This window comes from Mauremys mutica, chromosome 6 (genome assembly GCF_020497125.1).
Source record: "Mauremys mutica isolate MM-2020 ecotype Southern chromosome 6, ASM2049712v1, whole genome shotgun sequence".
NCBI classification, from domain to species: domain Eukaryota; kingdom Metazoa; phylum Chordata; order Testudines; family Geoemydidae; genus Mauremys; species Mauremys mutica.
The window spans coordinates 1208103-1334485 of record NC_059077.1 but is presented as its reverse complement, the minus strand read 5'-3'; the positions used below and the strand labels follow the sequence as shown (position 1 = coordinate 1334485).

The 126383-nt window shown below is 56.0% G+C and overlaps 1 protein-coding gene and 1 long non-coding RNA gene across 2 annotated transcripts; one reads left to right on the top strand and one right to left on the bottom strand.

Moving 5' to 3' along the window:
* Positions 1–41116: 41116 nt before the first annotated feature.
* On the top strand, positions 41117–67542 carry TESK1 (testis associated actin remodelling kinase 1). The gene is made up of 10 exons (XM_045021733.1): positions 41117–41425; positions 61057–61178; positions 61539–61587; positions 62001–62147; positions 63222–63304; positions 63678–63768; positions 64763–64846; positions 65233–65322; positions 65695–65845; positions 66354–67542. Exons 1-10 carry the CDS (start codon positions 41180–41182, stop codon positions 67403–67405), a joined length of 2115 nt encoding a protein of 704 aa, XP_044877668.1. The 5' UTR covers positions 41117–41179; the 3' UTR covers positions 67406–67542.
* Positions 67543–68576: 1034 nt separating this feature from the next.
* Positions 68577–71698, bottom strand: LOC123372999. The gene is made up of 2 exons (XR_006580506.1): positions 71539–71698; positions 68577–70132 (listed from the first exon to the last, which is right to left on the bottom strand). It is a non-coding gene; the product is annotated as an uncharacterized LOC123372999 (long non-coding RNA).
* Positions 71699–126383: the final 54685 nt, after the last annotated feature.

Below are 126383 nucleotides of genomic sequence, written 5' to 3'. Positions count from 1 at the left end.
GAAAAAGTACAAAGATGCCTCCTACGTATTTCTTACTGTACATTTCTCAGCAGCTGAGCGATGGTTCTTCAGAAGACGTGGAGGTTCTGGACACCGACAGCTCCGAAGGGTCAAGTGGATTGGGCCCGATCTGGTTTTGCCCAGACCCAAAACCAGATGTTCAACAAAATGCTCCTGGTAGAAGATTTGGTAGGGGAAGTACAAGTGGGTGGCAACCAGGGCAGCAGTGACCATGAGATGGTCGAGTTCAGGATCCTGACACAAGGAAGAAAGGAGAGCAGCAGAATATGGACCCTGGACTTCAGAAAAGCAGACTTTGACTCCCTCAGGGAGCTGATGGGCAGGATCCCCTGGGAGAATAACGTGAGGGGGAAAGGAGACCAGGAGAGCTGGCTGTATTTTAAAGGAGCCTTATTGAGGTTGCAGGAACAAACCATCCTGATGTGCAGAAAGAATAACAAATATGGCAGGCGACCAGCTTGGCTGAACAGTGAAATCTCTGGTGATCTTAAACACGAAAAGGAAGCTTACAAGAAGTGGAAACTTGGACAGATGACTAGGGAGGAGTATAAAAGTATTGCTCAGGCATGCAGGGGTGTAATCAGGAAGGCCAAATCGCACTTGGAGTTGCAGCTAGCAAGGGCTGTGAAGGGTAACAGGGGCTGCTAACAGGGAGTTTCACAAGGGAGTTGGGAAGGGAGCGGGGGTCCCGTGCCGGTTCTATCTGTTTCCCTTTATTCCCCTTAAAACCTATAAACCAAACTACATTCAAAACCCTTTTCTGTAAAGCACCCTTCCATTAACTAGGAGACAATGCAGGCAGAAGCCCAGCAGCAGAGTGGGGGCTATCCAGTTTATTGCATTGAGTGCAGCATGTATGATTACCTGCCCTGTGGGCGGGTGGCGTACGTGTGCAGTCGGTGCAAGGAGCTCCTGGCCCTCAGAGACCATGTACGGACTTTGGAGGCCAGGGTGGTGGAACTGGAGGAGCTGAGAGAGGCAGAGAGGTATGTTGATGAGGCTTTCCGGGACACTGTAGAATTGTCCCACCTCCGCTCAGACAGCCCCTGTGCTGTTGAGGAGGAAGAACGGCCCAGGGAAGTAGAGCAGTCAATGGGAGCAGAGGGAAACCTTCCCGTAGTTGGGACCCTCCTTCCAGCTGGTGCTGGGGTTGCCTCTCGCACTGAGGTTGCCTCTCCGGGGTGAGGGAACTCCAGTTTCTAGGAAAAGGCAGGTGTTAGTAATGGGAGATTCGATTATTAGAAACGTAGATAGCTGGGTCTGTGATGACCGGGAGAACCGTATGATGACTTGCCTGCCTGGTGCGAAGGTTGTGGATCTCTCGAGGCATCTAGACAGACTTATGTGTAGTGCTGGGGAGGAGCTGGTGGTCGTGGTACATGTAGGTACCAATGACATAGGGGAGGGTAGGAGAGATGTCCTGGAAGCCAAATTTAGGCTGCTAGGGAAGAGACTGAAATCCAGAACCTCTATGGTGGCATTCTCAGAAATTCTCCCAGTTCCACGCGCAGGGCCAGGTAGGCAGGCAGAGCTTCAGAGTCTCAACGCGTGGATGAGACGATGGTGTAGAGAGGAGGGGTTCACGTTCATTAGGAACTGGGGAAACTTCTGGGATGGGAGGAGCCTATACAGGAGAGATGGGATCCACCTAAACCAAAGTGGAACCAGACTGCTGGCACTAAACATTAAAAAGGTTGTAGAGCAGTTTTTAAACTAGGAGATGGGGGAAAGCCGACCGCTGCAGAGGAGCGTGTGGATCGGACACAGACTTTTCTTAGGGGAGAGTCTGATAGAGAATCTCCAGGTTATAGTCAGGAGCAGAGGACTGAGGAGTATAATGTAAGGGCCGGATCAGATGATAAACAGTCACATAAAAAAGAATCTAGCACATCAGAAAAAGGCAGGCTAATAAACAGGGACAAGTTTTTAAAGTGCTTGTACACAAATGCCAGAAGTCTAAATAATAAGACGGGTGAACTAGAGTGCCTTGTGATAAAGGAGGATATAGATATAATAGGCATCACAGAAACCTGGTGGACTGAGAGCAATCAATGGGACACAATCATTCTGGGGTAAAAAATATATCGGAAGGACAGAACAGGTCGTGCAGGGGGAGGGGTGGCACTATATGTTAAAGAAAGTGTAGATTCAAATGAAGTAAAAATCTTAAGCGAATCCACATGTTCCATAGAATCTCTATGGATAGAAATTTCATGCTCTAGTAAAAATATAACATTAGGGATCTATTATCGACCACCTGACCAGGACAGTAATAGTGATGATGAAATGCTAAGGGAAATTAGAGAGGCTATCAAAATTAAGAACCCAATAATAGTGGGGGATTTCAATTATCCCCATATTGACTGGGAACATTTCACATCAGGACGAAATGCAGAGATAAAATTTCTCGATACTTTAAATGACTGCTTCATGGAGCAGCTGGTACGGGAACCCACAAGGGGAGAGGTAGCTCTAGATTTAATCCTGAGTGGAGCGCAGGAGCTGGTCCAAGAGGTAACTATAGCAGGACCACTTGGAAATAGTGACCATAATACAATAGCATTCAACATCCCTGTGGTGGGAAGAACATCTCAACAGCCCAACACTGTGGCATTTAATTTCAAAAGGGGGAACTATACAAAAATGAGGGGGTTAGTTAGACAAAAGTTAAAAGGTACAGTGACTAAAGTGAAATCCCTGCAAGCTGCGTGGGCCCTTTTTAAAGACACCATAATAGAGGCCCAACTTCAATGTATACCCCAAATTAAGAGAAACAGTAAAAGAACTAAAAAAGAGCCACCGTGGCTTAACAACCATGTAAAAGAAGCAGTGAGAGATAAAAAGACTTCCTTTAAAAAGTGGAAGTCAAATCCTAGTGAGGCAAATAGAAAGGAGCACAAACACTGCCAACTTAAGTGCAAGAGTGTAATAAGAAAAGCCAAAGAGGAGTTTGAAGAACGGCTAGCCAAAAACTCCAAAGGTAATAACAAAATGTTTTTTAAGTACATCAGAAGCAGGAAGCCTGCTAAACAACCAGTGGGGCCCCTTGATGATCAAAATACAAAAGGAGCGCTTAAAGACGATAAAGTCATTGCGGAGAAACTAAATGGATTCTTTGCTTCGGTCTTCACGGCTGAGGATGTTAGGGAGATTCCCAAACCTGAGCTGGCTTTTGTAGGTGACAAATCTGAGGAACTGTCACAGACTGAAGTGTCACTAGAGGAGGTTTTGGAATTAATTGATAAACTCAACATTAACAAGTCACCGGGACCAGATGGCATTCACCCAAGAGTTCTGAAAGAACTCAAATGTGAAGTTGCGGAACTATTAACTAAGGTTTGTAACCTGTCCTTTAAATCGGCTTCGGTACCCAGTGACTGGAAGTTAGCTAATGTAATGCCAATATTTAAAAAGGGCTCTAGAGGTGATCCCGGCAATTACAGACTGGTAAGTCTAACGTCGGTACCGGGCAAATTAGTTGAAACAATAGTAAAGAATAAAATTGTCAGACGCATAGAAAAACATAAACTCTTGAGCAATAGTCAACATGGTTTCTGTAAAGGGAAATCGTGTCTTACTAATCTATTAGAGTTCTTTGAAGGGGTCAACAAACATGTGGACAAGGGGGATCCGGTGGACATAGTGTACTTAGATTTCCAGAAAGCCTTTGACAAGGTCCCTCACCAAAGGCTCTTACGTAAATTAAGCTGTCATGGGATAAAAGGGAAGATCCTTTCATGGATTGAGAACTGGTTAAAAGACAGGGAACAAAGGGTAGGAATTAATGGTAAATTCTCAGAATGGAGAGGGGTAACTAGTGGTGTTCCCCAAGGGTCAGTCCTAGGACCAATCCTATTCAATTTATTCATAAATGATCTGGAGAAAGGGGTAAACAGTGAGGTGGCAAAGTTTGCAGATGATACTAAACTGCTCAAGATAGTTAAGACCAAAGCAGATTGTGAAGAACTTCAAAAAGATCTCACAAAACTAAGTGATTGGGCAACAAAATGGCAAATGAAATTTAATGTGGATAAATGTAAAGTAATGCACATTGGAAAAATAACCCCAACTATACATACAACTTGATGGGGGCTAATTTAGCTACAATGAGTCAGGAAAAAGATCTTGGAGTCATCGTGGATAGTTCTCTGAAGATGTCCACGCAGTGTGCAGAGGCGGTCAAAAAAGCAAACAGGATGTTAGGAATCATTAAAAAGGGGATAGAGAATAAGACTGAGAATATATTATTGCCCTTATACAAATCCATGGTACGCCCACATCTCGAATACTGTGTACAGATGTGGTCTCCTCACCTCAAAAAAGATATTCTAGCACTAGAAAAGGTTCAGAAAAGGGCAACTAAAATGATTAGGGGTTTAGAGAGGGTCCCATACGAGGAAAGATTAAAGAGGCTAGGACTCTTCAGCTTGGAAAAGAGAAGACTAAGGGGGGACATGATAGAGGTATATAAAATCATGAGTGATGTTGAGAAAGTGGATAAGGAAAAGTTATTTACTTATTCCCATAATACAAGAACTAGGAGTCACCAAATGAAATTAATAGGCAGCAGGTTTAAAACAAATAAAAGGAAGTTCTTCTTCACGCAGCGCACAGTCAACTTGTGGAACTCCTTACCTGAGGAGGTTGTGAAGGCTAGGACTATAACAATGTTTAAAAGGGAACTGGATAAATTCATGGTGGCTAAGTCCATAAATGGCTATTAGCCAGGATGGGTAAGAATGGTGTCCCTAGCCTCTGTTCGTCAGAGGATGGAGATGGATGGCAGGAGAGAGATCACTTGATCATTGCCTGTTAGGTTCACTCCCTCTGGGGCACCTGGCATTGGCCACTGTTGGCAGGGGCGGCTCTAGGCACCAGCTAAACAAGCAGGTGCCTAGGGCGGCAAACTATAGGGGGCGGCATAAGGCTGGGTCCCAGCTCATCCCGCCGCTGCGAGCCGAGGAGCGGCCCGTCCCCTGCAGCCGGGGCAGGGCCGCGCTACCGGCTCCGCTTGGGGGAGAGGGATGGCTCCTTACCGCGGAAGAGCGGCGGGTCCCGGTAGCGCGGCCCCGCCTCCGCTTGTTCACGCCCGGTGCAGCGCTGCAGCCGCCTGGCTCGGGGGGGAGGGCTGAGCTCCGCCCCGCTCAGAGCCGCGTGGTCAGGGGGCGGGGCTGCGAGCTCCGAGCCGAGCGGCTCCTCCCCTTACCACGCGGCTCTGAGCGGGGAAGAGCTCAGCCCCCTCCGGAGCCATGCGGCTACCGCGCTGTGCAGGGCCGCTTCTCGAGGCGCGCGGTGAGCGGGGGTAAGCAGCCGGGGCCGGGGGGGTTGGCTAAGGGGCAGGGAGTCCCGGGGACACTCAGGGGGCAGGGAGGGGGCAGAGGTTATGTGGGGGGGGGCGGTCAGGGGCCAGGGAAGGGGGGGTTGGATTGGGGGGGTCTTGGGGAGGTGGTTGTCAGGGCACAAGGAGCAGGATGGGTCAGGGATTCTAAAAAAAATCTCATCTCATTTCATTTGAAAGGTTTAGCAGAGTTTTTATTTGTTTGTTTGTTTTTGTTTTTTTGCTTGGTGATACAAGAACCAAAAAAGCCTCCAAGGTTTTCAATTTGTTGTTACCCCTCTACCCCGCCTCTTTACCTTTTTCTCTCCCCGCCCCGAGAGGGAAAAGGAGGCGAGGAGAAGGAAAGGCCAAGAGAGGAAAAGCTCAATGAAAACAATTTTTAAAGACTTTAATTTAAGTGGAAAAGTTGAATGAAACAACATTTTTCTGCACATTTTTTCTTAAATGTTGTTTTGATTGAACAAAAAAAAATCACCCAGCTTTAGCTGTAACCACACAGGCTTCTGTATGCTCCTTGTGCCCAGCCTGAATGGCCACTGGCCTGAGTTCAGCCTCATAGGGGGCACCTGCTAACTATGGCTGGCTTACCTCAACCCTCAGCTTCTCACCCAACCTCTGCCCCAGTGCCTAGGTATCCGGCTGAAACTGTTACTTTTGCTGGATGGGATGAGCACATTCCTCCTTCTGACCTATCACTGAGTCACTCCTTGGGCAAAGAAGAAAAATAGTGTATTTCTGCTCTTCAGATTAACCACAAGATATTTCTACATTATTTTAGCCAAGTATGTGCTTGGCCTGCCTTCTACCACTCAGTCATGTGCAGGTAGGGAAATAGTGGGTGAAAAACTGGTTGAAGGACAGTTATCAATGATACACTTTCAAAGTGGTAAATGTGTCCAGCAGTCCCACGGGGTCCAGCACTATTCAATATTTTCATAAATCAATTGGATAATGGAGTCGAAAGTTCACTTAGGCAATTTGCAGATGACACCAGGCTAGGAGGGGTTGAAAGCACTTTGGAGGACAGGATTAGAATTTGAAATGCCCTTGATAAATTGGAGGATTGGTCTGAAATCAGCAGATGAAATTCAGTAAAAACAAGTGCAAATTACTACACTTAGGAATGAAAAATCAAATGCATAACTACAAAATAGGGAATAACTAGCTAGGCAGTAGTACCGCTGGAAAGGATCTGGGGATTATAGTGACTCACAAAGTGAATGTGTCAACAATACGATGCAGCTACAAAAGAAACTAATATCATACTAGGTTGTTAGGACATATGATGCAACCTCGTGCAGTATCTCTGGGGATACATATAGTATTAACCTTATGAATGGTGTATGTATCACTGTGGGCCAGGGACTGTATGCAACTTGGGGCAGTGGAGGAGAGTGAGGGGGAATGATACCACAGCTCCTCCAGGAACTAAAAGCAGTGGATGGTGATTTGAGGTGAATCACTCAGGTTGTAAAGACCTCCAGCGAGGTACCATGCCTGGGGACGCTTGCATAAACTGGTTCAAACTAGGTTTTCCAGAGACCAACTGACTAAGAAAGGATGTTTGGCATAAAAAGTCCACATCTAAACTGACTCAGGGCCTGCTTTTGATTCAGCAGGCAGCCAAGTCCTTCTGACCAAAGACGAAACCCTTCCAGAAGGGCTGGAAGAACTTTGGCTTACTAGGGCCCCCGTCAGATAGAGCAGTGACATCCAATAAGCTTTTAGAGTGTGTCATAAACAGACAGTTAAGGGTGAATTCCTCTTTTGCCTGTAAAGGGTTAAGAAGATCACATAACTTAGCTGACACCTGACCAGCAGGACCAATAAGGAGACAAGATACTTTCAAATCTGGGAGGGAGGAAAGTCTTTGTCTGTCTATTGTGTGTGCTTTTGCCAGAGAAGATCAAGGAGGCAGCCATCTAACTCCACTAAAATTAAAAAAGGTTTGGATTTTTTTTAAGCAGAATTTTTTTTATTGTTCCTTTAAACAATCAAACACAGCAAGCAGCAAATATTTGGCCGCACACTTCTGAAATCCCAAATCATGTTCAGGTTTTGGCAGATTATTTCAGCTTTTTCAATTAGAAAAACCACAACAAATTTTGAAAGAAAGCAGACATTGTGATTTTTTTCTGCTTTTTAAAAACCCCTAGTTTTCGATCCAAAAAAAGTTTTGACGGAAAATATTTGTACAACCTTTTTACTGAGCTTTAGTGCCTTTTAGCACTAGCTGATGCTGAGAACCAGTGATACCTTGTAAAGGTGACTTGAAAAGAAATTCTCAAAACTGGGTTTGTGCTGAGATGCAGAAGGTTTTTAAATGTTTATTTTTCCCGGGGCAACCGGGGGCGGGGGTAAGTGGGGCAATTTTCGCCAGTGCCCCCACGAGAATACAGTATTCTATAGTATTGCAACTTTTTTTTATGGAAGGGGCCCCCGAAATTGCTTTGCCCCAGGCCCCCTGAATCCTCTGGGCGGCCCTGGTTTGCGCTGCTGCAAGCTGAGGAGCAGCCTGTCCTCTGCAGCTGGGCAGGGTTGTGCTACCGGATCCTGGCTAGGGAGTGGGGGTGGCTGCTGACCGCGGGACAGTGGCGTGAACAAGCTGAGGAGCAGCCTGTCCTCTGCAGCTGGGCAGGGTTGCGCTACCGGATCCTGCCTAGGGAGTGGGGGTGGCCACTGACCGCGGGAGAGCGGCGGGAGCCAGTAGCGCGGCCCTTCCCCGGCTGCAGAGGATGGGCTGCTCCTCCTCGGCTTGTCCCCGCCGCTCTCCCCTAGGCAGCGGCCACCGCCCAGGCGGGAGCAGGTAGCGCGTCCCTGCTCCGGCTGCAGAGGACGGGAGGGACACGATGCCCGGGCGGGCCGCTCTTCCTTGGCTTGTCCCCGCCTCCTCCTCCTCCCCTCTGCGCCGCCTCCTGCCAGGGGCTGGGAGAGGGGAGCAGAGTGGCAGCCCGGGCTGAGCCCAGCTCCTGCCAGGGCCAAGGCGAAGACCAAGGATGAGCGGGGCTGGGATCCAGCAGCAGCCCCAACCGCTGGCCCTGGGAGCGGTGGTGACTGGAGCTGAATCTGCCTCGGGCCAGATCCACAGCAAGGTGAGAGTTGGGCCAGGCAGGAAGGTTTTGTTAAAATTAAATGTTAAAATTACATTAGTAGGAAATGGTTTTGTTTCACTAACTACAAATTCTCTGTTTTCATTTTTTTTTTAATTTTAAACAGTCAAAACAAAACTGCAAAGTGCAAACGTGTATGTAAGCAGAGTCAGGATGAGCCCCACCCTGACATCTGGTGGTAAATGGGGGCTCGAGCTGGTCTGCATTACGTTGTGGGGAAGGGACCCCTAGGTATTGAACCTGGCCCTTGCTGCTATCGTTTCAGCCTGGCAGAGGGGTTACATGTAGAAGCAAAAACAATTCAGGGGGGGGAGGGGAGGGCAGCCAAAAATTTTTTTGCTTGGGGCAGCAAAAAACCTAGAGCCGGCCCTGACTGTCGGTAGAGAGATACTGGGCTAGATGGACCTTTGGTCTGACCCGGGACGGCCTCTCTTATGTTCTTCGATGTCTAGTTGGCAGCCGGTCTCAAGCGGAGTGCCCCATGGGTCGGTCCTATGGCTGGTTTTGTTCAACATCTTTATTAATGATCTGGAGGATGGGATGAATTGCACCCTCAGGAAGTTTGCAGATGACACTAAGTTGGGTGGAGTGGCAGATACGCTGGAGGGTTGGGATAGGATACAGAGGGACCTAGACAAATTCGAGGATTGGGCCAAAAGAAACCGGATGAGGTTCAACAAGGACAAGTGCAGAGCCCTGCACTTAGGACAGAAGAATCCCAGGCACTGCTACAGACTGGGGACCGACTGGCTAAGCAGCAGTTCTGCGGAAAAGGACCTGGGGATTACAGTGGATGAGAAGCTGGATATGAGTCAGCAGTGTGCCCTTGTTGCCAAGAAGTCTAACGGCATTTTGGGCTGCATTAGTAGGGACATTGCCAGCAGATCGAGGGATGTGATCATTCCCCTCTATTCAGCACTGATTAGGCCACATCCGGAGTACTGTGTCCATTTTTGGGCCCCACACTATAAGAAGGATGTGGACAAATTGGAAGGAGTCCAGCAGAGGGCAACAAAAATGATCAGGGGGCTGGAGTACATGACTTATGAGGAGAGGCTGAGGGAACTGGGATTGTTTAGTCTGCAGAAGAGAAGAATGAGGGGGGATTTGATAGCTGCCTTCAACTACCTGAAGGGGGTTCCAAAGAGGATGGATCTAGAGTGTTCTCAGTGGTAGCAGATGACAGAACAAGGAGTAATGGTCTCAAGTTGCCATGGGGGAGGTTTAGGTTGGACATTAGGAAAAACTTTTTCACTAGGAGGGTGGTGAAGCACTGGAATGGGTTACCTAGGGAGGTGGTGGAATCTCCTTCCTTAGCGGTTTTTAAGGTCAGGCTTGACAAAGCCCTGGCTGGGATGATTTAGTTGGTGTTGGTCCTGCTTTGAGCAGGAGGTGGGACCAGATACCTCCTGAGGTCCCTTCCAGCCCTGATGTTCTATGGTTACACTTTGACACCTATAATTGGACCGGCTGCTGTTGGAGAGAGGGATGGGCTTCCAAGCCACACAGGGCTCTTCTTCAGGTCTAGGAAATGTGCTCCAGCCTCACAGCCAAATGCCAGGTGGAGCAGGTTGTTTAGTGTAAATAGTTAGCGCATGTGGCAAGGGACCATTTGAGGTAGAGTGGCCCATTAACACGCTGCAGTCATAGGACAGAATTGGGGGCTGGGGTTACAGATTGTTGTAAGAAGCCATAAATCCAGTGTTGAATGTGAAACTGTTATGGGTGAGGATGAAATGGAGAAGTTTGTCAATGTAAAAGGAAGCAAAACTTATCAGTGACATCTACTTCCTGAGCAAATGCAAGAAACAACCCCCGCCCCCCCAGAGGTTTCACCATCTACAACCAGGGGTGGCCAACCTGTGGCCCCGGAGCCGCATGCGGATCTTCAGAAGTTAATATGCGGCTCCCTGCATAGGCACTGACTCCGGGGCTGCAGCTGCAGGCACCAGCTTTCCAATGTGCCGGGGGTGCTCACTGCTCAACCCCTGGCTCTGCCACAGGCCCTGACCCCACTTCACCTCTGCCCCCACAGCCCTTGCCCCTTCCAGCCCCCTTCCCTGAGCCTGCCGTGCCCTCGCTCCTCCCCCCTTCCCCTCCCCACGCCTCCCGCACACTGAGAAAGAGCTGATCACGGCGAGCGGGAGGCGTGGGGAGGGAGAGGAGGTGCTGGTGGGCAGAAGATGCTGTGGGTGGGGGTGGGAGCTGATGGGGGGGCTGCTGACGTATCACTGTGGCTCTTTGCAAATGTACCTTGGTAAATTCTGGTTCCTTCTCAGGCTCAGGTTGGCCGACCCCGGTCTATAACTCTGACCCCTACCTACAGCTCCAGATATGCTGAACAGCTCTGCAGAAGGACTTCAGAGAAACCAAGGAACCACTCACGGCACCTCACACCCACCCGAAGGGACCACCTCAAACAAGAAATTCTCCCATGCTCCCACACACTGGAGGAAAAAAACAGGAAAGTTACCTGGAAATCACACAAGAAATCCAAATGAACTATCAAAAAACCCTGGTGACAGCCATACAGCAACAACAACAAAAATGGAACCAACTACAACTACTCCACAACACCACCTCTGGGAGAAACCATGGCTCCCATACCCACCACATGGACACTACATGACACCCAAACATCATCAGTTTATCAGGGTTACTCCACATGGGAGCTGAATTATTTGTATTCTCCAAGGGACTGACCTTCTGTGCCACCACAGAACCTGATGCCGTACTAAAATGTGGAGAACTAGAAGAATTCTTCCACAACAAATGTGACACCACCCACAGCTACCACATACCTGTTGGCAATCATAAGAGAAAAGAACCATCTGACTGGAGACAAGGGCGGCTCTAGCCATTTCGCCGCCCCAAGCACGGCGGCACGCCGCGGGGGGCGCTCTGCCGGTCGCCGGTCCCTGCGGGAGGTCCACCGGAGTCGCCTGCCGCCCTCCCGGTGACCGGCAGAGCGCCCCCCACGGCATGCTGCCCCAAGCACACGCTTGGCATGCTGGGGCCTGGAGCCGCCCCTGACTGGAGACCACAGAGTGCATGAAATCATACTTTTGATCATCACATTGTCTGGAAAATCCTTAACTATATACAAGAAACCCCCAGATCCCCAAACACACCAAGAAATCGGTTATCATAGAATCATAGACTATCAGGGTTGGAAGAGACCTCAGGAGGTATCTGGTCCCACCTCCTGCTCAAAGCAGGACCAACCCCAACTAAATCATCCCAGCCAGGGCTTTGTCAAGCCTGACCTTAAAAACCGCTAAGGAAGGAGATTCCACCACCTCCCTAGGTAACCCATTCCAGTGCTTCACCACCCTCCCAGTGAAAAAAGTTTTTCCTAATATCCAACCTAAACCTCCCCCACTGCAGCTTGAGACTATTACTCCTTGTTCTGTCATCTGCTACCACTGAGAACAGTCTAGATCCATCCTCTTTGGAACCCCCTTTCAGGTAGTTGAAAGCAGCTATCAAATCCCCCCTCATTCTTCTCTTCTGCAGACTAAACAATCCCAATTCCCTCAGCCTCTCCTCATATGTCCCAGCCCCCTAATCATTTTTGTTGCCCTCCGCTGGACTCTTTCCAATTTGTCCACATCCTTCTTGTAGTGTGGGGCCCAAAACTGGACACAGTACTCCAGATGAGGCCTCACCAATGTTGAATAGAGGGGAATGATCACGTCCCTCGATCTGCTGGCAATTCCCCTACTTATACAGCCCAAATGTCATTAGTCTTCTTGGCAACAAGGGCACACTGTTGACTCATATCCAGCTTCTCGTCCACTGTAACCCTTAGGTCCTTTTCTGCACAACTGCTGCCCAGCCATTCGGTCCCTACTCTGTAGCAGTGCATCTACAGTGTTATCTACAGCCAGGCACTCATACCACAGAATATGCTCCAAGGAGAAAGTCCAGGATATACACTTTAACACGATCAAAACTGCCTTCACCAAACAAGGACACTCCTCCAGAGAGGTAGATCACATCATGGAATGGGCCATCCAGATACCCCAAGAGAACCTACTTCAATACAGAAATAAAACCCCTTCTGACCAAACACCCCTAATTGACACCTACCACCCCACAATGGAACCCATACGGGGTATCATCAAACTACAACCTGTGTGCAATGCGGACCCCATCTTGAAATAAATCTCTCTTGAACCCCCACTTATGGCCTTCAAACAACCCCTCCAAGCTCATCATCAGAAACAAGCTCCCCACAAACCAGGTGGAGTGAGGTCGAGTGGCCTCTCTCCGAACTGGAAAGGAGGGACCACTTCACTCCCCCAGGTGGACGGAGCTGAATCCACCCTGTCTCCAGGACTGGAAGTCCCAGGGCGGGACAGGAAATGGTTGGTGCTGGATCACCGGAGGGAGCAGACGTCTCTTCCAGGCAGTGGGGATCTCTACAGGATCCCGGACTGGCCCCCGAGTGGAGCTGCAGCCTGTGGCTGGAGGAGGCAGATGAGTCTCTCGAGGAGCAGCCAGGACCACCTGTAATGAAGTGGGAATGTTCGTGCTGTGTTCTGTGAATGCTGAGTGGGGAGTATTGACCTGGGAAGGTGGCAGGAGAGTTGGGACAGCTGCACTGGGGAAGGGAGGATACCTGAGCATGTAACCTGAGACCCCAGGAAGGGGGTTGAAGGCCAGGTAACACCTCTGCCCGGCACACTGGACAAAGGCTGGAGGAGGAGGTGGGGGAAGGCTGAGGGAGAGGGTGAAGGGTTTTTCAGTTTGAAGCTGGCTGGGAAATGGAGAGGGGCCCGACAGGGCTTGGGCTTCCCGACGGGGCTGTGGCCTCTCTGGGGGCCCCAGATGGACCTAACTAAAGGGGGTCCTGTTGTCTGTACCGGCAAGACCTGTTTTGGACTGTGTTCCTGTTGTCCAAATAAGCCTTCTGTGTTACTGGCTGGCTAAGAGTCACGTCTGACTGTGAAGTGGGGGTGCAGGACCCTGTGGCTTCCCCAGGACCCTGCCTGGGCGGACTCGCTGTGGGAAGCGCACGGAGGGGCAGAGGATGCTGAATGCTCCAAGGAGAGACCCAGGAGGTGAAGCCGTGGGAGCTTCTTGCCCTGCAGACAGGCTGCTCCAAGGGAGAGGAGGCTCCCCAGAGTCCTGCCTGGCTTTGTGGGGAGCAGTTCCAGATCATTGCCCGGGGACTCCTGTAACCCTTCTGCCGGGCCGAAACGATAGCAGCAAGGGCCGGGTTCAATACATAGGGGTCCCTTCCCCACAACATAATGCAAAACTAGCTCGAGCCCCCACCCAGCGACCTGGGAAAATCTTACACACACACCCCTGGGTGCCTCGAGGAGGCAATACTTCCCCTCTCGCAAGCACAGAGTCTTGGTGTAGCAGAAAAGGTTTAATTACATGAGATAAACAACAGCATTAAATTGGGAAAATACCTCAGCTAGAGTTCATAGGTCAAACCGTGAGCAAAGACCCACCCCAGCAAATTGGGCCGTGTCCTTCTCTCGGGGCCCTTGAGTCCAGCAACCCCCAAATCACCCACAGTCCCAAAAGTCCCACAATCCAAAAGTCTCTGTCCCGGGTCAGTGCAGCCCTAGAGTTCAAGAGTCTATCTGCAGAGGTCCCCCCCCCCCAGCCTGGGTAGAAAGGGGCACCTTACGTGGTTCGGCGCCAACTGCCCTGCCTCTTCGTGGGGTTCTGCTTCCACTAGTCATCTCCGCAAACAGCTCAGCTCCGCTGGCTCTGTGGGCTGCTCCGCTCTGCCAGCTGCTCTGCTCCATGGTATTGCTTCAGGCTCCCCCACTCATTAGCACAGTACTCAGTGCTCTCAGCTCAGCAAGTCCAGCTCTTCAGTGATTTCAGCTCTTAGTGATTCTAGCTCACAGCAGGGAAGCCCCAGTGCCAGTGAGTTCAGCTCAGTAACCTGTATCTAGATTCTTAAGGGAATTAAAAAATTAACTCTGACATTCCACAGTGGAGAGAGGCACAGGTGGAACTGGCGCTTCTGGCTCACTCAAGGAGCCTGCACCACCAAGTACAGATATCTGTCCCAGCCCCTCTCTTTTGACTGGGTTTTGGAACCCATGTCCCTTGTCTAGCAAGTGCTATTTAGTTGATAATGAAACCTTCTATCATAAGACATTTTTGTAGTTCTTCATTTACTTAATCGGGGTGTCAACATTTTATTCCTTCTGCCCCAATAACAACGAAATTGGGGATCCCACAGCTGTGAAAATATCCATCCCAGGCTGCTGTTTAGTATGCTAAGTGGCGTGGGAGTGCCAATGCAAATAACTGAAATGCTAATGCAAATACTTGAAACTTCTTTCTGCACTCCCCATAATTTACCACCAGATGTCAGGGTAGAGCTCATCCTGACTCTGCTTACACTCCATGACAGGGCCATCAGACGAATGCCCCGAGGAGCTGTGAGGACTGCTGAGTACTCTGAGGAGACAGAGGACCTTGGACTATGGAGCCCTGTGACGTTATTGATATAAACTGGGACCATATAGAACATAGTTTGCAACCAAGGTCCTGTAGTGGCACCAAATCTTATGTAAAGGGGGCCCTATAAGGTGTCTAAAACCAGGTTCTGGATTGCTGGTTATGACTATGGTGTCTATATGTATGTATCATTTTGTAGTTGAAGTTATGAGTATTGGCTCTGTACTGTCAGTATTTCAAACTTGTGCTGTGCTTCTGGGAGACATCCCAGACAAGTATCAGAGGAATAAACGTGTTAGTCTGGATCTGTAAAAGCAGCAAAGAGTCTTGTGGCACCTTATAGACTAACAGACGTTTTGGACCATGAGCTTTCATGGGTGAATACCCACTTCGTCGGATGCATGTAGACGAAGTGGGTATTCACCCACGAAAGCTCATGCTCCAAAACGTCTGTTAGTCTATAAGGTGCCACAAGACTCTTTGCTGCTATCCCAGACAAGTTGGTGTTAGCTCTGCCTAGCCTGCTTGATGGCCCATTAAGGACCATCAGCTACACAACTGACCCATGGAGAGGAGGCAGATACACCTTGTGACTCAGCAAAGTATGCAGGGACTTGCCCGTGTGACTCCAGACTCCATTTTGCTGTAATTTTCCACAGTAAGAACAGAGAGGTTCTTACACCTGGAAAAGCCTATATAAGGCTGATGCCTCATCTCCATCTTGTCTTCAATCCTGCTTCTTACCTCTGGAGGAACTTTGCTACAAACTGAAGCTCTGCACAAAGGACTGAATGACCCATCCCAGCGGGGGATGTTCTCCAGAGACTTGATTTGAACCTGCAGTTTACTCCATCACTGCTACAAGCCTGAACTAAGAACTTTGCCATTACTGTATGGAATTGATTCAATTTAGCCAATTCTAGCTCTCCTCTCTATCTTTTTCCTTTTACGAATAAACCTTTAGATTTTAGATTCTAAAGGATTGGCAACAGCGTGATTTGTGGGTAAGATCTGATGTGGATATTGACCTGGGTCTGAGGCTTGATTCTTTGGGATCGAGAGAACCATTTTCTTTTATTGGGGTGTTGGTTTTCATAACCATTCATCCCCAGGACGAGTGGCACTGGTGGTGATACTGGGAGACTGGAGTGTCTAAGGGAATTGTTTGTGTGACTTGTGGTTAGCCAGTGGGGTGAAACCAGGGTCCTCTCTGTCTGGCTGGTTTGGTTTGCCCTAGAGGTGGAAAAACCCCAGCCTAGGGCTGTAACTGCCCCATTTTAGCAATTGGTCCTGAATTGGCACTCTCAGTTGGGTCCCGCCAAAACCACATCATCACAAGCCCTACATCCAGACTGTGGTAGGAAGTAGCCCTGGGGAACCAGATTTTAGTCTGGTTTTGCTGCTCTCTGAGTCAGCGTGTTACGGATGGATCCCTGCTCACCCAGTGGCGGATCCATCTGACACTGTTAGGGCCCAGGGCTGAGGCCCAGTGGAGTAGGGTGGGCTTGGGTCCCCTACCCCCAACCCCTAAAACTGGGGTGACAGCCGACTCCCCCAAATACTGCATATTGCTAGGTGGCTGTGGGCTAAAGACATTGTGGCTCTGCTCCGCCCAGATGGGCAGAGTTTCCACAATAGACGGTTACTTGCTGCCTGCCAGTAGTGAGGCGAAATGGTCCCCGCCCCACTCTAGCGCGAGAGATCACTGCACCAGCTCACACCAACTCAAAGTAGCACCAGACCCTGCAAGAACAACTGATGCAAAACCTGCAACATATCTCCAGTGCTACACTGATCAACACCCCACACAACACACCTTCCGAGATCCAGGGGTCCTACGCAGGCCTATCACAACACGTGGGGTACCTCGCCCAGGGCATGAATTGCCCCAGTAACAACTCTGTGGGTGAAACCAGACAGTCGCTCGCTCTCGAATGAACTCACACAGGAAAATGATAAAAGCCAAAACCACCCTCTCACCCGGGGATGGACACGTTTCACCCAGCGATCACTCTCTGTCTGACCTATCGCCCTCATCCTCAAAGGAAACCTGCACAACACCTTCGAAAGATGAGCCTGGGAGCTTCAGTTCATCAGTCTGCTAGACACTAACAATCATGGACTGAACAGACACTGGATTTATGGCTTCTTACAGCAGTCTAAACCTGCTAACCCCCTTTTTTGTCCTAGGAGTGCAAAGATGTTAATGGCCACTCTATCCTGAATGGCCCCTTACTATACACATCACCACTGGTACCGTTAGCTACCAAATAATCTCATCAAAAAGAGATCGTTAGGTGCACAGGCTTTATCCTCTCCCACCCCCTGTTGATTGGCATGAATTACGTTACCCTCCTTGTATGCTTTATGAATCGAGTCCCGGATCAGCCATCCCAGTACTTTGCCGGGGTCGCTGTCAGGCTGACAGACCGTACACACACATCAGTGAGGAAACCCCCAGGAGGCCAGAGCAGTTGAAGCGGAAGGACAACGCCGGCATGAGAATGAGGGGGATAAACTGGCCCTGGGTAACTTGAGGCTGGAAATCAGAAGAAGGTTTCTAACCATCAGCGGAGGGAGGGTCTGGATCAGCCTCCCCCTGGCAACCCACCTAATAAGTTTTAGGTAAGCTTCTGCCTGGGGTTTATGTGAGGAGCTGGCCTGCGATAGCAGGAGCTGGACTCGAGGACCCATGGGTCCCTGCCAGTCCTGTGTCCTACGCAGAGATCCCTGCACATGGAACATCCTCCAGCTCCCGAGGGGGCTGCAGCAGCACAGGCAGGAGGCCCCAGAAAATGGAGCAGGGCCAGCTCCCCGTGCAGAGCAGCTGCTCTCTTTTGCCCAGGTAAGAGGGCAGGGCAGCACCCAGGGGTGATGGAAGGTCCGGGAGAGCCAGGGAGGGAGAGTCCAGGGGGACACAGGAGGTTAGCGGAGGGCTCTGGGGAAGCTGCTAGGAACCACTAGGAAAGCGATAAATAACAAGACAAAAAATATCATATTGCCACTATATACATCCATGGTGCACCCACGGCTTGAATACTGTGTGCGGATCTGGCATCTCAAAAAAGATATAGTGGAATTGGAAAAGGTTCAGAGAAGGGCAACAAAAAATGATTAGGGGTGTGGAGCAGCTGCCATATGTGGAGAGATTAATAAGACTGGGACTTTTCAGCTTGGAAAAGAGACGACTAAGGGGGGGATACGATTGAGGTCTATAAAATCATGACTGGTGTGGAGAAAGTAAATAAGGAAGTGTTATTTACTCCTTCTCTAATAGTGAACTAGAGGTCACCCAATGAAATTAATAGCCAACAGGTTTAAAACAAACAAAAGGAAGTATTTCTTCACACAACGGACAGTCAACCTGTGGAACTCTTTGCCAGAGGATGTTGTGAAGGCCAAGACTATAACAGGGTTCAAAAAAGAACTAGAGAAGTTCATGGAGGATAGGTCCATCAATGGCTATTGGTCAGGCTGGGCAGGGATGGTGTCCCTGTTTGCCAGAAGCTGGGAATGGGCGACAGGGGCTGGATCACTTGGTGATTCCCTGTTCTGTTCATTCCCTCCAGGGCACCTGGCATTGGCCACTGTTGGCAGACAGGTCACGGGGCTGGATGGACCTTTGGTCTGACCCAGTGTGGCCGTTCTGATGCTCTTAACTGAGGAAGGCCGGTGGTGCCATCTGCCTGCTGCAGGGGGGTGCTCCAATGGGGGCTGCCCTATAACAGAGCCACCAGCCAATCTTTGCTGGCCCGGGAGGCGAGCAGAGCTGCCCAGGAGCTGGGGAAGCAGCCGGGCTCTGCGTGTGCCGGAGCCAGGGCTCCCCGGAAGGGCCTCGCTCGGCCCCTCTGCTGCAGTGCTGCCCTCCTCTTCCTCCTGCCCGGCTCTGAGCCTCCAAACACCGACAGGCCCCGCCTGGCACGTCCCCCGCGGCAGGGTCCCCCGCCCCCGGCCCCGAGAGCGGGGCTGGCTTAGGGGAGCTCCACAGCTTGTTATTGCCACTGGGGGCCCCGGGCATCTCCCCCGTCCCTTCCCCAGGGGCAGCACCGGTCCCTGGTGGGTGAACCTTTCCCGCAGGCTGCCCGGGGGCCGTGCAGGGCCAGGCCCGCTGTAAAGGGGTGTGGGCAGGGGGGCAGGGTCATAGCATGTCATCTCCTCATCGCCACCAGGTGTCTCTGCGGATCCACGGGCCACGTCCCCTCCCGGGCGGCTGCCTCCTGCCACGGGCTATGCAGGGAGCACAGGTGGCCAGGCCTGGGGCTCTGGCAGAGCGCTGGGCACCAGCAGCCACGGACCTGCCAACCCTCCCTGTGGCGCTGTGTCCCGCAGGGGACAAGGACCCCCTCCCTGGCCCTTGGCGGTGCCGCGTTGGCTGGAGAGCCGGCGTCTCCACCCCAGGGCTCGGGGGCCAGGGTCACCCAGGGGACTGTACGTGGTCCATGTTCCGAACATTGTGAATTTTACTCTGGAAAAGCCTCGTGGCCGATCTCTGGCTGTCTGCGGGGGCCTGGCCGGGAGAGCCGGCCACACTGCTGGCCCCGCTGCTAGGGCTGAGCCACGAAGCTGTTTCCAGCTGTGCCCCCCCCCTTTGCTTTGTGCGGGGTTGTTTTATGTCCAGTCTGGAGCAATGACGGCCCCTGTCCTGGGGACAGGACGGCAGCTGGGTATTCAGAGCCTGCTCCTGGTTCACACGGCTGCAGCCCTCAGCCACCCTGGGCACCCCCCAGTGGCCCACCCTGTGTCCCTTTGTGCCAAAGCCCTACCCCACCCTGGCTGCGCCCCCCACCCCTCGCACCGGAGCCCCCAGAGCACACTCTCGCCAGCCCACGCGGCACAAGATTTAACAGAAATTGGTTGTAACAAAACCGAGAGTGACAAAGGGGAAGTTCCCAGCCCTGGCTGGGCGCTGGGGTCGCAGGGGGAAGCTCGCCCGGTGCTGGGCTGCAGAATGGGATTTCCGACTGGCGTGGGAGCAGTTCGCACGCTTGTTCCCGGCGCAGGCTGCACATCGCACTCTGCTCTCGGACACGTGACCCCAGCTAGGCCCGGGAGGGTGGAGCTGTGAGATCTGTGGCGGCTCCCCAGCCCAGCACGGTGCGGGGGGCTCCTGGCTGGGCCGAGGGGCTCCCAGCCGTGACCAGTCTGGCACAGCGCCACCTCCCTCCAGTTTGGCTCCCTGGCTAGCGCTGCGCCTGGCTTGGGTCCCAGCCGCGGAACAGCCTGTCCTATGGACGGGTCCCTGCCCGCGACAACGGAGTGAGTCCCCCCTTCCCTGCCCAGCAGGGACCCCAGCCAGTGCTGGCCTCTGCGGGGCTGGGGGACGAATGGGTTTTCTCCCAGGCTGTGACCCTGACCCCTGGGCAGCCAGCACTGACTCCCCCAGCCCGGCTTGCTGGGTCTAACACGGAGCGTGGCCCTGGCCTGGCCCAGGTCTAGCTTCGCCCTCCCCCCACCCCCAAGGGCCAGGGAGAACCCAGCTCCGAGGCCTGGCGACCCGCGCCCCAGCCTCCTGCTGCCCATAGGGTTGCCAACCCTCCAGGATTGTCCTGGCGTCTCCAGGAATTAAAGATTAATCTTGAATTAAAAACTATGTCATGTGATGAAACCTCCAGGAATATGTCCAACCAAAACTGGCAACCCTAGCCTGCCCAGCACCACATCCCGGGGCCTGTAGTGGGTCTGCCAGCTTCGGGGAGGGGGCAGCGTGGATGTGACACACAGGTCCCAGCTCCCCCAGCACCTGGGGGACAGGCTCTGGAGTGGGGCAGCTGCTTGTCCAGCTCCCACACCCTGGGCTAGTGACACTCAGAGCGGATCGTGGCCCGGGGATGGGAGCCCTGCGCCTTGCCCTGGTTCATCCTCTGGCTCCATCTCTCCCCACATCCGGCAGAGCCCTGCTGCCATGGCTGCCTATGCTGCGTTTCACACAGAGCTGTGCCTAGGGTGACCCCAATCCCCGGGGCATCCAGTCACTCCAGACCCTGGGTATAATGCCAGGAAGGCTCTGGGGGCTCCACCCCTTTGGCGTGAGCTCTGGCCCTTGGCCTAGAATAGCCTGAGTCTGCTGCCCCTCCCACCCCAAGCAAGGCACCAAGCCCTGGGAGCGGTGGGTGCCAGAGGGGGCTGGCTCGAGGAGGGGGGCAGGGGAGGGTGCTGGATCTGTGCCGGCTGGTGGGCCTGGGGGTCACTGCTGCTGCTCTCTGCTATCTGGATGGGGGGGTTCAGTGAAGAGTTGGGGTATCGATTGCCCCAAGCAGGGGGTTGGCAGGGTGGTGCCCACCTAAGTTCCCTCCGAGCTGCGTGGCCGCACATCAGGCTCTCATGGACCAGGCAGGTGCAGAGCCACAGGGGACTGGAGAGGCACCTCTGTCCCGGCACCGGGCTGCTGCAGCAAGAGAGGGCTGGGGGGAGTCCTCTCCCCCCACCTGGCATTTCCCCTTTTTGCGTCTCAGCCTGGCCAAGCTCCCAGTGGTGAACAGGTGCCCAGAAGCCAGCCGGGGTGAGTGGGAACAGGGAAGTGCCCAAAATACCCTGTGCCCGGAAGGGGCCAGATCAAATAGGGAAGGAAAAGCCAAGCAGCTGCTCCCCAAGTGGGCCGGAGGGGGGGCAGCAGAGCAGAGCAGAGCTGGGGAGCTGCACGGCACGGCCAGCAGCAGCCAGAGCAGCACTGCCCAGCCCTGATGCACACGTGCCCACTGCGCTCTCAGCACCCTCCAGGCAGGCCTGTCATCCCCCTGCCCAGGCCAGGTCGGAGCAGTGACCCCCCCCCCCCCCAGCTCGTGCAAGGGTCTCCGGGACTGGCCCTGTGTCACGGAGTGGGGGGGGGGGGGAGAACAGATGAGGCCCGGCACCCCCAGCTTCCTGCGATTCACCGTGACTCTCAGCCAGCCAGTAAAGCAGAAGGTTTATTTAGACGACAGGAACACAGTCCAGGACAGGTCTTGCCGGTACAGACAACAGGACCCCCTTCAGTTAGGTCCATCTGGGGGCCCCAGGGAGGCCACAGCCCTGTTGGGAAGCCCAAGCCCCGTCAGGCTCCCCTCCATTTCCCAGCCAGCGCCAAACTGAAACTCCCTCCAGCCTCTCACTCAGCCTCCCCCCGGCTCCACCCCCAGCCTTTGTCCAGTGTCCCGGGCAGAGGTGTCACCTGGCCTCCAACCCCCGTCCTGGGGTCTCAGGTTACATGCTCAGGTATCCTCCCTTCCCCAGTGCAGCCCGTCCCAGCACAGCTCCCCTGCCACCTTCCCAGGTCACTGCTCCCCACTCAGCATTCACAGACACACCCAGAACATTCCCACTTGGTCACACCCTGTAACTGGTCGGAGAACTCCAGGCCCCACAGCTAGGCCCGGGCCTCGGAGCGGGAGCACTCGGGGCATTACAGGCCCTGGGGCGCTTGTCAGAGCCTGGGCGTGAACCCAGGCATCCGGGCCAAATGCCAGCTGCTAATCACCTTCACCCCCAGGGGCGATGGGGCTCTGCTGTCCTACAGCGCAGCCCCACAGTGCCCTGCGCCCCTCACACAGCCGGGCCCTCGTGCACGTGGCGAGCCCAGGGGCAGGATGGCAAAGGAGGGGAGAAACCAGGCCTCTGGCACTGCGCCAAGGCCGAGGGCCCTGCCTGCTGGCAGCCGCCCCTCCCTGGGCCGCGCAGCGACAGCTCCAGTCTGACCCACGGCCCCCGAGTGTGGGGGGTGGATGCCAACTTAATTGCACAAAACTGAACACCCTAGGCCCCGCCCCCTGCTCACTACATTCCCCCTCCCTCCATCGCTCCCACACACTCACTTTCACTGGGCTGGGGCAGGGGCTTGGGGTGCAGGAGGGGGTGTAGGCTGGTGGTGTGGGGGCTCTGGGTTGGGGCTGGGGCAGGGGCTTGGGGTGCAGGAGGAGGCTCCAGACTGGGAGGTGGGGCTGAGGGATTTGGAATGTGGGAGGGGGCTGTGGGTTGAGGCAGGGGTTTGGGGTGCAGGAGGGGGTGAGGGCTCTGGCTGGGGCCAGGGATGAGGGGTTTGGGGTGTAGGAGGGGATTCCTGGTTTGGGAGGGCTCAGGGTTGGGGTGCAGGGTTACCTTGGGCCACTCCTGGTCAGCGATGCAGTGTGGGGGCTAAGGCAGGCTGCCTGTCCCGGCACCCTGTTGCACACCCCAGAAGTGGCCAGCAGGACCGGTGCTAGTAGGCGAGGACGGGGGGCAGGAGGTTCCACGTGCTGCTCTTGCCTGCAGGCACACCATCTCCCCCCCCCCCCACCAATTCCCATTGCCCAGTTCCCAGCCAATGGGAGTGCGGAGCTGGTGCTTGGGGTGGGGGCAGCACACAGATCCCCGTGCCCCCCGCCTAAGAGCCGGACCTGCTGGCTGCTTCCGGGGCGCAGCGCAGAGCCAGGACAGCCTGCCTCAGCGCCGGCGGTGCTGACCGGAGCCACCAGGATCCCTTTTCGACCGGGCGTTCCAGTCAACAACCCGACACCCGGTCACCCGAGCAGAGGGGAGGCCCTTCGACAGTGGGCTTCACCCCATGCCCCGCTCGGCAGAGTCTGCAGGAACCTGGCCCCGCAGAGCACGCTGGGGGGAGCCTGAGCGAAGGGGATGGGGCTGGGGCTGGGGCTGGGTTGCTTGTTCTCCCCTGCTCCGGGGGATAGGGGGCAGGGTTGGCAGGAGAGTGACCAGATTGAAAGTGTGAAATTGGGACGGGGGTGGGGAGTAATAGGTGCCTATTACCCCAAAATATCAGGGACATCTGGTGACCCTGGCTGGCAGGGGCCCTGCTTTGGTGTCACTGGCGGAGCCGGCTGGGATGAGCCAGCCTGTGTGTGAGAAATAATCAAACGCCAGCGACTCTCGGAGCTCAGCACCAAGGGCAGGGCCTGCGTGGGCTGGGGCTTGTCCGGGGAGCCGCCAAAGTCAGTCACCCCCCTGCCGGCTGCAGCCACGCGCCTTCAGCCGCTTCAATGACACTGGACGGGGGCTTAAGCCTGGGTGGTGGGTCCAGGCCAGGGAGCCTGAGCCGCCCCTAACCCAGGCTGTGGCCCCGCCCATGCTCTGCCCGGGCCAGGGGGAGGCGCTTGGGGCTCTGGTGGGCAGGGGGTGGGGTGGGGCAGGGCCTCTCAGTCACCATTGACCCCACAGCTGGGACAGACATGGGGCATGACCGGAGTCATGGCCACAGCAGCCACACAGGGCATCCTGCAGGACATGTTGTGATGAAGTGGGGCTGTTCTTAATGTTCCCTCTGAATACTGGGGGGGCCTCAGCTCTGGCCCACCCTGTGTCACCTGGCAACTAATGATCTGGGCCCTTCCCCCCTGCAAGGGGTTGCTAAAGGTGGGGAAGAACAAAGAGGTCAGGTGACCTCCTGGCCTGGGAAAGAGACAAAGCCCAGAGAGGAGGGGCTGGAGGGGGTTTCAGTCTGGAGCTGGCTGGGGAGGAGGAGTGAGGGCAGACGTGGGGGTCTGGCTCACTGCCCCCCAGAATGGACCCGGCCGAGGGGTCCGATTCTTTGTACCTACAAGCTCTGTGTTAGACCCTGTTCCTGTCATCGAATAAACCTCTGTGTTACTGGCTGGCTGAGAGTCACGTCTGACTGCGCAGTGGGGGTGCAGGACCCTGTGGCTTCCCCAGGACCCCACCTGGGCAGACTCGCTGGGGGAAGCGCACCGGGGGGCAGAGGATGCTGAATGCTCCAAGGAGAGACCCAGGAGGTGAAGCCGTGGGAGCTTCTTGCCCTGCAGACAGGCTGCTCCGAGGGAGAGGAGGCTCCCCAGAGTCCTGCCTGGCTTGTGGGGAGCAGTTCCAGAGCAGCGCCCGGGGACCCCATGACACATGTACTCCCCCCCCCTTCACTGCAGGATGTAGCTGGCTGAGCTCCAGGGGCCCCTCTGGGGTAAGCTGGTCATTCTAGCCCCCAGCTGGTCTGGCCTGGCCCACACAGTAGCACTGGCCTGGGGGGTCTCCATCAGGCCAGCCCACCCCCCTGTCCTGCCAACAGGGGCCCCTTTGGGCCCCCCTTGCCAGGGGGAGGACAGAGCCATGCTGGCCAGCCAAGCAAAGACCCACCCTGCTGGTGGAGGGAAGGCACAGGTGGGAGCCCTTGGGGCAGCTAGAGCCCAGCTCCCCCTCCCCAGAGGCACTCGCCTTCCTCGGCCCTCCCCACTGCTGGGAACAGCTGCAGTCACTCTGTGGGGCAGGGGAGTGTGGGGCGCTCCATGGGCAGGGTGTGACAGAGTCTGTAATATTTTTACGAGGCCTTGTAATGCAGCCATGCTCATCTGCACAGCACTTTCCATCCAGGGAATTAGCTCACAGCCGCCAGGGCACCCTCTGCCAGCCAGTGGCTCACCTGTCACTGGCCCCAGTACCCCTGAGGGACTGCCCCCTGGCAGTATCCCCCAGTTTCTGGGTCTCCCCACCCAGGGGAACCCCTAACCACTATCCTCACCTCAGTATCAGGCCACTGCCAGTCACCACCTAGCCCCCATTCCCTGGGGCAGATGCAGCATCAGCCACTCATCACCAGCAAAGGGGGGGTTGGACCTGCTGCCTCTGCCTCTCTTGGGCTGCCCCCTGCATCCCCAGTACCTGTTCTTGGCCTTTAACAAGGCCTCAGCCTGGGGGTTTTCCAGGCCAGAGCTCCCCCAGGCCTGCTCCAGTCTCAGTACCCTGTAGGCTCCTAAGCAGAGAGAGAGAGAGAGAGAGAGTGAGAGTGTGAGAGTGTGTGTGTGTGTGTGTGTGTGTGCCTGGCCCACTGCCCTCTTATAGGGGCCAGCTGGGCCCTGATTGGGGCGTGGCCACAGCTGTAGCTGTTTCCCCAATCAGCCTGGGAACTGCTTGATCCCAGCCACCGCCCTCTCCTGGGCTCTTCTAAACCCCTACAGGCCTGGTGTGCCCGGTGGGCCAGCCTGTACTCCACCCTGGTCCCAAGGCCCGCCGGGGATATCAGCTGGTGGCTCCTCCATGGGGCCGTGAGCACAGGCGTGTACTTGGCGCAGTTCACCCCTGTCCCAGACACCTGTCCCATCTGTGGCATGAGGGAGACCCTGGCGCACGTTTACTTAGAGTGCGCCAGGTTGCAGCCCCTGTACCGGCTTACGCAACAGTATATTGGTGAGATCTGGCTGCACTTTTCCCCTCACCTGCTTCTCCATGCACTCCCTATCCGTGGCCTCTCAAAGTCACGGGACCTCCCTGTCAACCTCCTCCTGGTCCTGGCTAAAACGGCCATCTATGCAACCAGGGAGAGGCGGTTGGCCAATGGAGACTCCTGTGACTGTGGGGCTTGTTTCCGATCCTCTGTCCGTTCATGTCTCCGGGCAGAGTTCCTCTGGGCAGCATCCACTGGCTCCCTTGATGCCTTCAAGGAGCAGTGGGCGCTGTCCGGGGTTCTCTGCTCGGTGTCCCCTCAGGCTCCTTTCTTATGACCCTCTGACCGCACTCCTGTCCCTGTTCTTTTATTAGTTGTCCCCTGAACTCAGTTGGGTTTTGAGGTCCTGTAGATCCTCCCCTTAGGCTGGGGGGCGGGGATCCTTTAGCAGTGGGTGGGCTTCCACTTCCCGGAACCCAATAGGTACAGGCCTGGTGTGCCTCAGTTTCCCCGTATGCTGCATTGTTACCTGGTGGGTGGAAGGGGACTGCTTGTTCTCAGGGCAGGCTGACACACGTAGGTGCAGATGTCCCCGAACTGTCTGGGCCTTAGTCTCCACATCAGTGGAGGATCTGAGAAGAGAGGGCAACTCCAGTCAACAGGACATTGGCGCCTAGCACCCAGCGATCGAGGGGGATATGGACTGTCCCCGCTCTCCTTAGGGAAACTGAACAATCCCCAGCTTGAGATCAAAGAACTGGGGAGGAACAAGGTGGGGGAGGGATAGCTCAGTGGTTTGAGCACTGGCCTGCTGGGCCCAGGGTTGTGAGCTCAATCCTAGAGGGGGCCATTGAGGGATCTGGGGCAAAAATCTGTCAGGGAACTGGTCCTGCTTTGAGCAGGGGGTTGGACTAGATACCTCCTGAGGCCCCTTCCAACCCTGAGATTCTATGATTCCAGCTGGGAGGAGTCGGGCTCTCACCTGGAGTCTGATCGAGGAGATCAGACAGAGCTTGACCCAAGGGGCTCCCTACAGCGTGGCTGGGCTCTGGGCTGGCCAGACTGGAGGATGCTCCGACCGTCAGTTCTCTGGGCTACCCTAAGGGCTCCCTGTGCTGTGTCCAGGTGACGGACAGACCCGACTGTTCTGGCAGCGCTGGGTGAGCGTCACTGCAGATGCTGGGCGAGGTGCATTAATCCCTGTGGAGTGGCCAGGTCTCCACCAGGATCTGTCTCAGTGGGACTCGCTGGGCAGAGCTCACGGGGTGACACAGGGGGGCTGCAGGCCCAGAGGTCCAGTCTCAGGAGGTGGAGAAGTCGCATGGCTGACTCTGGAGGAAGAGCGAAGCCCATAGGGGGTCCGGCCCGCTGACGGGTTCCTCCTACAGACCCTTCCAAAGCTGGAGCCTAGCCCCGAGCCTGTGGGTCTGTGACGCCTCTGTGCCAGGGCACCCAGTACAGCAGGGCCTGGGGGTGCTGCTGAAAGGCAGAGGTAACAATCCTGCCCTGCCGGGGCCCCAGCACCCCTTTGCCTGGGTATCTGTCACGGGCCACTCCCCGCCTTGCAGCCAGTGCTGACACACTTGGCTCACCATGAGCACTGGCTCGCACACACACGTGTAAAGCCCCTGGCCTGCTTGGATGCTAATTGCCTCTGGGAGACGGTCGGAGACCTGTTTGTCCAGAGCCAGCGGAACCCGCCCGCCCAGGAGCCAGGGATCAGCAGGGTGGGGTAACTGGCACCTTGAAATAGGGCAGGAGAGAAACCAGGCCACAGCCAGTCTGGTGATTTATTCATGTCAGGGAGGCCCTGGAGCCCCAGCTGGGAGCAGGGCCCTGTTGCGCCAGGTGCTGCACAGATGCAGTGGGAGACTGGGCAGCGAGAGGCGGCACAGCGGGGAGAGCGCTGGCGTCCTGTCTACACCAGGGCCCCCTGCGCCAGCCCAGACACAGCTACTGGGCCACAGGGCTGGGGGCTCTGGCCATGGGTGGCGCCAGGCTGTTCTCTCACCCAGCGCCCCACATGGCCCAGGCCTTCCTGGGGAGCCGGGAACATGGGCGCAGTGTGAACCCTTTTCCTTCCCCCTGCCTGCTCCGTGCAGCGAGCGGCTCTCTGGCCTCGGTGCCAGTGCCCCCCCCCCGTCCCCCAGAGGGTCTCCCTGCCTGCCCAGGCTGTGGGACCCAGGCACACCCGGCCAGGTGGAGGGGCAAGGGATGCTCTAGCAGCCAGCCTGGGGCTCGGCCACTGCAGCGAAGGCTCTGCCCGGGCGGGCTGGGTCTGATCCTCCGGCAGCGGGGGGCTGCCCAGGTGACTGGGTCTGATCCTCCGGCAGCGGGGGGCTGCCCGGGTGGATCCTCCGGCAGTAGGGGGGCTGCCTCGGCGCTGGGGGTGGCAGAAGAGGAGGGAAATGTCAGCGAGCGGCGCTGTCGCTCTTTAAGCGCTAAGTGGGATTTGCCAGGCCGGGAGAAGCAGTAAAGGGCAGCGCCAGCCTTGGCTGTGAGCAGTGACAGAGCCAGTGGCCCCCCGCGCTGCGCCCCCGTCCAGCCCGCCCCCCACTCAGCTCGGCAGCATCTGAGCGGGATGGGCCCGGCCTTCGGGGCTCTGGGATGGTCAGTGGGGCGCTCTCGGGGAGCTGGGGGGCTGAGCCCAGCAGCTCTCCCTGCTGCGCCCCTGGGCTCTGTGCCCCCTTCCTGGCACAGGAAGCAGCGGCTGTGGGCAGCGTGGGGGCTGGGTGCCTTATGCTAACGCTCTCGCTGTTTGTGGTCATTCCTTAGCAACATCCCCCAAAGTGCCCTCCCACATAATGCCTCCTCCGCCCCACGGGAGGGGGTGAGGCACCACGCTCTGTGCCCCCCCAGGCCCCGCGGTGCTGGGCTAACACCCTCAGCCAGAGGAGGGGACAGCGCTAGGAGTAATGGGGTGAGATGCACCATATCCTAGGGGGTCTCTCCTGGGCCAAGAAGCTGGCAGCTCATGGGGGCTCAGCACAGACCCACGGAAAGGATCCCCCCACAGCCAGGCTGCCCCAGCTCCCGCCCTCGTCTGAGCCTGGGGCTGCCTGGCTAGTGAAGGGCAAACAGGGGTGAGATCGGCTTCCTCTCCTGCTGTGACCTCCCGTCCCTGAGCCTATCGCCTCATCCTCAGCCTGCCCTGCTCTCAGCTCCTGACGTCGGTGCCACTCACCTTCACTCTGCCCCCTGAGCCCAGCTGGCACCAACTCCCTCAGGCCCTACGCCCAGAGCAGCCCCCTCTGCATGCCCGGTGCCTTGTCTCGCCCCAGAGCTCCCTACTTGGGCCTGCTCCCATCTGGGCGGCTCCTGGGTTCAGCACCTGGGCACCTGCCACGCAGACAGGCCCTGGCTGGTGCAGCACATCTGCTATCGGGGGGTCGGGGGGGGGTGTGTGGTCTGCCCAGAGCTCAGAACTGGCTGTTTCCTGGTCACTGCGGGATCCTAGCCTGGCGAACATCTGCGGAGCTCTGGGCCCTGGTGAATGTGGGCAGAGGTGAGACCTGTCAGCTGCCTCACTGGGAACAACTGACATCCCTGACCCAGTCCCGCGTGGTGTCTATGCCCGGGGAGGTGCAGGCCGAGCGCTGACCCAGCCAAAGGGCTGCGACCAGAAGAGAAGGAAGAGGATACAAATGTTACCCGTTATGGAGGCGACAGAGAGCCGCTCTCTGCACGGAGCAGGCAAGTAAAGAAGTATGGGCTGGATGAATGGACTATAAGGTGGATCAGCCGGTATCAAGCAGGGTGCCCCAAGGGTCAGTCCTGGGGCCGGTTTTGTTCAATATCTTCATTAATGACATGGAGGATGGTGTGGACTGCACCCTCAGCAAGTTTGCAGGCGACACTAAACTGGTAGGAGTGGTGGATACGCTGGAGGGTAGGGATAGGATACAGAGGGACCTAAGCAAATTAGAGGATTGGGCCAAAAGTAATCTGATGCGGTTCAACAAGGACAAGTGCAGAGTCCTGCACTTAGGACGGAAGAATCCCATGCACTGTTACAGGCTAGGGACCGAATGGCTAGGAAGCAGTTCTGCAGAAAAGGACCTAGGGGTTACAGTGGACGAGAAGCTGGATATGAGTCGACAGCTTGTCCTTGTTGCCAAGAAGGCTAACGGCATTTGGGGCTGTATAATAGGGGCATTGCCAGCAGATCGAGGGATGTGACCATTCCCCTCTATTCGGCACTGGTGAGGCCACATCTGGAGTACTGTGTCCAGTTTTAGTCCCCCCACTGCAGAAGGGATATGGACAAATTGAAGAGCGTCCAGTAGAGGACAATGAAAATGATCAGGGGGCTGGAGCACATGACTTATGAGGAGAGGCTGAGGGAACTGGGATTGTTTAGTCTGCAGAAGAGAAGAGTGAGGGGGGATTTGATAGCTGCTTTCAACTACCCTGAAAGGGGGTTCCAAAGAGGATGGATCTAGACCAGGGGTAGGCAACCTATGGCTCGGGTGCCGAAGGCGGCACACAAGCTGATTTTCAGCGGCACTCACACTGCCTGGGTCCTGGCCACCAATCGGGGGGGCTCTGCATTTTAATTTAATTTTAAAAGAAGCTTCTTAAACATTTTAAAAACCTTATTTACTTTACATACAACAATAGTTTAGTTATGATTATAGACTTAGAGAAAGAGACCTTCTAAAAATGTTACAATGTATTACTGGCACGTGAAACCTTAACTTAGAGTGAATAAATGAAGACTCGGCACAGCACTTCTGAAAGGTTGCTGACCCCTGATCTAGACTGTTCTCAGTGGTGGCAGATGACAGAACAAGGAACAATGGTCTCAAGTTGCAGTGGGGGAGGTTTAGGTTGGATATTAGGAAACACTATTTCACTAGGAGGGTGGTGAAGCACTGGAATGGGTTCCCTAGGGAGGTGGTGGAATCTCCATCCTTAGAGGTGTTTAAGGTCAGGCTTGACAAAGCCCTGGCTGGGATGATTTAGTTGGGGACTGGTCCTGCTTTGAGCAGGGGGTGGGACTAGACACCTCCTGAGGCCCCTTCCAACCCCGATATTCTCTGGTTCAATAAAAGGTGGATCCCAGCTGTCAGGAGGGGACAGCGCCCAGTGGACTGACGGTGGGCGGGGGCAGGACTGTGTGAAGAGGTGTGGGCTCTAGGTTGCACGGTAAGTTTTTCTGTTCTCTGCAGACAGATGTTTTCAAACCCTTTTGTTTGAATTTGTCCCAGGCTCTGGTGAATAAATGTCAGTCGGGTTTGACTGGGAACCTGTCTAGGTGCCTGGTGCTCCGGAGAGCTGAGCTGCGGTGAGAGTGGGGACTGGGGTCACTGCTTCCCCCAGGGCAGCGGGTCGGTGGGCACGGTGGTGGCACTCGAGTGTAGCAAAGAGGGTGTGTAAGTTGTGAGCCTGCAGACTAGAGGCCGTCACGCGGGGAGCCGGTGGTAGCGATTCACCCTGGCCCTGGCTCCCCCAGTGATGGCACAGGGCCACGGTGGGGGGTGAGAGACATGGGTGGTCAATCCAGAGGTGAGATAACACCGAGCGTGTGAGAGGAGAAACCCGCCCGGCTCCCCCATCAGCACCGCTGGGACGCTCCCTGGGGCACAGGCCAAAGCCCAGGGCTGGTCCCGGGGCTGTAACAGCTCCCAGCTCTCCATGGCTGTCCCGGCTCGGCAGGGGCGCGGAAGCTGGAGCCGGGTTCTGCTGGGGCCTGGTAGGAAGCAGAGGGGAAAGGAGCCGCAGGAGACCCTGGGGTGGGGAACGGCCGGGGGCAGCGCCGGGGAGAAGGGCTGGAGACCCTGGGGCAGAGGGAGGGGAATGGCCGGGGGCAGCGCCAGAGGTAACATCCCGCCCCGCTCCCACTCCCGCTCCCCTGTTCATACACCCCGGGGTCTGGCGGAACCCAGCTGAGAGTGCCAATTCAGGACCAATTGCTCAAACAGGGCAGTCACAGCCCTAGGCTGGGGTTTTTCCACCTCTAAGGCAAACCAAACCAGCCAGACAAGAAGGACTTCGGTCTCACCCCACTGGCTAACCACAAGTCACACAAGCAATTTCCTTAGACACTCCAGTCTCCTGGTATCATCACCAGTGCCACTCGTTCTGGGGATGAATGGTTAGGAAAACCAACACCCCAATAAAAGAAAAAGGTTCTCTCGATCCCAAAGGACCAAGCCCCAGACCCAAGTCAATCTACACATCAGATCTTACCCACAAATCACGCTCTTGCCAATCCTTTAGAATCTAAAATCTAAAGGTTTATTTACAAAGGGGAAAAGGTAGAGATGAGAGCTAGCCTTGGTTAAATGGAATCAGTTACATACAGTGATGGCAAAGTTCTTAGTTCAGGCTTGTAGCAGTGATGGAATAAACTGCAGGTTCAAATCAAGTCTCTGGAGAACATCCCCCGCTGGGATGGGTCATCAGTCCTTTGTGCAGAGCTTCAGCTTGTAGCAAAGTCCCTCCAGAGGTAAGAAGCAGGATTGAAGACAAGATGGAGATGAGGCATTAGCCTTATATAGGCTTTTCCAGGTGTAAGAACCTCTCTGTTCTTACTGTGGAAAATTACAGCAAAATGGAGTCTGGAGTCACATGGGCCAGTCCCTGCATACTTTGCTGAGTTACAAGGTGTATCTGCCTCCTCTCAATGGGTCAATTGTGTAGCTGATGGTCCTTAATGGGCCATCAAGCAGGCTAGGCAGAGCCAACACCAGCTTGTCTGGGATGTTTCCCAGAAGCACAGCACAAAGTTGAAATACAGACAGTATAGAGCCAATACTCATAACTTCAACTACAAAATGATACATACACCCAGACACCATAATCATAACCAGCAACCCATAACCTGGTCTTAGACACCTTATATGACCCCCTTTACCTAAGATTTGGTGCCACTACAGGACCTTGGTTGCAACCATGTTCTATATGGTCCCAGTTTATATCAATAAAGTCACACCCTGTCTCCCCAGCAGCCCCCAGATCCCACCCCAGGGCCCCCTATCTCCCCAGCAGCCCCCAGATCCCACCCCATGGACCCCTATCTCCCCAGCAGCCCCCAGGGCCCTCTCCCAACTTCCCCTTGGCATCCCCCCGTTGTGGTGCCCGGTCTCATGCTGTATTTGGAGGTTTGTCCCTGGCACATTTCTTCCCATCTGAGCACCTCTGCTGCCATACGTGCCAGGCACGGGCCCAGGAGCCGGAGCAGCGTGAGGGGCCCTGGCCTAGGGAGAAGGTCCCAGCTTCACTAAACTCCAGCTAACGCAGGGGCCCAAGGCTGCTTGGGGATGGGGGGGACCCAGGGAGCCTACAGGCCCCGGCATGCAATGCATCAGCCAGCTCTGAGCCGCCTGGCCCCGCTGCATGCTGGGATCTGCAGTCTCACCCCACACGTCTAGCTGGGAGCGTCTGGAACCCGCTTCCAGCAGCGAGGTTCGGTTCCTGGCTCAGCCTCGCCCGTGCCAGCGAGCGGCTCCCTGCAGCGCTCCAGCTGCCAGGCCAGGCGGACGGGGAGTGGCTGGGAGCTCCAGGGCCTTCGTTATCAGCCCAGGGTTCGTTATCAGTCACTCGGGCATCGCCGTGCTCAGCTGATCTGTGCCATCTGGCCAGCAGGCTGCTGACACACGCCTGGTTAATGAGCCTCCTGCACATTGAGCTGCTCTTATTTCCTGCTATCGTACGCGATGCCAGTCCCTGCAGCCCACGGGCAGGGCTGCCTCTGGCTCCGAGCTGCGCCGGGAGCAGCCAGGGACCCTGCACATCCTCTGCGCCAGCGAGCGAAGGGACCGCAGTGCCCTGCGTGCAACAGGCACCAGGAGAACCCGGCTGGCCCTAACCCTGAGCCCTGATGAGCAGACTGGCCCAGCAGCCCCTCGGGACCGACCTGGGTCTGAGCGGCGTCCGTGCAGCCAGGCCAGCCTGCCAAGGCGGCGCTGAGAGAGCCAGGACCAGCCGGCCACTGCTACGGCCACCCCCCCTCCATGGTTGACTGGTCAGAGTCACCCCATCGGGCGATCTGGCCCATCCTCCGCGGCCTGGGGTGCTGCTCTCACCTGGGCAAAGGGCTCCAGGCCCCCCCCGGGCTGCCCCCTGCGGCAGAGGGTCCCTAAGGACCTGCCCTGCCCTCTCCATGGAAAGGGGGCTCACAGGTATTCGCAGCCGCGGCCTCTCCCCAAGCAGCCCCTCTGCAAGCCGCTCGCCTGGCCTGACGCCGCGGGGCTGGTGGAGCCAGCGGCAGAGCAGGAGGGTCCAGGGCCTCCGGGCCAGTCACCTCAGGAAGCGGGCAAGGTGCTGGGGTGCCAGGCTGGAGCCCGGAGCACAGGCAGCCCCGGCGCTGGCGGGAGGGGCTCCCCGTGGGGCCCCCCATGCATGGCGGGTGGATTGGGGGGTAGGGCCAGTGCTTAGCCTGCTGGGGTCGCGTGAGGGGCACCCCCCGAAGGGCTGGCTGGAGGCCGGGGGCTGAAGCACAAATCCAAGAACCAGCTGGGCACAGGGCAGAGGTGAGTTTTCTTTGTGCCTGTGCAGGGCAGAGGCCCCCATCCCAGGGTGCCCCCCCCCATGATTGGCTGCAGAGAGGGTGGGGCCCAGCCTGCTTGGTCCTGGCTTTCCTGAGCCATTCTGCATGGGCAGCCCTGGGCGGACAGCCAGGCGTTACTGGGGGTCGACCCCCACCAGGGCTGCAAGGAGCTGGGGCAGGGGGACGACGTGGGATACAGGTGTGTGCTGGGCTGCCGTTCCCGTGAGCGCTGGGCCAGGCTGGGCTCCCGGGTGGGATCCCCACAGTCCCCCTGCTGCTCCGCTCGCAGCCCTGCCAGCCAGTACGGAGCTCCGTGCCCACTGGCGACGAGACCCCCACTCACGCCCCAGCCCCCAGGGCTGTTACAGAGCCCTCGCCCAGCAGGCAGGATGGAGCTAGTGGGAGCAGCAGGGCACGGCGGGGAAACACCCATCGGTAATTAGCACCTGGCCCTTCTCATGCCCCGGTCCCAGGGCGCGGGGCTGTCAGCCCATTCGCGGAGGGGAGAGTGAGGCAGGGGAGCGACGTGGTGAGTCGGTGGCAGAGCCAGGGTAGCACTTCGGTGGGCAGGAGCCGGAGCGGGCAGCGCCGAGGTGAGCCGCATGCTCCCGGTTCTCCCATCGTGGCGGCACAGCCGGGCAGCGGGCGCTGGCTGCTGGGAGAGGCAGCACGGCTGGGACCTGCATGGGCTGCCAGGCTCTCTGAGGCTACAGAGCGCATGGGGCCACGTTTCGGAACACGCATGAATCCGCAGGAGGCCAGCGGCTGGCGTGTCCATGGGGCACCATGAGAAGGGTTGAAGGGCAGGAACGCCCCTCCCTGGGCTGGGACAGTGTTTGCTCCTATCCTCCTCCCCGTGCTGCCCCCCACCAGGGCATCCACTCCCCACCCCGGCAGAGGCGCTCACTCCCTCTGGATGGGGCAGGCGTCGCCCAGGGCTGGGGCTGAGCCCGGGCAGGAGGAGAAGGACCCTCTGCCCCCTGAGTGGAAGGGCAGAGCTGCCCCCACCCAGGGTCTGCTAGGGCAGGCTCTCAGGAACCCTGCTCCCCACGGCGTGGGGGGTGATCAGGCTATTGAAGGCACCAAGCCCTGCGGAGCTGCCTCTGCCTATGTGCCACCCCCCCGTGGCAGCAGGATGGAGAACACGGGGCTCAGGTGGCAGGGAAAGGTGGCAGGGTGCCCAGGCTGCCTGGGTAAGCAGGACCCATGGCAGCCCCTTCCCCAGGCACCTGCCATCAGTCTCCCAGCCAGGCTCCGAGCCACGAGCCACAGGGCGGAGCTGCTGTTTGCCATGCAGCCTGCAGCCCCTGTGGGACGGGCGTGGGCAGAGCTGCCCAGGCACATGCCCGCTTTGCCCAGTTCACAGCTTCCCTGGCAGATAACAGGAGTTTGCCCTTCCGTACACCTCACCCACTCCCCAGCAGGGGGCGCTGTCACTAGACGGGAAAACCGAGCCTCGGAGAAGGGACGTGACCTGCCTCAGATCACATGCTGAGTCAGTGGCAGAGCTGGGGACGGAACCCAGGAGTCCTGGCTCCCAGGTCCCTGCTCTAACCACTTGGCCCCACTCCCCTCCCAGGGCTGGGGATAGCGCCCAGGAGTCCTGCCCCCTCACTGCTCTGTCTAGGTGTCATGGATCCCCAGGACGTGTGCTGAGCCCCAGCTTGTAAACAGCCCCTTGGAGGATCCCTTCAGTGGGCCAGGACCCCACCGGGCCCCGCTCTGGGTATGGGCGACAGGGGCTGGATCACTTGATGATTCCCTGTCCTGTTCCTTCCCTCTGGGGCACCTGGCACTGGCCCCTGTCAGCAGACAGGATACTGGGCTAGATGGACCCTTGGTCTGACCCAGTCTGGCCGTTCTTGTGTTCTTCCTTCCCCCAGCCCTGCAGCCCCATTGCCTCCGAGTCTGAGCCCCTGGGCTCCCTCCCTCCTGCTCCACCCCGGGCCCTGCCCAGCGAGTCCCACCCAGCCAGCCCCTGGGCGAGCCGTGTCCCCTCCACAGGGACAGACGCCCCCAGCCGGGGTCTGCAGCGGCGCCTGGCAGCCTGTTCCAGCCAGAGCAGGGTTTGTCCAGCACCTGGAGCCCCCATGGGCAGCCCTGAGCTCAGCCCAGAGACCTGCAGGCTGAAGCATCGTCCACCTGGCCGAGAGAGCAGCTCCCCAGCCAGGCGGGCCTGGCCCCCTCTCGCTCCCTTGGCCGGGGGTCCCTGGGTGTCCATGTGCTGGGCACTGGGGGTGCCATGGCCTCGCTGGGATCCAGCATCACCACGGGGTGCAGCCAGCTCCTTAACAACCCTCTGCACTGGGACCCAGACAGCCCGGGACACCCCCTCCTGTTCTGCGCTGCCCCGGAGCAGACTTACCCCACCCCCGTCACTGGGTAACAACGCAAAGTGCAGTGGGAAACTGAGGCACGCCTAGGCGTCATACAGACTGCCATGAAGTGGGAATGTTCTGGGTGTGTCTGTGAATGCTGAGTGGGGGGTATTGACCGGGGAAGGTTGCAGGGGAGCTGTGCTGGGACGGGCTGCACTGGGGAAGGGAGGAAACCTGAGCCTGTAACCTGAGACCCCAGGAGGGGGGTTGGAGGCCAGGTGACACCTCTGCCGGGGACACTGAACAAAGGCTGGGGGAGGAGCCGGCGGGAGGCGGAGTGAGAGGCTGGAGGGAGTTTCAGTTTGGAGCTGGCTGGGAAACAATGGGTTCAATGCGGGGGGATCTGGGCCCCATCCCTCAGCCCACACTGCCTCCCCAGAGCAAGCTGCCAGAGCAGTGCTGGGAGAATCTTTGCCTTGGCAGCACTATGGCCCGGCAGCCTCTTGTGTGTGCCAGCCTCAACTCCCGGCCGCACATGGCCCTGGTCGGAGCACGTGGCCTTGTGGGAGGACATCACAGCGGTGCCGGCTGGGCTGGGGGTCGCTGGGCTGGTGATAATATAGGACTATAACAATGTTTAAAAGGGGACTGGATAAATTCATGGTGGCTAAGTCCATAAATGGCTATTAGCCAGGATGGGTAAGAATGGTGTCCCTAGCCTCTGTTCGTCAGAGGATGGAGATGGATGGCAGGAGAGAGATCACTTGATCATTGCCTGTTAGGTTCACTCCCTCAGGGGCACCTGGCATTGGCCACTGTCGGTAGACAGATACTGGGCTAGATGGACCTTTGGTCTGACCCGGTACGGCCGTTCTTATGTTCTTATGTTCCCAGAGCAGAGAGTCCAGTTGCCCTCCTGGCTCCAGATCCGCTCAGCCCATGGGTTCAGGGGCCGTTTGTAAATGGCTGGAGCTGTGCACGGGAGGCCGGTGAGGCCAGAGGGGAAGCAGAGCACAGAGTCCCCGGATGACTGGAAAAAGGCTAATGTAGGGCCCATCTTTAAATAAGGGAAGGAGGAGGATCCGAGGAACTACAGGCCAGTCAGCCTCACCTCAGTCCCTGGAAAAGTCATGGAGCAGGTCCTCAGGGAATCAATTCTGAAGCACTTAGAGGAGAGGAAGGTGATCAGGAACAGTCAGCCTGGATTCACCAAGGGCAAGTCATGCCTGACTAACCTAATTGCCTTCTATGATGAGATAACCGGCTCTGTGGATGAGGGGAAAGCAGTGGGTGTGTTATTCCTTGACTTTAGCAAAGCTTTTGATACAGTCTCCCACAGTATTCTTGCCAGCAAGTTAAAGAAGTATGGGCTGGATGAATGGATTATAAGGTGGATAGAAAGCTGGCTAGATCGTTGGGCTCAGCGGGTAGTGATCAATGGCTCCATGTCTAGTTGGCAGCCGGTTTCAAGCGGAGTGCCCCAGGGGTCGGTCCTGGGGCCGGTTTTGTTCAATATCTTCATTAATGATCTGGAGGATGGTGTGGACTGCACCCTCTGCAAGTTTGCAGATGACACTAAACTGGGAGGAGTGGTTGATACGCTGGAGGGTAGGGATAGGATACAGAGGGATCTAGACAAATTAGAGGATTGGGCTGTGACAAAGTGGGGGCGTTTCTTGGAGTTTTCTGTGTTTTCCAGTGGGTTGCATGCACAGGGGGTGGTAGTGTCCCTGGGTGTTTTAACGAGGTGAGGGGAGAGGGAGTTTGTTGTTACACAGGACTGGAGAGGGAACTCGGGACCCCGGCCGATGGCCTGGAGGATGGAGAGTCCAGCGACTGGTGACCCAGAGACCCAGCTCAGGAGTCACAGCCGGTTCTGGCCAGTATGAGGACAATGGGCTGCGGGGAGAGACCCCGTGACCTGACCAGCCGGTTCCAGCCAGCGAGGCCAGAGGGGGGCTGAGAGGAGAGGAGGCCCAGGCTTCCTGTTTATGACCCTGTTTCCCTGGAGAGAAGCCAATGGACAGAGGGGGCTTGGGGCCGGGGATATTGGAAGCCCAGCTGGGAAGCAGGGGGGCTCGGGGCTGGAGAGGGGGAGCAGGCAGAGCCCCCCTGGCTGCAGGGGGACTGGGATGTGCTGGGCTGAGGGAGGCCAGGCCTGAGGCCCTGAGAGTTTCCTGTGCTGGGTTCAACTCTCAATAAACCTCCTGTTTTACACTGGCTGAGAGTCACTCCGGGCTAGAGAGCAGGGGGCATCAACCCCTTCGGGGGTGAGGAGGCCCGGGGGGTCCAGAGCGTGTGGACTCCCTGAGGGGGCCCACGGCACAGACAGACGTGCTAAGGCTCAGAGAGGTGCGGCTCCAGGAGGTGGAGGGGCCTGACCCCGAGAGAGAGTGGACCCCCCGGAAAGGCTGTTGCACTGAAAGGGGCACCCCCCCACGGGCCGCACGAGGCCACGAGTGGGCACCATCTGTGAGTCCATGACATAGGCCAAAAGAAACCTGATGAGGTTCAAGAAGGACAAGTGCAGAGTCCTGCACTTAGGATGGAAGAATCCCATGCACTGCTACAGACTAGGGACCGAATGGCTGGGCAGCAGTTCTGCAGAAAAGGACCTAGGGGTTACAGTGGACGAGAAGCTGGATATGAGTCAGCCGTGGGCCCTTGTTGCCAAGAAGGCTAATGGCATTTTGGGCTGTATAAATAGGGGCATTGCCAGCAGATTGAGGGACATGATCATTCCCCTCTATTCGACATTGGTGAGGCCTCATCTGGAGTCCTGTGTTCAGTTTTGGGCCCCACACTACAAGAAGGATGTGGATAAATTGGAGTCCAGCGGAGGGCAACAAAAATGATTAGGGGGCTGGAGCACATGACTTACGAGGAGAGGCTGAGGGAACTGGGATTGTTTAGTCTTCAGAAGAGAAGAATGAGGGGGGATTTGATAGCTGCTTTCAACTACCTGAAAGGGGGTTCCAAAGAGGATGGATCTAGGCTGTTCTCAGTGGTGGCAGATGACAGAACAAGGAGTAACGGTCTCAAGTTGCAGTGGGGGAGGTCTAGGTTGGATATTAGGAAACACTATTTCCCTAGGAGGGTGGTGAAGCACTGGAATGGGTTCCCTAGGGAGGTGCTGGAATCTCCTTCCTTAGAGGTTTTTAAGGCCCGGCTTGACAAAGCCCTGGCTGGGATGATTTAGTTGGGGATTGGTCCTGCTTTGAGCAGGGGGGTTGGACTAGACACCTCCTGAGGTCCCTTCCAACTCTGAGATTCTATGGAGCAAGGCCGACGGGATGTGGCGGGGGCTGGCGGATGGGTTTGGGGGGCTGGGACCGAAGGGCAGGTCTAAGACCCATCCAGGCTTGCAGGGCCGGCTCCAGACCCCAGCGCGCCAAGCGCACGCTTGGGGCGGCATTTTGCCGGGAGGGCGGCAGGCGGGTCCGGCGGACCTCCCGCAGGCATGACTGCTTGGGGCGGCCAAATTCCTAGAGCCACCCCTGCAGGCTTGTAGTGGAGACACCCCCACGCCGAAGAGCCATTTCTGTTGCCTTTTCCATTCGAATGTAACTTTGGGGGATGGGGCAGCAGGGAACAGGGGCTTTATGGCATTTTCTATCTTAATAGCTAAACATTAAACACATGGGACCCGTCCCGGGCAGGCACTAGGTGTACTGGGGGGCAGGGCCCCACACGCCCCTGGGAGCCCGGTCCCGGGCAGGCACTGGGATGTTGCCTGTGCCCTGCCCCGTCCGTGTGGCCCTTTGCAGGGCGGGCGGCTGGTCAGGTCAGAGGCTAGACCGGAGCGGAGGGGGCAGGAGCCGGGAGGGAGCCGGGGGAGCGCGCTGGGGGGCCGGGGCAGGCACCGGGGAGCGGGGCAGGAGCCATGGACGGGGCAGGGGGAAGGGGCAGGAGCCGGGGGAGCGCGGCGCGGGGGACGGGGCAGGAGCCGGGAGGGAGCGGGTTCAGGAGCCGGGGAGCGCGGCAGGAGCGGCCGCGGCGGCTGGTACCCAAGGAGTTAAGGGCTCGCCCCGCCCCGGCTCCGCCTCTCGGGTCCGCTCCGCTCTCAGGGCCGCGCTCGGAGCCGCGGAGACACGGAGCGGCGGAGCCGAGCCCGGCCGGGCCCTGGCGAGCCCGATCCCCGCTGCGCCCCGGGGCTGCCCCCCGCCGGCGCGCCCTGCTCCAGATCCCCCGCCCCACTGCGGCCACTGCCCCGGGCCTGCTGCACCCCCGGCCCCACCCCAGGGCATGGCCCCCCCCTCGCCACCCCGCCCCTGAGCCCGGTGCCGAGCCCCCCGGAACCCCCCCGGCCCGGAGCCCCCCGGCCCCGGGGCCCCCGAAGGCCCCCGCTGCGCCCGGGCAGGGGCCGAGCCGGGCACGATGTGAATGGCGCCGGGGGTGCTCCGCGCGCCCGACATGGCCGGGGAGAAGCTGAGCCGGCGGCCCGGGCTCTCGCTGCGGGGGGACCGGCCGGACGAGGGTGACGCGGAGCCCCCGGCCGCCTGGCCGGGCTGCGGGCGCCTCCGGCCCTCCTCGTACCGGGCCCTGCGCAGCGCTGTCTCCACCCTGGCCCGCATCGACGACTTCTACTGCGAGAAGATCGGAGCCGGCTTCTTCTCCGAGGTCTTCAAGGTGCGGGCCCGGGCAGCGCGGGATGGGCACCCGGGGCTGGGCAGCGCGGTACGGGGATGGGCACCCGGGCACGGGCAGTGCGGGATGGGCCAGGGCACATGGGGCCGGGCAGCGCGGGATGGGCACATGGGGCCGGGCAGCGCGGGATGGGCCGGGGCACCCGGGGCTGGGCAGCGCGGGATGGCATGTGGGGATGGGCACATGGGGATGGTTACCTGGGGCCGGGCCGCGCAGGATGGGGATGGGCTCCTGGGGACAGGCAGGGCAGGATGGGCATGTGGGGGTGGGCAGTGCGGGACGGGGACGGGCACTTTGGGGATCGGGCAGGTGTGTGGGTTGGGCTGCAGGGTCGGCCCATCACGCTGGGGGCCGCAGGTTCGTGGGCTGCGGGGTTCATGGGCTGTGGGGTTGGCCCATGGGGCTGGGGTCTGCGGGTTCGTGGGCTGCAGGGTTGGCCCATTGCACCGGGGGCTGTGGGGTTGGCCCATCGCACGAAGGGCTGCGGGTTCGTGGGCTGCAGGGTCGGCCCATCGCGCCGGGGCCTTGGGTTCGTGGGCTGCAGGATTGGCTCATCGCACGAGGGGCCGCAGGGTTCGTGGGCTGTGGGGTTGGCCCATCGCGCCAGGGGCTGCGGGGTCGGCCCATCGCACCAGGGGCTGCAGGTTCGTGGGCTGTGGGGTTGGCTCGTCGCACCAGGGGCTGCAGGGTTCGTGGGCTGTGGGGTTGGCTCATTGCACCAGGGGCCGCGGGTTCGTGGGCTGCAGGGTCGGCCCATCAAACCGGGGGGCTGCGGGTTCATGGGCTGTGGGGTTGGCTCATTGCACCAGGGGCTGCAGGGTTCGTGGGCTGTGGGGTTGGCTCATTGCACCAGGGGCCGCGGGTTCGTGGGCTGCAGGGTCGGCCCATCGCGCCGGGGCCGCGGGTTCGTGGGCTGTGGGGTTGGCTCATTGCACCAGGGGCCGCAGGGTTCGTGGGCTGCAGGCAGCCGGGTTGCGGCACCGGTTTGTTGCCAGCGAAGGTGTTTCTGGAGGAGGGGGCGGCGGGGTCCGTCCTGAGCTCTCAGCACGGCCTGTCTCACCGCCATAGGGTGCTGCTTGTTTTCACAGCAGCTGTTGTGGTGTGGGGAGGGGCCACTGGGCGGGGAGGCTCCTTCTCTGCCCCTCCCTCAGCAGTGCGTGCGAGTGTGAGCGTGCCCCGGCGCCCGGGCTGTTTCGGCAGCGTAAGGCGCGAGGTGTTTGAGGCGCCCACAACCCTCCACCCCCCATGCCTGGCCCCGTGTGGCTTTATCCCCGGTGTCCTTCTGGGGGGAGCAGAGCTGAGAGGGGCACCCCAGGGTGCCTGTGGGTGCTGCCCAGCATGACAGTGTGAGCTCCACCCCCCATTCGCAGCACTCCTGGGGGCACAGGGTCAGCCTGGGTCCCGCTGAGCTCGCTAGCTCCACGCCTGGAAGGGCCCCTTTAAGGTCCCCCTGCCCTGACCTCCCGCCGTGGCCTGGGCACCTTGGTCTGGTTTGCAGGGATCTGGGTCTGGCACGCTGCCCCCCCCCCCCCCGGGAGATGCTGTCAGAGGTGGAAGCCCGGGGGCCCTGCCCCTCTCCTAGGGCCCTGCCCCTCTCCTAGGGCCCAGCAGGAGGGCTGGCTGCCCTGGGGGCAGCTGTCTGGGTGACGCTGGCCGTCCCCACGAGAGGCTGGCCCAGGCAGGCTAAGGGTGGCATTTAATACAGCCAGGCGGGCGGTTGGTCACTCAGGGAATACGGCTCCATCTAAGAACGACTCTCCTGCCAGCTGGCGGGATCCCCATCTCCCGCGCCCCCACCTGGCGGGATCCCCGCACCCCCCGCGCCCCCAGCCGGTGGGATCCTCGCGCCCCCTGTGCCCCCAGCCGGCAGGATCCTCGCACCCCCCGCGCCCCCAGCCGGCGGGATCCCTGCGCCCCACGCCCCCAGCCGGCAGGATCCTCGTGCCCCCTGTGCCCCCAGCCAGCAGGATCCCTGCGCCCCACTCCCCCAGCCGGCGGGATCCTCATAGACTCATAGACTTTAAGGTCAGAAGGGACCATTATGATCATCTAGTCTGACCTCCTGCACAATGCAGGCCACAGAATCTCACCCACCCACTCCTGTAACAAACCCCTAACCTATGTCTGAGTTATTGAGGTCCTCAAATTGTGGTTTGAAGACCTCAAGCTGCAGAGAATCCTCCAGCAAGTGACCCCTGCCCCATGCTGCAGAGGAAGGCGAAAAACCTCCAGGGCCTCTGCCAATCTGCCCTGGAGGAAAATTCCTTCCCGACCCCAAATATGGCGATCAGCTAAACCCTGAGCATGTGGGCAAGACTCACCAGCCAGCACCCAGGAAAGGATTCTCTGTAGTAATTCAGATCCCATCCCATCTAACATCCCATCACAGACCACTGGGCATACTGACCTGCTAATAATAAAAGATCAATTGCCAAATTAATTGCCAAAATTAGGCTATCTACAATACTCACCTATGCCACAGGGGTGTGTGGAGGAATCATCAGCTCATGTTTCCAGCAGCATTAATAACGCAGAGAGTTGGCCTGAGAGAGAGAAATGGGAATTTAGAGATTATTTTTGTTTCCTTTTTTCAAACAATAAATTGGAGAATTTTGTGGGGTGAAAGAAAGTGATTCCATTGGCAGTCTGGGGACCCTAGGCCTGTCTAAGGAGTTGGGACCAATCATCTCTGGGAGCGAAAGGGCCTTCACTCTCTCTGTTAGCCGAGATGATGAGCCTACCACAGATCATAGGTTAAGTACGGGTCAGTACTAGGGTGCTGCAGTAAGTGGTGCTAAGGACACACCAAGGGGTGCTCTTTCTTCCAAGTCTGCAGGGATACCCCAGTATTGCCCTTGGGGATGTGGCGCTGCAGGGAGCGGTGTGGCTCTCCCCTCAAGTCAGTACAGGCTCCAGCATGGTGAAGGGAGGAAGGAATTGTGCTGCAGCAGTAGCCGTATTTCAGATGAGCTATAAACCCCATGAGCTATTCAATTGCACCCCCTGCGCCCCCAGCCGGCGGGATCCCCGCGCCCCCAGCTGCTCGGCCAGACCAGGTGCCTCTCCCACCTTGCCAGTGCTGCCCCCAGCCCGAGGGGGAGCCATTTGCATGGCTGAGTTTGTCCCCACTAGTGATTTCCCCACACAGGGACATGGAGGGAGCGGGCACTGGAAAGGGGTTGGGGTGGGTAGTGGCAGGGGAAGAGCGGAGTGGGGGTGGGGTGACGGTGGAAGGGGAAAAGCAGCATGTTGGGATGGGCAGCAGTGGGAGAAGGGCACGGTTGGGGTGGTGGGGGAAAGACAGAGAGTTAGGGTGGCTATGGTGGGGGAAGGGTGCAGTTGGGAGTGGCCGGCGGCGGGGGAAGGGCAAGGGATTAGGTTGGCAGTGGTGGGAGAAGGGCAGGGGGTTAGGATGGGCAGTGGCGGGGGAAGGGTGCGGTTGGGGCGGCGGGGGAAGGGCAGGGAGTTTGGATGGGCAGCGGCAGGAGAAGGGTAGAGTTGGGGTTGGGGCTGTGGGGGAAGGGCAGGGGGTTAGGTTGGCAGCGGCGGGGGAAGGGCACGGTTGGGGTTGGGGCGGCGGGGGAAGGGCAGGGGATTAGGTTGGCAGTGGTGGGGGAAGGGCAGGGGGTTAGGTTGGCAGCGGCGGGGGAAGGGCACGGTTCGGGTTGGGGGGGCCGGGGAAGGGCAGGGGGTTAGGGTGGGCAATGGCGGGGGAAGGGCAGGGGGTTAGGGTGGGCAGCGGCGGGGGAAGGGCTGGGGGTTAGGGTGGGCAGTGGTGGGGGAAGGGCACGGTTCGGGTTTGGGGGGCCGGGGAATGGCGGCCGGTCGCCGTTCATTGTGCGGTGGGGAGGCTGCTCCAGCACCTGGCTTTGGTCGCGCAGGGCCTCGGCGTGGGCCTCGGTGCGTGAGCCGTGTGCTCCCCGTGGCCTGGCTGGGCCCTGTGCTGTGTGCGGGGGGCACCTCTCCCTGCCAGCGCCCCCCAGGTACAGGCGTGTGTGGGCTCCGTACCTGGGGCGGTTGGGGGGCCCAGCCAGGGCCAGGCAGGTGTCAGTGGGATCCGGCGGCGCTGGCCAGCGGGGACCTGACGTCCTGCTTAGCCCAGCCCGTTACCCCCGTGCTGAGCCCAGTCCCTGGTTTGACCAAGGGCCCCGGTGTGGCTCGGCGACACGAGCCGGAGAGCCCCTTGGCAGCCTGTGCCCGCGGGAACCACCTCCCTGGCACGCGTTTGGGGCCTGTTTCTAAGGTGCATTTCTGTGGCCTCAGCTTCCAGCTCTTGGTCTCTCGCTCGTCGTTTTCACCAGGCCTTGAATACGTTTTCTCTCGTCTCTGCACCTCTCCAAGTTCTCAACGTCTTTTTAATACTGTGGCTGCCAGAGGTAACATCCCGCCTGCTCCCGCTCCCCTGTTCATACACCCGGGGTCACGTTAGCCCTTCGCAGCACAGCCTCACGCTGGGAGCGCTTGGTCGGCTACCTGCCCAATGGGAGCCCCGGATCCCTTTCCGAGTCGCTGGTTGCATTCGGCTGTTTCAATCCCATGTTGTTTGAATGGGCCCAGCTTAGCGAGTGAGCCAGATCATGCTGGGTGTCACCCTGTCCTCATTGCTTGCTGCACCGCCCGTCTGGCTGCTGACGACAAAAATAATCCCTGACTTTTTCCTCAGTAGCTCTCAAAGCGCTGCACAAAGGAGGGCGGGATCAGTCTCCGGTTTTACAGGTGGAGAAATTGAGGCACAGCAGGGCAGGGAAGCGACTTGTCCCAGGTCACCCAGCAGGCCAGCGGCCAAGCTCAGGATAGAGCCCAGGTTTCCTGAGACCCAGCCCTGTGCGCTAGTCCAGTATTCTAGCCACTTGGCCGGGCTAGTCACTCTTACGGTGACTAGTGTCAGGCATAGAACCAATCCCACTAGAAACACCCCCGTTCAGTGATTCCCCATCAGAGACCCCTTCTTGAGATCCATCATCAGCCAGTCCTTAAGCTATTCAGCATGTGCCTTACTGATACCGTACAGTGCTCGTTTTTAACCAGAACGTCACACACCTTCCAACAGTCTGTTCCATCTGCGCCGTCGTTACCTTCCTTAACTCAACTTGGAATCTCATCAAAGGATGAAATCAGATGGGTTAGACAAGACCTGTTTTCCATAAAACCTATTTTCCTGTCCTTCCGTCCTTTGTCACTTGAATCCCGTTACTTTGTCTGGGATTGATGTCAGGCTGGCTAACCAGCCTAGTGTTACTCAGGTCATCCTGCTTCATCTTTTTAATATTGATGCAACATTAGCACTTTTCCAGTGTTCTGGATTTTCCCCAGTATTCCAGGGTTTATTAAAAAATGATCCTTAGCAGGCCAACTCTTTTAGGACTCTTGGGTGCTAGTTACCAAGACCTGCTGATTTAAAAATATTTATCCCTAGTAGATGTTGTCTAACGTCATCCTCAGTTACTATTGGACTAGATAGTACTTCGTTTTTGTGTGATAAGAGTATGTCATCCTGCTCCTTTCCAAATACAGAACAGAAAGGTTTTTTGAATGCTTTTGCATTTTCTGCATCATTATGAAAAGCTTTGCCATCTCCATCTAGTGATGTGCCTATGCCATTGTTAGGGTTTCTTTTATTCCTGACATACCTAAAAAAACCCTCTCCTTTTTATTGTCCTTGGCCCAGCTAGCCATGGATAGTTTCCCTGATGTCTTTAGCTTCCTTTATCAATTTTCTATTCTGTATAACTTCTCATTTATATCAGTACAATCTGCTTGCCCCCATTCCCGTTCCCCATTCTGTTCCCCCTATCTCCATTTGTTAGATATTGCTTTTTTATTCCGAATTGCATCGCCACTGAACCTGGAGGGGGGGTTCGCCCATGTTGGTAATATGGCTAGAGCCAGAGGTGTAGGCTGGCCCCTGTGCCAAAGCACATACGGAGTCCTGGCCATTAGGGGTAGGAGCTGTGCATGCTGGGACAGGTGGTTGTGCAGCCACAGGCCCATGCTGCAGCTAACAGCTGCCTGCCACGTTGCAGAGCCCCATGGGCCAGGCCCTGGGACCCAGCGAGGGCCGGAGGGCACAGCGAAGCTGGGGGAGTTCCGGTCCCCCAGAGCCTGGCCGTGCCCAGAGGAGGAGCTGAATGCCAGAGCCCAGGGAGGCTAACCTGGAGCATGGCAAGCGGCTGGTACCCATGGGGATGGGAGGGCACCGCCGGGCCCAGGCACGGAGACGTGGGAGCGAAGAAGGCTGACGGGGGAGGGGCAGGCTGTAGCTGCTGATGGGGATCCCGCACTCAGACTGTCCTAGCGGGTGGAATCCGCCTGGGGCGGAGAACCAGGCCCCCAGAGACCTGCCCCCTGTGCCTGGCAGCGCCCTGTGCGTCCCTGGCGAGTGGGCAGGCCCCCTGGAACCGCCTGCTGTCAGCAGTGCTCAGTCTCCTGGGTCTCCCGGCCAGGGCCGGCTCTAGACCCCAGCGCGGCAAGCACGCGCGTGGGGCGGCCCTTTCCCGGGGGGGCGGCAGGCTGGGCCGGCAGACCTGCCACAGTCATGCCTGCGGGAGGTCCACCGGAGCCCCGGGACGACCGGACCTGCCGCAGGCATGACTGCGGAGGGGGCGCTCGTCCCGCGGCTCCAGTGGACCCCTCCCGCAGGCATGACTGCAGACGGTTCGCTGGTCCCGCGGCTCGGCTGGACCTCCCGCAGGCATGCCTGCGGCAGCTCAAGCAGAGCCACCGGACCTGCGAACCGTCCGCAGCTGCGGGAGGTCCAGCCGAGCCGCGCGACCAGCGGACCTTCCGCAGTCATGCCCGCGGGAGGTCCGCGGCTCCCGCGGCTCCGGGGCGCCTCCCGCGCATGACTGCTTGGGGCAGCCAAAAACGTAGAGCCGCCCCTGCTCCCGGCGCCCGCGGGCAGGACGGTCCCGTCTTGCCGGAGGAGGGGCTGAGGCAGGGACAGGCCCAGGGCGCAGCGCGGGAGGCAGAGCATGGACCCAGGCTCGTGCCTGGGCTGTTAAACCCTGCTGGGGTGGCACCTTGCTGGGCTCTCTCGGGGCGGGGCCCGGTCCGTGGGGGAGGGGGGCCAGGCTGTGGCCCCTGGGGCTGTGCCGTCTGCTCGCTCTCAGTAACGTGCCCGTTAATCATTTCTGAGCTCTGCTGCTGAGGCAGCTCAGCTCCCTGGTGCCTGTGGCGGGGGATGGATCTCGGAGCCAGCGTGTGCCAGGGGCCCGGTGCTGGGGTCTTAGTGCTGATAGTGGCGGCCAGTGCTGTGAGCAGCAGCAGGGCCCCAGGGCGGGGGGGGAGTCACGGGGTGCCAGGCCGGGGGCACTGGGTGCCAGGCGGGTGCCACGTAGGGAGGAGCAGAAGGGCCCGTCCAGCCCTGTGGGAGGTGGGCAGGAGCAGGCCGCCTGCCCGTCACCCAGAGCCGGGCCGCGTGCGGCTGCCCGGCTGAGCTCAGCTCTGGGGAATGTGCCGGGATTCCAGGGCACGGGGCCAGCGCACGGGGAGGCGGGGGCGGGTGGCGTAGCTTATCTCTGGTCCCCCCGTGCTCTGGGCTGCAGGGGATCAGGCAGCCTGCCTGCAAGGGCTGTGCCCGCAGCGCCCGTCTCGTGGGGCTGCCCCTGCCGGAGGCTGTCCCGGGGCTGAGGTGCATTAGACCCTGGTTGTGCCTGGCCAGGGCTGGCAGAACCTGCCTGTTCCCTGGTGTTGCGCTCTGGGGAGTGAGCACGCAGCTGGGGGAGCCTCCTCTCTGCACAGGCCACCGCACCCCCATGGGGAAGTGGGGGGAGGGAGCTGGAGCTGCAGCACCCAGAGATGGCCCTGGGGTTTCCTCTCTCCGGGTGCCATGCTGGGGTGGGGCCTGGCGGGTGAGGTGCCCCACGGTCTTGGGGAGCAGCGGCTTGGGGGCCCAGCAGCTGTGGGGCCCAGCTGGAGCCGTAATTGAGGTGGGTGCCAGGCAGCGGAGGTGCCCCGATGCCAGTGGCAGGGGCAGGGAATGGGGGTCAGGCAGCCCCACTAGGGGCACCCGAACCCTGGCTGCTCCCTGGAGCTGAGCCCAGGCCCGGGGGTGCCGTGGCCACGCCCCACGCTCCCGGCACAGCCGAGCAGGACGCCAGCCGCGACCGCAGCCGTGTGTGGGAGGCTGGCTGCACGTACGCAGCCTTAACCCCGTCACCACTGCCCGGGGCGCCCGCAGGCAGGGGGTAGGGGTCATGCTGGGGGCGCTGGGCAGGGGACGGTAGTGATGTGCCCGTCCAGCCTCAGGCACCAGGCCACTGGGCACGCGGGAGCTGCATGGAGAGGGGTTCCTGGGGAGCCCAGCTGGTCGCTGGGTGCTGGGGGCAGGGAGTGGGGATGTGGGGGGGAGCTGGTCTCCCCAGGGTGGGACTCGGGCAGCCCCTCAGGCAGCCGGCTGGGAAGAGGCGCCCGACGTGGGGTGCGGTGTGGAGGGGGGACTCCTGTGTTGTAGTGTGGGAGGGGGAGGGGCAGGAGCTGCCTCCTCTCAGTGGGTTCACGGGGTGCCTGGGGGTTGCCATGGTGGAGGTCCCAGCAGAGGGAGGGGCCAGGGAACATGCACTGGGGGGGGTGCGCACGTCGTATGGGGGCCCCGCTGGTACCTCTCCATGCTGGGGGAGCTGTCGGTGGGTCTGCAGGGAGTCCCGCCCGCCCTGCTCCCCTGGCTGGGAGGGCTGAGCAGGGCCGGGGCCGTCTCTGTCCCTGGGGGAGTCACTGTCCCGGTTTGGTACCTGCCATGCCCAAGGCAGTTCTGTTTCCTAATTTCATTTGTTGTTTATCCAGCAGCCAAGAGGTGGTGATTAGCCACCGCCCCAGATTTTATGTTGCTTTTAGGTTGTTTAGCCCTATTTGTGCCAAATCCACAGCAGTGTTTGCCTGCTTGTGAGTGGGACGATCCCGCCGCTGTGACAAGGAGCGGGACTCGGTTGTAATTACCTCCAGGGCTCCAGGATTTCCAGTTCTTGCTTTACATTTCACGGTTTTTACTATGGCGTTTGCTACATTTTGTTCTGCTCGGCCATCGGAGTGTTGATGTGCTTTGATTTAGGCCGTTACAATAGGAAGGGAGGAGGGGGGACAATTTAGACACGTTTGAGTTTAGTTTATACCAATTTTTATTTTTATTAAGAGTGGATTTAACAAAACTTTTAGTGATATGGTAATTGTGGGCAGCTGCAGCTTCAGGTGGTGTTTTCATAGGGACCCTTTATTTTAACCCCTGTTTCCCCGTGGTTTGTTATTTCCGTGGGGTGTCCCTGCCCCCCCCCCACACACACACACTGGTACTTGTTAGGGGTGTTAAGATTGGGCTAGTGTTTTTATTGTACCGTTCCATGAGGATTACCAGATCCCGGGTGGGGATTTAGGGTTGGCTGGCGGGAGTGAATTATCCCTTGAATACTGGCTTATGAGGAGGGCTGCGTTGGGGTGCGCGCTGCCGGGAGGCGGCTAGAGCCCAGGAGGCAGGTGAAGCTGCTCTCAGCGGGCTGGGGGTGCCTTGGTGCTGGGGTGCTGGCAGTGGAGTGGGGTGGGGGGCGCAGGCTCTGTCTGTCCCACGCAGCCCCCTGCCCAATCAGTGGGAATCCGGGCGCTCTGCTGCCTCTGCCCCCGGGGCTGGCTCCTGGCCATCAGAGCAGGGCAGCCTGTGCTCCGCCCCCCGCTGTGTCCCCTCCCCTGCCGCCCCCCCGCTGTGGGATCCTGTTAGGGATCCAGTGACCTGCGAGGAGTGGGGGGCAGGGACTCCCCTGCCTGTTCCCTGCCCCATGGGCCCCCAGGGTGCGGAGGAGGGTATTTGGGAAGGTTTAGGGGGCAGGCCTGGGGGTGAGTGACCCTGGCAGGAGATGGGGCAGGGCTGGGCCGGCCCATGGGAGGAAGTTGGGGCAGGGAGGGGTCAGTGCCCGGCTGGCTGACCCCTTGGAGATGGCCCCACACGCCTGCTCTGTCCTGCTGCCCTGGGCTGGCTGGCCCGAGATAAGCAGGGGTCCCGGGGGTCCTGCCCCAGTGCAAGGGGAGTGTCTCCTCTGGCCCCTGTCGCATGCGCCCCACCCCCAAGTCCTGCAGCGCTTGGGGGCCGCCCCCCCTCTCCCTGCCCCTGTACCAGGGCATTAGGCAGCATTAGTCCCATCTCTCCTGGCCAATCACCAAGGGAGGAGGCTTATTCGAGGGAATGAGGCCGGGGGCTTCCCAGCCAGCAGAGCCGGAGGAGCTCCCCCTCCCCCATGGCAGGAGGCTGCCCGCTTGTCCCTGGGCCCTTCCCGACCCGCGTGGGATCCTGCTCCCTGCCCCGGCTGCCGGGGTCCCCTGGGCATCGGGGCACCTGGGCCCGTCTGCGCCTGGGCCCCCTCTCGCCTGCTGGCACCTCGGCTGGCTGCGCACTGCGGGGGCCTTGCAGCTCCTGGCGGGGTGCAGGGGGCTGGGGCGTCCCCTGCCGGTGAGCAGGGCTCTCGCAGGCCTGGCACCTGGGCGTGCAGCCCAGTCCCCAGACTCCCCCAGAGTGCGCTGCCGTGAACAGCGGGCCAGGGCGCGTGCGTGCGTGTGTACATACGGGTTTGTGTGTGCGTGTGTACATACGGGTGTGCACGTGCGTGTGTATACGGGTGTGTGCGTGCGTGTGTATATACGGGTGTGTGCGTGCGTGTGTATACGGGTTTGTGTGTGCGTGTGTATATACGGGTGCGTGCGTGTGTATACGGGTGTGTGCGTGCGTGTGTATACGGGTGTGTGCGTGCGTGGGGCAGTGTCTGTGGGCCCCTCTGTCGGGAGCGCTGGGGGGGATGCCCTCACTGCTCCATGGCACTTCCAGCTCCGGCCTGACTGCCCAGACCCCGCGGGGTGCCAGGCTGTGCCCACGGGCTCCCTCCGGCTGCCGTGCCCTGGATGGTGGGAAGGGGGCAGCTGGGCCATAGCCCCGTCCCCGCCCTCTGTCGCTCTCCTGTGTAAAGCGCCTGTGCCCGCAGCCCCGGGTGTCTTTCTGCATCCAGGTGTCTCTGCCTCGCCACGTCCAGGCCTCTCCCCAGTCAGGTCGGCGGGGCCAGAATCGTTAACGGACCCTGAGGGGATTAAATCACCTTCACCAACGAATCGAGATCCCAGATAAGAACACAGGGCCGGACGTCCTAGTCCCTGCCGGTGCACCAGGCCCTGAGCCCGGCCTTCAGACGAACGTGGGAACGGCCCTACTGGGCCAGACCGACGAGCCGGGGGCAGGAAGGGCTGTTTGCTCTCAGGCAGCTCCGAGACACACTCTGACTGGCGCTGAGCTCTCTGAGCTGGAGGGGCCATTGGAAAGGACTGGCCGAGGCTGCCCCGCACCAATGGAGGAGCCCACGGCCAGTGGAGAACCCGGTCACCAGGGCAGTGACACCTGGCCCCCAGGACCCGGATGGGGAGGATTTCCCCTCTCTCCGCGGGGAAGCAGAGCTCAGACCCCAGCTCGAGAACAAAGCGCCGAGGTTTGAGGTCGGGGATGGGGGTTGGCTGCTGGGAGGAATCTGGGCTCTCACCTGGGAACTCACCAAGGGGATCAGGTGGCGAGAAACCCAGACCCTGAACATGGAGTCACTACAGCGTGGCTGGGCTCTGGGCTGGCCAGACTGGAGGATGCTCCAACCGTCAGTTCTCTGGGCTACCCTAAGGGCTCACTGTGCTGTGTCCAGGTGACGGACAGACCCGACTGTTCTGGCAGCGCTGGGTGAGTGTCACTGCAGATGCTGGGCGAGGTGCATTAATCCCTGCAGAGTGGACAAGTCTCCACCAGGGTCTGTCTCAGTGGGACTCGCTGGGCAGAGCTCACGGGGTGGAGCAGGGGGCTGCAGACCCAGAGGCCCAGCCTAAGGAGGTGGTGAGGTCGCATGGCTGACCCTGAGGAGTGAGACCTCTAAGGGATCTGACACACTGAAGGGTTCCTCCTAGAGACCGTTCCAGAGCTGGGAGTGTAGGACCGATCCTGTGGGTCCGGGACAGGTGGTGGGAGCTGTGGGATGCTGAATGCACCCGTAGTATTTTGCAGTAAGTGACATGCAACAGTAGTAACAAGGTTAGTCAAAGGCAACAGCAAGAAAAAGGCATGTAACCACCTGCCGAAGAAGCACCTCGCGAACCTGTGCGATGGTTAAACGTTGGGACGTTCGATGGGCGCAGCAGAGTGCACGGCTGGAGAAGGGTGATCGGTGCAAGGAGCAGGGTCCAGAGCCATGTGGCTTCCAAGAGGGTCCGAGAGCGACGGAGGAGCAGCCGGGCATCCTCGAGCCCCGGTTCCTGTCCAGCAGGGTCTCCTGGGATCCCATCAATAGATCTGAAGCGCTGGGAGCTGGAGCTGAAAGTGAAGGAGCTTCAGTTAGACCAGCCGGGACTAGCAGCCCGTGGGAAGCAGCGGAAACATGCACTGGAGATGGAGAGGTGCAGGAGCAGCAGGGTACGTGGGGAAAGGCCCTGCGGATGCCAGTTCTGCAGGCAGCCTAGATCCCAAAGGTTGTCTCAGTTGAAAGGAAGAGGCTATCGAGTCCTGCCTCGCTGCCTGTGGGGAGGCCTGTGATCTGACCCTGGCTGGCCCTGCGGACCGGCTCTGGCTCACCCCTTGCTTGGCCCCAGAGCTATCGAGGTGCACAGCCAGGTGGATGGAGTTGATACTAGGCACCGTGAACAGTCTGAAACGCTGCTGCTGCTGAAGTTTGAACTCACATCTGAGGCTCGTAGGAAAAGATTTTGGGGTGTGTAAAAGCCCCAGGGTGTGACATTGTGACGAAGGGGGAAAATTTTGTAATATTTTTATGAAGCCTGAATGTGCCTCGGTTTCCCCTATGTGCTGCATTGTTACCCGGGGGAGAAAAGGTCTGTGCTCTCCCAGGGCAGGCTGAGACACAGGTGCGAGTGTTACCGAGCTGTCTGCACCTTAATCCCCACAGCAGTGGGGAGCTGAGAAGGCAACAGCAAATCACCTAGAGACGAACGCCTCGGAAGGATGTGGGCTTCCCGCCTCTCCACAGGGCTCTGGGCGGCATCTTCCCGGCTGGGGGTGTGAGGTGGAAGCAGTCGAGGGACCCTGGGCGTCTGACGAGAGCAGATGGCCATGGAGGGGCTAACTCGTCCGCTGCCCAGCCAAGGCAGCCTGTAGGTCAGGCTCAGAGGGTGACAGATGCCACTGAGTGGACTCTCCTGGGCTCAGACACATCTGAGCCCCAGTGGGAGCGGAAGGGGGTGGTTAATGGGGAGACATTGTTGGGGTGGAGAGTCTGGGACAGCGAGACAACCTAGTGACAGAAGAGGTGGAGAAAGCTAGTGTACTCAATGCTTTTTTTGCCTCTGTCTTCACAGACAAGGTCAGCTCCCAGCCAGCTGCACTGGGCAGCACAGTATGGGGAGGAGGTGAGCAGCCCTCAGTGGTGAAAGAACAGGTCGGGGACTATTTAGAAAAGCTGGACGTGCACGAGTCCATGGGGCCGGATCGAATGGCTCCCAGGGTGCTGAGGGAGTTGGCTGGTGTGATTGCAGAGCCATTGGCCATTATCTTTGAAAACTTGTGGCGATCGGGGAAGGTCCCGGATGACTGGAAAAAGGCTAATGTAGTGCCCATATTTTAAAATGGGAAGAAAGCAAACCCTGGGAACATCAGACCAGTCAGCCTCACCTCAGGCCCCGGCAAAATCATGGAGCACTTGGAGGAGAGGAAGGTGATCAGAAGAGTCAACATGGATTCACCAAGGGCAAGTCATGCCTGACTAACCTGATTGCCTTCTATGAGGAGATAACTGGGTCTGTGGATAAGGGGAAAGCAGTGGATGTGTTATTCCTTGACTTTAGCAAAGCTTCTGATACAATCACAGTATTCTTGCCGGCAAGTTAAAGAAGTATGGGCTGGACGATTGGACTATAAGGTGGATAGAAGGCTGGCTAGATTGTCGGGCTCAACGGGTAGTGATCAACGGTTTGATGTCTAGTTGGCAGCCGGTATCAAGCGGAGTGCCCCAGGGGTCAGTCCTGGGGCCGGTTTTGTTCAACATCTTCATTAATGATCTGGAGGATGGCGTGGACTGCACCTTCAGCAAGTTTGCGGATGACACTAAACTGGGAGGAGAGGTAGATATGCTGGAGGGTAGGGATAGGATACAGAGGGACCTAGACAAATTGGAGGATTGGACCAAAAGAAACCTGATGAGGTTTGACAAGTGCAGAGCCCTGCACTTAGGACAGAAGAATCCCGTGCATTGCTACAGGCTGGGAACCGATTGGCTAAGCAGCAGTTCTGCAGAAAAGGACCTGGGGATTACAGTGGACGAGAAGCTGGATATGAGTCAGCAGTGTGCCCTTGTTGCCAAGAAGGCCAACAGCATATTGGGCTGCGTTGGTAGGGGCATTGCCAGCAGATTGAGGGACGTGACCATTCCCCTCTATTTGGCACTGGTGAGGCCACATTGAGTCCAGTTTGGGGGCCCCCACTACAGAAGGGATGTGGACAAATTGGAGAGAGTTCAGTGGAGAATAATGAAAATGATTAGTGGGCTGGGGCACATGACGTAGTAGGAAAAGCTGAGGGAACTGGGCTTGTTTAGTCTGCAGAAGAGAAGAATGAGGGGGGATTTGATAGCTGCTTTCAACTACCTGAAGGGGGGTTCCAAAGAGGCTGGAGCTCGGCTGTTCTCAATGGTGGCAGATGACAGAACAAGGAGTAATGGTCTCAAGTTGCAGTGGGGAAGGTCTAGGATGGATATTAGGAAACACTATTTCCCTAGGAGGGTGGTGAAGCACTGGAATGGGTTCCCTAGGGAGGTGGTGGAATCTCCATCCTTAGAGGTTTTTAAGGCCCGGCCTGACAAAGCCCTGGCTGGGATGATTTAGTTGGGGTTGGTCCTGCTTTGAGCAGGGGGTTGGACTAGACACCTCCTGAGGTCCCTTCCAACCCTGAGAGTCTATGATTCTATGACCCCTCGTCACACCCTGTGTGGTGCAACCCCATCGAATGCTGAGGGGCTGTGGGACCTGGGTGAAGGTCCCAGGGATGAAGCCGCTCACCCCGCCTATGGCTCTGATCCTTGGGCAGACACAGGAGGGGTCGGGGTGGCTGGTCGTTGGGGTTATCCAGGGCACCAGCTATGGCGTCCATTTGGGGAATGACTGGATCACTCTAAGACAAAACTCAGTCCCTGTTTCAGTCCCCCGCAGGGGCTGAACCCAGCAAGCCAGCAGGCCGGGAGTGGAGATGTCCGGGAAATGCAAACAGCTTGGTTGGCAGGGAGAAGACGGGTCGCTTGCAACACTAGGGACCGGCTGTGAAGCTCAGGGCACCTTCCTGTCTGCAGCCAGACCCCTGGGCCTGCGGGGGCAGACGAATGCCCCTGCCCAGCTCCACATGGGAGCTCCGTGACCTGCCTGATGCTGTGGCCAAGGGAGCAGCTCACGGCCTGGCCTCACTGGCACAGCAGAGCAGAGCTGGGCCCTGTGGTGGCTGGGAGCCCAGCTCAGCGTGGGGAGAGACGGGCAGGGCAGGACGCTGCCAGATATGGCTGGGGTCAGAGCCGGATGCTATCTAACCCAGCGGCCTGACTCTGCCAGGTGCCCCAGAGGGAATGAACAGAACAGGGCAATTTATCAAGTGCTCCATCCCCAGTCCTCCAGTCCCAGCTACTGGCAGTCAGACGTTTAGGGACACTCAGAGCATGGGGTTGTGTCCCTGACCATCTTGGCTAATAGCCATTGATGGACCTGTCCTCCAGGAACTGAGCTAGTTTATACTTAGAGTTATATTTTGGCCTTCACAACATCCCCTGGCGAGGAGTTCCGCAGGATGACTGTGCGTTGTGTGAAGAAATACTTCCTGTTGTTTGTTTTGAACTTACTTCCTATTAATTTCATTTGGTGACCCCTAGTTCCTGTGTTATGTGAAGGAGTAAATAACACTTCCTCACTCACTTCTTCCCCAACAGTCATCATTTTATAGTCCTCTGTCATATCCCCCCTTAGTCGCCTCTTTTCCAAGCTGAAAAGTCCCAGTCTTATTAGTCTCTCCTCAAATGGAAGCTGTTCCATACCCCTAATCATTTTTGTTGCCCTTTTCTGAACCTTTTCCAATTCCAATAGATCTTTTTTGAGATGGGGCAACCACATCTGCACGCAGTATTCAAGCTGTGCACATACCATGGATTTATATAGAGACAATATGATATTTTCCGTCTAATTATCTCTCCCTTTCTTATTGATGCCCAACATTCTGTTCCCTTTTTTGACTGTCGCTGTACATTGAGTGGATGTTTTCAGAGAACTATCTACAGTGACTCCAAAATCTCTTTCTTGAGTGGTAACAGCTGATTTAGACCCCATCATTTTATATGTATAGTTGGGATTATGGTTTCCAATGTGCATTACTTTGCATTTATCGACATTGAATTTCATCTGCCATTTTGTTGTGCAGTTACACAGTTGAGTGAGATCCCTTTGTGACCTCACGGCATGGTGTGACTGTGGGGTGGGGGGGCGCAGGGGCAGTGGTGCACCCAGGGTCTGTGGTCCAGGGTTGTGCTGTGGAGGAAGAGATGTGATGAAGTGAAAATTTTCTTGAGTATTTTTATAAAGCTGATGTGTGCCTCAGTTTCCCTCTCTACATTGTATTGTTACTCAGTGGGCACAAAAGGGTTAACGCTGCCCCTGGCCCAGCACAGGGGACACAGGGGGTGGGGTGTTGCCTGCTGTCGGGGTGCAATGAATCAGGTCCTTACGGAACCGGCTGGAAGCAGCCCAGACTAGGGCTGTGGTGCACACCGCAGGGCAAGCCCTGGGAGGGGCCAGGCCTGGTGCTCTGAGCTGGCGAGATCCCCTTGGGCCAGGCCTGGGTCTCTGTCTGGCCGCTCCCCTGGGGCCAGGGAGCTCCAGCGGAGCGTGGGCGAGTGGGCGCTAAGCAGGGAGCTGTGGAGGGGGCATCGCCCTAGGGGGTCGCTGCCCTTAGCACCCGGGCCCCTTGGTGGCACAGGTGCCGGGAGCTGGCTGGGAAGGCGACACTGGTGAAACACGAGCGCCCAGGCCGAGGGGCTGCTGAATAATGCAGGGCCTGGGAGAGGCAGGCGAGGCCATGGGGGCCCGGGGAGACACCCGGCCTTGGGACACGGGGTGCCAGCCTGGGGAGGGTGTGTGCTCTGACTGTAGCCTGAATCTGCCCCCCCAAAGCCGTGGGGCTGAGCACAGGGTGCCGTGGGGAGGGTGCGTCTACCCTAGGCCCCGTGCACCACGAGCACGGCCACAGACGCCTGTCCCGCTCGGCGGCTGGGGGGGGGGGTACCTAGTCTGCCTGGGCCCAGCGCCTCCTGGAGCCCCACCTGGGCCAGGCACGGCAGCTCCCAGTCCCCCCAGCCCGGGAGGGAGGGGGCAGGTTCACGGTGTGGCCCCATTCACCCAAAGTGCTGCACACACTGTGTGTGGGGCGCCCTTGCCCAGCACTGGCATGCAGCCACCTCTGGGGCAGGCCTGGCGGCTCGCTAACAGCTCACAGCCACGCCGCACAACTGCTCAGGACAGCAAGGGAGGCGGAAAGCTGTGTGCTGCGAGGGGCCTGCCCCCTTCCTGCCCCTCCCTTGGGAACTGGCCAGGGCCTGTCTGTATCTGCCCCCCAGCCAGCTCCCCCGCCCTGCGGTACTGACTGGGGGAGGCAGACTCTGCCTAGAGCCCGGCACGGGGGCAGCCTGGCTGGGGGCGGGCCGGGCCTGGCACAGCCCAGCGACTCAGAGCAGCATTGACTAAAAAGGGCAGGAGAGGGGAGCTGACAGCAGCGCTGAGGAATGCCTGAGCCGCCTGCGGCTCCCTGGGGCGGGGGCGCCTCCGTCAGCTGCTGGGCCCCCTGGCAGGCAGCTGGGCTGGGGGGAGGGAGGGCTTTGCACTGCTCTCTGGAAATGGGGCGAGGCCCCTTGTTCTTCCCAGCACCCCCAGAGCCAGGGACCCCCCAGGGAACTGGAACCCCTGGGGCAGAGTCTGAGCCTGTGTGGTGGAGGGGGCTCTGTGCGTGCGTGTGTGTGTGTCAGCCGTGTGTGTGTGGCAGGTGGGGGTCTGTGTCTGTGTGTGGGTGTGGGTGTCAGCCGTGTGTGTGTGGCAGGTGGGGACTCTGTGTGCATGTGTGTGCCAGCTGGGTTTGTGTGGCAGTGGGGGTCTGTGTGTGATGTGTGTGTGTCAGCCGTGTGTGCGTGTGGCGGGGTCTGTGTGCGAGAGACGGGGGCTCTGTGTGGGTGCATCTGTGAGCCGTGTGTGCATAGCAGTGGGGACTCCATATGCATGTTTGTGTCAGCTGTGTGTGCATGTGCTGGGTTCTGTGTGTGTGTGGGGCGAGGTCTCTGTGCGAGAGACGGGGGTTCTGTGTGCATGTGTGTGCCAGCTGTGTGTGTGTGCTGTGGGGTCTGTGTGCAAGAGATGGGGGCTCTGTGTGTGTGTGTGTGTGTGTGTGTGCCAGCTGTGTGTGCGCGCAGCGGGGTCTGTGTGCAAGAGATGGGGGCTCTGTGTATGCACATGTGCCAGCCATGTGTGCATGCGGCGGGGTCTGTGTGCGAGAGATGGTGTCTCTGTGTGCATGCAATTGCCAGTTGTGTGTGAGTGCAGCGGGGTCTGTGTGCGAGAGACAGGGGCTCCATGTGTGCATGTGGTGGGATCTGAGTGCGAGAGACGGGGGCTCCATGTGTGTGCGTGCGACAGGGTCTGAGTGCGAGAGACGGGGGCTCCGTGTGTGCATGTGGTTGGATCTGAGTGCGAGAGACGGGGGCTCCATGTGTGCATGTGGTGGGGTCTGAGTGCGAGAGACGGGGGCTCCATGTGTGTGCGTGCGACAGGGTCTGAGTGCGAGAGACGGGGGCTCCGTGTGTACTGGGAGGACGGACCCCGGCAGCCACCTCCCCTCTGGCATCCCTGGAGCAGCCCCAGTAACGCAGGTCACGTGGTGGTCTCTGCTCGGAGCAGGCTAAATATCCCGCGCTGCTGCGGCTGGCAGGGCTGGGCGCCGAGTCCCCGCTCCCTGCGGCTCACCCAGGCAGGACTCCCGGCTCTGCTGGGGCCTGGGGCTGAGCCTGCAGGCTCGGGGCCGATGCTGCGCTTTGGGACGGTGGTTCTGGTCAGTCTCCGAGTGCTGAGCTCCCGGCTCCTTCCCCCGGGGGCCTTGCCGGGCTCCAGGGGCCGTTCAGCCTCTGCTAAGGGGCCTTGTTAATACAGTGGCACTGACGTGCCCAGAGCCGGCCATCCGCAGGGCGCCTGCAGACCTTCCTCTCCTCTTCACGTGGGGAAACAGGCTCCTGGCAGGGTGGGACCCAGCAGGTCCATCTCAGCACTCAGGGTCCTGGCTCCCAGTCCTGTGCTCTGCCCACTAGGCCATGCTGTGTCCCACCCTTACAATCATAGAAGGCTGGAAGGGACCTCAGGCGGTATCTAGTCCAACCCCCTGCTCAAAGCAGGACCAAACCCAACTAAATCATCCCAGCCAGGGCTTTGTCAAGCCTGACCTTAAAAACCTCTAAGGAAGGAGATTCCACCACCTCCCTAGGGAACCCATCCCAGTGCTTCACCACCCGCCTAGTGAAATAGTGTTTCCTGATACCCAACCTAAACCTCCCCCACTGCAACTTGAGCCCATTGCTCCATGTTCTCTGCTCCGCCAGGTGCGGCACCGCCAGTCCGGCCAGATCATGGTGCTGAAGATGAACAAGCTGATGAGCAACCGGGGGAACATGCTGCGGGAGGTGCAGCTCATGAACCGCCTCTCGCACCCCAACATCCTCAGGTGAGGGGCCCACAGTGACACACACCCCCCCGACGCCCCTGCCACCAGGTGGCCCCTGTCCTCCTCCGCGGAGGGGGGCAGCCGGCGTCTGCGACCCCTGCTCCCAGCCGAGCGAGTCCTTCCTGGCCCGGCCTGGCTCGGTGGCCCTCGCGGAGGCCCTGGCTCTGCCTCTGCCCAGGCCGTGGGGAAGCCGGCGCTGGCTGGGGGGTGAGGTCCCTGCCCCGGATTGGCATGTGCTGGGCAGAGGGCGCTGGTCCCTTCTCCGCCTGGATTCTCTCACTTCTCCGCGGGGGGATCTGGCCCGTCCGGGGGTCAGGTCCCCGGCGCTGCTGGTCTAACCCGCTCCCCTCTGTGTCTCAGGTTCATGGGGGTCTGTGTGCACCAGGGGCAGCTGCACGCGCTCACAGAGGTACGAGGGGGTCGCCCGGGGGCCCTGGGGTGCTGCGCTGGGGCCCATGCACCTGGGCTGGGGCTGGTGGGGAGACAGCCAGGGCAAGGCAGGAGGATGGGGGACGGGCCCCATGGGGGAGGCGGTGGGGAGGCAGGCAGGGCAGGAGGACGGGGGACCGGCCCGACTGGGGAGGCAGGCAGGGCAAGGTGGGGGGACGGGCCTCATGGGGGAGGCGGTGGGGAGGCGGGCAGGGGGACGGGGGACCGGCCTGATGTGGGAGGCGGGCAGGGCAGGGCAGGGCAGGGCAAGGCGGGGGAACCGGCCCCATGATCGGGGGGAGGCGGGCAGGGCAGGGCAGGGCAAGGTGGGGGACCAGCCCCACGGGGATGCCGGGGGCTGACCGCCCGCTGCCCGTCCCCTCTCCCTGGCAGTACATCAACGGCGGGAACCTGGAGCAGCTGCTGGACAGCCCAGTGCCGCTCTCCTGGGCCGTGCGCGTCCGGCTGGCCCTGGACATGGCCCGCGGCCTGCGCTACCTGCACTCCAAGGGCATCTTCCACCGCGACCTCACCTCCAAGGTGGGCAGTGCCCCTCCCCGCAGCTGACAGACCCCTCCCCGGCCCGCCCACGGCGCGGGGTCTCGCGGGAGCCAGCCCAGCCATTGCCCGGCCCCTGGGACGCGCCGGGGCTGGCAGGGTGCTGAGCCCCAGCCTGGCTCTGCCGCCGGGGGCTGCCTCGACGGGACGGCGTGAAGGGCTCGTTGTCACAGGCTCCCGCCCCCCTACGGAGCCGCACCTCTCTGAGCCTCGGCACCTCTCTGCCGTGGGCCCCCTCAGGGCCTCCCCTCGCTCTGGACCCCCGGGGCCTCCTCTCCCAGCCGGAGCAACGCAACCCCGATCTCTAGCCCGGAGCGACTCAGCCAGCGTAACACAGGGGGGGTTACTGAGCGTCTGCCCCCAGCGCAGGAAACTCTCCGGGCCTCGGCACAGCACATCTAGGTGTGTCCAGCCTCCGGGGGGCTCTGGCTGCTCTTCCCTCCCAGCCCAGAGACCCCCATTCCAGCCAAGGCATCCTGTGTCATCTCCCCCACAGCTCCTCCCCTGGCCTTGGTCTTCATTTCCAGGTAAACAGGTCACTGGGGCCCCTCCCCTCTCCTCTCCTCCGCCCTTTGCACCCCCCTGGCTGGAGCCGGCTGGTCAGGTCACCAGGCCCCTCTCCCCGCAGCCCATTGTCCCCCACTGGCCAGAACTGGCTGTGAGTCCTGAGCTGGGACCCCGGGTCGCCGGGTCACCAGTTGTTAGGGTTCCCCATCTCCAGGCCGTTGCCCGGGGGTCCCGGCAGCCAGGCGAGGTCACACCTGGCCCCCTGCAGCAGCAGACCCTCTCCCAGCACCTTGTTAAACATGCCGCACACCGGGAAACTGAGGCACACACGCTATTAATGTAAAACACTACAAATCCCCAACTTGCTCACACGCGGAGAGGGCCTGGCTGGATCCCCTGCGCTCCCTCGGCTGCTCGCTGCCCTCTCCCAGGACAGCAGGGTGGGAATGGCCCTGCCCGCGGCCCTCTCGATTGCTTTGGGGGGCAGTGCGCCATGGGGCAGGTGCCAGGCGGGGCGGGCGGCGTGACGTCTCCTCTCCTCGCTCTCAGAACTGCCTGGTGAAGAGTCAGGACAACGGCTACACGGCCGTGGTGGGCGACTTCGGCCTGGCGGAGAAGATTCCCACCTACAGGTGAGTGGGGAGCGGCCCCCACCCCGGAGTGGGGCACGTCACCCCAACAGCGGGGCCAGCAGTCACCCACCCCCTCCTGGAGGTCAGAGCTGGCTGGGGGAGGGAGATTGGGGGCAGCTGGGGTGGGCTGTGGGTTGCCCCTGGCTGGAGGGGGGTTGGGGAGGGCTGTGAGCTGCCCCTGGCTTGGGGTAGGGACCCATGGGAATGGGGGTTGCCCCGGCTGCAGGCGGGGATTGGGGTGCTGGGGGTTGTCCCGGCTGGGGCAGGAGATGGGGGGGGCTGGGGCTTGCCCCGGCTTCGGGCAGGGACCCGCAGGGGTTGGGGTTGCCCGGCTGGGCAGGGGGCCGGGCTAACCCTGCGGCTCTGCCCCCAGCGAGGACGCTCAGAAGGAGCCGCTGGCCGTGGTGGGCTCGCCGTACTGGATGGCCCCGGAGGTGCTGCGTGGGGAGCTGTACAACGAGAAGGTAACGCTGCGCTGGGCACCGGGGGCTGGTTGCCTCTGCCACGCCCGGGCTTGGCCATTCCCAGGGGCAGTGCCAGCCTGGGGCAGGGGCGGGGGGGATGTGTGTGTGATGGTGGGCCCTGGGGGTCGGCGGGGGGGAGGTGCTGGGAGGCAGCGGGGTGGGGTGTGTGAAGGGGCCAGCAGGGTTTGTGGGAGGAGATGGGGGGCAGGATGTGGGGGGAATGAGGGGCAGTGGGACATGGGGGGATGGGCAGTGACAGGGCAGGGGGAACGAGGGGCTGGCAGGGTGCAGGGGGGAGCAGTGAAACATAGGGGGTGCTGGGGGTGGCAGGGCATTGGGGGGCAAGGGGGCCGGCAGGGTGCGGGGGGGAGTGGTGGGACATAGGGGAGCGTGGGGGGGGTGTTAGGGGGTGGGGGGGCGAGGGGGCTGTGTGGTCACTGACACTCTCCTTCCAGCGTTTCCTGGAGAGCGTCCCGAACCTGTCACTCCCCCGGCCAGTGCCCCCCCCCACATCCCCCTGCTGGGAGAGGCCAGGACTGGGCTAGCCGGGAGCCCCCCTAGGCAGCGCCCCACCCCGCCCCCCATAGCGCCCCCTGCTGGGAGAGGCCAGGGCTGGGGTAGCCGGGAGCCCCACTCCAGCCAGCGCCCCACCCCGCCCCCCATAGCACCCCCTGCGGGAGAGGCCAGGACTGGGCTAGCCGGGAGCCCCCCTAGGCAGCGCCCCACCCCGCCCCCCATAGCACCCCCTGCTGGGAGAGGCCAGGGCTGGGGTAGCCGGGAGCCCCACTCCAGCCAGCGCCCCACCCCGCCCCGCATAGCGCCCCCTGCGGGAGAGGCCGGGGCTGCCGAAGCCGTGATGTGCCGCGCTGTCCGGCTGGGCCGTGGGCCCGGCGGGAGCTGTGGGGATGTCCTGGCTCGTGCGTGCCGGGCGGAAGGGCCGTCGGGTTCCCCTCAGCACCGCTGACACACCCTCCCCTCCCACTCCTCTCTGCAGGCCGACGTCTTCGCCTACGGCATCATCCTGTGCGAGACCATCGCGCGGGTCCCCGCCGACCCGGACTACCTGCCCCGCACCGAGGTAACGCTCGGCCGGGCCGCCGGGGGGCGAGGGCCTGTCCTCGGGGTTAGGTGTGGGCCGGGGGCGAGGCGGAGCGTGGCAGGGGTGTGTGTGGTGGGTGTGTGCATGGCAGGGGTGCAGAGGCCTGCAAATCCCCTCCCCCTGCCCCCCGGAGCCATGGGGCCCTGCTCCCCGGCTCCAGGGACGGTCCTGTGTGGGGCAGGGCTTTGGGGCACTTCCTGCCCCCAGTGGTTGGTGACACCTGTGGCTGGGATCCCCGTCGGGTGCCGTCTGGGGCAGGAGCTCGATGCAGGGGGCGCTGGGGCTCCGGGGAGGGGTAGCGGACGCCTGTCCTGGGCCCCATGATTCAGGCTCGGTCGCTGACCTCCCGTCGTCTCCCCGGGCAGGATTTTGGGCTGGACGTCGCCGCTTTCTGCAACATGGTGGGGGACGACTGTCCTGCGGCCTTCCTCCAGCTGGCCTTCCACTGCTGCAGGGTGCGTGTCCCCCTCTTCCCTTCCGTCCCCCGGGCAGGGTCCCTGGGCCTGCCCCCCGCACCAGACACCGAGACACGGGGCAGCCGGGTGATTGATTCCTGGTGCCGAGGCCTGCCCCCCGCCAGCCTGTCCCCGAATGGGGGGCTCCTGGCACCACAGAGCCACTGGGATCCGTGCCTGTCCTCCCCTCCCTCGCCCCCAGCATGCGGGACAACCGAGCTGCCCCCTGCTCTGGGGGAGGGACGCTGCCCCCGTCTCCTGCCCAGCAATCCCTCCCGAGTCCCGCGGGGTGGGGGGCCCTGGTGAAGCCGGGCAGGTGGGTGAGAGTTGGTGCCCCGTGGCCATTGGTGACATGGTGACTCCCCCACCCAGATGGAGCCGACGGCCCGACCCGCCTTCGTGGAGATCACGCAGCGCCTGGAGGGCATCCTGCAGCCCCAGCTGGGAGTGGGGGGCACCGGCGCCGACCCGCAGAGTGATGGGGAGAGTGTGCCCTTGCCCGGGACCCCGGCCACGCTGAATGGTACCGTGACTGCCCCGCCCCCGGGCCTGTCCGTCCTGCTGCCTCCCGCCCCCCGCCTCCCAGGGCCCCCCCGGGGACCCACTTGGCACTGGGCTGGGCACTGCGGGTGCTGAAGGGACCGCTTGGGCATGTGCTGCCCCCATGTGGCCAGAGCTGGGCGCTGCGGCCGCTGAGGCTGTCCCCGGACAGCGCTGCAGCAAAGGGGTCCGTGGGTGGCCTGCTGGTCGTCCCCCCGCGGGAGGGGTACGTGACCCGTCTCTCACCCCACTGAACTAATGGGGAGGTCCCACAGCCCCATTGCCAGCCCCACTGCGGGGCGCGAGGGGGGTGATGGGGCTGGCGGGACGCAGACGGCCTGGCAGCAGGGTGCTCAGGGGGTTCTCCCGCCCGGTGCCCAGAGCCCCTGGCCGCGCGCTGCGCCAGGCGCTCTCCAAATGGGCTGGGGGGGCTGGAGGCCGTGGGCTGGCCCAGCCTGGGGGCCGCTAACCCGCTGTCTGTGTTGTGCCAGGCGAGGCAGCCAGCGACTCCGCGCTCCCTGAGCAGCCGTCGCCGCGTGACCTCCAGCCCGACCCCCGCCTCGCCCGCAGCCGCTCGGACCTGTTCCCGCCCAGGTCCCCGGCCCTGCTGCCGCCCCAGGAGCCCGGCGCAGGCGCCCGCCCCAAGGAGCCGCCGCCGCCGCCACCCCGTCTCAATCCCTTCTCCCAGCGCGAGGACCTGAAGGGCGGGAAGATCAAGCTCTTCGACACACCCAGCAAGTCGGTCATCTCGCTGACCTTCACGCTGCCGCCGCCCGCCCCCTACCAGCTGGGCACGCCCATCACGCCCGAGCCCGTGGTGGAGGCGCAGTGCGACTTCTCCGCCCCCCTGGGGCTGACCCGCAAGTGCCGCTCGCTGCCCGCGTCCCCCGAGCCGGCCCGCCGGGGGAGCCTGGCTCTGCGGGGGGAGCCGGCCCGCGCCTGCTGCCGGGAGGAGTCCCCAGCGTGTGGGGAGGGCCCCCAGCCTCACGGCCCCTTCCCCGCTCCGAGCTGGGGGGCGGCAGGGGAGGTGGCAGGGCGCTCGCCCCTTCCCAGCCCCCCCGCGGTGGAGCAGATGGACTGCAGCCCCGACAGCCCCGAGCCGGAGCCGGCGCCCGCCCCGCTCACCCACAGCACCTTCATCAGCACGTCGGTGTCGGGCGCCCAGGCCTGGCCGCCGGGGCCCCCCACCGGCCTGCCCCTCAACAACAACGGCGTGGTGGTGAGCGCCCCGCCCGGCTGGGGCCGCTGCCCGGAGCGCGGCTTCTCGGAGCTCAGCATCCCCCGCACGGGGGCCTGGGAGCGGACGGAGCACTCGAGCGCGCTGCCCCGGCACGCCTCCAGCGCCGGGCTGGAGCAGGACGAGGTGCTGGCCTGCCCCGGCTGCTGCCTGGGCCCCTTCAGCTTCAGCTTCGCCTCCGTCTGCCATCGGCCCGCACCCAGCCCGCCCCGCTACCAGCACCTCACCTGCGAGGCCAAGAGCCTCCTCTGCCAGGACAAGCGCCCGCCCGAGCCCAGCCTCCAGCTGCCGGAGGCACAGTCCTAGTGCTGGGCAGACGGGACGATGGACACGACCCCCTGCGCGGCTCCGGCTCCCCCCCACGGCCTGCGTTGAGCAGGGCCCGGAGCCAGCCCACACCTCGCCGGCCTGCCGGGACCCGGTTCTGTCCTGGTGATGTGGCTGCCCCTAGGGCCGCTCGCCATGGTGAGACCATCAGCCATTGCCAAGGCCACGCACGACCTGGGCTCGGGTCCTGGCTGGCTCAGTGTGACCGGCGGGGGGGGCTCGTGCAGGGAGCTCCAGGCCGGGCACGGACCCAGCGGCGAGGTGGGGCCGGCTCTGAGCGGGGCTGGCTCCCTGCAGTGGCACCAGGGGCCGGTGAGTCGAGCTGGGCTGACGTGCAATAACATGGCTGCCTCGTGCGCACGGCCGTGTCGGAGCCGGCGCTTCCCCTAGGAGGGGGAGCGGTGCCAGTTCATGCCCCACTGTGGGGACGGGGCTGGGTGGAGGGGCTCTGCACCCCCTGAAAGCTGGGGGCTCCGGTGAGCAGCCACTGAGGTGTGGCGCTGATGGACCGGCAGGGCACGGTGCCAGCCGGGAGTCTCTGGGCAGGCACGTGGGGGCAGGTGGGCTGGGCCGGCCCTCCATCCCACCCTCCCTGCCCGCGGCAGTGGGGAGAGGAGTGGTGCAGTCAGGGGGTCATTCTGGGGCCTGCGGCTCCTCCCTGGCTGCCTGTCCCTGCGCGTCCGCTCCCCGGCCCCCGCGCTCAGAGGCGATGGGAGCACAAGCCGGGGGGAGGGGGTGTGGTGGGCGCTGGGGGGCAGCAGTGTGCACTGGGGGGCTCCCCTCTGTCCATCACACACGGTAAGGGGCCGGGTAACGGGTGAGCCGGGCGCTGAGCCGGGGTGACAGCGTGACGCCCTCCCCCATGGAACCCGCCTGTCCGTGGTGGGGGGCAGGGTCTGCAGCCTGCCGGGCACGGAGCAGACTGGATGCCAGTCACTGGTGAGTGGGGATAAATACACCCCCTCCCCCATCATCATTTCCTGGTTCAGGCCCTGCCCCCTCCGTGGCGGCTGTGAAGTGGCCAGTGGGGCAGGTCTTTGCAATATGGTGGCTGGGGTGTGCCCCCCCCCGAGCTGCGTCCCCAAGCTCCCCTGCCCGCAGGCGGCACCCAGACTCCCCCCATCCCACGTATACGATGCACTGGTGAATGCAGACTCTTGGTTTTTATTCTGATAACATATTGCTAGTAATATATGCGGCTTATTTAAGGTGTCGAATAAAAGCGACGGTCCCAGCGTCCCCTGTGTGTGTGTGTGCAGCGCGATGGGAGGGGCGGAGAGGGGCTGAGCTGGCTGGTCACAGGACAGGGACACAGCCGGGCCTGGGACTGCGAGTCAGGAGAGCCCACCTCCAGCGAGACCGCCAGTGCCGTGCCTCGGTTTCCCCATCTGAGCCCTCAGGACTGCACAGCGCCCTGGGGGTGGGGAGCGTCTCAGCAGCACTGAAGGCTGTTCGGGCCCCTGGTTGCAGCGTGGGGCGGAGGGGGTGGCGGGGGGCAGGCACTCGGGCAGTGGGGCAGGACTAGGAGGTGCAAAGGGAGGTGTCGCTGTGGTGGGGGCTGGTCCCTGCCGCCCTCCCGCTGGGCCCAGGGGGATCCACTGGTGGGAGGGATGGAGCCGGTCCTGTGCTGGGAGCACGTTGGGGCCACCCTGCCTCCAGCCTGGCACCAGCATCTCGGGGTGGGGCATGGGCACTGCCCCTGGGCCCTGCGCTGCCCCCTCCGCTCAGCCCAGCCCCACCGCAGCGCGGCGCCCACACCAGCCTGGCCCCAGGCACCCCCCCGGGCTCGCCGCCCAGTGACCCTCCTTGGTCATAAACCTCCACACGCCGGCGCCAGCCAAACTCCCGGGCCTGCTCTGCGCCGTGCCCTCAGCACCGGCCCCCTCCCACGCCCTCTGCTCGCCGCCAGCCTCCGGCCGCGCTCGGCCCTGCACTGCCCGGTGTGGGGGGCGGTGGTGTTGTGTCTCTGAAGCTCGGGGGGGGCGTGTTGTGTCTCTGAAAACCGGAGGTGGGGGGAGGGGGATGTGTTCTGTCTCTGACGCCCGGGGGCAGGACTGGGGGTGTCGTGTTGTGCTCACCCAGCCCTGGCCCCGCTGACCTATCAAAGGCCGGGTGCGGGGGGGGGGGCGGCTCTCACCCCCCCGTGCACCAGGCCGTGGGTGCCCTGCCTCACTGCTCTGCTGCTCCCAGCTGCCGGGCAGCGCCCCGGTCCCAGCCACGCCCGGCTGTGGGCAGCAGAACTCGCCCCGCACCAGCGACCCGGCCCGCCTGGGAGCCCGACACCGTTAGAGGGGCCCTGCATGGGGCCAAGGCCCACAGCCATGGGGCTGCAGGAGGGTCTGGGGGGCAGAGAGCAGCTCCCGGAGCCCGCCCCACTGAGGCATTTAGTGCAGCAGGGCGGGCGGAGCTGCCAGGGAGCCCACGCTCGGCAGGGTTGCTCGCCCCCATGGGACCCAGCCCCACGTGCGGGAAGGGGGCTGGCTGTCTGCTGAGGGCGGGCGGCTCTTTTCCTGGGCATGATGCCCCCAGCCCTGCCCAGCGCGCGAGCTGGCACCTGCCGGGGTGTGGGGGCTCCAGGCCGGAGCAGGGGGCAAGGCTGAGTGGGGCGGGCGGTGCTGGTGGGGCCGGACGGCCCTCGGGTGCTGCGTCCTCGGCACAGAGCAGGGCACGAAGGCGGCGCAGGAGCCGAGCCTGGAGCAGCGGGAGCTGTAAGGGGACGAACAGGGTGAGCTGGGCCGAGGGTCAGTCCCCCGCCCGCCCTGGGCCAGGCCTGAGACCCAGACGGCTGGAATGGCAGCGCCAGCTAGGCCTGGCCTGTCCCCTCCTACAGCTGGGGGGGTGACCCTGTGGCTCGCCGCCGCCGGGGGCAGGGGGCGAGTTGGGGCCCCAGCGCCGGCTGATTTGGGGCAGGCCGAGGGCGACGCGAATCTACCCGACCGGTGCCCTGGAGCCCGCGGGGGAGCCCGGCTGGGGCTTTCGTTCTCACACTTCTCAGTTGTGCGGAGCCGGGATCTGCGCCACTGAGGAGGGGGACGGGCGCTCTCACGGGGCCCCCACGGCCCTGTTACCCCAGCGCAACCCACGACACCCACAGCTAACCCGTGTGTCCTGCTCGACCAGCACCGCCCCACAACCCCCCCGCCCCTGCCCCCGACTGCTCCCCCAGCACCGCACCGCAACCCCCCCACGCCCCTCCTCTGTGTGCCCTGTTCCCCCAGCATCGCCCTACAAACCCCCCCGCCCCTGCCCCCCATGTGCCCTGCTCCCCCAGCACCGCCCCGCAACCCCCCCGCCCCTGCCCCCCATGTGCCCTGCTCCCCCAGCCCCACCCTGCAACCCCCCACGTCTCTGCTCCCCATGTGCCCTGCTCCCCCAGCATTGCCCTACAAACCCCCCACCCCTGCCCCCGACTGCTCTGCTCCCCCAGCACCACCCTGCAAACCCCCCCGCTCCCCGAGGGGCGGCTCTAGTTATTTTGCCGCCCCAAGCACAGCAGGCAGGCTGCCTTCGGCGGCTTGCCTGTGGCAGGTCCCCGGTCCCGCGGATTCGGAGGCAGCCTGCGGGAGGTCCACCGAAGCCGCGGGACCAGCGGACCCTCCACAGGGAAGCCGCCGAAGGCAGCCTGCCTGCCGCCCTCACGGTGACCGGCAGAGCGCCCCCCGCGGCTTGCTGCCCCAGGCACGCGCTTGGCATGCTGGTGCCTGGAGCCGCCCCTGGGCTCTCCTCCTCTGTGTGCCCTGCCCCCCAGCACTGCCCTGCAACCCCCCCATCCCTGTGTGCCTTGCTCCCCCCCACCACCCTGCCACCCCCCCGCTCCTCTGCCCCCGTGTGCCCTGCCCCGCCAGCATGACCCTGCAACCCCCCTGTCCCTGTGTGCCCTGCCCCCCAGCACTGCCCTGCAACCCCCTGCTCCCCTGCCCCGCACGCGCCCTTCCCCCCAGCACTGCCCTGCAACCCCCCCCGCTCCCCTGCCCCCCACGCGCCCTTCCCCCCAGCACCGCCCTGCAACCCTCCCCCCCGTCCCTATCTGCTCTGCTCCCCCATCACCGCCCTGCAAACCTGGACCCCCGCCCTGGGATGTCCCCAATATGGGGCTGGTGCTCCAAACTTACAGGAGTGTCCTATAGAGGCTCTCATTGATTGTGGTCTCGGCTGGGTTGGCTGGGCGCCTTCTCACAGATCCATGGCTTTTTATCGTAGCATGGCTCAGTGTATATGTAGATACCTTTTATTGCTCCACATGAGTCATAAGTGCTACCCCGAAATCTCCAATCTCTGGAAAGAAAAGGGGCATTACTGAGACGGCACATCCCACACCACACTGGCTGTCAGCTGTGCCACCCTGGCGTTCCAGCAGGCGCACTAATGCCAACGCTCCATCGATTTCCAGGCCAGAGTCACTTCACCCAGTGACACCTGCAGCCCACCCAGGAGCTTCTGCTTCAGCTGGACTGGAGCTTTGCAAAGCGACACCCACTCGGCACTGAAACCCCATGGGATGGAGACTCCACCGCATGCCCGGGTGAGCTGGTCCATTGCTTAATTCCCCTCCCGGTTTTCTTCCTGTTATATCCTTGGGGGCAGCCGGTTTAGGAAGAAATCACTTGAGGCCAGAGAGCAGACAGCTAACAAAACTACCATTTATTTACAGACACAGAGCTCACCCAACCGGCCGAAGCTGGCTAGGCTATCCCCTAATAATCTAACTCAGTTGCCATAGGAACAAAAACCATGATAATCCAAAAAACAACATATTCCTCCCACCCTAATAAGAACATCCCCTAACTAAAACACACACTAGACTAGAGAAGGAGGGTAGACTGCCTCCATTCCCGGCTAAACCCTGGGGATTATTTTGCCCCATAACCGTGGGTTCACCCTAGCTAAAGATCCAGCCGATGAGGAGGCCTTCTGTCTCTAGGTGGATTACGGCGAACTTCTGGTGTTGTTGCACCCGAAAGTACCATGGGCTCAGGGTCTGCAGCACGAACAGGTGAGGAGGTGGTATCAGCTCGTGCTGGGCAAAGGGGTATCTCAGCCACCGGCAGTAATGGAGGAGAACAATCAGGAACAGGTGATTCGTGATTCGGTGTCTCACCAGAAGAGGTGAAGTCAGACCACTCAATTGCAGATGTGTCCTGAAGACTGGCATGACCTGGCAACAGCTGATCTACATGTCGCCACCAGGTAAGATTCTCTGCAGTCTGGACTGTGTAGTAAACAGGTCCTGTTTGAGTGATGATTGTGGCAGGGACCCATTTAGCTCTGGAAGTATAATTCCGAGCCAAAACTGGCTGTCCTGGGCTAAAGGTTCGGTCTTTTGCTCTGGGTGCCCGTCTGATGACTTGATATTGCTGCTGATGTTGCACAATTTGTCGGGGTTCAGAAGGTTTCAGCAAATCAAAGCAAGTGCGCAGCTGTCGTCCCATCATTAGAAAGGCCGGGAATGCCTGGGTCGTAGCATGAGGTGTGTTTCTGTAGGAAAGTAAGAAGGTATCCAGACGCTTTTGAATGGAGTGTTGTCCCCTTGCTGATTTCAAAGCGTGTTTCATTGTCTGCATAAATCTTTCAGCTAATCCGTTGGTGGATGGATGATATGGTGCTGACGTGATGTGGTGTATCCCATTTGCCTTCATAAAATTTTGAAACTCCTGAGAGACGAACTGCGGTCCATTGTCGCTCACAAGTTGTTCTGGCAGACCAAAACGACTAAAGAGTCCCCGTAGTTTTTGGATAGTACTCTCTGCAGTAGTGGACTGCATTATAGAGACTTCTGGCAATTTAGAATGGGCATCTATTGCCACCAAGAACATGCTTCAAGGGGGCCAGCGAAGTCAACGTGAATACGTTGCCACGGGTTTTCAGGCCAGTCCCATGAGTGTAGGGGTGCCCACTGGGGTGCATTCCTCACACCCTGACATGACATACAAGCTTTTGCCTTCTCTTCAATAGCACTGTCCAATCCAGGCCACCAAAAATAGCTTCGTGCAATTTCCTTCATGCGCACTATTCCACAGTGACCGGAATGGAGCTGTTCTAACATCTGTGATCTCAGTGGTGGTGGAATAATGACACGTCTCCCCCACAACAAACAACCAGATTGGATTAATAACTCCATCCTCCGGGACATGTAGGTAACAAGGTCGGGTGAGACCAGAGAGGTTTGTCGAGATTTTCCATGCATCACCAGGTCCATAACTTGGGATAATACTGGGTCAACACGGGTTGCCTTCTTTATCTGAGTAGCAGTGATGGGTGTATTCTCTACCTGTTCAAAGTAGAAGATTTCCTTTTGGGCACTATCTTGATGTTTGACCGGCAAAGGCAACTTTGAGAGGCCATCTGCATTGCCGTGCAGAGTGGATTTCCGATATTTGATTTCATATGTGTGTGCTGAAAGTAACAATGCCCAACGTTGCATACGACTAGCAGCTAATGGGGGAATGCCTGTGTAGGGTCCAAAAATTGACGTCAGAGGTCGATGGTCTGTGAGAAGAGTAAACTTTCGCCCAAATAGGTACTGATGAAACTTCCAAATTCCAAAAACAATTCCTAATGCCTCACGTTCGATTTGGGCGTAGTTAGTTTCTGCTTTGCTTAGAGTGCGTGAAGCAAAAGCAATAGGTCTCTTTTCTCCCAAAGGCATAATGTGTGACATGACTGCTCCCACTCCATAAGGGGAGGCATCGCAGGCCAATTGTATGGGTAAGGATGGATCAAAGTGCGTTAGAACTTCAGAATTTAGCAATGCATCCTTAGCTTTGTTAAATGCAACATCACAGGCTTCAGTCCACTTCCAGGCCTTGTTCTGCCCAAGGAGCTCGTGAAGTGTGGCTAACTGTGAGATGAACTTTCCATAATAGTTCAGTAGTCCTAGAAACGAGCGCAGCTGGCTTACATTTCGAGGTGGGGGAGCCTCCACAATAGCTTTAACTTTTGCAGGGGCCTTATGAAGACCTGCAGAATCAATGATGTTTCCCAAATATTCAACAGAGGGCTTGAAGAATTCACACTTGTCTTTGCGAACTTGTAGGCCAGTCTTCCAGTCTTTGTAGGGTATCAGAGGGGTAGACGTGTTAGTCTGGATCTGTAAAAGCAGCAAAGAATCCTGTGGCACCTTATAGACTAACAGACGTTTTGCAGCATGAGCTTTCATGGGTGAATACCCACTTCGTTGGATGCATGTCATGTCATGCATCCGACGAAGTGGGTATTCACCCACGAAAGCTCATGCTGCAAAACGTCTGTTAGTCTATAAGGTGCCACAGGATTCTTTGCAGTCTTTGTAGGGTAGCCTCTAAATTCTTTAAGTGATCCTCTTCATTCCTTCCAGTGACCAGGATATCATCCAGATAGGACTGGACTCCTGACAAGCCACACAAGATCTGGTCCATAGCCCTCTGGAACAGGGCGGGAGCAGACGTTATTCCGAAGGGCAGGCGACAGTATCGATAAAGCCCCTTATGAGTCACAATAGTCAACAGCTCTTGGGACTTTTCATCGACGTGCATCTGTAAATATGCTTGACTCAGATCAATCTTACTGAACTTTTGTCCCCCAGCCAGGCCTGCGAAGAGGTCATCGATGCGGGGAAGCGGGTATTGCTCTGCACACAACACTGGGTTGACAGTGACTTTAAAATCACCGCAAATCCGGAGAGAGCCATCTTTCTTCACTATTGGAACGATAGGAGTGGCCCATGAGCTATGGGTAACTGGTATTAGGACTCCATTGGTGACCAGGCGCTCCAGGTCTGCTTCAACTTTTGGCCTGATGGCATATGGCACAGTTCGGGCTTTCAGATATTTTGGTGGACTGTCAGGTTTAGTGTTCAATGTCACAGTGATTCCCTTCATACTTCCCAAATCATCTCCAAAAACAGCAGCATGTTTCCTTAGTATAGGGGTTAGACTGGTTTCTTCTTTAGTCATCCAGTGCACTTCTGCCCAGTTCAGTTGAATCTTCCCAAGCCAAGACCTACCCATTAGGGCTGGGTAGTTACCTCTCACCACAAACAGTGGCAATTTAGCAGCCTGTCCATTGAGCTCCACCTTAACATCAATAGTGCCCAACATGGGCACAGCTTCTCCCGTATACGTCTTCAGAACAGTTTTTGTTGCCTTAAGCGGAAGATGCTGTAGCTTTTCTTTATACACAGTCTCGGAGACCAGCGAGACGGCTGCACCAGTGTCCAGTTCCATGTGTATAGGTTTGCCATCCAATAACGGGGTTACCCAGTATTCATGTGAACCCACTGCCAAAGACAAAACATGCAGTGATACTTCCTCTTGCGATGAGGTGTCACCTTGATCATCCTGGGTCTGCTCTAGGGTATGCAGGGTTCCTCTTTTTGTCGGCCAGACCACAGGCCTCTTTTTCTTTTGTTTACAGGCATACTTAATGTGTCCCTTTTTGCCACAGTGTCGACACACCAGGTCCTTACACCAGCATTCTGATGCCTGGTGACCCAGCTTACCACAGCGGTAACATTCTTGACTCTGCACAGTTTTGTGGGTCGGTTCTTGTGACACTTTTTGCACCCTAGGGGATGCACCGATGTATTGCGCCTCCCTTGTAGCCAGTTCCATGGAGACAGCAATATCAACAGCCTTCTGTAATGTAAGCTGAGCCTCTGTCAGTAGGCGCTTCCATATAGCTTGACTGTAGAGGCCACACACTGACCTGTCACGCAGGGCATCATTTAACATCTCCTTACATTCACAGTGTTCTGCTAGCTTTCTTAAAATGGCTACAAATTGTACAACTGTTTTGTCTTCTTTCTGGCCTCTTTTGTGGAACCTGTATCTTTCAGCAATTACCAGTGGTTTTGGGGAAAAATGGGACCCCAGGATTTCCACAATGTCACTGTAAGATTTAGTCTCAGGCTTAACAGGATGTAGTAAGCTGCGTAGCTGTCTCTTTCCCGGGCAAGGAGGTCACCTGACCTCTTTGTCTCCCACACCTTTAGCATCCCCTTGCAGGGGGGAAGGGCCAGGCCATTAGTTGCCAGGAGATAGAGGGTCGGTCAGCAACTGAGGCCCCCACACAGTATTCAGAGGGAACATTAAAACAGCCCCACTTCATCACAGTCTTCATGTTTAAATCAAGGTGGGATCTTTTTCTAAGAGATCTGCTCTGAGAATTATTTGGGGAAGTTCTCTGGCCCCTGCCATGCAGGGGTCAGACCAGTCCCAGGGCCTGTGCCGTGCGGGGGTCGGACCGGTCCCAGGCCCTGTGCCGTGCGGGGGTCGGACCGGTCCCAGGCCCTGTGCCGTGCAGGGGTCAGACTAGGTGATCACACTGGTCCCTTCTGGCCCTGGACTCCATGAAGGTGAGTATGGAGTGGCAGAGCTGAGTCACTGCAGAGCCGGGAGCGGAACAGGGTGCACAGGGAGACGAGCCCGGAGCCAAGCCCCGTGAGGGGGCAGAGGGGCAGGAGTGGCTGAAGGCAGCCTGGCAGAATCAGCAGCAGAGCAGGGGGAGGTGTGAATGCCTGGGGTGGGCGGGGAGGCAGGATTCCAAGGCAGAAGCTCAGCTGTGACCACAGCAGCCAGGGCGCGGAAACCTTTACAGTTACAGTTTCGGTGCTGAGTGAGTTTAGGCTCCTGCAGGTCTCAGCTGCAGCCGAGGGGGATTTTCTGGATCGCCGGGTGCCTAAGCCTGGGACTTGCGTGTCTTTGTGGATCTGGGCTATGCACCTACATCCAGAGCAGATTTCTGATAGCGGGCGGCTCCTCAGTCTAGCTGCAGACGAAAGCAGAACAAGACCCAGTGGCTGAAAGATGAAGTGAGACAAAAACCAGACTGGAAATGAGGCACTTTAAAAACAAAGGAAGTGTTGTGTATTTGGTTGTCATGGTTTTTGTTCCTATGGCAACTGAGTTAGATTATTAGGGGATAGCCCAGCCAGCTTCGGCCCGTTGGGTGAGCTCTGTGTCTGTAAATAAAATGGTGGTTTTGTTAGCTGCCTGCTCTCTGGCCTCAAGTGATTTCTTCCTAAACTGGCTGCCCCCAAGGATACAACAAGTGGCGACGAGGGTGGGATCCCTGTGCTGCCCCAGCAACAGAAGGATGTAGAAGTTAAGGTACAAAAACAAATAAAAACTGCTTGTTTGCACTGACTGTGAAAGGGAAAGGGAAAGAGACAAAGCCCAGAGAGGAGGGGCTGGGGGAGGTCAGTCTGGAGCTGGCTGGGGACGGGAAGTGAGGGCAAACGTGGGGGTCTGGCTCACTGCCCCCCAGAATGGACCCGGCCGAGGGGTCCGGGTCTCTGTATCTACAAGCTCTGGTTTAGACCCTGTTCCTGTCATCGAATAAACCTCTGTGTTACTGGCTGTTGTGGCAAACCCAGGACAAATGGCTACAAAGGGAGGGGTAGGAATTAGTCCCAGGGGGTTAAAAGGCCTCTCCCTATCCACTGAGGAGAGAAAGCCAGGGAGAAATAAGGTTCAACTGGAACAGGAGTTACCAGGGAACTAATTAGGTTCAGCTGGCCCCAACTGCTGGAGACCTTTTTAAACCCTCCCTGGCGTGGAAGCAGGGGAGAGAGTGAGAGAAGCAGGAAGCTGCCAGCGAGTAGGTGCAGCAAAGCTCTGAACCTTTCCAGCAAGGAAGGCTTCACCCTGTCCCCAGAAGGGGAGAAAACCAGCACAAGAAACTGACTGAGGGAAGGATCAGCCAGACCATGTGCGACCTGGAAGGATTTGCTTTGCCCAAGCCGGTGTCTCCAAGGCTAAAAAGAACTGAGCCTGCTAAGGAGAAGCAGGTACTTTGCTACATTGGCTAAGAGTCACGTCTGACTGCGCAGTGGGGGTGCAGGACCCTGTGGCTTCCCCAGGACACGCCTGGGTGGACTCGCTGGGGGAAGCGCACGGAGGGGCAGAGGATGCTGAATGCTCCAAGGTCAGACCCAGGAAGGTGAAACCATGTGAGCTTGCCCTGAAGTCAGTCTGCTCACAGAGAGGAGACTTCACCAGAGTCCTAACTGGCTTTGTAGGGAGCAGTTCCAGAGCATCGCCCGGGGACTCCGTGACAGTCAGGGATGGAGAATGCACCGCAGCCCTTGGTAACTTGCTCCAATGGTTAATGACTCTCACTATCAAAAAAGGACACCTTATTTCCAGTCTGAATGTGTCTAGCTTCAACTTCCATCCAATGGATCGTGTTAGATCTTCTTCTGAAGAGCCCAGTATTAAATACGTGTTCCCCCTGCAGGTGCCCATAGGCTGATCAAGTCACCCCGTAACCCTCTCCTTGTTAAGTTAACTAGATGGAGCTCTTTGCGTCTCTCACTGCGAGGCAGGTTTTCCAATCACTTACTCATTCTCCTGGCTCCTCTCTGGGGGATGGCTCAGGGGTTTGAGCATTGGCCTGCTAAACCCAGGGTTGTGAGTTCAATCCTTGAGGGGGCCACTTAGGTAGGGATCTGGGGCAAAAATCAGTACTTGGTCCTGCTAGTGAAGGCAGGGGGCTGGACTCGATGACCTTTCAAGGTCCCTTCCAGTTCTAGGAGACAGGATATCTCCAATTACTAAAAACCTCCTCAGTTATCAACGTCCTTCTTGAACTGTGGACAGCAGAACTGGACACACTGTTCCAGCGACATTGGCTTCCTTCTGGGTGTTCCCCAGTGTTCCAAGAGTTACTGAAACTCAGCAGTCACTGTCCAGTTAAAGGGCCCATTTCCCAACGCTTAAAGCAATTGTCGGCATGGCTGACTGGGCACACGTGTTTCCAGTTGGGTGGCTGTGGCGGGATGGACTTGCCCCACCACAGTAGCGTTACAACAACTGGAATTGTTCAAGGCCATTCCACTGGATGTCCCAAATGCCACGATTTCACAAACAGCAAGTTACTCTGGTCAAAAACATCCTCCTTAAATGGAGGTGTGACAGCAGCAACAAAACATGTTTAAAAACCCCATGGAAGATGGGGGACATGTGATGAGGTACCTACCTGACCGGTGCTGAAAAGGCTGACGTGGGCCTGAGAGGCCAGTTAACCCACCTGGGTACACCTGGAGGATGGGCCATGGCCAGGTAGTGAGGAACCCAGCTGGGGCGGGGAGGGGCAGTGCTAAACACAAAGGGGGTTTGTTGTGGGAGGGCTGCAGGGGGAGCTCCGCAGTCACTCACCGGGAACAGGGAGTGAGGAGACCTGGGGGAACAGCCAGGCTCTTGCAGGGTGTGTTGATGCGGTTCTGGCGGGACCCAACTGAGAGTGCCAATTCAGGACCAATTGCTCAAACAAGGCAGTCACAGCCCTAGGCTGGGGTTTTTCCACCTCTAAGGCAAACCAAACCAGCCAGACAAAAAGGACTTCGGTCTCACCCCACTGGCTAACCACAAGTCACACAAGCAATTCCCTTAGACACTCCAGTCTCCCAGTATCCCCACCAGTGCCACTCGTCCTGAGGATGAATGGCTATGAAAACCAACACCCCAATAAAAGAAAAAGGTTCTCTCGATCCCAAAGGACCAAGCCCCAGACCCAGGTCAATATACACATCAGATCTTACCCACAAATCACGCTGTCGCCAATCCTTTAGAATCTAAAATCTAAAAGTTTATTCATAAGTCTGCAGAAGAGAAGAATGAGGGGGGATTTGATAGCTGCTTTCAACTACCTGAAAGGGGGTTCCAAAGAGGATGGATCTAGACTGTTCTCAGTGGTAGAAGATGACAGAACAAGGAGTAATGGTCTCAAGTTGCAGAGGGGGAGGTTTAGGTTGGACATTAGGAAAAACTTTTTCACTAGTAGGGTGGTGAAGAACTGGAATGGGTTACCTAGGGAGGTAGTGGAATCTCCTTCCTTAGAGGTTTTTAAGGTCAGGCTTGACAAAGCCCTGGCTGGGATGATTTAGTTGGGTTTGGTCCTGCTTTGAGCAGGGGGTTGGACTAGATGACCTCCTGAGGTCCCTTCCAACCCTGAGATTCTATGATTCTACAATAAAGGGAAAAAGATAGAGATGAGATCTAGAATTGGTTAAATGGAATCAATTACATACAGCAATGGCAAAGTTCTTATTTCAGGCTTGTAGCAGTGATGGAGTAAACTGCAGGTTCAAATCAAGTCTCTGGAGTACATCCCCAGTTGGGATGGGTCACCAGTCCTTTGTGCAGAGCTTCAGTTTGATGGAGTGTAGATGGAGATGAGGGCATCAGCCTTTCATAGTTTTTCCAGGTGTAAGAACCTCTTTGTTCTTACTGTGGAAAATTACAGCAAAATGGAGTCTGGAGTCACTTGGGCCAGTCCCTGCATACTTTGCTGAGTTACAAGGTGTGACGTTATTGATATAAATTGGGACCATATAGAACATGGGTTGCAACCAAGGTCCTGTAGTGGCACCAAATCTTAGGTAAAGGGGGTCATATAGGGTGTCTAAGACCAGGTTATGGGTGGCTGGTTATGATTATGCTGTCTGTGTGCATGTATCATTTTTAGTTGAAGTTATGTATATTGGCTCTATACCGTCTGTATTTCAAGTTGGTGTTAGCTCTGCTTAGCCTGCTTGATGGCCCATTAAGGACCATCAGCTACACAATTGACCCATGGAGAGAAGGCAGACACGCCTTGTGACTCAGCAAAGGGCAGGGACTGGCCCATGTGACTCCAGACTCCATTTGGCTGTAATTTTCCACAGTAAGGACAAAGAGATTCTTACACCTGGAAAAGCCTATATAAGGCTGATGCTTCATCTCCATCTGGTCTTCAATCCCGCTTCTTACCTCTGGAGGGACTTTGCTGCAAGCTGAAGCTCTACACAAGGGACTGAAAGTCCCATCCCAGCGGGGGATGTTCTCCAGAGACTTGATTTGAACCTGTAGTTTACTCCATCACTGCTACAAGCCTGAACTAAGAACTTTGCCATTACTGTATGTAATTGATTCCATTTAACCAATTCTAGCTCTCATCTCTACCTTTTTCCCTTTGTAAATAAACCTTTAGATTTTAGATTCTAAAGGATTGGCAACAGCGTGATCTGTGGGTAAGATCTGATGTGTATATTGACCTGGGTCTGGGGCTTGGTCCTTTGGGATCGAAAGAACCGTTTTCTTTTATTGGGGTGTTGGTTTTCATAACCATTCATCCCCAGGACGAGTGCACTGGTGGTGATACTGGGAGACTGGAGTGTCTAAGGGAATTGCTTGTGTGACTTGTGGTTAGCCAGTGGGGTGAAACCGAAGTCCTCTTTGTCTGGCTGGTTTGGTTTGCCTTAGAGGTGGAAAAACCCCAGCCTAAGGCTGTGACTGCCCTGTTTGAGCAATTGGTCCTGATTTGGCATCTCAGCTGGGTCCTGCCAGAACCACATCGTCACACAAGGCATATCTGCCTTCTCTCAATAGGTCAGTTGTGTAGCTGATGGTCCTTAATGGGCCATCAAGCAGGCTAGGCAGAGCTAACACCAACTTGTCTGGGATGTTTCCCAAAAGCACAGCACAAGTTTGAAATACAGACAGTACAGAGCCAATACTCATAACTTCAACTACAAAATGACACATGCACCCAGACAGCATAATCATAACCAGCAACCCCTAACCTGGTCTTAGACACCTTATATGACCCCCTTTTACATAAGATTTGGTGCCACTACAGGACCTTGGTTGCAACCATGTTCTATATGGTCCCAAATTATATCAATAACGTCACACAGGGTGAGGAGGAAGTCCAGGGAGGTGGCAGCAAGGAGTCTGATGGGATGACCCCTGCCTGCCTGGCCTAGGTTCCTGGACTGGAGACCAGTGTAGGGGGCAGGCCTGGGTTCCTCTGCTAGCCACGGGGAAGGGGGCGTGAAGGTCCCTGAGAAGGGGGGTGGATGACTCGAAGCCCTGGGAAAAGGGTCTATGGACCATATGGTCCATATGGTCAGGCCCAGAACTGAGGGCGACAGACTGGGCGGAGGGAGCGTATATTTGTTTCTGTGGGACTTTGTTACCCCGGAAGAGCTGGGGCTAAATGTGACCTGGCCGGAGGCTGAGTCATGGGAGGAAAGAGACGACCGCAGGGCCGCAGTAGTTGTCAACAGAGGGTATGAGAAGCAGCGAGCCTGGCACTCCCTGCCCAGCTGTGAAGGGGCACCAGTAGTGAGTAAACCCCTCCCCATTCAAACTAACACGTAAACTTTCAATCAATAGCTTACACACCAGGGTCTCAAAGAAACTGGCCAAGGAGCTCTCGGAACCACTAAGGCTAATTTATAACAAGTCTTGGAAAACGCCAGTTCCAAAGGACTGGAGGCCTCCCGGTGTAGTTCCAATATTTAAAAGGGATAAAAGGGATGCCCCAGGGAACTACAGACCCATTCGCCTCATGTCGATCTTGGGCAGAATAATGGAATGGTTCATTTGGAATTTACTTCTTTTTTGATAGAGGCTAAAAATATGATGGATGCCAGTCAGTCGGCATGGTTTCATGGAAGGTAGGGCTTGTCAAGCCTCTTTTACAGGATTACAGGTCGAGTTGCTAAAGGTACAGTGTGATAACGGTACAGAGTACTTGGATTTCTCCATGGCATTTGCCTTGGTACCACATGATATTTTGATTTAAAAACTTGCAGTATAGGAGTAAGCAGGGTCCGAAGGAGCTCTCCCCGGACAGCTAGCTGGGGAGGGGAAAGGCTTCAGGACCAGACTGTATTTACATGAACACCCCCACTCTGCGTCGGTATCCAGCAGACAGAGCAGTGCTGCCCAAAGTGATCAACGTTGGCTGGTGTTGGGATACAAATCACTTCACTCCTGAATGCAGGGGGAGTGAAACGTTCTTATCCATGTTACCTTTGTTGTATGAATAAAGGGCAGCCGAACTGTGCTGAGCCTGTCCAGATTGAGGGGGTTGCTCTCAATTGAAAGGAGCTTGGCTGCTGGTGGGTATAGAGCACCCACTAATTTTTCCCTGTGGGTGCTCTGGGGCTGGAGCACCCATGGAGTCGGCGCCTATGGACATGAGACTTTGTCTTGGGAAGCAGCGACTCACAAAAGGACTTTGTGTGGCCTCAACGTGAGCCGTGAGTGCAAGGCTGTGGCAAAAAGGGCTAACGTACTCCATGGATGTATAAAAAAGGACTTTCCAGTAGAAATAGGGAAGTGATCTTGCCTCTGTACACAGCCTGGTCAGGCTGATGCTAGAATACTGTGTCCAGTCCTGGGGTCTGCACCTCAAGAAGGATGTGGCAATACCAGAGAAGGTTCAGAGGAGGGTCACAAAAGTGATCCCGAGGATGGGAAACAAGCTGTATGATGTGAGGTTTGAGGAGCCCAATCTAATCTGCTTATCAAAGACAAGGTTGAGAGGTGACATCGTCTCGGTGTCTAGGTTCTGATACATGGAAAGGAGAGCTGACACCTAGGCGCTTTCCAGGCTAGCAGACAAAGCCATAACAAGGTCCAATGGCTGGAAGTTAGAGCTGGACAAATTCAACCCTGAAATAAAATGCTGTTTTCTAGCTGTGAGGGTAATTAAGCACCAGGACAGCTCACCATGGGAGGTGGTGGTGTCTCCATGGCGTGGTGTCATTGAACTGTCATTTTCCATCAAAAGAAATTGAATGGAAAATTTTTGATCACACCCCCACAGATATTCAGGACTATTTAGAAAAGCTGGATGAGCAGAAATCCATGGCGCTGCATCCAAAGGTGCTAAAGGAGTTGGGGGATGTGATTGCAGAGCCTTTGGCCATTATCTTTGAAAACTCATGGTGAACGGGGGAGGTCCCGGATGACTGGAAAAAGGCTACTGTAGTGCCCATCTTTAAAATAGGGAAGAAGGAGGATCCAGGGGACTACAGGCCAGTCAGCCTCACCTCAGTCCCTGGAAAAATCATGGAGCAGGTCCTCAAGGAATCAATTCTGAAGCACTTAGAGGAGAGGAAGGTGATCAGGAACAGTCAGCATGGATTCACCAAGGGCAAGTCATGCCTGACTAACCTAATTGTTTCTATGAGGAGATAACTGGATCTGTGGATGAGAGGAAAGCAGTGGGCGTGTTATTCAATGGGTAGTGATCAATGGCTCCATGTCTAGTTGGCAGCCGGTTTCAAGCGGAGTACCCCAAGGGTTGGCCCTGGGGCCGATTTTGTTCAATATCTTCATTAATGATCTGGAGGATGGGATGGACTGCACCCTCAGCAAGTTTGCAGGCGACACTAAACTGGGAGGAGTGGTAGATATGCTGGAGGGTAGGGATAGGATACAGAGGGACCTAGACAAATTAGAGCATTGGGCCAAAAGAAACCTGATGAGGTTCAACAGGGACAAGTGCAGAGTCCTGCACTTAGGACGGAAGAATCCCATGCACTGCTACAGACTAGGGACCGAGTGGCTGGGCAGCAGTTCAGCAGAAAAGGACCTAGGGGTTACGGTGGACGAGAAGCTGGATATGAGTCAACAGTGTGCCCTTGTTGCCAAGAAGGCTAATGGCATTTTGGGCTGTATAAGTAGGGGCATTGCCAGCAGATCGAGGGATGTGATCATTCCCCTCTACTCAGCACTGGTGAGGCCTCCTTTGGAGTACTGTGTCCAGTTTTGGGCCCCACACTACAAGAAGGATGTGGATAAATTGGAGAGAGTCCAGCGGAGGGCAACAAAAATGATTAGGGGGCTGGAGCACATGACTTATGAGGAGAGGCTGAGGGAACTGGGATTGTTTAGCCTGCAGAAGAGAAGAATGAGGGGGGATTTGATAGCTGCTTTCATCTACCTGAAAGGGGGTTCCAAAGAGGATGGATCTAGACTGTTCTCAGTGGTAGCAGATGACAGAACAAAGAGTAATGGTCTCAAGTTGCAGAGGGGGAGGTTTAGGTTGGACATTAGGAAAAACTATTTCACTAGGAGGGTGGTGAAGCACTGGATTGGGTTCCCTAGGGAGGTGGTGGAATCTCCTTCCTTAGAGGTTTTTAAGGTCAGGCTTGACAAAGCCCTGGCTGGGATGATTTAGTTGGGGTTGGTCCTGCTTTGAGCAGGGGCTTGGACTAGATACCTCCTGAGGTCCCTTCCCACCCTGATATTCTATGATTCTAAATCGAGGTTAGATCGCTTTCTAGAAGATACGTTTTAGTGCATCTTTGGGCAGCAGTGCTCTGGCTTGTGTGTGACGGACGTCAGGGTAGATGAACATCGTGGTCCCTTCTGCTCTATGAATAAATTACTGGTTCGGCCTGTCCTCTGTGTGTCCACACTGAATGTGATCAGGTCATGATCACTGGTCTCTAGACAACCACCAGCTTCTAGTCTAGTGATGAATTCAGCTGTAGACTGAGGGCCAAAATAGCTACCTCGTGTTGGGGGTAAGAACATCAGAATGGCCACACTGGGTCAGACCAAAGGTCCATCCAGCCCAGTATCCTGTCTGCCGACAGCAGCCAATGCCAGGTGCCCCAGAGGGAATGAACAGAACAGGGAATCATCAAGTGACCCATCCCCTGTCGCCCATCCCCAGCGTCTGACAAACAGAGGCTAGGGACACCATCCCTGCCCATCCTGGCTAAGAGCCATTGATGGACCCATCCTCCATGAACTTATCTAGTTCTTTTTTTAACCCTGTTATAGTCTTGGCCTTCACAACATCCTCTGGCAAAGAGTTCCACGGGATGGCTGAGTGTTGTTTGAAAAAAATACTTCATTTTGTTTGTATTAAACCTGCTGCCTATTAAACACCCCTTGTGTTAGAATATTATCACTAATGTTTAGAAACTTAAATGAGGTTTTACTAGTGGCTGCAGGAGACCTCCCGCACTTCTCCCAGACTGAAGTCCCCCATAACACAGTTTTTCTTCCCACGTCACAGACAAGTGGTTAGTGAGTATCCCATTCTGTTCTCTGCTTTGGTTTGGTGTCTGTAACAGACCCACCAGTACAGCCACTGGGCTTTGTCAGCACGTTCAGCCATAGGCATGATCCTGCACTTCTGAGTTAGCAGGACCTCTAGAACAGGTGATGCTGCCTGTAATGCAGAGTGCCCCCCCCACCTTCCTAAAGAGGCTGCAACCAGTGAGTATAACATCCCCGTCCTGCGACTCATCCCACTGGGCCTCGGTGATGACAATTATACCGAATTCTTCTCATCAATGAGAATTTCCAATTCCTCTGGCTTGTTACCCAGATTCCCAGCATTAGGTCAGTGACAATTAAGAAATGTCTCCTCTTCACGTCCCTGCCAGCGCCCCTCAGTACGGTCCTGACATCTGGAGCTGTGTTTTACACTCATTTGTTCTGTGGTTTTCCCCTTGGCCTCCCAGTAAATCACCTCACTTACTCTTGGGCACTACGGGTAAAGAATTTACTCAGAGGTCTTGAAACTGCTTGAAACTCATTATTTGGCAGCTTTCGAGCACACGGACTTGCTTTAAATATTCCCCTCTGGCAAAGCATCCACATGAGGCCGGGGCGGCTCTAGCAATTTTGCCGCCCCAAGCACGGCGGCACGCTGTGGGGGGCGCTCTGGCGGTCGCCGGTCCCGTGGCTCCAGTGAACCTCCTGCAGACATGCATGTGGAGGGTCCGCTGGTCCCGCGGCTCCGGTGAAGCATCCGCAGGCACGCCTGCGGGAGGTCCACTGGAGCCGCCTGCCACCCTCCCGGTGACAGGCAGAGCGCCCCCCATGGCATGCCGCCCCAAGCACGCGCTTGGCGCGCTGGGGTCTGGAGCCGGCTCTGCATGAGGCACTGCAGGCCGGTTGGTTCCATTACGCGGAAGCCACTTCTAACCCTTCCAGCGCACTTTAGTCAGTGGCTTTAGCTACAGTTACTAACGTGCCTGTTTCTTTTGGATGGTGCCACTGGTTAGCAAATGGAGCATCTATCTGAAGAAATAAATATTGTACTTACTTTTCAAAGGGTGATCCATCAACCCACTTCCATGGCCACGGTGATCCCATATTCCAGTCTCTCCTGAGTCCAATCCAATACTGCACACCGGTATCTTTCAGAAAAGTCTAGGAAGAAAAGAGTTACGTAATGCCACCCCTGCATTCAAGGGACAGCTGTGAAGAAGCAGAGTGTGCACATGCATGTGCGTGTGGAGACTGGGCACTGAACTGCAGGGAAAGGATTAGCTGGTGGAGAAAAGGATGTTTCCATGAGCACAATCACATTGCTCCAGAAGTGGGGTTACCCAGCTAGCCAGGTGTGGGGCAGCTAACAGCATCCTCCCAGCGCACCCTGCAATTGGTTATCCATTGTACTGGATCCCACTCACCCCAGCCCACCAGAAATGAGAGGCCCTGGGTACTTTCCCTGCCGGGACCTGCTGGGATAACTGGGCCCACGAGTTTCCCCGAAGTGGGAGCTCAGCCGTGACAAGTGAGTGACGGTTCCTAGGATGTCACGATACCCCTAGGACAACAGATGTGATGGGAAAAGGTGCAGAAAGGAGACAGAGATGGAATTAGTCCAAACAAAAAGGCCCCTGATATACTTACTTTTCAGAGGTTGAGTTATCAACCCACTGCAGGCCCTACCAAATTCACGGCCATGAAAAATGTGTCACGGATTGTGAGATCTGGTGCTTTGTGGGCTTTTACCCTACACTATACAGATTTCACAGGGGAGACCAGAGTTTCTCAAACTAGGGGTCCTGACCCAAAAGGGAGTTGCAGGGGGGTCACAAGGTTATTTTAGGGGAGTCACGGTATTGCCACCCTTACTTCTGCGCTGCTGCCTTCAGAGCTGGGTGGCCGGAGAGTGGCAGCTGCTGACTGAGGGCCCAGCTCTGCAGGCAGCAGCGCAGAGGTAGGGGTGGCAATACCATACTGTGCCATCCTTATTTCTGCACTGCTGCTGGCGGCAGCTCTGCCTTCGGAGCTGGGCTTCCAGCCAGCAGCCGCTCTCCAGCTGCCCAGCTCTGAAGGCAGCGCTGCGGCCAGGAGCAGCGCAGAAGTAAGGGTAGTGTGCCTGAGCCCTGCTGTGCCACCGGCTGGGACCCGCCTGTGGTAAGTGCCTCCCGGCCAGAGCCTGAACCTCACACCCCCTCCTGCACCCCAACCTCCTGCCCCACATCAGAATCCCCCTCCTGCACCCCAACTCCCTCCTAGGCCCTGCACCCCCTCCTGTACCCCAACCCCCTGCCCCAGGTCAGAATCCCCCTCCTGCACCCAAACTCCCTCCAAGAACCTGCACCCCAATCCCCTGCCCCGGCCCCCTCCTGTACCTGTGATGAAGTGGGAATGTTCTTGCTGTGTTATGGGAATGCTGAGTTGGGGGGTATTGACCTGGGAAGGTGGCTGGGGACTTGGAATGGCCTGCATTGAGGAAGGAATACCTGAGCATGTAACCTGAGACCCCAGGAGGGGGGTTGAAGGCCAGGTGACACCTCTGCCCCGGACACTGGACAAAGGCTGGGGGAGGAGCCTGGGGGAGGCTGAGTGAGAGGCTGGGGGGAGTTTCAGTTTGGCGCTGTTCGGGAAATGGAGGGGAGCCCCGACGGGGCTTGGGCTTCCCAGCGGGGCTGTGGCCTCCCTGGGGCCCCCAAATGAACCTAACTAAAGGGGGTCCTGTTGTCTGTACCGGCAAGACCTGTCTTGGACTGTGTTCCTGTCGTCTAAATAAACCTGCTGCTTTACTGGCTGGCTGTGATGAAGTGGGACTGGTTTTAATGTTTTCTCTGAATACTGTGGGGGGGGCTCAGCTCTGGCCGACCCTCCTCCCAGAAGGAGTTTGCCTGGGATCCCTCTGAGCAGAGGTACGCTAAGTGCTGCAGTAGGGGGACTGCACTAGTGAGTATCTGAATGTCTGTTGGGGGAGGCAGTTTGGCAGTTTGGCTGTGCGCTTGATTGTTTGATTGCTTGTTTGACCAGTTTGATTTGGGAGTGCTTTGTTCCAGCTGGGCCTGACTGTTATAAAAAGGCAGTCAGCTGCGAACCAGCTGAGCAGCGAACAGCAGAGAGGCAAACAGAAGGAGTTCGCCTGGAGAGAGCTCTGAGAAGGAAGAGACCATGGATGCTGAGCAATCCGCCGTTGTGACCTGCACAGGATGCACCATGTTTGTCTTCCTTCCACAGGATAGAAGCGACTTTGTCTGTACAAAGTGCAAGCTGATCTCCATCTTGGAAGAGAAGATTCAAGGTCTGGAGAAACGAATATCAACCCTGCGTTCCATAAAAGAAAATGAGGATTTCCTGGATAGACGTCAGGATCAGCTGCAGAGGGCACAATGTTCTGAAGATTCAGAGCAGGCTACGCAGCGGGGACAGAAGGCCTGCGAGGATAAGTGACGGCATGTGACTTCCAGAAGAGGAAAGAGTACCAGAAACATCCACGTACCAGAAACACAGATGCAGGTGAGCAACCGTTTTCATGTTCTCTCCGCAGGTACTAGTGCAGAGAGTGGAGTGGATGATACACCTGAGGGAACAGAGCAGAAGGAGACTCCACTGATTGGAAGGCATGAGATGCGCCGTCCTAGGGATGGGGGTTCCACGACCACCACTCCCAAGAGGAGGAGGAGGGTGGTGGTGGTCGGGGACTCTCTCCTCAGGGGGACTGAGTCATCTATCTGCCACCCTGACCGGGAAAACCGAGAGGTGTGCTGCTTGCCAGGGGCTAGGATTCACGATGTGACGGAGAGACTGCCGAGACTCATCAAGCCCTCGGATCGCTACCCCTTCCTGCTTCTCCACGTGGGCACCAATGATACTGCCAAGAATGACCTTGAGCGTATCACTGCAGACTACGTGGCTCTGGGAAGAAGGATAAAGGAGTTTGAGGCGCAAGTGGTGTTCTCGTCTATCCTCCCTGTGGCAGGAAAAGGCCAGGGTAGAGACCGTCGAATCGTGGAAATCAACGAATGGCTACGCAGATGGTGTCGGAGAGAAGGGTTTGGATTCTTTGACCATGGGATGGTCTTCCAAGAAGGAGGATTGCTTGGCAGAGACGGGCTCCACCTCACGAAGAGAGGGAAGAGCATCTTTGCAAGCAGGCTGGCTAACCTAGTGAGGAGGGCTTTAAACTAGGTTCACCGGGGGAAGGAGACCAAAGCCCCGAGGTAAGTGGGGAAGTGGGATACCGGGAGGAAGCACAAGCAGGAGACTGCAAGAGGGGAGGACTCCTGTCTCAGACCGAGAAAGCAGGACAATCAGCGAGTTATCTTAAGTGCCTATACACAAATGCAAGAAGCCTGGGGAACAAGCAGGGAGAACTACAAGTCCTGGCACAGTCAAGGAATTATGATGTAATTGGAATAACAGAGACTTGGTGGGATAACTCACATGATTGGAGTACTGTCATGGATGGATATAAACTGTTCAGGAAGGACAGGCAGGGCAGAAAAGGTGGGAGAGTTGCGTTGTATGTAAGAGAGCAGTATGACTGCTCAGAGCTCCAGTATGAAACTGCAGAAAAACCTGAGAGTCTCTGGATTAAATTTAGAAGTGTGAACAACAAGGGTAATGTCGTGGTGGGAGTCTGCTACAGACCACCGGACCAGGTGGATGAGGTGGACGAGGCTTTCTTCCAGCAACTAACAGAAGTTGCTAGATCACAGGCCCTGGTTCTCATGGGTGACTTTAATCACCCCGATATCTGCTGGGAGAGCAATACAGCACTGCACAGACAATCTAGGAAGTTTCTGGAAAGAGTAGGGGACAATTTCCTGGTGCAAGTGCTGGAGGAACCAACTAGGGGAAAAGCTCTTCTTGACCTGCTGCTCACAAACAGGGAAGAACTAGTAGAGGAAGCAATAGTGGATGGGAACCTGGGAGGCAGTGACCATGAGATGGTCGAGTTCAGGATCCTGACACAAGGAAGAAAGGAGAGCAGTAGAACAGAGACCCTGGACTTCAGAAAACAGACTTCGACTCCCTCAGGGAACTGATGGGCAAGGTCCCCTGGGAGAATAACATGACGGGGAAAGGAGTCGAGGAAAGCTGGTTGTATTTTAAAGAATCCTTATTGAGGTTGCAGGAACAAACCATCCCGATGTATAGGAAGAAAAGTAAATATGGCAGGTGACCAGCTTGGCTCAACAGTGAAATCCTTGCTCGTCTTAAACACAAAAAAATAGCTTACAAGAAGTGGAAGATTGGACAAATAACCAGGGAGGAGTATAAAAGTATTGCTCAGGCATGCAGGAGTGAAATTAGGAAGGCCAAATCATGCTTGGAGTTGCAGCTAGCCGGAGATGTTAGGAGTAACAAGAAGGGTTTCTTCAGGTATGTTAGCAACAAGAAGAAAGTAAAGGAAAGTGTGGGCCCCTTGCTGAATGAGGGAGGGAACCTAGTGACAGAGGATGTGGAGAAAGCTAGTGTACTCAATGCTTTTTTTGCCTCTGTCTTCACAGACAAGGTCAGCTCCCAGACAGCTGCACTCTGCAGCACGGTATGGGGAGGAGGTGACCAGCTCTCTGTGGGGAAGGAAGTAGTTCGGGACTATTTAGAAAAGCTGGACGAGCACAAGTCCATGGGGCCGGATGCCCGAGGGTGCTAAAGGAGTTGGCCGATGAGATTGCAGAGCCATTGGCCATTATCTTTGAAAAATCATGGCGATCGGGGGAGGTCCTGGATGACTGGAAAAAGGCTAATGTAGTGCCCATCTTTAAAAAAGGGAAGAAGGAAAATCCAGGGAACTACAGGCCAGTCAGTCTCACCTCAGTCTCTGGAAAAATCATGGAACAGGTCCTCAAGGAATCAATTCTGAACCACTTAAAGGAGGGGAAAGTGATCAGGAACAGTCAGCATGGATTCACCAAGGGCAAGTCATGCCTGACTAACCTAATTGCCTTCTATGAGGAGATAACCGGCTCTGTGGATGAGGGGAAAGCAGTGGATGTGCTATTTCTGGACTTTAGCAAAGCTTTTGATACAGTCTCCCACAGTATTCTTGCCAGCAAGTTAAAGAAGTATGGGCTGGATGAATGGACGGTAAGGTGGATAGAAAACTGGCTAGATGGTTGGGCTCAACGGGTAGTGATCAATGGTTCCATGTCTAGTTGGCAGCCGGTATCAAGTGGAGTGCCCCAAGGGTCGGTGCTGGGGCCGGTTTTATTCAATATCTTCATTAACGATCTGGAGGATGGTGTGGACTGCACCCTTAGCAAGTTTGCAGATGACACTAAACTGGGAGGAGTGGTTGATATGCTGGAAGGTAGGGATAGGATACAGAGGGACCTAGACAAATTAGAGGATTGGGCCAAAAGAAATCTGATGAGGTTCAACAAGGACAAGTGCAGAGTCCTGCACTTAGGACGGAAGAATCCCATGCACTGCTACAGTCTAGGGACCGAATGGCTGGGCAGCAGTTCTGCAGAAAAGGACCTGGGGGTTACGGTGGATGAAAAGCTGAATATGAGTCAGCAGTGTGCCCTTGTTGCCAAGAAGGCTAATGGCATTTTGGGTTGTATAAGTAGGGGCATTTCCAGCAGATCGAGGGATGTGATCATTCCCCTCTACTCAGCACTGGTGAGGCCTCATTTGGAGTACTGTGTCCAGTTTTGGGCCCCACACTACAAGAAGGATGTGGATAAATTGGAGAGAGTCCAGCGGAGGGCAACAAAAATGATTAGGGGGCTGGAGCACATGACTTATGAGGAGAGGCTGAGGGAACTGGGATTGTTTAGCCTGCAGAAGAGAAGAATGAGGGGGGATTTGATAGCTGCTTTCATCTACCTGAAAGGGGGTTCCAAAGAGGATGGATCTAGACTGTTCTCAGTGGTAGAAGATGACAGAACAAGGAGTAATGGTCTCAAGTTGCAGAGGGGGAGGTTTAGGTTGGATATTAGGAAAAACTTTTTCACCAGTAGGGTGGTGAAGAACTGGAATGGGTTACCTAGGGAGGTGGTGGAATTTCCTTCCTTAGAGGTTTTTAAGGTCAGGCTTGACAAATCCCTGGCTGGGATGATTTAGTTGGGTTTGGTCCTGCTTTGAGCAGGGGGTTGGACTAGATACCTCCTGAGGTCCCTTCCAACCCTGAGATTCTATGATTCTATGATCCTGTCGCCTGCCAACTAATGGCTGGGCCCTTCCCCCCTGCAAGGGGATGCTAAAGGTGCGGGAGAACAAAGAGATCAGGTGACCTCCTGGCCCGGGAAAGAGACAAAGTCCAGAGAGGAGGGGCTGGAGGGGGTTTGGTAGTTTTTGGAAGCTGGCTAGAAGATGGAGGGGAGCCCTGACGGGGCTCAGGCCTCCCAGCGGGGCGGTGGCCTCCATGGGGGCCCAGATGGACCTAACTGAGGGGGGTCTTGTTGTCTGTACTGGCAAAATCTGTTTTGGACTGTGCTCCTGTCGTCTAAATAAACCACTGTGTTACTGGCTGGCTGAGAGTCACGTCTGACTGCGAAGTGGGGGTGCAGGACTCTCTGGCTCCCCAGGACCCCGCCAGGGCGGGCCCGCTGTGGGAAGCACATGGAGGGGCAGAGGATGCTGAATGCTCCAAAGGAGAGGAGGCTCCCCAAAGTCCTGACTGGCTTTGTGGGGAGCAGTTCCAGAGCATCGCCTGGGGACTCCATGACAATACTCCAACCCCCTGCCTCAGGTCAGAATCCCCCTCCTGCACCCCAACTTCCTCCAAGACCCTGCACCCCAATCCCCTGCCCCAGCCCCCTCCTGCACCAAACCCCCTCCCAGGAAAAAGACTTGCATACAGGGGCCCCACCAAATCTAGTAGCCCTGGGCCCACAGGAGAGTTAATCCGGCCCTGACTAGAGGTCCTGGTATATGAAGAAAATTCTGACTTAATTGGCATTCCAGCGACTTAGTGGGACAGCTCCCATGACTGGAGTCCCAGCACGGAGGGCTACAGCTTGTTCCGGAAGGAAGGTATGGGGACAAAGGAGGAGGAGTTTGCTGTACGTCAGGAACGGGCACACTTGCTGCGAGGCGACGTGCGCGGCAGAACTACTGAGAGTCCCTGGGAGAGGCTCACAAGGAAAGAGAACAATAGGGATGTTATGGAGGAGGGTCGTCTGTTACAGACACCACATCAGGAAGAGGAAATGGACGAGTCATTCTACAAGCAGGTAACAGGATTAGCTAACACACACGAGCTAGTATGAATGGGGGATTTTAACTTCCCTGGTATCTGTTCAAAGACTATTACAGCAAAACAGAACATGTCCTGCGAGTTCTTAGCATGTGTAGGGGGCAGCTTTCTGATTCAGGAAGAGTTGAGCAAACAACTAGGGGGTGTGACGAAGTGGGACTGCTCTTAATATTTCCTCTGAATACTGTGTGGGTGCCTCAGTTTCCCCTATGCATTTCTCAAGTCTAGGGGGTGAGATTGTTGCAGCGCAAAGGGCCAGTGTGCATAAATGGCCAGCACTCTGTCTCCTGGCAACTAATGGCCGGGGCCCTTCCCCCCTGCAAGGGGATGCTAAAGGTGTTGGAGAACAAAGGAATCAGGTGACCTCCTGGCCCCGGAAAGGAACAAGGCCCAGAGGAGGAGGGGCTGGAGGGGGTTTCAGTCTGGGGCTGGCTGGGGACGAGGAGTGAAGTGCAGACGTGGGGGTCTGGCTCACTGCCCCCCAAAATGGACGTGGCTGAGGGGTCCGGGTCTCTGTACCTACAAGCTCTGTTTTAGACCGTTTTCCGGTTGTCTAAATAAACCTCTGTGTTACTGGCTGGCTGAGAGTCACGTCTGACTGCAAAGTGGGGGTGCAGGACCCTGTGGCTTCCCCAGGACCCCACGTGGGCGGACTCACTGTGGGAAGCGCACGGAGGGGCAGAGGATGCTGAATGCTCCAAGGAGAGACCCAGGAGGTGAAGCCATGTGAGCTTCTTGCCCTGCAAACAGGCTGCTCCGAGGGAGAGGAGGCTCCTCAGAGTCCTGCCTGGCTTGGTGGGGAGCAGTTCCAGAGCATCACCCGGGGACTCCGTGACAGGGGGTCGTCCATTTTGGATCTGGTGTTGACCAACAGGGATGAATCAGTTGCGAAGGTGAAGGTGGGCGGGAGCTTGGGAGGAAGTGACCATGATCTGATGGAATTCAAGATCCTAAGGAAAGGAGAACACGAGAACAGCAAAACCAGGACACTGGGCTTCCGAAAGGGGGATTTCAACGGACTCAGAGAAACAGCAGGGTCCCGTGGAAGGAAGAGAAGGAGTCGAAGGGGGCTGGCAGTTCCTAAAAGCTGTAATACTAGGGGCTATTCCCACGCAGAGGAGAGATAAGAGGAGCCGCAGGAGGCCAACGTGGCTGCACAAGTTGATTTTTAGCTCTCTACAAACCCCATAGGGACAAATACAGGGACAGGAGGGCAGGGCACGGCCCCAGGGCAGTACACGGGGATAGTGCGAGCACCTAGGGACAAAGTCAGGAGAGCCACGGCAAGGAGCGCGGTACAGCTGGCAAGGACTGTTAGAAGGAGCAGGAAGGGGAGTTCTTCAGATCTGTCAGACAGGGGCAGTGTGGGGGTGCTGCTCAGCGGAGGAGGTGAGCTGGTCACACTCCTCCAGGCCCTGGATCATTGCCGTTGCTCTGCTCTGAGCCCCTGCCTGTTTGCCAACACCCCCGACCTCCCCCCAGTATGGGGACCCCCCCACCCCTTTACGCAGTGTTCCGGCTGCGGTCACACCGGCCGTGCATGTACCGTACCGGCGTTGTCTCCGTGTCCCAGGATTTGGCAATAAGAAGCCGAGCAGGTTGCCGTTCACACTCTTTTCTGCTTTCTTCCCAATTCTTCGTCTTCTCCTTCGAGACGAACAGGCACTTTCCTCTGTACAACACCCAGTCTGCCGGGCAGCAGTCTGCAGGGGAGCGGGGTGAGACGCTCAGACGCTGTCCTGGCCTGAGTGCAGCTAATGGGCTCATGCCCTGAGCTGTACAAAGAAGGCCTGGTCCCTCCCCAGGGGCTCCCACTCCCCCAGACTCACGGCTGCCCCAGGAGCTGCTCCGAGCTGTGAGTGTGGGGGTGGGGGGGTTCTCGAGGGTTTGGGGCAGGCTGGGAGCTGAGTCCAGGGCTCAGATACAAGTGTAACTGTTCATGGGGTTCAGGGGAGCCCCCAGCCTTCCCAGTGTGTCCTGCAGCCCCTGATTCGCCCTTCCAAAGGTGTGAACCCTCCAGCACCGTGACCGTCAGCCCCAGCCAACCCCGCTGTGGCTCTGTGGGAAGCATTTCACTGGTGGGGTAAATGAGCCCCCTGGCCTTTCGCTCTCCCCTGCCCCAGGGGCTCAGCCACCGGGAGGACGTGGGCACTGCTCCGTTACAGCTCTGGCCGGAGGGCTGGGCAGGCAGCAGGCACAGGCTGGGCAGTGATGCGCAGACACTGAGCCGTTTCCCTCATTCTGACAGAGCTCCTTGTTCAGTGTCAGCAGACAGCGACTCGCTGCCCTTGTCACCTGGCAGCCGCCTCCTCCCCGTGCCCTGCTCCACCCGTGTGGGAGGCCCCAGGCTGTCTGCGATGGCGCGTCGTCCTCGGGGCTGGGATTCTGCCCTTGGTGAGGGTGCAGGGCCCCGGCTGGAGAGTCGCCCAGCTCGCCTGCCAGGGAGCCGGGGCAGGACTGGCAGGGGCAGTGCCACCCTGAGGGGAGCTGAGCTCATTTTTTAAGGCCTGGGTTAGTTTATTTGCCTGGGGTGGGCGAAGCTCTGAGAGCATCACGGGCACAAAATGTGACTCAACCTGCCTTGTGTGTGAGCCAGGAGCAGCTCTAGGTATTTTGCAGCCCCAAGCACGGCAGGCAGGCTGTCTTCGGCGGCCCACCTGCGGGAGGTCCACCGAAGCCGCGGGACCAGCAGACCCTCCACAGGCATGCCACCGAAGACAGTCTGCCTGCTGCCTTTGCGGCAACCGGCAGAGCGCCCCCTGCGGCTTGCCGCCCCAGGCACGCACTTGGCATGCTGGTGCCTGGAGCCGCCCCCTGGTGTGAGCGTCTGCTGCAAAAAATCCCAAAGGCAAATGGGCCCGTTGTGTGCTGGGCCCCATGGTCTGTTTACACGCATTGCCCAGTTCTGAACACGTGGGAGAGAGGCCTGAAGCGAGGCCTGGCCCTGGATTGTGGGGCTGCAGGTCGGGTCTGAGGAGCACCAGCAGATCGGGGCGGGGGCAGGGAGAGCAGGGGGTGCAAGCGGAGCTCAGTGGTGGAGAAGCAGCACTCCCACTCCGAATGCAGTTAGTCCAGGTGTTAGCTCTTCGCCAGGCTGAATCGTGGGATCTCGGCTGACTAATGATCGTGTTCATAGTTTGTATTTAGCCAGCACCTTTTCTCCAAGGCCCTAGCTTGGTTCTACACATAAACCGTTAGACCAGCCATATGTGGGCCTTGCTTCATGCACCCCTGAAATGCAGCCACCTCTGGGGTGGGATGCAGAGTGTTTAACAGCTGAAACAGCAGGAGATTTAGGGGAGCCAGTTGGAACTGGGCCAGGACAGCGAGTTCACGTCCCAACTCTTATTCCATGGAACCGGCCAGTGCCCCCCACCCGGGGTGTTCTGTCTTGTCTCCAGCAGTGACCACCCCCCTACCCCAACACACACACACTCCCCTGCACCATGCAGACCTCGGGGCCAGCGCGGCCTGGGGGAAGAGCTGCCCCTCCTGAATGACCAGAGCCGCTTGCTGCAGCACAGCCCTGGTGCTGGGTGCTCCCTCCCTCCCCCCCCAGGGCTCAGATGTCCCTACGGCGGGGTGGGGCGCCCCAGTGACCCCCGCCCCAGGTGGGAAGGCAGTACCTGTCTGCTCGCAGGGGCGGATGCTGCACAGGCTGCTCTCCATTTTGTTCAGCTTCTCTTTAATTTCTCTCTTCTCCTCCTGTACCCTCGCCAGCTCCTCCTTCGTGCCCTCTAACGCGGCCTCCTGCTGTTGCAGCTGCTCCTGGGTGCTGTTCCCCTCCAGCCGCATCTGCTCCAGCTCCTCCCTGGCCTGCTCCAGCTCCTGCCTCACCTGGTCCAGCTCCTGCCTGGCCTGCTCCAGCTCCCTCGCCGTCTGCGCCAGGGTCGCCCCCTTGGTGCTGACTTGCTGGGAGAGGCGGCTGCTCTCTGCCTCGTGCACTCGGGACGCCTGCTGCAGATGCTGGGAAACCTGCCAGTCTGCAGGGGACAGACAGCGTGAGCCTGGGCCGGACGCAGGGACGCACAAGCTCCAGCACAGGCCAACGGGCACGTGCCAGCAGGTGCCAGCAGGGGAGGGTGGGGCCAGGAGAGTGTGACGGAGCAGGGAGCGGGGCGGAGTGACCTGGGAACGTTGTCTAGTTTGGCTGGGACTGTCTGCATGGGGGAGGGGAGAGCAGGGGGTGACTTTAGGTGAGGGATGGTACCTGAGCCTGTAACCTGAGCCAGGAAGGGGTTGGACCCAGGTGACACCTTTGCCCAGGAATCTGGACAAAGGTGGGAGGAGGAGCCGGGAGGGGAGGAGCACTGAGATGGCTGCAGTGGAGGTCCAGTTTTGGGCTGGCTGGGAAGAGGCAGGAACCCCCAGGCTGGGGTCTAAGATCCTTGCCCCCCCCCGAGGGACCTGGCTGAGGAGTCCTGGTTGTATCTACAAGCCCTGCTTGGGACTGTGTCCTGTCGTCTAATAAACCTTCTGTTCTCCTGGCTGGCTGAGAGTCACGGTGAATCACAGGAAGTGGGGTGCAGGGCCCAGACCCCCTATGATGAAGTGGGACTGTTCTTAATGGGTCCTCTGACTACTGTGTTGGTGCCTCAGTTCCTGGCCGACCCTCTGTCTCCTGGCAACTAATGGCCAGGCCCTTCCCCCCTGCAAGGGGATGCTAAAGGTGGGGGAGAACAGAGGTCAGGTGACCTCCTGGCCCAGGAAAGAGACAAAGCCCAGAGAGGAGGGGCTGGAGGGGGTTTGGTAGTTTTGGAAGCTGGCTGGGAAATGGAGGGGAGCCCCGAGGCTCGGGCCTCCCAGCGGGGCAGTGGCCTCCCTGGGCCCCCAGATGGACCTAACTAAGGGGGGTCTTGTTGTCTGTACTGGCAAGACCTGGTCTGGACTGTGTTCCTGTCGTCTAAATAAACCTCTGTGTTACTGGCTGGCTGAGAGTCACGTCTGACTGCGCAGTGGGGGGGCAGGACCCTGTGACTTCCCCAGGACCCGCTGGGGCGGACTCGCTGTGGGAAGCGCACGGAGGGGCAGAGGATGCTGAATGCTCCAAGGAGAGACCCAGGAGGTGAAGCCGTGGGAGCTTCTTGCCCTGCAGACAGGCTGCTCCGAGGGAGAGGAGGCTCCCCAGAGTCCTGTCTGGCTTTGTGGGGAGCAGTTCCAGAGCAGCGCCCGGGGACTCTGTGACACGCCCCCACACTCCGTGACAGAGGGCAACGCGAGAACTGGGCTCACGCATCCACCTCCCGTCAGGACCCTCCCGACCGTGGAGAACAGCCCAGAGCCTCCAGCAGCGACGCGGAGACTCAGGAACGCTGGGCCGGGGCTGTTCAAACAGCTGGGAGGCGAGTGGGTGCTGCAGCCAGCGGGCAGCCTCCGAACCCACCACGAGGGGCACCGGGTGCCGGCCAGCGAGGGGTCGGGCACAGCAGCCTTTCCTGGCCCTGCCAGGCAGCCAGCCGTGCCGTACAGCCCTTTGGCCAGCAGAGCCGGCACCTCCCCCCCCCCAGTGCGATGACAAGTAACAGGGCTCCACCCATCCCCCCCATAGGCCCCACCCCAGAGAGAACTTCCTGACAGGGCCCCCCACATCTCCCTGGTAATAGGGCCCCCACCTGCCCTGGGAGAGGGCCCCCAACATCACCCTGGTAACAGGACCCCTGCCTGTCCTGGTAACAGGGCCCCCCCCCTGCTTGCCCCGGGATAGGCCCCCCCATAGCTCCCCAGCTGGCTCCCCATGGTTGCTGCTGGGGAGGTTACGTGAGCTGCAGCCTGAACTCTCCTTTGCTCGGGTTCAACCCCCCTCCCCCCCGCACTGCGCCCCGAGCCCCCCTCACTCTCCGTGGGGTCCCCAGCCCCCCACATCATCACTCCCCACACGCAGCCCCCTCCCGCTCTCCCCGGCCGGCGTTTTGTTGGCGGGTGCCCACAGCCCGGGTCCCCTACTCACAGCGAACCCCCAGGCCGATGGTGGTGGCCAGGAGGAAGAGGCAGGTCCCCAGCAGGCCGAGGGGCAGGTACCGCGTGCTCCACCCGGGCTCTGCGGGAGAGAACCGGCTGCGTTAACGAGGGGAGCCCTGGGCACCAGCGCCTCCCCCCTCCCCCGAGAGGGCAACGGGCCTGGGAACCCAACCCCACGGCCAGCTCCCCCCTCAAGGTACCCAGGCAATGGGGCTCGGCCCCCCAGGAGGGCAGTGGGAGCCAGGGGAGAGCTCCCAGTGCCCTGGGGCCTGCAGGGACACAGCCCAGGCTTAGTATCAGAGGGGTAGCCGTGTTAGTCTGGTTCTGTAGAAGCAGCAAAGAATCCTGTGGCACCTTATAGACTAACAGACGTTTTGCAGCATGAGCTTTCGTGGGTGAATACCCACTTCTTCGGATGCAAGTCGAAGCCCAGGCTTCGGAGCCCAGGCTTAGGCCACCAGCTCCAGTTCCCCCACAGTGCGTGGCTGGCAGCCGGGGTGGGGGCGGGGGAGCCCTGCCCATGCCATGGGCCACGCACCCAGGCTTTGCCCCATGCTCCTGCCAGCCCAGCTGGGGCCTCCTCCCTCCCCCAGCCACGCTCCCCCACTCAGTGCCCATCCCCACCAGGAACAGGGACACCCTGCTGCCCGGGGGCCAGCCCAGCTGCTGGAGTGCAGGGGAGCGCCCCAGGGCAGGTCTGGGCTAACCCCAGATGCTGGGTCATTCCCACCTGATCCCTGAGCCAGCCGGGCGTGAACCCCACAGACAGCAGAGCCCCAGCAGCCCCCCAAGCCCATCCCTGGGCCCGGGCCAGGTATCACCCCCATCCTGGGGCCTGGCCCAGCCTTCTGGGGACACAGGGGCCAGTTCGCTGTAGCGCCCGTCCCTGCCCATGAGGTCTGTTCTCCCTCGCTCGGAGCCTGATGGGGGCCGTGTCGAAGGGGGCTGTGTGGGGGTCTGAGGCCCCTGTGACCGGCTCCCTGCCCCTCATGTGGGCTCTCCCCACGCACACCCCACCAGCCGCTGGATTTCCGCTCTCTGGCCAGGCCAGCCTGCTGCAGGCACTGGGCCTGGGGCCTGGTCCCTGGCTGGCTACGCTGGGCGCTCGCAGCTCCACTCAGACCCAGGCGAGCGGCAGGGCCCCTCCGAGCAGCAGGGGAGGCAGCTCCAGCCGGGCCCCCACAAAGGAGGCTCCAGCGAGCGTCGGGCGCAGCAGCTCCGTAGGGCTCCACGCCCCAGGGCTGTTACGCAGGGGCTCTGCAGCCAGCGGGGACACAGGACACAGCCCTTATTATCATATACGGCAATTCGCTACCAGGCCGCTCGTGTGCAGGTGTCTGCGGGTGTAGCTCATGTACCTGTTATAGATGTCAGTTCATTGCCATGACACTGTGGTGGTGGGTTGTCCCTGTGGTCAGAATTTCCCCTTAAACCCGCTATTTCCAGCTCCCCAGTACCTGGCGTTTCCGCTGGGCTGTTCATAGGCTCACTGCTGAAGCTAACGTCTTACTGGAGACGGGCCCGCAGGCGCCTCGTGTTACTGCTGACTATAACAACAGTGTGACGGTATTAACATACACTGTAACCATATAGATCACTCACTGTTGCAACCACTGCTATATATTTGCAGCAAATATCTGGTTTCCCATGTTTAAGAAGGATGAATTCAAACTGGAACAGGTTCAGAGACGGGGAACTAGGATGATCTGATGAATGGAAAACCTGTCTTATGAAAGGAGACTCAAAGAGCTTGGCTTGTTTAGCCTAACCAAAAGAAGGCTGAGGGGAGATATGATTGCTCTCTATAAATATATCAGAGGAATAAATACCAGGGAGGGAGAGGAATTATTTAAGCTCAGTACCAGTGTGGACACAAGAACAAATGGATATAAACTGGACACTAGGAAGTTTAGATTTGAAACTAGACGAAGGTTTCTAACCATTAGAGGAGTGAAGTTCTGGAACAGCCTTCTGTGACGTTATTGATATAAACTGGGACCATATAGAACATGGTTGCAACCAAGGTCCTGCAGAGGCACCAAATCTTATGTAAAGGGGATCAAATAAGATGTCTAAGACCAGGTTATAGGTTGCTGGTTATGATTATGCTGTCTGTGTATCATTTTGTAATTGAAGTTATGAGTATTGGCTCTGTCCTGTCTGTATTTCAACTTTGTGCTCTGCTTCTGGGTGACACCCCAGACAAGTTGGTGTTAGCTCTGCCTGGCCTGCTTGATGGCCCATTGTGACGTTATTGATATAAATGGGGACCATATAGAACATGGGTTGCAACCAAGGTCCTGTAGTGGCTCCAAATCCTAAGTAAAGGGGGTCATATAAGGTGTCTAAGACCAGGTTCTGGGTTGCTGATTATAATTATGCTGTCTATATGTCTGTATCATTTTTAGTTGAAGTTATGAATGTTGGCTCTATGCTGTCTGTATTTCAAGTTTGTGCTGTGCTTCTGGGGGAAGCCTCCCAGACAAGCTGGTGTTAGCTCTGCCTAGCCTGTTTGATGGCCCATTAAGGACCATTAAGGACACAATGGACCCATGGAGAGAAGGCAGACACGCCTTGTGACTCGGCAAAGTATGCAGGGACTGGCCCATGTGACTCCAGGCTCCATCTTGCTGTAAATTTCCACAGTGAAGACAAAGAGATTCTTACACCTGGAAAAGTCTATATAAGGCTGATGCTTCATCTCCATCTTGTCTTCAATCCTGCTTCTGACCTCTGGAAGGACTTTGCTACAAACTGAAGCTTTACACAAGGGACTGAACGACCCATCCCAGTGGGGGATGTATTCCAGAGACTCAATTTGAACCTGCAGTTTACTCCATCACTGCTGCAAGCCTGAACTAAGAACTTTGCCATTACTGTATGTAATTGATTCCATTTAACCAATTCTACCTCTCATTTCCACCTTTTTCCCTTTGTAAATAAACCTTTAGATTTTAGATTCTAAAGGATTGGCAACAGCGTGATTTGTGGGTAAGATCTGATGTGTATATTGACCTGGGTCTGGGGCTTGGTCCTTTGGGATCGAGGGAACCGTTTTCTTTTATTGGGGTGTTGGTTTTCATAACCATTCATCCCCAGGACGAGTGCACTGGTGGTGATGCTGGGAGACTGGAGTGTCTAAGGAAATTGCTTGTGTGACTTGTGGTTAGCCAGTGGGGTGAGACCAAAGTCCTTTTTGTCTGGCTGGTTTGGTTGGCCTTAGAGGTGGAAAAACCCCAGCCTAGGGCTGTGACTGCCCTGTTTGAGCAATTGGTCCTGATTTGGCACTCTCAGTTGGGTCCCGCCAGAATCGCTCCGTCACAGTGGCGTAGTCGTGCTAGGATCCACAGAACCAGGTCAATTAAGCTTTGGGTCAGAACCCCACGCTATCCAAATTTGAAATTTGGGATTGAGAGTTTGGCTGGTTAAAGATCAGTGACCATGAGAGCCAGCCTGCGGTTTGAATATGAGCTAAAACTGGCAGAAATTCGAATGGAAGAGAAGCAAGTCTTGGCCCAGCTGGAGAAAGAGGCGGCCGAGAGAAAGAGAGAGGCAGCTGAGAGAGCGAAAGAGGCAGCGGAGAGAGCGAAAGAGGCTGCTAAGAGAGAAGAAAAAGCTCGTAAGGGACGTCTGGAGCTGCTGGCTGCTGAGGAGGAGACTCACAAGATGCAACAAGAAACTGCTAGACTCCAGCTCCAAGTCAAAAAAGCAGTGGAAGAACGGCAGAGACTGTATCCTCTGGAAAATCCAGTCTATAACTGTGTTGATATGTGGTATTACTCTGGGCAGTTCTCTGTGTTTAACCCGTTTTGCTATAGCTATGGAGAGGGGGATTCTAACCTGGTGGGAAATAGCTGTTTGTCTGTGCAAATAAGCTGTGTGTCAGGGAATGAAGTTTCTGAATGTCTGTCTGATGTCTCAGAAGTTAATCTGGAGTTAGATCAAGAGCAGAAAGATCTCATTGGGGAGGAAAATGTTTCTCAGGTTAAATCCCTAACTGAGGAAGGAGAGGGTAAATTTGTAATGGGTAATGGATTGGTGGCTAGTGCAGCTTGTAGAAGTAAACCTGAAATGGGTAACTGTGATTTGCTAAAAGTAGCTCAGTGTAGTGAAAAGAGCAGCAGCTTATCTGTTGGGAGTGGCAATGTGCCTGGTAGGGAAAGTTTGAAGGAGCCTAGGCAGCCTTGTGAGCTGATGGCTTTGTCTAATCAGCAGTTTGGGAAGACAGGGATAGTGGAAAATGAGTGTCCATATCCCTTACCTGTTTCCTGTGAGGAGAAATGTGACAGTGGAGGGAATGTGCCTGTGTCTGTCAGGAGTATTGACTTGCCTATGAAGGAAGCTACCCCAGTCTCCAAGCAGTTGTCTGTGAACAGCCCTGTGTGCTGGGACAAGGGAAGTGAAATCCCAAGCTGTGTGTCTGGTAAAGGAGAATGTGTCTCCGGCTCTTCTGTGTCTGTGAAGCAGACAGAAGGGGCCTTTCAGCCTGTGATGGTTGAGGGTGATTTAGTTGTCTCGAAGTTGGTTGTAAATACAGCTAAAGCCCAGGAAGGGAATGGTCCTGAGTTTGGGTCTGCTGGGGAGACTGGCACTGTGACTAGGTTGCATCCAGTTAGTGTCTTAGCAAAATCCCAGAGAACAGACAATTCTGGTGCTTGTGGTTTGCCAGTTGCTAATGTGTGGTTGGAAAAGGGTGCAGCAACTCTGTCTGATCAGGGTGATACCCCAGCCAGGGCACAAGGAGAGCATAAAGGTGATTTAATTGTGTTACCGACTGACAGTTTGACAACTTGTAGCAAGAAGGAAAAGATTCCTGAACTTGTTCATGGCCAAGGGAAGGAGATTGTTTCTAACCTGTTATCTAGAAAGTCTGTAGCATCTGTGGTTGCTCAGGGAAGTGTTCCTGTAGAGCAAGCCCTAGGTGAAGAGGGGAAGGGCAGAATTTCTGTGAGGGGTGAATTGCTGCTTAGAGAAGCTCCTAGGGAAAGGAATCCTCATGGTAGCCTGTGCAAGCAGTTTACTGCAACTGAAGGGTGTAAAAGTGATTTAATCAAGAAAGTTTCAGTTCCTAACAGCCAGAAATTTTCTGTTGTGAATGGATCCACTGACTTTCCTTTTGAGAGATCCAGTGTGGGCAGCTTTGAAAAGGTCTCAGGTGGAGTAGAAGCTGTTAAGGAAGTTGAGCAGCCCTATAACCACCTGGCTGTGTGTGGCCAGCTTGTTGGTGGGGAGACAATGCTGTTGGGACAGGAATGTCTCCATGCTGAATCTGTAAGTGAGCAGTCTGTGCTTCAGGATCTGAGGACAGATTCAGTTACTGGTGTTTCAGAGCAGAACAGTTGTATGGCTAAATGCTTGAGGAGGCAGGGGAGAGCAAGCCAGCTCTCACCCTCAGACTCTTTGGATTTGTGTGGTACCTCTGTGAGACAAAGTCCAGCCTTGGAATCCATAGCAGCTGAAGAGTTAAAAGCTAGTGTGTGTGTTGATGCGAATTACTTGGCTGGCAGGGAGAAGACAGAATTGCTAATAGCTGTTAGCACAGAGGGCCCGCCCCATCAGCCAGTGAATTCTGTTAAGCAAGAGAAATCAGGGTTTAATCCAGAAGGAAAGAGAAGACTGAATTTTGCAAAGGGAAGCCACAGGTTAACCCTAAAATGCCCAAACTCCAATGGTATTGAGCCAAGGGTGTGGCATGACAAACATGATTGTAAATGGACACTTGCAATGAATTTGTTGTTATTGCTAATGCTAATTTTTGTAACTAATGTGTTGCTATGGCCAAGAACTGTAACAATGTACAATGTGCCTAATCTTTTGGAAAATCCCTTAAACATGTTGAAAGGAATACATGAAAACACACTTTATGTTAAAGGGCCTTGCTATACTGATGTGTCACAGTTAATGCCTGTAAACAGTGCTGGAACTTTTCACAGGGGAAAATACATTCCAGACCTGATGTGCTGTATGAAAGGGGAAACTGAGGCACGCTACCATATTGCTTTCATGGCTAAATGCCAAGATTCCTGTACTATGAACAACCTCAATATCTACATTGGTTTAATGTTATTTGGGTTCAAAACATTGGCCAGAACTGGTATGGATAAAGTAGCTATTTTCTTTAGCTCTTGGCAAGATCACATGAAACATACAGGAACCATGCTGCAAAAGCTAACCAAGTTATACCTTGAGTTTGTAAAGAGATCCATTCATGTTATTGAACATGACTTTGATAAACCATTTCGGTTATACACTGGTACGGCCTCTAGCCCAACACTAGCTGTAGTGAGACAGACCCAAGGAAAGGGGGCTCTTGGGATGCAAATGTGTTGCTATGGCCAAGAACTGTAACAATGTACAATGTGCCTAATCTTTTGGAAAATCCCTTAAACATGTTGAAAGGAATACATGAAAACACACTTTATGTTAAAGGGCCTTGCTATACTGATGTGTCACAGTTAATGCCTGTAAACAGTGCTGGAACTTTTCACAGGGGAAAATACATTCCAGACCTGATGTGCTGTATGAAAGGGGAAACTGAGGCACGCTACCATATTGCTTTCATGGCTAAATGCCAAGATTCCTGTACTATGAACAACCTCAATATCTACATTGGTTTAATGTTATTTGGGTTCAAAACATTGGCCAGAACTGGTATGGATAAAGTAGCTATTTTCTTTAGCTCTTGGCAAGATCACATGAAACATACAGGAACCATGCTGCAAAAGCTAACCAAGTTATACCTTGAGTTTGTAAAGAGATCCATTCATGTTATTGAACATGACTTTGATAAACCATTTCGGTTATACACTGGTACGGCCTCTAGCCCAACACTAGCTGTAGTGAGACAGACCCAAGGAAAGGGGGCTCTTGGGATGCAGTCAGCGATGTTTTGTCATCCCTTCCTGCATCAATTTTGCGTTGGGGGTGTGACGTTATTGATATAAATGGGGACCATATAGAACATGGGTTGCAACCAAGGTCCTGTAGTGGCTCCAAATCCTAAGTAAAGGGGGTCATATAAGGTGTCTAAGACCAGGTTCTGGGTTGCTGATTATAATTATGCTGTCTATATGTCTGTATCATTTTTAGTTGAAGTTATGAATGTTGGCTCTATGCTGTCTGTATTTCAAGTTTGTGCTGTGCTTCTGGGGGAAGCCTCCCAGACAAGCTGGTGTTAGCTCTGCCTAGCCTGTTTGATGGCCCATTAAGGACCATTAAGGACACAATGGACCCATGGAGAGAAGGCAGACACGCCTTGTGACTCGGCAAAGTATGCAGGGACTGGCCCATGTGACTCCAGGCTCCATCTTGCTGTAAATTTCCACAGTGAAGACAAAGAGATTCTTACACCTGGAAAAGTCTATATAAGGCTGATGCTTCATCTCCATCTTGTCTTCAATCCTGCTTCTGACCTCTGGAAGGACTTTGCTACAAACTGAAGCTTTACACAAGGGACTGAACGACCCATCCCAGTGGGGGATGTATTCCAGAGACTCAATTTGAACCTGCAGTTTACTCCATCACTGCTGCAAGCCTGAACTAAGAACTTTGCCATTACTGTATGTAATTGATTCCATTTAACCAATTCTACCTCTCATTTCCACCTTTTTCCCTTTGTAAATAAACCTTTAGATTTTAGATTCTAAAGGATTGGCAACAGCGTGATTTGTGGGTAAGATCTGATGTGTATATTGACCTGGGTCTGGGGCTTGGTCCTTTGGGATCGAGGGAACCGTTTTCTTTTATTGGGGTGTTGGTTTTCATAACCATTCATCCCCAGGACGAGTGCACTGGTGGTGATGCTGGGAGACTGGAGTGTCTAAGGAAATTGCTTGTGTGACTTGTGGTTAGCCAGTGGGGTGAGACCAAAGTCCTTTTTGTCTGGCTGGTTTGGTTGGCCTTAGAGGTGGAAAAACCCCAGCCTAGGGCTGTGACTGCCCTGTTTGAGCAATTGGTCCTGATTTGGCACTCTCAGTTGGGTCCCGCCAGAATCGCTCCGTCACACCCATTAAGAACCATCAGCTACACAATTGACCCATGGAGAGAAGGCAGATACGCCTTGTGACTCAGCAAAGTGCAGGGACTGGCCCATGTGACTCCAGACTCCATTTTGCTGTAATTTTCCACAGTAAGGACAGAGATTCTTACACCTGGAAAAGCCTATCTAAGGCTGATGCCTCATCTCCATCTTGTCTTCAATCCTGCTTCTTACCTCTGGAGGGACTTTGCTACAAGCTGAAGCTCTACACAAGGGACTGAATGACCCATCCCAGCGGGGGATGTTCCAGAGACTTGATCTGCAGTTTACTCCATCACTGCTACAAGCCTGAACTAAGAACTTTGCCATCACTGTATGTAATTGATTCCATTTAACCAGTTCTACCTCTCATCTCTACCTTTTTCCCTTTATGAATAAACCTTTAGATTTTAGATTCTAAAGGATTGGCAACAGCGTGATTTGTGGGTAAGATCTGATGTGTATATTGACCTGGGTCTGGGGCTTGGTCCTTTGGGATCGAGGGAACCTTTTTCTTTTATTGGGGTGTTGGTTTTCTTAACCATTCATCCCAGGACGAGTGCACTGGTGGTGATACTGGGAGACTGGAGTGTCTAAGGAAATTGCTTGTGTGACTTGTGGTTAGCCAGTGGGGTGAAACCGAAGTCCTCTTTGTCTGGCTGGTTTGGTTTGCCTTAGAGGTGGAAAAACCCCAGCCTAGGGCTGTGACTGCCCTGTCTGAGCAATTGGTCCTGATTTGGCACTCTCAGTGGGGTCCCGCCAGAATCACTCCGTCACAGTGGCGTAGTCGGCAGGATCCACAGAACCAGGTCAATTAAGCTTTGGGTCAGAACCCCACGCTATCCAAATTCGAATTTTGGTTTTGAGAGTTTGATTGGTTAAAGAGCTGCTGCAATGGCTGAGCAAAGAGCTTATGGGGGACTTGGCAAAAAAGCCCTGGAAAATTTGTGTTCACAAAAGGGGAGAAGCTTTAGAAAGAAAGCTACAAAGGAAGAATTCAGAAATCTGTTAATGGCCAGTGATCAGGGGGCAAGAGCACAGCCCTTACCTGAGGATGCACAAAAAATTAGAGGGCAAAAGGCAACAGATAAACTGCAACTTGAGCATGAATGGAATCTACCAGATCTTCGCTTGCTGGAGAAGCAAAAAATAGCTGAATTAGAGAAAGAAGCTGATAAAAGAAAGAAGGAAGTTGATGAGAGAAAGAAGGAGGCTGATGAGAGAGAAGAGAGAGCTCGTAAGGGGCGTCTGCTGGCTGCTGAACAGGAGACTCACAAGATGCAACAGGAGACGGCCAAACTTCAGCTCCAAGTAATGGAAGAGCAGAGAAAGTCATCGCCCCCTGGTACTCCACTTACCCACCACTGCAAGAAAAGCTGGTGTGACGTTATGAGTGTGATATAATATCTCATTGAAAGGTGACAGGGCCAGAAAGAGTTAATTAACTCACCTCACCGACTGACCTGACCCATGAGTGAACCTTAAGGACTGGTTAGGCAGATCTGTAAATGAACAGAGCTTTGAAATGCAAGTCTGCATTGGTAGAGGTAGAAGGGAAGATGTTTGCTCAGGTCTTGTGATGTCAGCAAACAAGTTTTGTCTATTGCTATAGTTTTAATTCAAAGATCAAAAAAAGGAAATATTAATATTTATGATGACACTTGAGTGTAATAGTATTATTGTCTCTGTGTCTCTTTGAAGGTTGTGGTAACCTGTATCTGAACTCTTTAATGGATAAATTACTCTGCTAATTGCCAGGATGTTTGGGAGAAGGAGTTGAGCCTATTGTTTTCTGAGGCAGAAAGGCTGCTGGAAATGTATAAGAAGCCTGGGACACGATCCTTCTTCATCTCAGATCTGCTTTGGGTTTCAAGAGGGGGAAACCTTAACCCATAAGGATTGAGATCCCCAGTCATTGACTGGAGCCACCCTGAATATGGAAATTGGACTATAACCTCTGGACTATTTCTAAGAGGACTTTTGGCAACTACAAGCTCATCTCTGCTGTGTATCTGAACCTCAAGAATTGAATTCAAGTCTGTCTGTATATTGATCTTTTAACCAACTCTCTCTCTCTTTTCTTTTTTAATAAATTTTAGCTTAGTTAATAAGAATTGGTTCTAAGCGTGTAGTTTGGGTCAGATCTAAGCTATAATTGGACCTGGGTGTGTGGCTGATCCTTTGGGATTGGAAGAACCTTTTCTTTTATATGATGAGATCAGATTCTCAGGAATCATCATCATATCTGACAGGTGTGTCTGGATGGAGGCCTGAGGCTGGGCACTTTAAGGGAACTGCGGGGTTTGGACTTCTAAGTAACCAGTGAGGTACTGTAGAAGCTGTTTTGTGCTGGTTGGTAAATCTAAGTATTGGAATATCCACCAGCGTTTGGGGTTTGTCTGCCCCGTTTGGTTTGCAGTTCACCCTGATTGAGTGACCTCAGCTGGCTCCCATGGGCAGCACCGTCACAGCTGGGAAAGGATGTGTCCCGTCTACAACGATACTGAGGATATAGAGGAGTTTCTGGGTACCTTTGAGCGCCTCTGCCATCTGTACCAGATCCCTGATGAGCAGCAAATGCTCGTCCTGCTGACCAGACTGACTGGAAAAGCCAGGGAGGTATTTAATGAATTGGGGGAACAAGAAGCCTTGGATTATGGGCGGTTTAAAGCTTCTGTGTTAAGGCGGTTCAAGGTGACTCCTGATTCTTACAGAGTTAAGTTTAGAAAGTTTAAGATGTCTAATGACTGTACTTTTGTAGAATGTGCTCATAAGCTGATGGGTTTTGTTAAAAAGTGGGTGATGGGAGCAAAGGCTCATGGGAGTTTTGAAAAGCTGCTGGATTTGATAACTTTGGAACAGTTCCTAGACATTGTGCCTGGCCATATGAGAGCAGCTGTGTGTGATAGGGACCCTGAGTCAGTCCTACGGGCGGCACAGATTGCGGATGCCCAGACCCAAAACAGGGCTCGAGAAGGGTATAGACCCCTGGGGAGAAAAAATCACCATTCTCCCCAGTTCAAGAGGAGGGAAGGTTTTAAAGGTAAACCAGGCCCTGACTCTTCTCGAGGAGCTCGTGGGGGCCCAGAGGGTAGGAACTCTCGCCCCAGGCATAAACAGGTGACCTGCTATCACTGTGGTGTGACTGGCCACATGAGACCAGATTGCCCGACCCTGAAGTGCAGCCCAAAACCAGCAACCCCAAATGCCACAGCAAATGCTAATCCCGTTGTTATAAACTCACAGGCAAGCCACATAGAGCCCGGCGCTGGTGCCCTGTGTGCAAATGCTGTTTCCGTGGTCTCTCAAGAATTGGACCTTAAAACTCCTATTAAAGGTAAATATGGGAACCACAATGCAGAGTTTATTAGCAGTGCAGCAGTGACCGGAGTGAGGTGTGTGTCCGGGAGGGACACTGCAGAGTTTATTAGCAGTGCAGCAGTGACCGGAGTGAGGTGTGTGTCCGGGAGGGACACTGCAGAGTTTATTAGCAGTGCAGCAGTGACTGGAGTGAGGTATATGGCATGGAGGAACACTGCAGCAGACATTACTCTGGTTAAAGCGAGTCTTGTCAGGGAGAAAGATTATTGGCCAGATGAAAGTGTAACTGTTGTAGCCCTATCTGAGTATTTTGTCAGGGTGCCTTTGGCTAAAATCCACCTAAAATGGAAGGGATTTGAGGGCACCATGGCTGTGGGAGTAAAAGACACAATCCCTAAGGATTTTATGATTGGAAATGATATTAAAGTTATAATCAGTCAAGTTAACACAAACCAGGCACAGGAGAGGATTAATTCTAAAGTTGTGTCTATGGAGGGTGTTTCCAAAAGTTTGTCTTTGGAAAGTAGCTGTTTGGCCGTGAATGAAGTTTCTGAATGTCTGTCTAATGTCTCAGAAGTGAATCTGGAATTAGATCAAGCGAAGGGAGAGGAGAACAAGGAGATTTTGTATGAGCCTAGGCAGCCTTGTGAGCTGATGGCTTTGTCTGGTCAGCAGTGTGGGAAGACAGGGATAGTGGAAGATGAGTGTCCCTGTCCCTTACCTGTGTCCTGTGTGGAGAAATGTGACAGTGAAGGGAATGTGCCTGTGTCGGTCACGGGTATTGACTTGCCTATGGAGGAAGCTACCTCGGTCTCCAAGCAGTTGTCTGTGAACAGCCCTGTGTGCTGGGACAAGGGAAATGAGATCCCAAGCTGTGTGTCTGGGGAAGGAGAATGTGTCTCCGGATCAGAGGCGTAGCGAGCGCCCTCCGTACCCTCCGACCGGAGGGGGCCCCGCAAGGAAGGGGGCCCCTAAAAGTGGCAAAAAAAATGTAAGATATAACTAGGTAAGTGACATTTATTGACGCTATTGCACAATCTATGTCGGTTTTACTGACAAAACCGTGAAGTCCTTATGATACATCATAATGCTATTGGCTACATCAGTTGTCTGTCGGTCAGTTTCAAATTTTAGTTGGACCCATTCAAAGAATGTGTATTTGCGTTCATAATGGCGGTCGGCGGATAAATGTTATTAATTTAGTTGTTTAATTTTTTATCGTTTCCAACGAAGAAGCGTGCTTTGTGGTGTCTAAGAGAACGTATAAGAGCGGAGCTAGTAAATGAAAGGCAGCAAAAGATGCCAAGAAGGAACTTGAGAAAATTCCAAAGTTGTCAACGTATTTTGCGCTGCAGTCTAACGTACAGGTACAGGCACATGAAACGGACAGCGCTAGCAGCGATGAATCGTATCCAGAAGTGCTTCAAGTGAGGTCGAAGGTGAAGCCAGTTGTTCTACCAAACAAACTGTGACAGATATTCCAGCTGCTGCCGGGAAAGAAGTATCTGAATCTGAACCACTGACTGATGATCCAGGAGATTGGCCGTCTATAATATCGCACAGGCAAGTGTGTGACATTGTTGCACGTGGCCCACCGCAGCAGAATGAAAGTTACGAATTTCCATTTAACGAGGAAAGACGGAGGTTCACAAGTACTCATTTCTATCGAACCATGGCAAATGGCGAGAAAATAAGACGTTCATGGTTAATGTACTCAGTTCAGAAAGATGCCATTTTTGTTTTTGTTGTAAATTATTTGGCACTGGAGACATACCGCTACGTCGTGGAACATCTGCTTGGAAAGCACTGTCAAAAAGACTTCAGCAGCATGAAACAGGCAAAGGTCATCAAGACTGTATGGTGAAATGGTTTGACCTTTGGTCAGGCATAGTAAACCGTACATCTATTGACCAACTCGAATTGCAGGCTTTTCTGAAAGAAAGAGATTTCTGGAGAAATGTTGTCAAACGCATGGTTGATGTCATTATTTTCTTGTCCGAAAGAAACTTGGCATTTCGAGGAAGTAATGAAAAGCTCGGCGATCCTTCGAATGGCAACTTTTTGGGACTGTTTGAATTGCTTGCAAAGTATGATACTGTCCTCAGCGAACTTTTACAGAGGATTAAGAAGGCAGAGACACATGTTCAGTACCTCGGTCCACAGATCCAAAACGAGCTGATTCAATTTGTTGCTAGTAACATTCAAGAGGCCAACATAGCGCAGCTTAAAAAAGCAAAATACTATTCAGTTATTTTGGACTGTACTCCCGACGTGTCACATGAAGAACAGATGTCTGTGGGGTTACGCTTTGTTGAATGCAACGGTGAAGATGGTGTCAATATTCGTGAAGCGTTTGTTGGTTTTCTTAATGTTCATGATACAACTGGCGAGGGCTTATTGGAAGCGTTTCTTGAAAAGGCAAACAACTTAGGAATAGACATTGCTGACATGAGAGGCCAAGCTTATGATAACGGCGCAAATATGAGAGGAAAGAATAAAGGAGTTCAAGCCCGCATGCTAGAAACAAATGACGGTGCCTTGTATGCACCATGTGGAGCTCACACTTGGAATCTATGATTCAGATGCAGCAAAGTCATCGAAATATGCCGTTGACTTTTTCGGTCTGATTAACAGAATATACGTTATCTTTTCTTCGTCACCTTCACGTTGGGATATACTTCAAGAACATATGCCAATATCTGTTAAAGGGTTATCGGACACTCGTTGGGAGTCAAGAATTGATGCTGTGAAGCCATTGCGTTATCACCTTGAAGAATTGTGCAATGCTTTGTCATCTTTGGGAGAATATGCGCTCAAAAAGAAAGATGGCAATACAGCAACAGAAGCCGATGCGCTTTTAGACCATGACTTGACTTGCCTCCGCAGACTTCTGAGGATCCGGTGGCAGGATAAGGTGCCAGATACAGAAGTCCTCTCCAGAGCAGGCCTGCCATCAATTTATACTCTGCTTATGAAAGCCCAGACACGCTGGGCAGGCCATGTTGTAAGGATGCCAGACCACCGCATCCCCAAACAGCTCTTTTATGGTGAGCTGTCTCAAGGAAAGCGATCGCACGGGGGACAAAAGAAGCGATATAAAGACACGCTGAAAGCCTCTCTTAAGTCCCTGGATATTGACATCACCTCCTGGGAAACCCTGGCACAAGATCGATCGACATGGCGTACGCTGATCCATCAAGGCTGCCAGACATCTGAAGCCAGAAGGATAACTATTGCTCAAGAGAAGCGAGCACTCCGTAAAGCCAGAGCTGTAAATGTAGTAACAGTGGTGCCCACACATGTCTGCCCGACATGTGGCAGAACATTTCGTGCCCGTATTGGCCTTATCAGCCACCTGCGGACGCACTGTGGACAGCTCACAACCTGCTAGATGTCAAGGTCTTCTTCGAAAACGATGGACGAACATCATCATCAGTCCATGTTACTACGTGGCCTTTTGTTCTGACTGTGTACACGTGGTACGATATACTATTTCACGTCAATAAAACCAGCAAATTAATTCAGTCACCAGATGTGTCAATTGACGTACTGCAGGCAGAAGTCGGTGCTACAATGAAGTTTTTGGAAGACTATCGAAATACAGGATATAACTCTGTGGTCACAAATGCACGTGAAATAGCAGAGCATATGGATATTGAGCAGGTGTTTCCAGAAACCAGGGTGCGACGTAAGAAGAGAATGTTTGATTACGAATGTGCTGATGATTCGAGTCGTCTTTCTGCCAAAGAAAAATTCAAATCGCAGTTCTTTCTTGTTCTCACTGATCAGGCCATATCTTCTGTTTCGTCGCGATTTGACCAACTCGTGGAGTGGTATACGTTGTTTGGATTTCTGTACAACGCTAACAGCCTGAAGCAGTGTCACAGAGAAAATGAACTGGAGAATCACAGCAAAAATTTTGAAAGAAAAATGGGAGACATTGATGCCAACGAACTCATAATGGAATTGAATCATTTTATTTATGTCATCGAGAAAGAGAGAGGACTTGTCACGGCAAACAATTTTTTAACGTACATATACAAGAACAGCCTTCAGGAGATATATCCGAATCTTTACATTTGCATCAGAATTCTTCTGACCACTCCAGATCTCTGGACTATGACGCATTGATTAACCAATTTGCGGAGAACAAGGCTCGAAAGAAGCGCTTTGCGTAAATACGGCATACATGTATACTGTAGGCCTATGTATACATAATATGAATCCTGTATATTGTATAAAATAAATACCGCATTCCAGTTTCTGCATTGTAAGGGGCCCCGGACATATGTTCGGAGGGGGCCACGTTCTTTGTTGCTACGGACCTGCTCCGGATCTTCTGTGTCTGTGGAGCAGACAGAAGGTGCCTTTCAGCCTGTGATGATTGAGGGTGATTCAGTTGTCTCGAAGTTGGTTGTAAATACAGCTAAAGCCCAGGAAGGGAATGGTCCTAAGTTTGTGTCTGCTGGGGAGAATGGCACTGTGACTAGGGTGCATCCAGTTAGTGTCTTAGCAAAATTCCAGAGACCAGTCCGTGAAAGAATTGTAATTAAAAAAAAAGGTCTTTAAATTTTTTAAAATTTTAAACTTAGCATATTTGAAGCTCAATTTACAACTCTTTTTGAATGACTATAATTTAACATAAAACTCTTTTTCCGGTTATTGATAGATCTCATATTTAATATCATGGCGTAAATTGAACACAGCCTGCAAGAATGTTGACATCTATCCCTTTTGGGCATGTTTCAGCTAGTGATGTCATACCCCTTCCGCTCGAGGCTGCGCGAACTGCAGCGGTATGCAGACACCATTCCCGTTATGCGATGTTGAATATAACATATTCACTCAACACGTTCAAACCTGTGGGTCTTTACCATGTGTGCGATAAGCACAACTAAACTAGCTTCGCTCGAAACAATATAAATATTTGTGACAAACAAAATTTGACAAAAATCAGTATTTCTAAATATTGTTACTAAACCTAATCACCATGGATTTGTGGCTAAAAGAAGGAACTTTGAAATGAAAAGCAAGTTCTTCTGGTACTCCAACTGTGGCCGAAATAAACAAGGAAAATATTGTGACACTTCAAAGTGAGGATGAACAATCGCAGTCTTTTGTTGCCGAAAAATCTGTTAGTGCTAGTGAGTTATCCAAGGTGAAAGAATTTTCACCAAAGTATATAAAAAACAAGAAGAAGCAGGTGTTAAAAGACCGAAACGAAGGTATGATGAATGTTATTTGTCTTTCGGTTTTACGTGTGTTGGAAATAAAGATGTTCCTGATGCGCAGTGTGATGTGTGCAACAAAATACTAGCAAATAGTTCATCGGTTCCTGCTAAACTTCGTAGGCATTTGGAAACCTGCATGCTGAATGCAAAGACAAAGAGATAAGTTTTTTCAAGAGGCAGCGTAACTCACTTGGAAATTGTAAACTTTCCATGATTAAAATGCTAAAACAGACAAGGAAAGTGCAACAGAGGCATCTTATCGAGTGAGTTACCGTATAGCACTTGCCGGAGAAGCTCGCACTATTGGAGAAACGCTTATCAAGCCTTGCGCGAAAGATACTGTAACGTGCATGTTGAGCGAGCAGTCTGGTAAAAAAATGGATGCCGTACAGTTGTCAAATAATACTATTGCATGCCATATTAAAGATCTCGCCGATGACATAGAAAAAGAGCTAGTTTGCCGACTGAAAATTTGCAGTGAGTATTCATTGCAGCTAGATGAGTCCACTGACGTTTCAGGACTTGCTGTGCTACTAGTATTTGTCCGATATAGATTTAATAATATTATTGAAGAGGACCTGCTCTTATGTGAATCTGTGCAAAGCAACATGACTGGAGAAGAAATATTCAACAGCATCAACAATTTTATCAGAAAGCATGAAATTAGTTGGGGAAAACGTATTGCTGTATGTACTGTATGTACTGATGGTGTTCGGGCAATGATCAGGACGATGAAGGGAGCTGTAACGTGAATCATAAGTGTGGCACCAGAAAGCATTAAGAGCCTTTGTGTTCTACACAGGTGAGCACTTGCAAAATACCAGCATCTCTGAAAATTAATAATAATAGGAGATATACCAATCTCCTAGAACAGGAAGGGACCTTGAAAGGTCATTGAGTCCAGCCCCCTGCCTTCACTAGCAGGACCAAGTACTGATTTTGCCCCAGATCCCTAAGTGGCCCCCTCAAGGATTGAATGCATGACTTTGGGTTTAGAAGGGCAATGCTCAAACCACTGAGCTATCCCTCCCCCCAAATGTGATTGATGAAGCTGTTGAAATTATCAATTTTGTCAAATCTCGACCACTTCAATCCAGGTTATTTAAAATTTTGTGCGAGGAAATGGGCAGTCAGCACAAAACGCTTCTTTTCCATACAGAAGTGAGGTGGCTATCCAGAGGAAAAGTGCTTGTGAGGCTTTTTGAGCTTCGTAGTGAACTACTGGTATTCTTCACTTCAGATAATTCAGGATTAAAATGTAATGACTGTCTGACAAATTCCTCATGGCTAATGAGACGTGCGTATCTTGCAGATATTTTAGTAAAATTAAATGAAATTAATCTGTCACTGCAAGGAAAGAATGTGACCATTTTTACTACACTGGATAAAATTTCGTCATTAAAAAAGAAACTGGAATTCTGGGCATCTTGTGTAGAACAGAATAACTTCGACTGCTTCTCTACAGGACATGAATTTCTGACTGGAATAAATTCTACAGCCCATGAAGACGTTTCCAGCACCATTTTACAGCAGTCATGTGACTTGCAGGCCTCTTTATTAGAATATTTTCCTACAACTACTGATGATAATGCTTGGGTTCGAAATCCGTTTGTAATTACAGCCAAACCAGTCGGCTTTACTGCACACGACTATGAAAACCTAATTGACTTAATTTCTGACTCTGATTTGAAACAAAAGTTTAAGGATCTTCCGCTGAATAATTTTTGAAGCAGCCTAATAGAAGAGTACGCTAATGTGACTAAACGTGCAGTTCGAGTGCTCCTTCCTTTTGCTACAACTTATTTGTGTGAGACTGGATTTTCGTATTATACTGCAACAAAAACCAAATATAGGAATAGACTTGATGCTGCGCCTGACAAGAGGATTCAACTTTCTAGCTTTATTCCTAATATTAAGGGAATTTGTGATAGAAAAACGCAGAAACACCAATCGAATAAATCCAAATTTCTATTTCTGTTTATAAAAATAGATTTTCCTAGTAAAAATCTAATTTGTTTGGTTTGTGTATATATAAAAACAGGTTTTTTTAAAGTAGAACACTGTTTTTAATTTTGACTCTTGCAGTTGATTTTTGTACTATTTTATATGCACTTTCCAATAAGAAATTGTTAGTTCAAGTTATTTTAAAATTGTATTTTTGCTTTGTTTTATAAAATAAAATATATTTGAGCATAAATAACGCAATTTTTTATTTGAAAACCAAACAACTACAAAATAATATGATAAATGTTCCATAATAGGCTAAAAGTGTTCCATGGCCGAAAAAGTTTGGGAAATGCTGCTCTGAGCAGTTTTCTGTATTTAACCCATTATGCTATTGCGACAAATTGGGACTGTTTCTTAACGTGGTCTGTGAATGCTGAATGGGGAGTATTGACCTGGGAAGGTGGCAGGGAGTTTTGCTGGGACTGGCTGCACTGGGGAAGGGAGGATACCTGAGCCTGTAACCTGAGACCCCAGGAGTGGGGTTGGAGGCCAGGTAACACCTCTGCCCAGGACACTGGACAAAGGACACAAAGGCTGGGGGAGGAGCCGGGGGGAGGCTGAGTGAGAGGCTGGGGGGAGTTTCAGTTTGGAGCTGGCTGGGAAATGGAGGGGAGCCCTGACGGGGCTTGGGCTTCCCAACAGGGCTCTGGCCTCCCTGGGCCCCCAGATGGACCTAACTAAGGGGGGTCCTGTTGTCTGTACCGGCAAGACCTGTCTGGGACTGTGTTCCTGTCGTCTAAATAAACCTTCTGCTTTACTGGCTGGCTGAGAGTCACGGTGGATCGCAGGAAGCCGGGGGTGCGGGGCCTTGTGTCTCTCACACTGCGTGACAGCTATGACCAGGTGGAGGGGGGCGCTAACCTGGTGGGGAAATAGCTGTTTGTCGGTGCATGAAGTGTCTGACTGTCTGTCTAGTGTCTCGGAAGTGAGTCTGGAATTAGCTCAAGTGCAGGACGGTCTCATTGGTTGGGAAAATGTTTCTCAGGAGCAGTGTAGTGGGGTACTTTCCCTGCTCCTGAAAAAGGCCAGGCTGGCTGGGGAAGCAGCCACAGCTGGGGCCACGCCCCCATCAGGCCACAGCTGGCCCTGTAAAAGGGCTGTGAGCCAGGAGCGGAGTCTGTCTCTCTCTAGGGGTGGAGAGAGAGAAGGACCTGGCTGCCTGGGAGAAAAGGGGACCTGAACTGGAGCAGAGCTGGGGAGCTCCAGCCTGAGGCCTTGGTGAAGGCCCAAAGCAGGTACTGGGGTTGCAGAGGTGCCGCCCAGGGTTAGGTAAAGGCAGCAGGTCCACCCCCCCTTGCCACTGATGAGTGGTTCACAGACTGTGTCTGCCCCAGTGAGCAGGGGCTGGATGGTGACTGGCAGCACCCACTGGGGCAAGGTGGGTTTAGAGGGTTGGGGGTTCCCCCGGGAGGGGAGACCCAGAGTGTGGGGGCACTGCCAGGGGGCAACTCCCCAAAGTAAAGGATGGATATAAACTGTTCAGGAAGGACTGGCAGGGCAGAAAAGGTGGGGGAGTTGCACTGTATGTAAGAGAGCAGTATGAGTGCTCAGAGCTCTGGTATGAAACTGCAGAAAAACCTGAGAGTCTCTGGATTAAGTTTAGAAGTGTGAGCCACAAGGGTGATGTCGTGGTGGGAGTCTGCTACAGACCACCAGACCAGGGGGATGAGGTAGACAAGCCTTTCTTCCAGCAACTAGCAGAAGTTGCTAGATCACACGCCCTGGTTCTCATGGGAGACTTCAATCATCCTGATATCTCCTGGGAGAGCAATACAGCAGTGCACAAACAACCCAGGAAGTTTCTGGAAAGCGTAGGGGACAATTTCTTGATCCAAGTGCTGGAGGAACCAACTAGGGGCAGAGCTCTTCTTGACCTGCTGCTCACAAACCAGGAAGAATTAGTAGGGAAGCAAATAGTGGATGGGAACCTGGGAGGCAGTGACCATGAGATGGTCGAGTTCAGGATCCTGACACAAGGAAGAAAGGAGAGCAGTAGAACAGAGACTCTGGACTTCAGAAAGGCAGACTTGGACTCCCTCAGGGAACTGATGGGCAAGGTCCCCTGGGAGAATAACATGACGGGGAAAGGAGTCGAGGAAAGCTGGCTGTATTTTAAAGAAACCTTATTGAGGTTGCAGGAACAAACCATCCCGATGTGTAGGAAGAAAAGTAAATATGGCAGGCGACCAGCTTGGCTGAATAGTGAAATCCTTGCTCGTCTTAAACACAAAAAAGAAGCTTACAAGAAGTGGAAGATTGGACAAATGACCAGGGAGGAGTGTGATGCAGTAGGAACTGTCTGTGTGGGGGATGGGAGAGCCGGGGATGACTTTATGTGAGGGACAGGACCTGAGCCTTAACCTGAGCCAGGTAGCGGGGAGGGGTGTCAGCACCTTTGCCCGGGAAGCTGGACAAAGGAAGGGGCCGGCTGGAGGGAGTTCGTTCAGTTTCGGTTTTGGGCTGGGTGGTAGAATTCAGGGAATCCCAAGCTGGGATCTAAGCTCCCTGAACCCCCAGAAGGACTTGATTGAGGGGTCCTGGTTGTGCCCACAAGCTCTGCTGTATCCTGTGTTCCTGTTGTCCAATAAACCTTCTGCTTTACTGGCTGGCTGAGAGTCACTGTGAGTCCCAGGAAGAGGGGTGCAGGGCCCTGATTCCCCCATACTCCATGACAAGGAGTATAAAAGTATTGTTCAGGCTGCAGGAGTGAAATCCGGAAGGCCAAATCGCACTTGGAGTTGCAGCTAGCCGGGGATGTTAGGAGTAACAAGAAGGGTTTCTTCAGGTATGTTAGCAACAAGAAGAAAGTCAAGGAAAGTGTGGGCCCCTTGCTGAATGAGGGAGGCAACCTAGTGACAGAGGATGTGGAAAAAGCTAATGTACTCAATGCTTTTTTTGCCTCTGTCTTCACAGACAAGGTCAGCTCCCAGACAGCTGCACTAGGCAGCACAGTATGGGGAGGAGGTGAGCAGCCCTCTGTGGAGAAAGAACAGGTCACAGACTATTTAGAAAGGCAGGACGAGCACAAGTCCATGGGGCCGGATGCGCTGCATCCGAGGGTGCTAAAGGAGTTGGTGGATGTGATTGCAGAGCCATTGGCCATTATCTTTGAAAACTCATGGTGATCGGGGGAGGTCCTGGATGACTGGAAAAAGGCTAATGTAGTGCCCATCTTTAAAAAAGGGAAGAAGGAGGATCCAGGGAACTACAGGCCAGTCAGCCTCACTTCAGTCCCTGGAAAAATCATGGAGCAGGTCCTCAAAGAATCAATTCTGAAGCACTCGGAGGAGAGGAAGGTGATCAGGAACAGTCAGCATGGGTTCACCAAGGGCAAGTCATGCCTGATTAACCTAATTCCTTCTATGAGGAGATAACTGGGTCTGTGGATGAGGGGAAAGCAGTGGACGTGTTATTCCTTGACTTTAGCAAAGCTTTTGATACGGTATCCCACAGTATTCTTGCTGGCGAGTTAAAGAAGTATGGGCTGGATGAATGGACTATAAGGTGGATAGAAAGCTGGCTAGATCGTCGGGCTCAGTGGGTAGTGATCAATGGCTCCGTGTCTAGTTGGCAGCCGGTTTCAAGTGGAGTGACCCAAGGGTCGGTCCTGGGACCAGTTTTGTTCAATATCTTCATTAATGATCTAGAGGACGGCATGGATTGCACCCTCTGCAAGTTTGCAGATGACACTAAACTGGGAGGAGTGGTAGATACGCTGGAGGGTAGGGATAGGATACAGAGGGACCTTGTGACGATGCGGTTCTGGCGGGACCCAACTGAGAGTGCCAAATCAGGACCAATTGCTCAAACAGGGCAGTTACAGCCCTAGGCTGGGGTTTTTCCACCTCTAAGGCAAACCAAACCAGCCAGACAAAGAGGACTTTGGTCTCACGCCACTGGCTAACCACAAGTTACACAAGCAATTTCCTTAGACACTCCAGTCTTCCAGTATCACCACCAGTGCCACTCGTCCTGTGAATGAACGGTTATGAAAACCAACACCCCAATAAAAGAAAAAGGTTCTCTCGATCCCAAAGAATCAAGCCCCAGACCCAGGTCAATATACAAATCAGATCTTACCCACAAATCACGCTGTTGCCAATCCTTTAGAATCTAAAATCTAAAGGTTTATTCATAAAAGGAAAAAGGTAGAGATGAGAGCTAGAATTGGTTAAATGGAATCAATTCCATACAGTAATGGCAAAGTTCTTGGTTCAGGCTTGTAGCAGTGATAGAATAAACTGCAGGTTCAAATCAAGTCTCTGGAACATCCCCCGCTGGGATGGGTCATTCAGTCCTTTGTGTAGAGCTTCAGTTTGTAGCAAAGTCCCTCCAGAGGTCAGAAGCAGGATTGAAGACAAGATGGAGATGAGGCATCAGCCTTTTATAGGCTCTTCCAGATGTAAAAACCTCTTTGTTCTTACTGTGGAAAATTACAGCAAAATGGAGTCCGGAGTCACATGGGCAAGTCCCTGCATACTTGGCTGAGTTACAAGGCGTGTCTGCCTTCTCTCCATGGGTCAATTGTGTAGCTGATGGTCCTTAATGGGCCATTAAGCAGGCTAGGCAGAGCTAACACCAACTTGTCTGGGATGTTTCCCAGAAGCACAGCACAAGTTTGAAGTACAGACAGTACAGAGCCAATATTCATAACTTCAACTACAAAGTGACACATGCATACAGACAGCATAGTCATAACCAGCAACCCATAGCCTGGTCTTAGACATCTTATATGACCCCCTTTACATAAGATTTGGTGCCACTACAGGACTTTGGTTGCAACCATGTTCTATAGGGTCCCAGATTATATCAATAATGTCACAGACCTAGACAAATTAGAGGATTGGGCCAAAAGAAACCTGATGAGGTTCAACAAGGACAAGTGCAGAGTCCTGCACTTAGGATAGAAGAATCCCATGCACTGCTACAGACTAGGGACCGAGTGGCTAGACAGCAGTTCTGCAGAAAAGGACCTTGGGGTTACAGTGGACGAGAAGCTGGATATTAGTTGACAGTGTGCCCTTATTGCCAAGAAGGCTAACGGCATTTTGGGATGTATAAGTAGGGGCATTGCCAGCAGATCGAGGGATGTGATCATTCCCCTCTATTTGGCATTGGTGAGGCCTCATCTGGAGTCCTGTGTCCAGTTTTGGGCCCCACACTACAAGAAGGATGTGGATAAATTGGAGAGAGTCCAGCGGAGGGCAACAAAAATGATTACGGGGCTGGAGCACATGACTTATGAGGAGAGGCTGAGGGAACTGGGATTGTTTAGTCTGCAGAAGAGAAGAATGAGGGGGGATTTGATAGCTGCTTTCAACTACCTGAAGGGGGGTTCCAAAGAGGATGGAGCTCGGCTGTTCTCAGTGGTAGCAGATGACAGAACAAGGAGCAATGGTCTCAAGTTGCAGTGGGGGAGGGTTAGGTTGGATATTAGGAAAATCTTTTTTACTAGGAGGGTGGTGAAGCACTTGAATGGATTACCTAGGGAGGTGGTGGAATCTCCTTCCTTTGGGCTTGGCTACACTTGAAAGTTGCAGCGCTGGTGGAGGCTTTCCAGCACTGCAATTAGTAACTGTCCACACCTGCAAGGCACATCCAGCGCTGCAACTCCCTGGTTGCAGTGCTGGCTGTACACCTGGTCTGGCTGGGGTATAACGAGTGCAGCGCTGGTGATCCAGCGCTGCTCATCAAGTGTGGCCACACACCAGCGCTTTAATTGGCCTCCAGGGAATAAGGAGATATCCCAGAATGCTTTTAACTAAATTACTCTCTTTGTTTTGTTATGCAGCCTCTCTTTGTTTTGTTGTGAACTCGGGCTCCGCGCGGAGCTCCGTTGCCGGTGCTGCTTATCTAAAAAACAAACAGAGTTCCTGTTTGCTGTGATCAATCTGTACCTGGCTGTAAACAATCAAATGAGAGGCAGGCAGGGAGTGAGTGAAACAGCGGGGAGTCGTGTTGGATGCAGGCTGTTTGCATTTAAGAGTTAAGACTAAGGGGTTGGAAACATTTTCTGATTTTTCAAGGCAGGAAGCTAACACACAGTGTTGGCTCCAAAAATCCCCTCTCTCTTTCCCCCCGCTCCCTGTCACACTAGACCCCACTCCACCCCCCTCTTTTGAAAAGCACGTTGCTGCCACTTGAACGCTGGGATAGCTGCCCATAATGCATCACTCCCAACAGTGCTGCAAATGTAGCCACACACCAGCGCTGGTAGCTGTGAGTGTGGCCACACACCAGCGCTGGCCCTGCACAGCTGCACGACCAGCGCTGTAACTCCCAGCGCTGCAACTTTCAAGTGTAGCCAAGCCCTAGGTTTTTAAGGTCAGTCTTGACAAAGCCCTGGCTGGGATGATTTAGTTGGGAATTGGTCCTGCTTTGAGCAGGGGGTTGTAGATGATCTCTTGAGATCCCTTCCAACCCTGATATTCTATGATTATGCTGTCTGGGTGCATGTATCATTTTTGTATTTAAAGTTATAAGTATTGGCTCTATCCTGTCTGTATTTCACACTTGTGCTGTGCTTCTGGGTGACACCCCAGACAATTTGGCATCAGCTCTGCCTGGCCTGCTTGATGGCCCATTAAGGACCATCAGCTAATACAACTGACCCATGGAGAGAAGGCAGATACACCTTGTGACTCAGCAAGGCAGGGATCTGTCTATGGACAGAACTCTGAGGTTTGCCAGGCCATGTGCTGGGCAGCTTGTCTTTGGAACAAAGGAAGCACAAGCCACATGGCAAGAGACTATAAAAGGCAGCTGCAGCTCCTCCATCTGCTCCTGACCTCTGGAGGGACTTTGCTCTGAACAAGGGACTGAATGACCCATCCCAGCTGGGGTTGTTCCAGAGACTTGATTTGAACCTGCAGTTTACTCCATCACTGCTACAAGCCTGAACCAAGAACTTTGCCATTACTGGATATGATTGATTCCATTTAACCAAATCTAGCTCTCATCTCTATTTTTTTCTTTTTATGAACAAACTGCTCCGGCAGTGGGGCTGCTGCAGTGGGGCGGGGAGTGGGGCAGGCTGTGCAAACCTGTGCCTGGGGGCAGACCCCTAGTCGGCCATGGTGGCTCCAGCGCTTCCTGGCAGGGATCAGTCCGCATAGGCACCGCTGCAGGGTGTGCTGGCGAGCGGCTCTCCTCCCCAGAGCCCCCGGGGCCCAGGCCCTGCAGAGCTCAGGGGGCCATGCTAAGGGGGGGGGGGCCTCGGGGCACAGCCACCTGGGTAAGGTCCCCTGGGGGGGGAGACGAGCCAGCACAGCAGGGGGTCCTAGAGTTGGAGCCCAGGTCATGGGCTCGCACCCGGCCCCCTGGACCGAGCCCAGGAACGGCTCTGAGTAACGCATGCTCCAGACACTCGCCAGGCTGGCGCTGAAGCCACCAGGAGATGGTGAACCTGCCACAGCCCCTGGCTGGCTGTGCCAAGGGTCAGCGACCCTCAGTCTTAAAC

Coding starts and splice junctions, on each gene's coding strand:
- TESK1 (XM_045021733.1), top strand. CDS start 41,180: ATGGCGCCGGGGGTGCTCCGCGCGCCCGACATGGCCGGGGAGAAGCTG. Junction 62,148..63,221: donor ACCGCGACCTCACCTCCAAG/GTGGGCAGTGCC, acceptor CCTCGCTCTCAG/AACTGCCTGGTGAAGAGTCA. Junction 65,323..65,694: donor TGGCCTTCCACTGCTGCAGG/GTGCGTGTCCCC, acceptor TCCCCCACCCAG/ATGGAGCCGACGGCCCGACC.